This window comes from Arachis stenosperma, chromosome 7 (assembly GCF_014773155.1).
Source record: "Arachis stenosperma cultivar V10309 chromosome 7, arast.V10309.gnm1.PFL2, whole genome shotgun sequence".
NCBI lineage: Eukaryota > Viridiplantae > Streptophyta > Magnoliopsida > Fabales > Fabaceae > Arachis > Arachis stenosperma.
Genome location: NC_080383.1, coordinates 110,596 through 254,774, shown reverse-complemented (window position 1 = coordinate 254,774; position 144,179 = coordinate 110,596). Strand labels below are relative to the sequence as shown.

Below are 144,179 nucleotides of genomic sequence, written 5' to 3'. Positions count from 1 at the left end.
ACTAACTAAAGATTAGATTAAGCCCCTAACTTAATACATAATTACAGAAACAGATTCACTATAATAAAATGAAATGAAATATGAATATATATTCTAGTAAAATTTACATTCAAAACTTTAATTCTACTTAATCAATTTTAAATACTCAACATTCTAAACAACATTATTTTTCGGGCAATTTACGTTAGTAAATTGTTTGATCCCAATATTACGTAAATACATTGTTTCCAAATTCAATACGCAAATGCGTTGTTTCACTATTTTATATAAACCGCTACTGGCAGCAGCGGTTTACGTGCGTGTGTGAGTGTAAACCGCTATAGGCTATAGCGGTTTACGTGTAGTGTGCTGCCTATATAGTCAAATTATACAAAATTAAATAAAAATTAACTAAGTTCCATACAAAACTAAGTTCTGTACAAAAGAACATGTATTAATAGAAATAATTAAAAATTTTATACGAATAATGAGTACTAAAAATTCCGTTACAAAAATATAACAATATGCATTAGAGAATATAAAAAAAAATTCTAAAAAAATATATTACTATGAACAAACAAAGTAAATGAAAAATTGATTAAAAAAAATCAAAACTTATAAAAACTGATAATTATTCTTGATTTTTTTATTACAAATAAAATCGAATGGCAAAATTAGCAAAAAAATAATATTTTTTTAAATTATTTTTCAATTTAATAATTGAACAGAACGTAAAAACTACACTTAGTTATTTCCAGTGAACAAGAGTTAAAATATAGAAGTCATGTTTATCTTTAAAGAAAAAAAAAACAGACAAACAAAAAATTCTGATATTTAACAAGAAAAGTCTAATTAAAAAGATGTTGCAGCGAGTATATTAAAATCCACAATTATAAAAATAAGTTAAAATATAAATATATAATAATTAATTTTAATAATTTATTTTAGTATATAAATAATATTTTTAATCAAACATATACAAAATAAAAAGATACGCAAGTACATAAAAATAGGGAGAATATTTATCTTACGCATACTGAAATATCAAAACAAAAATTTATTAAAAATTATTAGAGAAAATTATTATTTATCTTAAAAGAAAAATTGTTTATGAAGAGAAGATAACAAAATACTATTTTTTATGATTATCATTTATGACTAATAGAAAAAAACAATATATGTTTTTTATGATTGTATTAATAGTTTGAAAATATGAATATTGGAATAAGAATGGATTAATAATCGTGGTTATAGTCGGGGTAATTTCCAAAATTTTGTTAGCTTGTGAAAATTAAAAGGTATAAAAATAATATAATATATTTACTAAGTGAATAAAAGTCCCAAATAAAAATTATAACTTGATATCCAATTAACTACAAAGAAAACTTATTAGTATTTTGTGCATGAATGAAAAAAATAAGAAAAAACTATTAAAAAGGGAAAGTTTTTCAATAATGCTAGTGTAATACATTTTATTTTCTTAGAATAAAAAGCTAAATAAATGTTGTTATGATAAATTAAAATATTAAAAATAAATAAAATTTGTAAATTCAATTACTAAGAATTTTAATTAAATAAAAACCTACAAAAAATAGTCCAAAGTCCAAACCAAAAACTTAAACAAAAGTATAATAAAAAGACCAAATTCTTCCAGCATTCAGGGTAAATAGCAAAGTTAATTAACCTTACAATTATCCTCCTTTAATCTCACATAAGAGAAAGGAAGAGGAACAAAAAATCAATTAAAAAAAATTGTGACATGAACAATAAAAGAATAAAATCAATTAGTTATACTAGCTAGTTTCAGCGCAGAGTTCACTCAATCTGTCTGACCTCAAGCAACGTCCAATCTCACCCCTTATTAACAACTGATAACTTGCTTTCTTTCACTTCTTCATCTCTCTCCCTTCTCATTAATCAACTTGATAGGAGTCATGACATAGTTAGAATTAGGCACGTTTAGAATGAGTATTGTGCCTTGTGTACTTGCTGTTAATTCTGTTAGGATAGCATGTGCTTGCTGTCAATTCTGTTAGGCAGTTAGTAGTTAGTCAGTTAGTTGCTAGAAGATGCTGGAAGCTTCCACCCTCAATTCACTACTCAGCTTGGTTGCTTATAAATAATCTTCCTCATTACCTTACAAGGTAGCTTTTCTGTAACACAACTCTCACTCACTCAATGAAACCACTTCTCTTTCCTACCTTCTCTGTTCTCTCTCTTTTTCAATCTCTATTCTGATTCTTCTTCAAGGTCACCCTCTATGATCTGGTACCTTTCACAACTCTTCTTGTTCCTTTCACGCCGGTCATCCTCATCGGCTTTGCACTAATCCGAATTCCAAGAACATCAAGAATGGACGCAGAAGCACCTAAATATCGGTGTTCTAATTGCGAAGAGGCTTTTCCAAACAAATTTGAAATGGCGTCGCATAGGATGATGCATCACGAAAAATTTGACATCCTTTGCCCTCCTGTGGGAATGGCTTCAAAAGGAAGAAATGTAACACCCTAAGATATATCCTATCTTTGAGGGTCTTTAAATAAGGTGCCACACTCGATAGAGAAAGAGACTGAACTTAATCGTTATGCAAGGAAGGGAGGAAGTGCGCGTAAGCAGTACTAAAATGATAATAAATATGAAATAATAAACTTATCCATGAGTACGGTTCAAAAATGCTTAGAGGTAATTAAACAAAGGAAAGAAACTAATACATCCTAACTAATTTCGTCGAAGAGGCTCCCATACTTGTGTCCTATCCTATCCTTGATCAGGACCCTTCAGTTATTCACGAATCGAGGTATTCGTGGTTTTCCTCCAACGCCTTTTCGCGCAGTGAAGATCTGGTTCCGTTGTGTGGGATGAACTAGGACTTGACGGGCAGCTGGGGTTCTCCTTCCACGAACTCTCGACCTAAGTAGATAGTTTGGAGCACGGTAGTAGTGGTCGTAACTACCCACGCGTGCTTTGAGGGGTCATACTCATAAGTTACCTTCGGGGGCACTGCGTCGTCTCTATCCGCTGTGCCATGTTCCTCTGGAGACAGTATGGGAAAAGAAAAAGGGATGAGAACCTAACGTCTCAGTAGGAGTGCTATGCAACACCTCCATAACTATCTCCAGCCCACGTGCGGGATTTAAAAAAAGGGAGCGTATAACATGGCATGTAATATGCATTTTTCTTGTAAAACATGTGTGCAAAAGAAGGAAAGCATATAGGAAAATAGAAGGATAACATCTTAAGTAACATCAACATAATCATAATTAAATCTAAAAGAAAAACATAGAGATTAAACTTTCATTCATGCCTTCTCCTTTCTAAATTTATAACTTTTATGGAGGGTATTGAGCTCAAACCGGTATAAGTGGGAGTCCCCTTCCCTTACCAAAGGTTCTTATCCCAAATGTTTTGGCGATCACCTTCCCTTACCGAAGGATCATCTCGATCGATCACCTTCCCTCACCGAAGGATCATATCGATATCTTGTCTTTGGGGGTCACCTTCTCTTACCGAAGGATCATTCCCTCAATTTAATTTATAACCAAAGTTATTTAGACATACACAAGAAGGGAGTCATATAAAAAAGATATATTATTATATAAAATTGATGGGATAGTCCCCTTCCCTTACCGAAGGTTCTTATCCCAAACGTTTTTCGATCATCTTCCCTTACCGAAGGATCATCTCGATCGATCACCTTCCCTTACCGAAGGATCATATCGATATCTTGTCTTTGGGGTCACCTTTCCTTACCGAAGGATCATTCCCTCAGTTCAATTTACAATTAGGTTGCTTAAACATACACGAGAGAAAAATCATATAAGAAGAGATCATGCAAGAAAAGGGACAATTGTGATGATAAAGGGATATATGAAAATCATGAGACTCTAGCATGTGTATGAATTTTCTAATTAAAAGATCTTGGTAATATAATAGCATGGATTGAAAGAGGTCATATCAAAGTGCAGAAAATAGAGCATTTTAAATAATTGCACAAAATATTAAAGAAAGTATGTATTCTCGATCCTAAAGAAATAATATAATGGTGCAAACAATCATATAGGTGTACATAATAAGAATAGAGTATATTAAATATTTGAATAAAATATTTAAGAAAGCATGTACTCTTAACTTTAAGAGAGTAATAATAACATAATGATATGCACATGATAGGATAGGGTATATTAAATATTTGAATAAAATATTTAAGAAAGCATGAACTCTTGACTTTAAAGGAGTAATAATAACATAATGATATGCACATAATAGAATAGGGTATATTAAATATTTGAATAAAATATTTAAGAAAGCATATACTCTTGACTTTAAAGGAGTAATAATAACATAATGATATGCACATAATAGAATAGGGTATATTAAATATTTGAATAAAATATTTAAGAAAGCATGTACTCTTGACTTTAAAGGAGTAATAATAACATAATGATATGCACGTAATAGAATAAGGTATATTAAATATTTGAATAAAATATTTAAGAAAGCATGTACTCTCGACCTAGGGGAATATTAACAATATAATCATATGAAAGAGCATAAAATGAGTATAGTGAATAATTGAATGAACATCACAAGGAGACATATACTAATAATTCAAGAAGACATGAATGACATGATGGACAGACATGATTAACATGAATAAAGGATGAGTGAAAGATAATAAATGCCATGATAACATTCGTGAATGGAAGAAAAATAAAAATGGAACATAACACATGCCAAGCATTTTAAAAACATAATTCCCTACCTTTTTTCTAACGCTTCTTTGAGCTTGCCTCTTGTGTTTGTACACAGAATATATTTTTGTAGAGAGAGAAGGGAGATGATTTGGTATTTGAGAGGAGTGATTTTCCACCTATAGGTGCACCCCTATTTATATACATCTGGGAATAGGGTGGTTGGAATAATTTTAATTTCAAACGGAAGGTAGTTACTAGATTCCTATCCATAAATTTAAAATTCTAAGCCTATCTCCTAACTGATTTTTAAATTTTGAATTTAATTTTGTTTCAAAAAGGGGTGGTTGTTACAAGAAAGATCTGAAATTCCATCAAAAATAGGTAACGTTTATTTTATTTTTACCTCATTACCTCATCTGAAATTTCACTTACTCTTCTTTGATCTTCTATGTTAGTGCGTTTTCGTGAGAGAAGCGAGCTCAAAGACAGTGCAAGAACGCTTCATGTGCGTTCATTGCAAAGGAGGGGCCATTTTTAATGATCCTAAAGAACTGGAGGAGCATGCTCATAAGCACAAGGGCTGTAACTTTCGGTGGCTAAAAAATGTTGATATGAAAGCAAAATGAGTGATATACTTTAACATGGTAATTGTTGGTGTTTTTTAAAATTGTGGGAGTACACAGTCCGATTTGTGTTTAAAAGTTGAAAAAAATTCAGAGTACACAAATCGAAGGGTCCGATTTGTGTTAAAAAAATTAAAAAAACTCAGAGTACACAACTCGGATCATGCGAGTTCTTTGGTCATAAAATTTTGCTTCACAAATCGCATGGTCCGATTTGCAGCGGATGGAATTTGAAATATGAAACGTGGAATTCGGACCTTCTGTTTTTCTTGTTCTCGATAATTTACAACTCAAAGGGTCCGAGTTCTGCTTCCTCTAATCTCACAACGAGGTGAAACATCCCTCCTCCCCATACGCGAGTCTAACACCTTCTTTGCTTCCATATTCAAATTAATTAGTGACTTTCGGTGCTGCTGCGGTAACGGTTTTAAAACCAAAGACTCTGAATCTCCATTTAAGAGAGGTAAGTTTTGCTTATTCATTTTTTTCGATGATCTTTTTGGTTTCTTTTTTTTATATGATTTATTTTCTGCATTTATTTGTTATAGTGTATTCATTACCAAGGAAAGTGTTTCGTCTGTTGGCTATAATTCGACTCAGGTAAAACTATAAGTCGGAATATAATTAAAACTAAATAAACACGTGATATTTCAGGAGTACGTGGAGAGTACGTACTTTGATCTCCTAACAGACTTATCCTATTAAATCAAACAACTACGTGCCAACCCAAATGGGCACAGGAATCTCTCCGCAAATCTCTCTGAAGAAGAGCACTAAAGAGCAGTTATCACCCATTCAATAACAGCTCCACAATATCAGACTCACTAAGTAATTCTATAAATACATCCACTCCCAATCTTAGGTACAGAACACGATTCATTCTGAGTTATTTGATATTCATCTTATACTCTTACTAACTTGAGCGTTGGAGTCTCTTTGCAGGTCCCAACCTCCAGGTCCCAACCTCCTCCGGTGTTCCTTGATGGCTGAAGTATAGCTCGTTCCTTGATGGCTGAAGTATAGTCCGGAACAGAAAGCATCAAAGGAGTAATAGCATTGCTGATTTCTAGTGGACATTAAGCACACTGGTAATTTTTAATAGCATTGGAAGTGTTAGAACTGAAATTTTTTAGTGTCCAATGCTAAATACATGCAATATTAATTTTGAGTGGTTGGAGTCTTTCTTTTCTCACTTTAAGCACTAAGCTTGATTTGATGTGCATGCATTAAGCGCAAAAAATCATTCACTTTTGTATTTTATTACATTAAATGTTCAATGCTTTTTTGATTTGATAATTATGAACTGTAATTGTCATTATGTCATTAAAGAAGTGAGATTATAATTCTTGATACAAAATGTCGAAAGTGATAGAAAATTTGGACTGCTCAATTAGTTTGTTAGTTTGTTATTCAATAATAAATTTATCTTAGAGCTAACTCTGAGATATCCATTATTTAAAGTATTTGTTGCTTTTGTTAATATGACTCTTTAATAAAATATAAGACTGAGAATATATTCAATTTTGAGCAAATAAAATCTACAATATCAGTTATCAAGATTTATAATTCTATGAATGGTTCATGTGAAATGGCAAAAATGTTGATTTTTATGATTTTTACTCTCCAAGTTGTCAAGGATATTAACCTGTGAACTCTAATGTGATTGTATTTCTAATATACTTGACTTAAATTTTTATAGAAATATGTGATCTTTAGTCTTCAACTCTTCACCCTTTTAATGAGGCCCACATGTCGTAACAAGAAATCTTTTGCCATTAAAAAGATTATATTATCTTTTTGTTTTTCATTAATTAGTTTAGGTGCTTCGTTGTGTAAAAAACTGTAAATGCACATATGTAATGAGAAATTTCAATCAAAGAGAGTAGGTTATTAGTTAAGGGGAGTAGGTAATAATGTACTTCTCTAACTTGTACCTCAGTCTTCTTTCTCTTTCTCTTTTACAACTTAGAATAAACTGCTTTCAATAATGAGCTCTCAACTCACTACTTCATTCATTATAGAGGAACTTGAGGTCATTTTAAGGCTTCCACTACACTGTTTCAACTCCCTTTTTCTTTTTTTGTTTTCTTGAATTTATTTATTTATTTATTTATTTGGCATTTAAGTGTGGATTTGTTTCTTAAAATATTTGAAATTGAGATAAAATTTTAATCTCTTCTTATGTCTTGAATTTTTTTATTATCTTTTAATTTTTTTTTATTTTCTAACATTGAAAAATTACATAACAAGAACAAAGCTTTTTTTTTCAGTTTAGAAATTTTTGGGCAATTTTAATTATAACTTATATAAACTTTGTTTACAGAGCAAAATATGCACTCTCAAATTTCTGCCCACCTTACCTGTGTTTCTTTTAAATTTTTATTATTTTTTGTCTGTGCAAAGTTTGAGTATCGTTTTTGTCAATTATATTGATTTATTGTGAAAATGACCAATTTATTAAGGTGTTTATTAAATTTTCTATAACTTGAAACTATTATTTTTTTACTTTTTTTTTCTTTTACTAACTGACATGAAATCACTAACTGAATTCTTCAATAGCTTAATTTTATTTTGACTTTTACTCATTGAGATAAAATTATGATTTGTTAATTATAATATGTCATTAGTTACATCATGTTAGTTCCTTTTGAGAAACATGTGTAACTTATTTTTATTATTATCAAATTCGTTCTATTTTAACTTCTTTTATAGTGTCATTTTTATTATTCAATATTCTTACGATGTTTAATTAGTGATGTTTTGTTCAATGATGTAATTGCATTCTCTTTTCATTTTTGTAGGTCTTACAATGACGAGCAGATTGGCTAGGTGCGGACTTCATCAATCAAACTGTAATAATAATAGATTAATTAACTTTGATTATGTTGATATGTAGTCAAAGTTACACTACAGTGTATTATCTCATCCAAAATAATTGTTTACTTGGACAAATTGGTATCTACTAAACTAGAAATCAATAAATTGAATGTTATATGGAGTTTTCTTAGAATTTTGAGTCTATTTTTTTATTAAATTGACGATAAAAGATTTCTTTGTTTTATATGTAGTTATAGTTTTATAGGTAGGTTCAAGTTAAAGGTTATCATATGTTAGGATATATATTTAGTTTTTAGGGGTTAAATTTTATGTTATCTCAAAAAATTCAAGTTTTTAACTATTTTTTTTTATGATTTTTGGAGAATTTCTTATTTTGAAATTTTCTTATGTTGGTTATTATAAAACAAATATTTTATTTCATTCATGGTTGGTTAGTGTCTTAAATTTGAATTATACACATTATGTATAAATTATAGTTGATACATAGTGAGCGTTACATACTTGAGTGTGTTTGTTACTATATTTATATGTTCTTTTTTAATATTATGTTTGTATTTTTTTTTACCTTTTCATAATTATATTCACATGCTAAATATCATATTTTAAGTGATATATATTATTTAATATTATTTAATACAACTATAATATTTTTAAAATAAGTCTTATCTTTTCAAGATATAAATAATAACACATACGCCGTGCGAATGCACGGCTACTCTACTAGTGACCTTAATACATAGTAATTATTTTAATATTTAATTTTTTGTATATACATAATATTTTTTAACTTACAAATATGTTTAATTTGTAATGAGCTTAAAAATTTATTTAAAAATTGATAGAAAATAATAGTAAGTTCTTAATTTTGTTTGTAATCAAAATTATGTATGTTATATTTTGTAAAACCTAAAAAGTTATTTTAGTAAGAATTTTGAATATTAATCAAAAATAGAGTAAAGTGGATAGACTTTATAAGAAATAAAATACTTTAAATTAAGTACAAAGGGAGTTCTTCTTTTGATGATTAATGAATATATCTAAAAGTTTAATTTGATATCATCAATATAATTGCATAATCAATCATATTTTTAAATTTTTAAGTTTATGAATTGTATTTTTCTAATTAATTTATGATTTAAAAAAAATCAAATTTAATTAAATACAGTTAATTTAGTCAATAATGTATGTAGTATTTATTATCACAAAATTACTGATTTTTTATTTACCAAAATTATTATATAAATTATTCATAGTTGCATAGATAGGATAGAATATAACTATCATGAAAAAAAAATGAATAGAACTAGTCATGGATTATGCAATAATATATATATATATAGCTCAATTGCTAATTAAAATAAAAAGATCACATATTTGTATTTTTTTAATTCCATACTAATTAAATATGAAATCTATGTCTATTTTATACTTAATATAATTGAAAGCACCTTTTTCTTCTTTTAACTTTGTATTTTTTTGTTTTGTATTACTCATAATAAGAATCACACGACTAATTTTATAAAAAATTAATTGTTGATTTTTACATAGTTCAATTTGTCATGTTATATGGTATTAATAAACTCAGGTATTACTAATAGTTCAATTTGTCATGTTATATGGTGTTAATACTTTTAGAGGTATAATTAAAATAACTGTCAAAGATAAAACTAAAATATATTTAAAACATCAGAGATATTATTATAAAACTAAACTAAATATAAGTGTTACAATATGTTGTGACTATAATATAAAAAGACAACAAAAAAAAATTGAAATTAAAATAACTAGTCTTAAAGAGCACACAATAAAAATATTTGAAAGTAAAAAAATTCACTACTACTTCTTTTTTACAGAAAAATAAGAAAAAACTTTCAATTTACAAAAAAAAAAAATTAACCTTTGATAGCGTTCATATTTAAGAGTCTAATTATATATAAAAAATAGTTGAAATTTAATTCAACTATATTCTTAAGATTTAATTATTTTATTAGTCCTTATAGTTTTATCAAATTTATAATTAGGTTACTAAAATATTTTCTTTTAATTAAATTTTTAGGAATTTAACTCCTCCCTAAACACCAAAAATAACAAGGACAACTTATTCGTACATGACATACCGTATTCCATTAAAGTAGTATTGAATACTGGATAACTTTCCTATATTATTATTCGCCTTAATTTTGTGCGTAAGTCATGAATGACTATTCTAGTACAAATCACTTTTAATGCTAGCTAAAATATATTTTTTTTTATAAAATTAAAAAAATATTTATTATATAAGATCATATAATTTATCAATATAAAGTTATAAATTAATAAAGGATAAAAAGTAAAAAAATAACTATTAATAAATATATTTGATAAATTAAAAAATAATATCCAACCAAAAATTGACTGCTAAAGCATCGAGAAAGTTTAGACAACAAATTTTTTGCCACCTCTTCGATGTGTATGTGGTATGAAAAAAAAAATTATGGTATAATTTTTGTCAAGAAGCCAATAAAGATTTACTAGATATAGACAAATCTGATAAAATAAAACATGTTCGTACCTGAATACGAGGCAGTCCAATCCAATTCATTTAAATCAGGACCTGTTAACGTCCAAAAAAAATACCAGGGCCTGTTAAGTAGATTGAGTTTCCTATGTACGACTAGACCCAATCACCATAGGCCTGATCCTCGACTACGCTTAAGCAGGTTTTAAGGTGATAATCACCTCCAAGACCAACAAAAAAAAATAGTTGATAATCACCTCATGGAATGTAATTTTTCACACTGAAAGGGGAGTAATCACTCGTTCTAATCTGAAGTCATCTCTAAGGCAGAACTCACTCAACCTCTTATTTTATAAATATCCTAACATTCAAGTACTTTTTTTATTTAATTTTTATATTATCTACTAAAATTTTTTTACTAACTAAAATATTATAGTCGCTTGTAGGTATTTTTTTTTACCACCTTTCAGGCGAAAACGACAAAAACCTCCCAAATCGTTTGAACCTGATATTTAGTAGGTCCAACATTTTTATTTTCGAAATACATAAATGAATCTTAACTACACAATTACACATGATAATTAATTTTGAAATATTTCATTGCTGTATGAAAAAAATATTTAAAAATCTTATAACAAAAGAGAAGGATGTGCAAGATACGAAACAAAAAGTGTAATAATAGGTATTAATTGTACAATGTAATAAATTATTAATGATTTAATGATCCATAGATTAATCTGACTAATGAAACCATATATATCAAACAAATAAGAAGAAAACATTATCTTAAAAATAAACTATTATTTATATTTATAAAAGTTGAAAATATTGATATATCTATCTATAAAAAATAAAAATTATTATTTGTACTCGTAAAAAATAGAATTTTGTTGGTAAAATTATTTAAATTCTAAAAAATTAAATAAAATGTTCAAACTACCCTTTTCTCCACCACTATTGCCATCATCTATTCCTCCCCCCTTCCCCTTCTCCTTTTTCTCTCTAAATATTCTTAGCGACTACAATTTCAAACTCTACCACTATTCTCCTTCCCAACTACTACCATCACTGTCTTTATTACCATCACCACCACCACCATCGCCTCTCTTTCTGATCTCTTCCCTCCATCTCTTCGACCCCAATCTCAACTGCAAGCTCCACTTTCCTCTTACCTTCTGAAACTTCAACTCCATCGCTTCCTCCTCTATTGTTTCATCCATCAAATTCAGCAACATAATAAACTACACAAAAAGATTCAAACACACCCTTACACTCAAAACAACATAATAAATTTTAAAATTTTCTCTTTTTTTTTTCACAAAAAAATACTTTCTCCCACCTGCCTAAATCACTAATGTTCCAACTAATCTGATGTTATGTTCATCTAATTTTAATTTGATTCAAATAAATCTATGAAGATGATAACATAGTAATGAAAAGAGGGATCTTTATTTACTTAAGGAGGCGAAGATCAGAGACGGTGCGTGAGCTTGCGGCCGAACTCCGAAGCGAGCATGGTGAGGCCGGTGGCGAAGACGAAGAATACGGCGACGGCGGCAGAAAATTCACAGCAGTTGAGAGAGAACTTCTCCGATTTGGGCTTCTTGGCGGCGGGAAAGTCGTCCTCGTCATTGTTCTCGAGGTCCCTAAGAAGCAATCTACCGGTATTGACCGTTGTGATGTTCCGTGGCATCCTTAGATCCCAACGAATCACTCACACTGCTCGCATCATCTTTAGATCTAGTGTTTCTTTTTGGCATAAACAAAGGCTGAGTTTGTGTTAGATGATTATGTTGGTGATGCATGGTGGTGCTGGTGTTGTTGAGTCGCATCTGACACCAATGAGGGAGTGTGGCGAAGAGGTTAGAGTGATGGTTGAGGAGGAGAGAGAGAGAGGGGGGGAAGGGAGGGGAGAGATGATAGTAATAGTGGTGGAGTAAAGGGTAGTTTGAGAATTTAATTTAAGTTTTTTTAGGTGAAAACTCAGGTGCAGTCAACTTCATGCGAAGTTGATATCTGAGAGCCGTTAGATGATTTGACTAAATTTTCCTGAGGTATAACTTCATGTGAAGTCGACTTCACCTAAGTTTTCACCACTTTTTTAAGGTTTGGATAATTTCACCAATAAAAATATATTTTTTATAGGTACAAATAATAATTTTTGTCTTCTATAAATAAATATGTCAATAGTTTTAATTTTGAATAAAATGATAATTTACTCTTATCTTAAATACAAATATAGACTTTTTTTTTCACAAAATTTTTGTCGGAATAAAAGCAAAATAATAACAAAAAGAAAAAAAAAACCAAAACCGTTATCGAAAAAGACATGGATTTAATTTTATTTATAGGTGTGACAATATATATAATGGAATCTCCTATGTGTTTGTTTTCAATATATTATATTACAAAAATATTATATATATACAAAAAAATCAATCATCAAATTAATTATTATATTTTTATGTGTAAATATATATATTATTTAATTTATTTTTAATATATATTTTATACAAATAATTAATTTAGTATATGATGTGTTGTGTGCATACAATATGATTGATTGTATTAATTATATGTGATACGTCACCCTTATCTTCGGTTGCACGAGAGCTCGGCACGTGAGCCTATAAACTCGGTCCCGTATCAATCGTCCGAAAAGCTCGGCACGAGAGCAGGACCGAAGCATCATCACCCAATTGAAAGTAAGAAACGTGCTCAACTAGTTTACAGCACCAAAACAGAATATCATAACCAACCTATAAACTAGGACTTATCTACTAACGGGTAAAAACAACTCCTATATAACCGAGCCAATATCCTCGGTTAAGGGCAGGTTCCATCATCAGCTTTCACATTCACTTATTCACTCTCATTTAATTACTCTCTCTCTCTTCTCTGAGACTATTACTAACTTGAGCGTCGGAGTATCTTTTGCAGGTATTCCCGCCACGGTGTTTGACCATCAGCCGACGTGAAGCTCTTCCTCTCAGTTGACGACTCACTCGGAAGTGCTTAAGCTCGGCCTACCCAGTGTTCGGACGAATCACTTGGCGCCCACCGTGGGGCCTGGAGTACATCTAACCCCATTTTTTCCTTCGTCTAGTCTTCTATTTTATTTTGCAGGATTCCCGATCCTCGGACATGGCTGACAAGGAAAATCCACAACTCTCACAGGATGACCTCCTAGCTCAGATCGCTGAGCTTCAGGCGGAGGTCGGAGGATAGCCGAGCTCTCAACACAAAACAATGGAGAGAACTCCAAAGGTTCGGCTCAAAGTGCGGCGGACCCTTTAAACATCGTCCCGCCAAAGGAAAAGCTCACCCTCGACAACCCTTTCTCCGAGGAGATCACGAATTACCAGATGCCAAAAAACTTTACACTGCCCACCGCGCTGGAGCCGTACAAGGGGTTCGGCGACCCCCGAGCCCATGTGAAGAAGTTCCAATCGATGATGTTCTTCAACGGCCCAAACAATGAGCCCGTCCTCTGTCGAGCATTTCCACTTACCTAGATGGTGCTGCGTTACTCTGGTTTTCTAAACTTTCTGCAGGTTCAATTTCTTCCTTTGAAGACCTTGCCAGATCATTCAATGATTACTTCGCTGCATCAAGAATCTACGTACATGGCTCGGACTATCTCGGCACCATCAAACAAGGTCAGCACGAGAGCCTGAAAGACTACATGACCAGATTCGCTGACGCCACTATGGAGATCCAAGACTTGGACCCGGCCGTTCACCTGCACGCTCTCAAGGCCGGCCTCAGGCCCGGCAAATTTCGGGAGACCATTGCAATAACAAAGCCAAAGACGCTGGAGGAATTCCGAGAGAGGGCGGCAGGTCAAATGGAGATCGAAGAACTCCGAGAAGCACAGAAATCGGACAAACAACCACATCGGAGAGATGAAGAAAGAGCTTTCAGATCACCAAGTAACAGAGATATTAAGAAGCCCTCCAAGCCCGCATCAAAATACAACACGTACACCAGATTCAATACCAGAAGGGAGAACATCATCAGAGAAATCCTCCACGCCAAAATCATAAGGCCACCAGCACGAGCAGGAAATTACCAGGATCAAAGATTCGTGGACAAGACAAAACATTGTGCTTTCCACCGAAAGTTCGGTCACACCACGGACGACTGCATAGTCGCAAAGGAGCAAACAAGCAGAGATCGACGACAGCAAAAAAGAGAGAACGACTCCAGACCCACCAAAGGGAGTCATTAACAACATATCTGGAGGATTCGCAGGCGGAGGTGAAACAAGCTTGGCCAGGAAGCGAAGCTACAGGGCAATGCTAGCAATTGAAGGAAGCATACAACCAAAGAGGGACAAAGGCCCAAACATCACCATATCCTTCAACCAAACAGACTTCAGAACACCAAGTCCTAACCTCGACGACCCTGTGGTAATCTCTATACAGATCGGAGAGCTATTGGTAAGAAAAACGTTACTGGACCCAGGTAGTAGTGCTGATGTTTTATTTTATTCTACCTTCACAAAAATGAAGTTATCAGAAAAACTGATGCAGCCCTCCTCGGGAGAGCTAATTGGGTTCTCCGGAGAGAGAGTCCCCATCATGGGACACATATGGCTAAAAACCACAATGGGAGAAATCCCTATGTCGAAATCGATTGATATTCAATATTTAATAGTGGACTGTTACAGCCCTTATAACATTATATTCGGGAGACCCGCCCTGAATATATTCAGAGCGGTGGTGTCCACATTACATCTGTGTGTTAAGTTCCCAGTGCAGGAAAACAAAATAGCTACAGTATACGCCGATCATCAAGAAGCTCGGCAGTGTTACAACGCGAGCCTAAAAGCGATTCCAACAAAACAGGAAGCTAGGCCCCAGGTTCAGGCAATCCGCACTTCAGCCAACACAGCGACACTAGCCGACCTAGACCCAAGGGAAGACCTCGGCGAAAGACCTCGGCCAATGGACAATCTTCAACAAGTAACACTAACAGCAGACGACAAACAATACACATACGTTGGAGAAGCATTAGAAGGGGCAGACCGAGCAAAACTCATTCACATACTGCGTAAGAACGCCGACCTTTTCGCATGGACACCAGATGACATGCCCGGAATAAACCCAGAAGTCATCTGCCACAAGTTAGCAATTGATAAAACAGTCCGACCAGTTGCACAGAAGAAAAGGAACCTTGGAGAGGAGAAAAAACAAGCAGCACTCGAAGAAACACAGAAGCTCCTTAACGCTGGTTTCATTAGAGAAATTCGCTTCACCACATGGTTGTCCAACGTGGTAAAGAATGCAGGTGCAACATATCAAAGGCTAATGGATAAAGTATTCCAACAGCAGATAGGCCACAATATGGAGGTCTACGTGGATGATATGGTAGCAAAGACACCTATGCAAGGGTCACACTGTGACGACCTAGTAGAAATCTTCAAACAACTCCGAGAATATAACATGAGACTCAACCCAGAAAAATGTGCATTCGGAGTACAAGGAGGGAAGTTCCTTGGATTCATGTTGACATCTCGAGGCATCGAGGCCAACCCAGAAAAATGCAAGGTCGTACTAGACATGACAAGCCCAAAAACGGAGAAGGAAGTCCAGCAACTTGCAGAACGAATAGCTGCCTTATCACGTTTCCTACCTGCAGTAGCAAACCGATCTTATCATTTTTTCCAGACATTTTCTAAAGGCAAGAAATTCACATGGACAGACGAGTGCGAGAGCTGCTTCACCGAGCTCAAACAGCTCCTAACATCACCACCAATCCTCCAAAAACCAGAGACAGGTAAGCCATTATGTTTATATCTATCGGTATCTAATCATGCTATAAGCTCGGTTTTAGTAACAGAAACAGGAAGAAAGCAAAGCCCAGTATACTTTATCAGTAGGATACTGCAACCAACAGAAACAAGGTACCCGAAGATAGAACAGTTGGCATTAGCATTAATCACCACTGCAAGAAGGCTACGGCATTATTTCCAAAGCCACACAATTATAGTACGAACAGACCAACCGCTGAGGCAGATATTGACCAGACCCGAGCTCGCTGGCAGATTGATCAAATGGTCAGTCGAACTCTCCGAGTTCGATATTCAGTACGAACCGAGGCGAACACTAAAGTCACAAGTGCTAGCCGACTTTATATCGGAGATGACCAATAAGACACAAAATACAGAGGTCAGTTGGAGCATACATGTGGATGGAGCATCAAACAAAGAGGGCAGTGGAGCTGGGATACTACTTAAGGAAGGAAACAAAGTGGTGGCCGAGCAGTCACTGCAGTTCCGCTTCAACGCAAGCAACAATCAGGCGGAATATGAAGCCCTACTAGCTGGACTGAAGCTCGCCCTACAACTACAAATATCCCGAATAACAGCTTACTGCGACTCTTCATTGGTAGTACATCAAATAAAAGGCGAATTTCAGGTAAAAGATCCTTTGTTAGAAAGATATTGGCTCATAACAAAGGATCTAATTTCAAAATTTAAAGAATTTGATATTATTCATGTAAACCGAGAACAAAACACCAGGGCCGATATGTTATCTAAGTTAGCCACAACTCGGCATGCTGATACCACATCGGCACTATCCCAGCTAACACTTGACAAACCAAGTTTTGAGCAGGATACAATTTTGAGTATTACACAGGTTCCAGATTGGCGAACACCTTTCCTCGATTACATCAATACAGGTACCGTGCCAATTGATGAGCCGAACTTACCACTTTTCCGAAGAAGAGCAAGCTTCTATACAATGCTCGGAAACACCCTATACAGGCGAGGACACTCACAACCGTTACTCAAATGCATCAGCAATGAAGAAGCCGAAGAAGTTATGGCTGAAACTCATGAAGGAGTCTGTGGCAACCATATGGGCGGCCGAGCACTAGCAGCAAAGATTCTGCGAACGGGGTACTATTTGCCGACTATAAAACGGGACTGCATCGCGAAGGTCAAAGCATGTGATAATTGTCAAAAGCACGCCACACTCTCTGAGATCCCGGCCGAGGAACTCCATACCATAGAGGTAAGCTGGCCTTTCGATAGGTGGGGATTGGATATCCTCGGACCTTTCCCGAAAGCGCCAGGCCAGGTAAAGTTCCTCTTAGTGTCAATAGACTATTTCTCTAAATGGATAGAAGCACAACCATTGGCGCACATAACGGCAGAAAAAGTGCGATCTTTTTTATGGAAAAATATCATATGTAGATATGGTATCCCAAGGGAGATATTCTCGGATAACGGGGGACAATTTACAGATCATAAGCTCGCTGCCTTTCTAACAAATTTTAATATCAAACATCACTTCAGCTCAGTAGAACACCCTCAAACTAACGGGCAAGTTGAATCAGCTAACAGAATTATCTTGCAGGGGTTAAAGAAAAAGCTCGGTGACGCTAAAGGAGAATGGGCCGACCTCATTCCAGAAATTCTATGGAGTTACAACACCAGCATTCAATCTGCCACAGGGGAAACTCCCTTCAAATTGGTATATGGCGCAGAAGCGCTCATTCCAGTGGAGGTCAGCGTCCCAACATTAAGAACCGAGCTCTATAATCAACCAAATAATCAACAAGCTCGGACAGCCGAATTGGACCTTGTCGAAGAAGAAAGGGACATTTCCACCATAAAACAACGAGCCAGAAAACAATACCTGGAGCGAAGACACAACAAAAGAGTAGTACACAGATCCTTCAACAAAGGAGACCTCATACTCAGACGAACAGAGGATGCTCGGAAACCTTCATCACATGGCAAACTAGCGGCAAATTGGAAAGGACCTTTCCGAATCCTTCAAAACCTTGGAAAGGGGGCTTACAAATTAGAAACTCTTAGAGGAGAACGACTTCCAGGAACATGGAACGTCTCCTCTTTAAGAGAATATCAGTCATGACAGAGTTTGTATAATAGCGAATGATGGTACTCTTTTTTCCTCCGAAGGTTTTTTCCCAAGACGCAAGGGTTTTACTAATTATATATTGCTATAGTATAATATGCATTGTCACTATAATATGCATTGTCACTATTCAATTATATATTGCTATAGTAATTAACTAATTATGTAAAGTATTTAAATAAACCAATAACTCTTTTAATTTTTAAAAGGCACATAAAAGTAAAAATAGTAGCGCAAAAATGTCTTACACATCTGATGGTTTGATTATCATCCCTAGTTAACTATATTTTTTTAAAACAAAACAAAAAGGAAAAAGAAAAAACGAAGACTTACAGTGGTATTTTTTTTGGGTAGAAACTCACTTGCAGTCGACTGCAGGTGAAGTTGCTTCTGGATGGCTGACACGTGTTACTATATGGTTTAAAAAAAATCGGTTTATTTTATACAAATGATTTATTTAAAAAAACCGGTTTAAATTGGACCAAACGATTACTTTTATTTCCTTCTTCTTCGTTTTCACACGTTCGTTCTCTTTCAATTCCTTTTTCAGAACTAATATCAAACTTTCAATTAGGTATGTTCTTCTTATTTATATTTCTTAATCAAATTTATTATTTCAAATGTATTTGGAATACGTAGAAAATATTAACTTTGAAATTCGGTGTTAATGATTTTGTGGGAATCGTATTTAACATAGTTGGTTAATATGAAGAAAGAAAAAATGAAAATAGAAATTCTTTACAAGTCTAAGGAAGATATCATAAATGCCAACATAATTCATCGCAATTTTATGTGGTAGAAGACAAAAATGTAATTATGGTATAATGTAGACTATTTGATAACATGAGCATAGTTAAAATTTTGGCATGATCTCTTCCATATTTGTTGCATGTCTCTTTAGTTGGTGATGTTATAGTTTATTGTAATGATGGTAGTTTAATTATATGAGTTAGGTCTTTTTTATTTGGTTGGATTTTTTCTATGGCTATCCTATTCTTGATGGCAATGCCAAAATAAATATTTTCATTAGTTGTTCTTTTTTTTTCCTCTATTTTTGGGTTGATTTTATTTGTAAAATTTTTTGTTGTAGACAAAATTAATAATATTATGTTCAATTATTTAAGGAGACTAAATTAATATTTTGATTAGATACTTTTGTTTTATTGAAAATAAATTCTAATTTCATTAAAAATAAATTTTAGTTGGTAAGTAAAAACACAAAAATGTGCATGACAATGAAATCATAATTTCTAGACAAGTAAATTATCGTCTTATTATCTTAAAAAAATAATTTATTTATAGAATAATATTAAAAAATCAACAATAATTTACATGAAAATAATTTATTAGTAAAATAAAAGTTAATTGATTGATTACCATCAAATTTAATTTAACGGTAAATTTGTAATTGAACATATTTTTAAAGCTTAATTTAAAATCTGTTTACAGCTTAATTTAAAAGCAATTGAAAATGTAAGTTATGAGAAACAAAACAAAGCTCATCAAGGAGATAGAAAGTAGAGACACAACAAAAAAGACAGATGATACCATTTATGCCATTCCTATAAAAAAAAAGGGAGATGCTCTGATAAAGACGCATAAAACGTCTTTTTTTAAAGATATTTTTTAATAATTAAAATTTAATATATATAATCACTTAAACTGTATTATTTTTGTCAAAATTAGGTTAGACAAATTAATTTGACCGAAAAATAGTGAATTAAATTTTGAATCGGTCTAAATTAATATTATTTTTATAAAAAATTACTACAATACCCCTATTATATAAAATGATTAAAATACTTTTATTATATATATTAATTTTGAGAATCCTAAATTCTAGTCATTTTCTTCTCTGTCGTATCGTTATAGGATTAGAATTTAAAATTTTTAAAATTACTATATATAAAATAGGGATATTTTAGTTGTGTTTTATAATAAGGATATTGTATTAATTTTTTATAAAAAATATTAATTTATATCGGTTTAAAATTTGATTTATTAATTTTTTTACTAAACTAATTTGTCCAATCTAATTTTAATAAAAATAATATAATTTAATTAAATTTTAATTGATTATATGTATTAAATTTTAATTTTTAAAAAATATCTTTAAAAAAAGACGTTTTTGACATCTTTATCTAAGTGACTTCCTAAAGAAAACGTAAATTTTGTTTCTTTTTCAGAGTACTAAATGTTACTTTTTCAAACAAGTTGTATACATATATTTGAGGAAAATTAAATAAATAAAAGTTTCAGATAAATTTAAAGAAAAATTGATCAATAAAAATGAAGAAGAAAAAGAACATACCAAATTCATCTGTTAGGAATTTAGGAATAATACGCAGAAAAAATTGAAATGATTTTAAAGGTAGTTATTTGATCTACTTAAACCGATTTTTTTAAATAAACAATTTGTATAAAATAAATTGATTTTTTTTAACATGTCAACCATTCATAAACAACTTCACCAGGTGAGTTTCCACTTTTTTTTTATATAAGAAAGAAAAAGAAAAGATATTAGTTACATTTAAAATGAAATAAATGGCAAGAGTTAACCAAAACATAAAAAAACGCGAACAGACTAATGCATGAGGGGGGAGGGGGGGGGGGGGGGGGAGAGAAGAAAAGAAATGATATTAAGAAGAAACCGCCAATTTTAAAGTGTGAGAGAGAGTTGCAGTAACCGCCAGGCAAGGGTGAGTTTGTACATATGCCCTCTGATCTGCCTCCATCGTTGATCCTGCGACCCTCTCAAAGAAATATACAATACATGCAATTATCGCAACTGCCCAGGGATGAACAACATCGTCGACAACTCCTCCTGGGCTCATTCTGGTTCTCCCAACACAGGTCGTGCATGCGTGGTTACGGTTGGTGTTGATGTTGCGGCTTCGTCTTCTTCGTCGTGTGATCATCTTATTCGGAGGCGCAACCCTAGAAAGAAGATCACAAAATTGATGAGGGTAATGGAGGAAGGGGTGAAGGTCAAGGGGAAGGGTGGTTGCAAGAAGCCAGACCCTGAGGCCCCAAAGATCACCCGTCCCTGCACCGAGTGCGGCAAGAGGTTCTGGTCCTGGAAGGCTCTCTTCGGCCACATGCGCTGCCACCCAGAGCGCCACTGGCGAGGGATCAATCCTCCCCGCACCCTCATCAGACCACCACCGCAAGAAGACGTGGGCGTCACCTTCACCCCGGAGGACCACGAGGTTGCGGCGTGTCTACTGTTGCTGGCGAGTGGGAAGGGGAAGGAGAGGGGCAATGATGACTACGACAACATAGTAGTGGACAACGTGGTGGACGAGGAGGAACAAGAACAAGAACAGGAGCGGTTCGAGTGCTCCAGTTTCAACAACGCACTTGGAGGAGGCCATAACTGTAGCATAACTGCACCCTCCCCCACCCCCGTTGACCTCCATCAACAACACCACCATTGCTCTTTGGATTTGAGGTTGGGTCTTAATTAGTGTAACCCTACCCTACTGCTGCCCCTTTCTTTGTGTTGTCTAATTTTCTGTGTATCTTAGGCACTAGTTAGCCTATCCTGTTAATTCACTATCACACAATTCATGATGTCGTGCTCCGATACTCTCTATACACACACACACTAGTTCCCTGCCAAATCAATATATACATTCAATTCCTTCGCTTAATTCTCTTTCATTATTACTTATCTCAATACTCATCTCAAGCTTTATTCATTTATTATTATTGATTTCTTATAAAACACACATGTTCATTAACATTGAATTGAGCTATGATTACCACTAATATAATTCAGAAATGTTGCCTTATATTATAGCTTTACATGATTGTTTACCACATTTAATTTATTACATCACAAATAAACATAATGGTTAGTTGTTGGTGGGCACGCAATCCTGATACATATGGTAGTCCTGAGGAATTGGTACCTTCATGTGACATTTATGGCTTCCCGCTAATCATCGTTACATGGAGAGAATGGCCTGTAAGATTTGTACCGTAACAATCCTTAGCTTTAGAGTGATCTCTTTATTGGTTTACATATTTTTTTGCTTGCCTGCGATGGCTGAATTCAAACTCTTGACACAAGCGAATTAACGACGTATTTTTTTTGTTTTTGTTAATAAATGGGGTTTAGCCCAAAAAAAGAGACTTAAATACAAACTAAACGGGATAAAGATATCCCTTGATCATCATTAGCTAATATGTTTACTACCTTTGTAGGAAGAGTATCCAAAAAATAAGTCAATGCCTTAAATTTTTTCGGACAATACATCTATTACCTTCTCTATAGATATTTATAAAAAAGAGGTTTCACTTCCTATTCATATACGTATTTAATCATTTAATTACATGACACCATGGACTTTGTATACATTGTTTTTGTATAGAATATTTATTTTTTATCAGCAACTTTTATTATAAAAATATGTATATAACGTGTGTTTCTTCTTTTTGGCCATGGATGATATATATCTAGTCTACCACTAGTTTTTGGACGAAGTGGAGGTCTGGAAGATATCTACTTCAAAGTTCTTTTTTTTTTGTTCTTATACAAAACACACCCACTCATACACACTACTACAACTACTTAGGTTTCATATTCCTCATTGAGGATTCAGCATGGGTTCAAAGTTCAAACATCCATGCTGTTTAGTTGGTAATGGACACGCACTAGGCAGAGTATATACTTGGGCCTTCGAAGAATTGAAGTTGATCTTCCTCATCCATCCATTCATATCTTAAAAATATGTTTGGGAACTGCCCAAAACTATTTCCCTTTTTACCCTAAAAAATATAACTCACACCATGCGAGAAAAAAAAAAAGTTCGTACCATGCTCTCCATATGAGTAGATTTCTCCAAAAGCATTTTCATATCTAAATTTTTCAGCCTTAAGATGTTAAATATCATTTTCTGTTAAAGAGTAGCACTAGGTTTAAATTTTAGAAATAGGGAATTTATTTATTTTTATTTATATGTAAAAAAGAAGTGTATTTTAGGAGAAAAAAATGGACACTAACTATTTTCTATTTCCTTTATATATAGTAGTGGACTAGTGATGAATTAATAGACACAATTTTACTCTTTTATTTATTAAATATATAACAATAAAAATATAAAAATAGTTAAAATAATAAATATTTTGGATTAAATTTTTTAAAAATGAAGTAGTTAGGCTGGGTTTAGTAAAGTTTTTTGAAGAGGTACAAGCACCTCATTTTGTGTTTGGTAAATTAAAAAGCCCAAGTGCTTGTGCTTGCAGCTTTTAAAAGTTATGGGTGCTTTTGAAAGCACCTAAAAGGGAGCTTTTCAAAGTTGGCTTGTGCTTATCAAAATTAAAAAAAATCTAATATAATAAATATTCAAAATTATCATTATTAATTATTAACACCAGATTTCATTTATTTTCCCACACATATTTTTCGCCGTTATATTGCTATTGAAATAGTCATATATTTCTAATTTCTCAACCTAACCTTCACAAATTCTAACACAATCTTCATATATTTTTTATTTTTCAATCTAATCTTCACAATTTCAACACAAATACATCGCTATCATGTATTAGGTATGAACTTCTATCTATTTATATTATTTTTGTGCGTTGTTTTTGTATTTTTTAGTAGATATTTGTTTTTCTCTGTTTTTTAAAATGTGAAGAAGGAGACCTGATTTATGGAAACCAATCATAAAATTTTCGTACACTAACTTCATGAACATTAGTCAAAATTATAATAACAACATATATATACATATGTAAATATAGATGTTACGGTAGGTAACCGGAGATTAGTCCAATGGATGGTGTTCGACGGCCCAAGTGTATAATAGAGGAGGACTCCAGGTACGTTCGCAACTCGGGAGGCTCCGTCCGACTTGTGCTCGCGTGTGAATGGGGGGTGGTACCTGCAAAGACACTCCGATGCCTAAGTTAGCAAGAGTGTGAGCAGGTCTAGAGAGTATTGGACTTAGGGATACCTGAGGGGATGTCAGTGTATTTATAGAGGTGAGCCAATAACCACCGTTGGTGTAGTGCCGTATCTTTAGGGTGGTAACCGTCCCCATTATCTTGGGGAGGTTAAGATATGGCTTTATGAGGCGGTTAGAGAGATTTTAGGGGCGGTTACTCATTTGAATGAGTATTTATCTGCCAGCTAATCTCACATCCGACCTCTTCATACCAAGTCGTGGTTGACACCGACTTCTTATGTGAAAGTCGGTATTTTGTAAGGCTTATCCTATTGGATTAGGCCTTTCGGTTGGACCTGGGCCCTTATCATTGGGCCAGGGTATGAACAGTGCCCCTACTTGAGCCCAAATTTTTCTTTAAAGTTTGGGTTCAAGTATTCAACTCGGGTTCGTAGTCGACTTGTTTGAGAGAATACGGATCTTGGAAACCGACGTGATTTTCGTGACCTTTGATTTCTGACAGTTATGTCAATTCAAGCGTCGTGTCCGTTGAGGGATCATTTAGGGATTGAGGGCTTTGGTAACGGTGCAGTCTCATTAATGACTGCCTCGCTTTTTACCATTATGCCCCTTAGCCTTTTTTATAAATACTTTCCCTCTCTTTCCATTTTCCGTTTCTGCAATCTTTCAAACTTTCTCCTTATCTTGTTCGTACTGCATCCTTGCGTTCGAAGACTTCTGTTCTTTTCCAACCTCCATTTTCGGATAAAGGTTAGTTTTGCTTTTTTCATGCCATGCTTTGTGTTTGCATGTTTTGTTTTGCGAGTAGATAGGTTGACCTGTAGATTCTAGTTTTCGAATCTCTCTTCTTTAGTGGCCGTATTTTTTGATTTTCTTTTTCTTTTTCCTTTTTGTAGGTTTTTTGCCACTTTCTTCTTTATAAAAAATGGCTTCGGTAGACATTCTTTCTCAGTGGGTTGACGATACGGTCCTTGGGGAGGAACCGTTGGTTGACGCTGAGTTCATCACCCACCTTCGTACTCATCATAGGCTCTGTACTTCGGACGAGGACGAGCCCAAATATGAACTGATAATCCCGGGTCCTGAAGACCGGGTCTGTTTTGGGAGGGCTAATGAGGCGGCCCTTCATTTTTTCTTCATGTATGAATGTATGATCACCCGTTTGGGTGTTTTTCTTCCTTTCTCTGATTTCGAGATATCCGTTTTGCACCACTGTAAGGTTGCCCCTACTCAACTCCACCCCAATTCATGGGGTTTTTTGAAGATTTACCAGTTTATAAGCCACGCTCTGGACTTCCCGACTTCCTTGAGAATCTTCTTTTATCTTTTCCATATGACTAAGCCCTTTAGTGGGCTAAACAACAAACAACAATGGGTATCCTTCCGAGCCATTCAAGGTCGGAGGATTTTCACCCTTTTTGACGAATCTTTCCACGACTTCAAAAATTTCTTCTTCAAGGTTCAAGCCGTAGAGGGTCACCACCCCTTTTTTCTAGACGAGCATTCCTCCCCCCGCTTTCCCCTTTATTGGCTGCCGGCCACCCCTTGTGAAAAGATTGGTCTAGATGACCTAGACAAGGTGGAGGCAGCCATTGTGGGGTTTTTCCGAGAAGCATGGGGGAGGTCCCCATACTTGGATACCAGAAAAATTCTTCAGGGAACACCGACTTTCGTTCAATCTCAAATAGGTAGTGCATGCATTCTTTATTTCCGAGTAGTTTCCGCCGACTTATATTTTACCGACTTATAACTCGGTTGTTTCTTTTGTAGATATGGCAAAAAAGAATGCTCAGGAGGCCTACCAGAGGGTCCGGGAGGCCAAGGCGAAGTCCCGGGCTAGGTCCGGGGCGGTCACCTCTCCTCCTCCTCCACCTCCTCCTCCTAAGAACACTGGCACTCCTTCTCAACCCATTGTAATTTCTTCCTCAAGTTTGCCCCGACCACCCCCTTCAGCCCAAATTCTCTCCGAGCCCGAGAAGAAGAAGCGCAAGACTTTGGAGTCTGGCTCTTCTTCCTTCGATGGTGGGGTTAAGGCGGATGCTATGGCATTCGTCCGAAAGAACATCTATCCTTTTATCAGTATGGATGATGTTTCTGTTCGAAACCACCTCACTACCATGGCTGAGGAGAGTTTTAGGGCGGCGGGTGTTTGCGGCAAACTTTTGGACATCTTTGAGAAGGCTCCCCTTAGCTCCTTGGGTGCAACCTCGAGGGTTGAGGAGTTGGAGGGGAGACTTCGTATTTTTGAAAAACATGAGAAGGAGCTGAAGGAGGAGAGAGATAAGTTGAGGAAGGAGAGGGATCACCTGAAGGAGGAGGAGGGTAAGCTTCGGGCCCAGTGTACTCTGGAGGCTAATCTTAGGAAGACGGCGCAAGACAGCTACCACAGCTTATTTCAAGATATTGTGGCCGTGAGGAAGGACTTGCTGAACTCTCGAAACGCATATGCCGAGTTGGAGGACTCTATCGCCGATGGTGCCGAGGAGTCTTGGAGAATTTTCTTGGAACAAGTCAGAGTTATCGCTCCCGACTTGGACCTTTCTCCTTTACATCCCGACAAGGTAGTTATTGATGGCGCCATCGTTGATCCTCCTGTCCCCGAGGTCATTTCCGAGTCAGACCTGAAGACTCGGGGACAGAGAATTATTGAGTCTCCTCCTCGTCCTGTGGATGCCTCGGGTTCTTCCTCCGTTCCTCCTCCTGGTCCTGGTGGCGCCCCTCCCGAGCCTAGCGGTGGTGATTCCTCAACTCCTTTTAAGAAATGATTCTTTTATTTTTGTGGCTATATGGGGGCCCGGCCTGTGGGTCCCCTCTTTTTTAAACTCTGTTTCTTTGTTGGTGGTTGTGAACAATTCGTTTTTGGCCTTTTGAGGCCGTAAACAAAATATTCTGTTTGTTGCCCTTTTTTGGATAAGGGTTTTAAACAAAATAAATGCCCTTTTTGGATAAGGGTTTTCTAATCGAAGTAGGTGCCCCTTTTTTGGATAAGGGTTTAAGTTACTTTGCGCGTGCACATGCTTTTCTATTTTGAAATATGTTTGATCTTTTTGAAAAAACTCTTTGCTAGCTTGTATTATTTTCTCGAGCCTTTTTCGTGAAAAGGCTTGTATGCAAGCTTTAAAGTTTTCAGGTTGTCATATCTCTTTTGTCATCCTTTATACCCGACTTTGCTTTAGTGAGTTTTTTATGACTTAGGTTATTTTTGCGATGCGTTTTTCTTCTACTCGGTGTTATACTCCGATCTGTGGATCAAAGTTTTCCAAGTTTCCCTACTCGGGATCACTTTCCGACTTATGAGTCGGGTTGGTTCCCGAGTTTTTTACGATCGACTTATATAACCTCTTTACACCGACTTGTACCTCGTCGTTTTATCCTGACGACCATCTAGGTCGGTTCATGGGATTTTCACGCTTTGTCGAGCTTAAGTCGGCGCGTTTCGTAGAAAGACTTAGAAAAATAAAGGAGGATATTATAAGAGATATTATGAATGAAGAAAGGTCTTTTATTAATCGGGAAGGTACCTTTTTGCTACTAAGGGTCTTGACAGTATATTTTCCCTTAGCCTCTACTATGATGCCTCGTTAAAAACCCTTCTTCAGAAAAAACCCTTTTTGGGAAAAAATCATGAAGCTGGGAAAAGAGTACATCAGGGAGTAGAGTTCGCTTCTAACTGTAGTACCTTTTCATATTACAAGCATGCCACGACCTTGGTAGCTCATTGCCGTCCAGGTCGGTTATTTTATAATAACCTTTCCCTAACACTTCCTTGATTTTGTATGGCCCTTTCCAATTTGCGGCGAGCTTTCCATCTCCTGATTTGTTGACTCCAATGTCGTTTATGATTAGGACCAAGTCATCTAAGGCAAATGTTCTTCGAATGACTTTCTTGTTGTATCTGGTAGTCATCCTTTGCTTTAGTGCCGCTTCTCTTATCTGGGCATTCTCTCGGACTTCGGGGAGCAAGTCGAGCTCCTTTTTGTGCCCTTGTACATTTCCGACCTCATCGTGGAGAATTACCCTTGGACTTTGCTCACTGATTTCTATAGGAATCATGGCTTCTGCGCCATAAACTAATCGGAAGGGTGTTTCCCCTGTGGCGGATTGGGGGGTCGTCCTATAAGCCCACAATACTTGAGGGAGCTCTTCAGCCCAAGCTCCCTTTGCTTCCTGTAATCTCTTCTTCAATCCTGCCAGTATGACTTTGTTAGCTGCCTCGGCTTGCCCATTGGCTTGTGGGTGTTCCACCGAGGTGAATTGGTGCTTGATTTTCATACTGGCTACCAGATTTCTAAAGGTGGAATCGGTGAATTGGGTTCCATTATCTGTGGTGATGGAATAAGGTATTCCATACCTTGTGATAATGTTTTTGTAGAGGAACCTGCGACTTCTTTGAGCGGTGGTAGTAGCTAGTGGTTCTGCTTCTATCCACTTTGTGAAGTAATCTATTTCCACGATCAAGTATTTGACTTGCCCTGGTGCTTGGGGAAAAGGACCTAACAAATCCATTCCCCATTTTGCAAAAGGCCAGGGGGAAGTTATACTGATGAGCTCTTCTGGTGGAGCCACGTGGAAATTTGCATGCATCTGACATGGCTGGCATTTTTTCACAAAGTCTGTTGCATCTTTCTGCAAGGTCGGCCAATAGAATCCTGCTCGGATTACTTTTCTGGCCAGCGACCTCGCTCCGAGATGGTTTCCGCAGATCCCACTATGTACTTCCTCCAACACCTCGGTGGTTCTTGAGGTCGGTACGCACTTTAGTAATGGCGTTGATATCCCTCTTCTGTAAAGGACATTTCTCACCAAAGTATAATGTTGTGCTTCCCTTCGGATCTTTTTAGCCTCTTTCTCCTCTTTGGGGAGGATGTCGAACTTCAGGTATTCGACTAAGGGGTTCATCCATCCGAGGTTTAGGCCGACTACCTCAAGTACCTTTTGTTGATCCTCTGTTTTTGATACCGAGGGTTCTTGGAGGGTTTCCTGGATCAGGCTTCTATTGTTCCCTCCGGGTTTGGTACTTGCTAACTTGGATAGGGCGTCGGCTCTGCTATTTAGATCCCGAGTTATGTGCTTAACCTCGGTTTCCGCAAAGTGCGTGCCCAAGGTGCTCCAAGGTTTTTTCCAAGTATTTCTTCATATTGGGATCCTTCGCCTGATATTCTCCACTTATTTGAGAAGTCACCACTTGTGAGTCGCTGTAGATCATCACCTTTGTAGCGTCAATTTCTTCTGCTAACTTTAATCCGGCAATCAAGGCTTCATATTCTGCCTGATTGTTTGAAGCCGGAAATTCAAACTTTAAGGAGACCTCTATCTGGGTTCCTTTTCCATCTACCAATATTATACCTGCGCCGCTCCCTGTTTTGTTGGAGGATCCGTCTACATAGAGCTCCCATGTAGTCGGTTTTTCCTCTTGTTCTCCTGCATATTCTGCAATGAAGTCGGCGAGGCATTGGGCTTTAATTGCAGTCCGAGTTTCGTATCTCAAGTCGAACTCGGAGAGTTCTATCGCCCATTGAACCATTCTCCCTGCAACATCCGTCTTTTGGAGGATTTGCTTCATGGGTTGGTTTGTACGGACTCTTATTGTATGAGCCTGAAAGTAAGGTCGTAGCCTTCGTGAGGCTATCACTAAGGAGTAGGCAAACTTCTCTAGTTTGTGGTACCTTAGTTCAGGGCCTTGTAGAACCTTACTGGTAAAGTAGACCGGGTGTTGACCGACCTCGTCTTCTCTGATCAGGGCTGATGAGACAGCCCTGTTTGCCACGGATAGGTATAGGACAAGGTCTTTTCCCGGTACTGGTCGGGTTAGGATAGGAGGTTGGTTTAAGAATTTTTTGAACTCTTGGAACGCCTCCTCACATTCCGGAGTCCATTCAAACTGGCATCCCTTCCTTAATAAGGAGAATAATGGAAGGGATTTTAGTGCCGATCCTGCCAAAAATCTGGAGAGGGCTGCAAGTCGGCCATTGAGCTGTTGAACCTCTCTTAAACAAGTCGGGCTCTTCATTTCTAGGATGGCTCTGCATTTGTCGGGATTGGCCTCAATCCCCCTTTGTGTTAGCATGAAGCCTAGAAATTTCCCTGCTTCTACTGCGAAGGCGCATTTTGCGGGATTTAGTCTCATCCCATGCAACCTTATAGTGTTGAAGACTTGTGAGAGGTCGGTTAAGAGGTCGACTTCTTGCTTGGTTTTTACCAACATGTCGTCGACGTATACCTCCATTAAGCTCCCTAGATGGGGGGAAAACACTTTGTTCATCAGCCTTTGGTACGTGGCCCCTGCATTCTTCAGTCCGAATGGCATGACCACGTAGCAATAGTTGGCTTTTGGTGTGATGAACGATGTTTTCTCTTGATCGGGTTCATGCATCGGGATTTGGTTATATCCCGAGTAGGCATCCATGAATGATAGGTATTGGTACCCCGAGCTGGAGTCCACCAGGGTATTAATATTCGGTAGAGGATAAGGGTCCTTAGGACATGCCTTATTCAGGTCGGTATAGTCGACGCACATTCTCCATTTACCATTTTGTTTTTTGACTAGCACTACATTGGCTAGCCATGTTGGGTATTTGACCTCTCTAATAAAGCCGGCTTCCAGGAGCGCCTGTACTTGTTCTTCTACTATTGAGGCTCGTTCTGGGCCGAGCTTGCGTCTTCTTTGCTGTACAGGTCGGGACCCTGGGAAAACCGAGAGCTTGTGGGACATGAGCTCGGGATCAATCCCGGGCATGTCGGAAGCCTTCCATGCGAAGAGGTCGGAATTAGCTCTTAGGAGTTCACCCAACCTTTGTTTCAGGGTTTCCCCTAGGTTGGCTCCTATGTAAGTGTTTTTCCCTTCCTCCTCACCGACTTGTATCTCCTCGGTTTTTCCACCCGGCTGGGGTCGTAGCTCTTCTCTGGTCCTTGCGCCGCCCAGCTCTATGGTGTGGACTTCTTTGCCCTTTCCTCTCAGATTTAGGCTTTCGTTATAGCACTTTCTTGCCAATTTTTTATCTCCTCTCACCGTTGCTATTCCTCCTGGGGTCGGGAATTTCATGCAGAGGTGAGGAGTTGATACCACTGCTCCAAGGCGATTAAGGGTAGTTCTGCCGATTAAGGCATTGTAGGCTGACCCTTCCTCGATGACTATAAAGTCTATGCTCAGAGTCCTTGATTTTTCCCCTTTTCCAAAAGTGGTGTGAAGGGGTAAAAATCCCAGTGGCTTTATTGGCGTATCCCCTAACCCGTATAGGGTGTCGGGGTAAGCTCTAAGCTCTTTTTCGTCTAACCCTAGCTTGTCGAAGGCCGACTTGAAAAGGATGTCCGCCGAGCTTCCTTGGTCTACTAGGGTTCTGTGGAGATGGGTGTTGGCTAGGATCATAGTTATCACCACGGGATCATCATGCCCGGGGATTATCCCTTGCCCATCTTCTTTCGTGAACGAGATGGTGGGGAAGTCGGGTGTCTCTTCCTCGACTTGGTAGACTCTTTTGAGATGTCTTTTGCGAGAAGATTTGTTGATTCCCCCTCCCGCAAATCCTCCTGAGATCATGTGGATGTGTCTCTCAGGGGTCTGTGGTGGAGGATCTCTCCTGTCCATATCATCTCGCTTTCTCTTTCCATGGGTGTCCGACCTCTCCATGAGATATCTGTCAAGCCGACCTTCTCTAGCCAGCTTTTCTATCACATTTTTGAGGTCGTAACAGTCGTTGGTGGAGTGGCCATATATTTTATGGTACTCACAATACTCGCTGCGACTTCCCCCTTTTTTATTTTTAATAGGTCTTGGGGGTGGCAGCCTTTCGGTGTTGCAGATCTCTCTGTATACGTCCACTATAGAAGTCTTTAGAGGAGTATAAGAGTGATACTTCCTGGGCCTCTCGAGACCGAGTTCTTCCTTCTTTTTGATTTCCCTTTCTCTCTCCCTAGAGGAGGAAGTGGGTCCAGGTCGTGAACTCAGGTCTCTTAGCTTTGCATTCTCTTCCATGTTGATGTTCTTTTCGGCCCTTTCTTGTACATCACTTAGAGAGACGGGGTGTCTTTTAGATATGGACTGTGAGAAGGGACCTTCTCTGAGTCCATTGACTAACCCCATTATTACTGCCTCTGTGGGCAGGTCTTGGATCTCTAAACATGCCTTATTGAACCTTTCCATGTAGGCTCGTAAAGACTCTCCGACCTCCTGCTTTATTCCCAGGAGGCTGGGTGCATGTTTTACCTTATCTTTTTGGATTGAGAACCTCATCAAGAATTTCCTTGAGAGGTCTTCAAAACTAGTGATGGATCTTGGGGGAAGGCTATCGAACCACTTCATCGCTGCTTTCGATAAAGTGGTCGGGAAAGCCTTGCATCTCGTAGCGTCGGAGGCATCAGCTAGATACATCCGACTTTTGAAGTTGCTAAGGTGATGCTTTGGATCCGTAGTTCCATCATAGAGGTCCATATCAGGGCTTTTGAAGTTCCTTGGAACTTTTGCCCTCATTATGTCCTCGCTGAAGGGATCTTCTCCGCCCGGGAGTTGATCTTCGCCTTCGTCGCGGGAGTTCTTGAGGGAGGATTCTAGCTGTAAGAGTTTTCTTTCTAACTCTCTTTGTAAAACCCGGTTAATTAACGGCTAATTAACCCATAAATGAGAATTTATTCTAGAAAGCCTAAAATGTGATTTTTATGGCTAAATGTGATAGAGGAGATTGAGACGAGAATTTTGGTACCAATTTTGTAGAATTCGGACCAAGATTGGACCGAACGGGCCAAACCGGGCCAATTGGACCTAAAGTGGGCCCTTGGCCCAACATAACTTAACCAAAACCCTAGTTTTCAGCACTCTCTCTCCTCATTTGTTACACACAAGCTGAAATTCGAGAGAAAGGGAGGAAGAACACTCTCTCAAGTTCTCTCCCTTGGTTGATCTTCAAACCACCATAACTTTTGATCTAGAGCTCCGATTGCCGCCCCGTTTGCGGCCACGCGTTCACCGCGGAGAGCTCTACAAAACCCATATAATCAATCTTGAGGTAAGCCACACCTTGCTGTTCGAAATCTCAGCCCCTATTTTCGAGTTTCATGGGTTAAATGTTGAGATTTTGGGTTCTTTGATGTTATAGGACCCAACTCTCTTGAAGGAGAAGGTTAATCTTATCTCCTTGGACCTTGGGTGTGGTAAGATTCTCAACCCTAGTGTATTTTGTTGTTTTATGATGTTTGGGTTTTGAGATGTTGTGTATGGGTATGATGGTTGTGGTTTAGGTTGTGTGTGTGTGGATATTGGAGATTGATTGGTGACTTGACAAGCTTGGAAAGGGTTTGGTGGTGAAAAATCTGTTCTTGGAGGTGTTGAGGCCTTGAGAGCTTGTGGATAAGTGGTTTGGAAGTGCTCCGGTGGAGCTTGGGAAAATCGGCTAAGGTATGGTTTCGGTTTCCCGTATCTAATATGTAATGTGGTAGGAAATACTTAGGCTAGAGGCTCTAAGATAGGCATTGAATGGTTGATGTTGTTGAATGATTGAGATATATGATGTGGTCATATATGTGATGATGAGTATTGATGCCTTGATAGTATGCTGTATGAGAAATATGCATGTTGTGATATATGCTTGATTATTGGTTATGGTTGAATTGTGGGTTGAACCATGTTGATGGTGAGTATGATGTTGTTTGTGTACCATGTTGATTTATTGGAATTGGTGTAGTTGAGGATTGGTATGAGGAATAGTATATGATATGTCAACATGTTTGAGTTTGAGCCACTTGGGTGAAGTGGGATATAATGGTGAAATAGTGATTTTGGTAAATGATGAGTTATGTGTCAATGTGGGAGTCGAGGAGGCTTGATATTGAATTTGATGTATTTTGATTGATTTCAAAGAAAAGGGATGAAATTGGCATGTTTTGATTGATTTTGGAAAGAAATGGAAATGGCTTGTTTTGAATATGGCACTTTGTGGTTTTTATGAAAAACATGGTTTTTGGGCATACTTTGGAGGGACATAACTTGGACTACGGATCTCTGTTTTGTACCAAATCTTTTTAGAAATGAAATTGGATCCGGGATGTCCGTGCCGTTCGAAGAACGGACGAAAAACGATTTAAAATGAGGAAGTTATGTCCGTTGGAAGATTGGGGTCAAAATCTGTGAAATTCTGCAGCTTTTGACTTAGAAAATTTTTAGCAGAATGACCCCTTGCGCGTGGGCGCACCTGGCGCGTACGCGCCGATCTTCCGTAAGGTGCCATCCACGCGTACGCGTGATGTGCGCGGGCGCGCCGATTGTGCTGCACCCTATGCCTAGCCATTTTCCCGAGAGTTATGCCAGAACTGTGCCGGTGTTGTGCCTGGGGCACGAGAACACCCGCGCGTATACGTGGTTGACGCGTGCGCGTCGATGGGCAAGTTTGGAATCCACGCGTTAGCGTGCACGACGCTTGCGCGCCGATGAGTTTTTGAGGCCATCCACGCGTGCGCGTGGAGTGCGCGTACGCATGGCCCTGTTTTCATCCCAAAGTTGATTTTTGAGTTTTAAAAGCCAAATCTCATACTTCTAAGCCTCCGATCTCACCATTCATGTCTTAAATCATCATAAAATGCCTAGCTATTAGAAAGGGGCTAGTGAATGTGATAACTTGCGAGTGAAGCAAGGGAAAAATGTATGATCAATGAGGATCAAGATGATTATGTGAGATGCGGAGGATGGTGGTGGAAGTGTTTGTTATGCCATGGGCCGAAAGGCTGTAATTGTTTATGAAATGGCTGGTTATGGATTTAACCATGAGCCGGAATAGCTGTGTATGCTATGAATATTGGCTGGTTCTGGATTGAACCGTGAGCCGGAATGGCTGGTATGGATGTTGATCCATGGATGAGAATTCATGCATGTTGATGCTGAATTATTGATAATTGTGAAATTTGCACTTCCACTATCTGAGTACGAGTTTCCTTGGGTAGTAGCAGTGGCTAGCCACCACGTGCTCCAGGTTGAGACTCGAAGCTCTGTTAACCCTATGTTGTAAGTGTGGCCGGGCACTGTGAAAGGCCCGGATGAGCTCGAACCCCCGTAAATATTCACCAGTGAGGGTGAAGGATATGGATCATGTTTATGATCACGTTTATAACGAGTATAACTCGAGTTTGGGGATGCACGACAGAGGGACAGTCCAATGGTTAGCGACCAGGACTTGTCGGGTTGGCTCTATAACCGACAAGATGATATCATCAGCCACTAGGGACAGGCATTCATCATATGCATACTATGTGAATTGTTTGAGATTGCCTATTTGACTGCATATTACTTGCTAATTGTCTAAATGTCTTAACTGCTACTATTTGTATATTCTTTGTTTGATATATCTGTGTTTGCTATAATATACTCCTGCTGGTGGTTGGGAGGTTTGAAGGAATTGGAAAGGGAAGTATTAGCTAGACTGGAGAATCTTTAGTCAGATGCCCTTATATGGTTTAGCTTGTTTATAAGCTTTGATATTATCTGGAGGGAGTTATAGGATTGCCTTTGGCTTTCCTCTATTATTATGTATTATATATGTGGAACTGTTACCATGCTGGGGACCTTTGGTTCTCACCCATGCGGATTTTGTGGTTTTCAGATGCAGGACGTGAGGTTTCCCGCTGAGGCATGCTGGAGACTTCTATTATTGCGAAGATCCTTTGTTCTCGGGGTTATGTTTTGGTTTATATGTTTTGTTTAGATACTTTATCTCCATTAAATAATACAAACTGTGATGACTCCTTTTATGGGAGAATTTTGGAGAATAGGTTTTATGTATTTGTGTCCCTTTGGGTTTCCTTTGGGGTTTTCCTTATTTTTATCATATGTATATATAGCTATGCTCGGACCGGTTATCTTCGCAGCCGGATTTTGAGTCTTGATATTCCTGTTTTTGACACTCTTTTGTATATATATAATCTCGCGTTGGTTTATCCTTGTGCGTTACGTTATCGATCGGAGTGTTGCGCTTTTGAGTTGCGGTTTTTGTTTACCACTTTTTCTACAAAGGCTCCTAGTTATAATCAATCATTCATACTACTATACGTACTAAATTTTTATTTTAGAGGTCGTAATACCTTGCCATCTCTGAATTATGACTTAAGCATAAGGCTAAGTATGGTAGGGTGTTACACTCTTCGCCGCTCCATCTCCTCTTTAAGGTACCTTTCGGTTTCCTTTTGTTTCTCCCGCTCTTGCTCCAATTGCTCCAGGCGGCTATGAACCAATCCTATTAGTTCAGCTACGTGAGATGGTCCCTCCTTTTCTGATTCACGCCCATCTGAGGAATTTACCTTCGGATTCTTTACTCCGGAGGTACCCTCTCTATGTTGATCATTGTCTTGATGTTGGGCTGTGTCTTCATTGTCATTGCCCATGTCTAGATTCTCTTGCTCAGAATCCGTTTCGACATGGCCTTCTTCATGGGATCTTTCTGCCATCGAGGGATGATCTCGCGGGTCCCCGGCAACGGCGCCAATGTTACGGTAGGTAACCGGAGATTAGTCCAATGGATGGCGTTCGGCGGCCCAAGTGTATAATAGAGGAGGACTCCAGGTACGTTCGCAACTCGGGAGGCTCCGTCCGACTTGTGCTCGCGTGTGAATGGGGGGTGGTACCTGCAAAGACACTCCGATGCCTAAGTTAGCAAGAGTGTGAGCAGGTCTAGAGAGTATTGGACTTAGGGATACCTGAGGGGATGTCAGTGTATTTATAGAGGTGAGCCAATAACCACCGTTGGTGTAGTGCCGTATCTTTAGGGTGGTAACCGTCCCCATTATCTTGGGGAGGTTAAGATATGGCTTTATGAGGCGGTTAGAGAGATTTTAGGGGCGGTTACTCATTTGAATGAGTATTTATCTGCCAGCTAATCTCACATCCGACCTCTTCATACCAAGTCGTGGTTGACACCGACTTCTTATGTGAAAGTCGGTATTTTGTAAGGCTTATCCTATTGGATTAGGCCTTTCGGTTGGACCTGGGCCCTTATCATTGGGCCAGGGTATGAACAATAGATATATAATTTTACTTGAGATATGTGTCCCATATTCTGTGATTTGTAAAAGTGAGTCGATATATATAGATGGGTAATGGACGTATCAGTACTAACATTGGATTACATACAAGTTTTATTATTGACTAACGATAACTCTTTATATTAATATAGAGAGTAAATCAAATAAATATTTAAATTATTGGTCTCTAAAATTTGAAGAAAAATTATTCTTTGTTATAAATATGTTTATTATAATTTTTTTAATTTTTAAAAGCTGTTTTACCAAACAGAATTGCAGTGTTTGTGCTTATTAAAAGTTATTTTTAATGTGATTTTACCAAACGCAAGTGCTGCCGCTTTTAAAAAGCTATCTTTTAAAAGACAGTTTTCATAAGCTACTTTCGAAAACTAAAAATTTTATCAAACTAAGCCTTAGTAAGATAAGAAAGTTAGAGCTGTCTAATCACCATTAAATTAATACTGTGAGACTCATAATAGTAATTAATTTTTTATTTTATTATTTTATTGAACTCTTATTTTAGAATATGTTTTTAAAAATTTTAAATTCTAACTAATTAAAAAGTTTGGGATTCAAATTTATTTAATATATAAAATTTAGTCAAATTATGCATACTACTTATTTAATTATTGGATAGTTGATAGGTCATCTTCCGATCCTTTGACTAGATAAGGATATTGGTGAACGATTATATATGGCTCCGTCAGGTGTAGGGAATTCATATAGTAATGGAAAATTATATATACGATATTGCAATCTTTTGCACGAAAGAGTTGTACCTGACCTGCTCCTAGCTACATCGTCTATGGTCCTCAGCCTATAAGTCGAGTTTAATATTGGTTCTAAGCACCTAATTTTAGTGCAAAACGCAAGAGATTATATTCTAGTTTTTCTTGTTTTCTTCCAAATAAAATGAAAAGTTGTTCATAACTTATATATATGGACAATCATTTAACATAACAAGAGCTGGTTGTTGCAGGCTTATAGTTTAGGGTTTAAATTTTTTCTTTTTTGCATTAAAAAGTAAAAAGACTTATTGACTACTTACTCAGGAATTTTGACTCAAACTCATACAGGACCCAACCTTTTTCTTTTCCTTTCTTCTATTATATATATTCTATCCATGGAAATCGAGGCGACGAACCTTTTTCTCTTATTTAGATCAGATAAAATATGTGTAAATATTTTCCTTCTATATGTCATATATATGCATATACTGTTATCATATGAAAAGGGAAAAACGCCATCAATCAGAATATAAATAAATACATTAGATAGGATTATTCTAAGGAAATCTAGAACATTGCAAAACTGAATCTCTATGAAATCTAAAATGCTAGCGGAGCCTAAATCCTATCCATGCATAGGTATATTAAGGAGATCCTGATTGCCGGCAATAGTCAAGTATAGTTTAATCTGGTTTCCTGTTAATCAGGCATGCTGCATTGCTATGGAAAGTAATTTTAATCATTACTTAAATACTAAACTTGTTTTCGTTCATCACTTAAACACTAAACTAAAATTATGTGTTATGTCAAATCTGTGATTTTTAGATCCTAATCTAGATTGGGATATGATCATATGACATATGAGGGAATTAGGAACTCGAGGCGAAACAAAACAAGTCAATTAAGCTAAGGTGGGATCGGAGGAGATCCCAAGGAACCTTCCAATCACCTTCCCATCCACACTACTCTACAAATTAAACCATGCCATTCATTATTTTAACTCCCTTTTTATCTTAGTCTTCCGTCACTTGCACAGTCAAGTAGCTAGTGTAAAAGCATTGACCTTGCCGTTGAAATTAAATTTAACACATAAGAATTTTATATGTTCTATGTTTTTTGTTTATTTTTTTTTTAATGTTATATCACCAATAAAATTAATCATTTTTTATTAATATTTAATTAATAAAAATATTTACGATATTTTTGTTTATTAATAAAAATGTTATATGACCACATCTTTAATTTTTGTTCATTATGAATAAAGAATTTTGTATGCATTTTTTTTTTTACATTTTTTATGGTATAAAAGACAAATTATTTAGGGTACACTTGATTTATATTTTTATCTTTAATTTTTTTTCAGTATTTTTTTGTTTTCATAATTTTGTAAAAAAATAAAATAAAAGGTGAATACAAAAACAAAATTTTATGATTTTCACTTTTTCACAAAACACTAATAAAAACAAAAAATATTACAAATAAAATTAAAAAATACAAATACAAACCAAATACATTCTTATTTTTTTATTTTTCTTATTTCTTATCGTTCATTTAATTAATACTAAAAGTTGAAAAGTATGCAGTAGTGTATATATGATTTCTCCAGTATAAAATGATTCTCTTATTCTTCTGTTTTTTTTTTTTTTCTAAAACGGAGGAAATTAAATAATGGATCAAATTTATATGGAACTAGTCAGGTGGAATTTTCAACTTATCTTGTAATATATAGACCTTCTCAGTTCTTACATCCTTAATCATTTAATTTGGATGAAAAATAGGCTTGGGAAAATTAATTAGGTGCAAAAGCGAAGGAGAAATTAAATAATAGAAATAATGGGAGGCGGAAAAACAAGTGGGGATCAGGCGTCTAAGTTTGAGTTGCAAATCCACGGCATCTGACTGGGCTCTAACGTCAGTGAAGATCTACGATTGGTTGGGTATCAAATCTTGCAAAGATACAATTGGAGGAGTCAACCTCATAAAGGATATCATCATTGAAAGCATACAATAGTGGACCATATATTATTATTAGTTTATTAATTACCCTACTACTACTATTAGCGCTTTAATTTTAATAAAAAAAATCTTTGTGCAGAAACACGTAAGTACAATCCCGAATGCGGCATGATCTCGTTGATCCTCGAATCCACATTCTAATTTCTTTATTTGGACACAGTAAATCAATAAGCTAGTCGCCGCGACAATTTCAACATCAAGTGACATATTAATTCAATCAACAACTAAAATAATACAAATATTACAGTTCTCTCTCGTTCACCATCAAACTTTGTTTTCTTTTAGATTCGTAGTAATCAATAATTTATTATCGCATTTTCAATGGTTAATCTAAAATCATACGCTAATGTCAGATAATTTGTCTGACAAGAATGGGTTTGTTATTCATTTGATTGGGGTCTATCTATATTTCTTCATAATTTAACTTCAATTTTTTATTTCTTTATTTATTATTAATAAATAACTTATAAAAGAAGGAATATCAAAATGAAAATGACAATATTCAATCACATAAGAAATATCAAAATATGAAAAGAAGACAAAAATAACTAACAACAATATAAAAAGAGATCAGAGGAAGATTGTAATTACATGCGTGTGGATTAGGAGTAATTAACCTCACTTGGTCCCTTGATCAAGGGGCGGAGATTATTCAAAACTCATTCTATGACATGAAAAGTATATATGTTGTAATTCTTCGTCGTATAGTATAACTTTTAATTCATAGAGTATGAGAGGTGAAAGGATTATTTATTAGTATGGATGATAAATTATCTAAGGGTTAACATATGTGATAAAATGGAAATAAGTTTCTCTCATATGTTATAACTTACAACCTGTTTTACATTAAAACTGGATGGTTGCAACATATAAAATTACATTATTTTTCTTTTCATTTTTAGCTTAAGGGTACAAAATTAGATTTTGATATGTGTAAACTCATATTAACGGAAATATATTGTATTATAAAAATGCTAAATGTACATTAAAATTAATTACCAAATTCAGTCATCGTATATTTATATATAGATATACGTATTAATTTAATTCATTTTTAATATATATTTTATATTTTAATATATATATATATATATATTTATATTAATAATTAATTTTAGCAGCTATTGTAGTATAATTTAGCATAATTATTATACTAAATGTGACCAACTAAACTTTATGCATACTAGAAGATACTCATTTAGTCAATTATACGTTTAATTAACTAATGAATAATTAGGGAATTCTCACTAAATAATATTTTATCTTGTGATGTGATTTTCGTGAATTTAATCTTTCTTTTTAGGGGGTTCGTTGGTTTCAACTTTCAACACATCCGTTATATTTGAGTTAGTTTATACATAATCATGTCTCTAATATATAATTTGTTTGTTTCAATTTTAAACGCTTATGATATATGTTATATTATAAGAGTATAACTTGGCTTTATTTACCTTATAATAATTTATGCTTAGATGGGAACTCACATACACAGTGAAAATATATATAATATTCAGAGTGTCTTCATTGTAAAGAAGAAAAAAAGAAAAAGAGAGACCCACATTATTTTTTTTCTCTTACTCTGTATCACTACATTATTAAAAGAGAAAGTATAGAGGAACATTTTTTTTAATAACGTAAATAATAGGTTAAAAATGTTAAAAATTAAATTTTAAATTAATTAAATATAATTCTTGTTTTAAATAGTTATAACCTAAAATACAACCTGTTATTTATGCTATTCGCATCTCTCATTATTCACCTATCGAGATTAAAATAAAATCTGCTAGGTAGAACATTGGAAAATCACACCCCATAAAGTTTTGGACCGCAGTAGAGTCACCAGCAATGTTTGCTTCATGTTACCTTACCACAAAGAAAAAATTTTAAGAGTCAACACTTCTTAATTCGTCAATATTCATTACTTAAAATTAAAAATTAAAAAAAAACCTTAAAAACTAAAAATAATAAAAATATACAAAATAAAAAGTTTTGAGTATGAAACAAAATAAAACTAATTTAGGATATATAATCTAACATTTAAGATTTAAATTTTAAATTTAGTATTTAAAATTTAAGGTGGTCGAAGGTGATAGTGGCCGGCGATAAACAGTGATCACTGATGAATAAGAACGGCTGGATGAAATTAAAATATTAAAAAAAAGAAATTAATTCAACATTGTTGCATTCCTAAATGAAGACGTTATAATATCCGTTATATAACTATTAATTCTGAAACAGCTAACTAAATCTGTTAGGACAATTAGTTAGCATGAGTGTAATATGCAGTAGGCTGATATATAAGGACAGGGACTATACTTGTATTCATTGATTTCATAATAAAGTATTCTATCTTACATTTTAAGAAGTTCAGATTCTTATTATTTCTTTGATTTTCTCTTTTCCTTCCAATAGTTTACACTAAAATGGTTGCGGCAAATAATGACAGTTTTTAAGTCAGATGGTAGCAGTTTTTAATCATCACAAAACAAATAGTAATGGTTGGCTAATCACTCTAATAGTAAGTGCTGCAAAACTACTAGCAACGGTTTTTACATACTATTAGAATAATCACTGCAAAATAGAATTTTGCTTGTGAATCCTTTTTGCGCAAGTTGTAGTTGTTGCTATATTTGAAATTAAAATTGTGTAAAGACAAAATCAAATAAACTTTTATAGTATCTATTTTATTTGATTCAAACTTATAATTTTTCTTGCATGTCATTATTCTTAAAAGAAAATAGTCTTATATGTAATAAAATTGGTGTGCTTCTCAAAGAATTCAGCTCTGCACCAATGTTAGATGGTAAATCATCTTTTTATTATTGAAAGAGATATCTCAAAATATTCTCCGATCGTCATTTTCTTAATCTTTTCTTCCATTATCTCTGTCTTTAATTTGAAAATTTTTTTTATACTCCTCTATTTGAATTAGATTCTGATTATTGTGCAGTATTACCAAAAAATTAGGTGAAACATAGTATAAAACCTACATTACTACTCGTCCTAGGTACTCTTTTGAAAACTTATACAAACGAATTATTTTATGAAAGTTTATTGAAGGATTCATCCTGACTTTCAATATTTTCAATGACTTCCTATAAATATACTAGATTTCTATTATAATGATTTTAAATTTAGCAATATAAATATAAAAAGAGAAGTAGACAATTTTAAAATAATAGTTATGCTGACAACATGAGCATTATGAATATATGAGACATCTTTTCTTTTATAAACTATATTCTATATCTCTCTTCTATTAATGTGCTTTTTCTGTGACAATCATATAAATAACAAATGAATATTACAAAAATAAAAAATATGTGAAATAAAATAGAAATTTATACATTTTCATCTTTTTGTCTCTCTAATATTTTAGAACTCTTAATATGTGTTTAGGCTTATTTTAAACGATTTAAAATATTTTATCTGTACTTATTTTTTCTTTAAATAAAGAGACAAATACATAGCAAATATCAGATGAATTAGTAAAACTTATAGAGTTTTTTCGTAGTCATATTTGTTTTAGGAAAAATAAATATAAAATAAGGGTATTTTAAAAAAAACATTTTGTTATTAATTAACACAGTCAATTAAACAATTTAAGCAATAATTCAAAAGATTTAAAATTATACAAAATAAAATACCAATTCATTATTTTATTACTTTTAATGTCGTTCTTTAATTGATATTAGAAAAATTATTTCTAATGATCTGCATCTATTCTTGATAAATAACTTAAATTTTGTATTTTTTGAGTTTTTTTTTTGTATTTTTTGTATAATTTTTTATTTAAATTAATAATTCGATGATCTAGTAATTTTATTAGTTTAGTTATGGATTCAATTCTAATAATTATCGATTAAACTATATTTTTATGAAAGTTTATTTATTTATTTTTTGTAAATAGTTAGTGATAAAATTTGGAGGACAACCAATCTATTTAGAATTAAGTGCGTGCGCCAACCAATGTTTCCTTGTAGTATAACTCCTAGATGCTGTAAGTCTGTAACAGGTAGCACATGTTTTAGCTAGATTTATTAGAGAATATTATGATAAAATATATTATATATTGTTAATTTTATAAGTAAAATATGTTATATATTATTTTGTATTGTAATTAAATTTAAATATTTTTTTAAATTAAAGAGTTTTTTTATTTTTTTATTTTTCTCATTCTTTTATTTACTTTATCTCTCTTATATATCATTAATCATTATCAATGACTAATTATAAATTTAACAATCAAAATATATAATATGATATTTTTTAATTGTGACTAAAATTAAAATTAAAGTATTAAAATTGAATTGAAACTAAACCTAGGAGTATTTAAAAAAATTACAAATATTAAAAATAAAATATATATTTTATCCTAAAGATATTAATAAAATGAAAAAAACATTATATTACTTTTGTTTCCAAGTGATTATCAATTTAAATAATTTGATATATATCAATGTTAATATGATCTAATGTATCGAAATATATTAATTTTTCATGCTTCAATTTGTTAAAATATTTATTTTAAAATTGATTTAAATTTTCTCTAAAAACGAGGGTAGATATTTAAAAAAGGAAATGAGAAAAAAATCATTTTTAAATTAATATTTTTTACAGCGTGAGTTCAACCAAAATTTCTCAAAAATGATTAATATTCTACTTTAGAATTTAGGTAAAACGTATAATAATAAAATATTTTAATGTATTTATCACTTTAAAACTACTTCTATTACAGAATATCATACATCTTTAAAAAAAAAAAGTCACTCAAAAAAAGACGTTTAAAACGTTTTTTTTAAATATTTTTTAATAATTAAAATTTAATACATATAATCGATTAAATTGTGTTATTTTTGTTAAAATTAGGCTATAAATCAATTTAACCGAAAAATAATGAATCAAATCTTAAATTGATCTAAATTAATTAATATTTTTTTATTAAAAAATATTACAATATCCTTATTATAAAAAATGACTAAAATATTCCTATTATATATATATATATATATATATATATATATATATTAATTTTGAAAATTTTAAATCTTAACCATACGATAGGACATCAGAGAAGTAAAGGATATTTTAGTAGGAGTATTTTATATAATAAGGGTATTGTATTTATTTTCTATAATAATGGTATTGTAGTAATTTTTTTATAAAAAAATAATATTAATTTAAACTGTTCAAGATTTGATTCGCCAATTTTTGGTCAAATTAAGTTGTCTGATCTAATTTTGGCAAAAATAATACGATTTATTCGATTATATATGTTAAATTTTAATCACTAAAAATATCTTTAAAAAAAGACGTTTTAAACGTTTTTATCTGAGTGACTCTTTTGTTTTTCCCAAAGTCAGATAATTCCATTTATGAAATGAAAGAAACATATAAGTGTCCATATATGAGACAAATAAAAGAAATGGGGGACTCCCAACGCTCTACTATAGAGATAACATCATATAATAGTATAATACTCTAATAAAGAGATAAAAAAGTAAAGTGCTAATCAATTAGGAAGTGAGAATTTATTGAAACTCTTTCTGCATCTTCAAAGCCGACGTCATTATCTCTTCTCCATTAGTTGATACATTATCAAAGATGAACCTATTCCTAGCCTTCCATAAGGACCAGCTCAAAATCACCATCATCATTCTCTGAGAGGAGTTATTGGGTTGGGTACGCAAGGCTCCCATTCTCAAGTTCCACTCAACATAGAAATCAGAGTCTTCGATGCTCCTTCTAGTAGTTGGTAAGCCCATTTTTAAACCAAATTTTCTTTGATTTTACACAATGAAAGATGCAATGATTGATTGCTTCTGGAAATTATAGGCATCTTCGGCAGATAGGTTGAATCGATGAGATGCGATGATGATGCTTTTGCAGCACTGGAAGCTTTTCATGGAAGTCCCTCCAGAGAAAAATCTTAATCTTTTCTGGGATTTTCAGCTTCCACAGTTTTAGCCACAAATTTCGTTGTCTCATAATCTATAGGCAAAATTTAATGGGAGGATGCGATAACCTATAAGCCACATGTTACCTAGTACTCACTTCATACAAACTACTTTTATTAAGGGCCCAATAAATTTTATCTTCTCTATTCCCAATTGTTGTTGCTAGCACACGCTGACTAGTGCCCTAAAAAAATACTTATAATTAGAGTTTGATTCCACTCACCATTAGAAAATTTTAAGTATTTGACTATCAATAGTGGTTGATTTTGTAGATTGAAAATTTCAGATGAAGAAACAACATAAGGATGTGGAGAAGCAAGCCAAGGATCACTGAAGATTCGGATACTGTACGCATCACCAACTCGCCAAATTAACCAACCTCTTTTCAACAATCTTACTCCCTTCTAATATGCTACGCCACGCTCACGAAGGTACTGTTCTGATCTCTGCATTCATTATGGAATTATATCGAAAATATTTATCTTTGAGGAGTCTAGATAGGAGTGATTGTGCCCGAAAGATAACTTTTCAACATTGTTTTGCTAATAGTGCCAAATTCTGAGCTCCTAGGTCTTTAAAACCTAGTCCACCTTCTAATTTCGGTCTTGTCATAATATCTCAACTAATTCTTGCCAATTTTTGCTCTGTACCTTTTTTATCCCACCAAAATTGGGAGAGTATGTTGTGAATCTCCCCAATAGCTTTGATTAGAACATGCCTGTCTGCAGATCAGAGAAGTTTTCTTTTCCACCCTTGAACTCGCTTCCTCACCTTGTCCTTGATTTTTCTAAAGGTGGCCTTTTTTATTTTTGAAATGTAGATAGAAGGCCCAAATATTTATCTTGTGCATCAATATGAATAATTTTCAATTTTCGAGCCAATAGTAATCGAGCAGCAGGAGGATTATTATTACTAAAGAATAGAGTTGATTTATGCAAATTAACTTTTTAGCCACTGAACTCCTTGTATGACTAAAGAAGATTGAGGATATTTTCACAACTGTTTTCTGACGCTTTACAAAAAATGATTGAGTCATCCGCAAACAATAAATGATTAATAGTAGGACATCTTCGGTTGATCTGAATACCTTTAATGAGATCGTTTTGCTCTACCTTATTTAGAAAAAAAGATAATTCTTCTGCACAGAAAAGAAAAAGGTAGGGAGCTGGAAGGTCTTCTTGACGGATACCTCTATTTGGTTTAAAAAAATCAAAAGGTTGACCTTAAAAAATGACAGAGTAAGAAACTGTAGTCACCACCTCCTGTATCCAACCAATCCACCTAGATTCAAATCCCAACTTCTCCAAAATGAACCAAAGAAAATGCCACTCAACACGATCATAAGCTTTACTCATATCCAATTTAACAGCCATTTCACTCGATAGACCCCTCTTATTTGTCTTTAGATAGTGCATACATTGACGAGCGACTAGGACGTTGTCTGAAATCAATCTACCCTTAATAAAGGCACTTTGATTAGGGCTGATCAGCGAAGTCATAAATTTCTGTAGCCGATGGACTAGTACTTTAGAAATAATCTTATACACAACTAAGGAAAGGCTGATGGGGTAACCTGTGTCATATCCTTTGCATCAGGAATCTTAGGAATGAGATAGATTTGTGTATGGTTGAAACTCTTTAGTAGTCTACCACTGACAGAGAAACTGCGGACAGCCTTAAAACATCCTCCCCCTACTAAACTCCAATAGAATTGAAAGAATTTAGCTATAAATCCATCATCACCAGGGGTGCTCTGGGGTGAACACTAAAGACTGCACGTTTTACCTCATCAAAACTGACCGGTCTAGTTAATTTTCTGTTCATGGTTACTGAAATTTTGGTTTCAAAATCTTCGAATGCATGTGCTAGATTAGCTTGGTTAATCGATGTGAAGATATCCTTAAAGTATGTTTCAGCTACTTGTACAATTTTTTCACGGGTGGTACCATATGTACCATCATTCTTTTCCAATTTTTAAATTTTATAACTCCAGATTCTGGATTGAAATGATTGGTAAAAGAAACTTGTATTTCTGTTCCCTTCTTTTAGTCACTTTACACGAGATTTCTCCCTCTAATAGCTTTCTTCCCTAAAGTAAGCATCCTCAAATTTATTTTTCAAGGCTTCAACCTGTTCTCCCCCTGTAATACCCTCCTCTCTGAGAATTTTAAGCTGAGATGTGAGTTCACCACTGTCCTTCTTCGAATTAGATTTGTTCTGTTGTTGCCATTGAACAATACGGTGCCTACAATGCTTCAATTTTCGAATCAAAACAAACATTGCTGAGCCATCCACCCATTCCTTCCAAGTTTCAGTGATAATTATCCGAATTTCTTTTAAACCACACCATCTCTCCTTAAACTTAAGCCTCCGATTAGATTTTTCTATGACCGAATTTATATTAAGGAGGATAGGCGCACAATCTGAACCGTTTTCTGTGATCCGAGACACCGAGGTTGATGGAAAACAATCCATCCACTCACCGTTTACAAGTGCACGGTCAAGTCGCTCCCTGATTTAATCCTATCCTTGTCGCCTATTAGTTCAGGTGAACCTTCTCCCAATCATACTCAAGTCCTTCAGTCCACCACCATCAATAAAATTCACAAATTCAGAAATAGATGAAGCTGATTTTAACCCCCCTTCCTTCCTTCTCATCGAGGCTCACTATAGCATTAAAATCACCCATAATTACAACTTTTCCAAAGTTGTACAAAAGAAAAAATTCTATGTATTAGATAGACCGAATCCCATCAAAGCTATTTAAATGTACCCCTGCCCCCGAGAACAGTTCAAAACATGATCAATTACCTTGGCAGTTATGAAAAACTCTTTTTCATCAAGAATCTCAACCGCTGTGCCGTCCTTCCATGCTAAAGCCAATCCACCAGTTGTACTTGTTGGACTAACAATCCTTCAATACGTAAAATGGTAAGATCTCAATTTACTTTCTACTAGACGAGATTGGTTTTTTATTTCACATAAAAACACAATCTCGAGAGTATAAGATTGACACATTCCTTTAAGATTATGAACTGTTAGGATCTTTTCAAATTGCGATAATTTTACAAAAAAAACTTTCATGGCAAATTAAAGAACAGAAATAAAAAAAAAAATAAAAAAAATTGACAAAATCAAATATTGACCTAGACACCACAAAAATTCTGTTTTGACAAAATCTGATTGACTCCCTTAAAATAATGGATGTATGTAATTGTATCCTTTGTGCCTTTCTAGAGCATTGAAAGGAAGTTAAAGTTAAAAGTCACCTTAACATTAGTTTTTACCGCATTTCGAGAAAGTGACCAACGAAATTTTATTTTAATATTTATAAACATTTATTAATAGGTCTTAGGATAATTAACGTAAAATGTTCTATTAAAAAATATAAATTTTTAAATTTTTCATCCGTTACGTAAATAAAACCTTTATTTTTATCTTCTTAATTAATATTAAAAAAATTCTAACAAATACCGAGAAATGGAATCATATTTGTTATGATTATTATTAGTAAAAAATTTTAATTTTTTCAAAATACATAACAAATATTTTAGAATTTAAACTTTGCAATTTTTGTCTATAAACATTTTCAATTGGCCAAATATTTTTAGTCTTTAAAGTACTCTTATATGATAATTAAAATAAATAATTATTTTTTAATGCTAAAAAAATACTTAAAATATACGAAAGAATAAAACAATATCGTTCTCTTTGTTTTAAAAAAAGAATAATACCTTTCAACCATGGAGGATGGATCTATAATTGTTAGTTGTTGCGTTTTTTTATGTGTATTATTTAATATTAACTTCAATTAAATTATAGTTTATATATTTATTTAATTAAATTCAAAATAAATAGTTCGACCAGTGGTTTAGTAATTTAGTTTTTTCATCATAATAATGAATGTTTCCAACGGTGAATGGTCATGATACTACTTTTTCTTTTTTCGGTTAAACTAATTGGAGGAGATAAATAAATAATTATATTTTTAATATTTATATATTTTTCATCTGTTTTTACAACTTTTAAGTACTAAAATATTTGAGAATTAATAAAAAATCAACTCAAAATCATCCAAAGTTATTTTATTTTGTATTTTTTAATTATTATTAAAATAATTGAATAATATTAAAAGTAACAAGTGTACAATTATAAATATTATATATATAAAATTATAGATATTAAATTAAATAAAATAATTTTGAATTATTATTTTCTAGCATTATCAATTATAACTTTAATACCTAAAAAACATTAATTTTTAGTTTAAATGTAAAAAATTAATAATATTACCGTCTTCTTTTATTCGAAGGAGTATACCTTACTCTCAAAATTATTAAAATCTAATATTCTCGAGTATCAAATGGAACAGGATATTACTCAACAATTTATTGATCTAACTATATTTTCTTTATACAAATGTAAAAGTTCCTCCTTCAATTCGAATATGCCAGCTGATATATATGGAGCTAGATGTGACTATAACAATAACATTATTCATCGTAAAAAGTGATTTTAATCTTTTTCAATAATTTATCCTTTAGAAGAGATATATACATAATAGTAAAATAAATATCTTTTTATAATTTTGTTTTAATCAATACCAGTGAAAATTCGTTTATATAGCTAGACACGAAATTACACATTAACATTTCATCAAAAAGTGTTTAACTTCTAAACAATTAAACGTTACAATAACTACTTAAAAAATTATATATATATAATAATACTATGTTAAACGTCACAATAACTAACTATAAGTTACAAATATGATACTATATAAATCAATGATATTTATAAACTTATAGTTAGTTATTGTAATGATATAAAATAAAGTACTTTATAAAGATATTGATTGAAACTAATATGTTAATTATTTATATACCTAATCTGGACACTATAATTTCGTAATTAGATAAAAAAAACTATTAAAATTTTTTTGGCTTATTATAATTAACCACTATTAATATTATTGCACATCATTCAGTCATTATATTTATAATTCAATGATTATAATCTGTAATTTGAAGTAATCCGAAGTCAAAATACATATAAAACTTCCAACACAATTATATTGTGAACTTTATACGTACATGTACTAATATCTCAAAGGAAAAGTATATAAAACCAAAAGGTTACCAGCCAAAAACTAAATAAAGCCACATTAATTTATATTAATAATTAATTAATTTTAAAATTTTTAAATTCAAAATTTAAAAAATTTAAAATTGATTAGGTAACCTAATTAAAACTTATAAAAACCTTCCTATTCGCTCTCACATTAATCTACCCACCTCCAACAATCATACACATAGACCCCTCTCTCTCACTGTCAGGCTCTCTTCGTCTCCCCACCACGATCCACTCCTAAGGCGGCGGCGATTTCAAGGGCGGAGAGACAGCCTGAGAAGCCATGGAGGCAGTGACCGGTGTGGAAGGAGATTTTATGAGATGCACCTCATTGAGTAAGTGCTCTGTTAGAATTTGGTTGAATTAGTCCCACATTGTTTAGGATAGCAAATGAAGTGGGTGACCTAGGCTATAAATATGAGGCTAAGTTCTCCATAATTTTTGCACCAGTCGAAAACACTTAAAGCTTGTATCTGACTTTTCTTTTCCTCTATACCTTTTGATTAGAGAGTGTTGTGAGCTGTAGTTAAATATTTGCTTTGAGAGTGTGGGTGTACTGGGGTGCCGGTGTTAGAGAGAAAGAAGTCTATGTGTTGTAACAATTTTCACATAGTGATAATCTCTGGTTGTCATTTGACAACGGCCGTGGCTTTTCTCCAGTTTCTTGGAGTTTTCACGTTAAATTCTTATGTTGTGATTGTGTCTATTTTATTTTTCTGTCAAAAGTTTTTTCTCAAGGGAAAATGGTGTATTATTCCCAACAAGTGGTATCAGAGCTTCGGTTCGGTGGAATTTATTCTTAGTATGCTCTGTGGTTGCAGCCTAGTCTGACCTTCCACATCAGAAAAGAATTTTGTTCTGTGACTTGAGGTTGATCTGTGGTTGCTGTTGTTGTTGCTGGAAGGCAGTGTGACACTGTGAGAGTGCAGTTTGGAAAGGTTCTGGCTAAGGAAGTGCTGTGAAGCTTGAAATAGAGAAATTTGATGGAAGAATCAATTTTGGCTTATGGCAAATACAAGTCAAAGATGTGTTGATACAATCAGGTTTGCACAAGGCATTGAATGAGAGGATCTCTCGTATGAAAGATAATGTTCTCTAGAAGACAAAAAGTATCTTCATGGTATTGCCGCACTGCCATGGATAAGGATAAGTTGTGACAATCGGGTCCACAATTGCACACGGGCAGGCGTTGAGATGCAAGGTGTGTGGTGGAGTTAGGTCGATGGCTGAAGAACTTCCAGGAAAAGCCAATTTGGAAGTTGCACCATGAATTTTCAGCAAGGTTTCGATCTGTACCAAGGCAAAATGCTTGGAGTGGTCTAATTTCAAGTGAGTATACTTTCATGGTGGAATATGATAGTTCTCTGAACTATGATTGTCGGTATAGACAATGGCAGCAAAAAAATGTCGGTGTTGACAATGGAAGCTGAAGATGTGTGACTATTTCAATCAAGGTGGAGATTGTTAGGATTTGGTTGAATTAGTCCCACAATACTTAGGATAGCAAATGGAGTGGGTGGCCTAGGCTATAAATATGAGGCTAAGTTCTCCATAATTTTTGCACCAGTCGGAAACACTTAAAGCTTGTATCTGACTTTTCTTTTCCTCTATACTTTTTGATTAGAGAGTGTTGTGAGGTGTAGTTAAATATTTGCTTTGAGAGTGTGGGTGTACTGGGGTGCCGGTGTTAGAGAGAAAGAAGTCTATGTGTTGTAACAATTTTCACATAGTGATAATCTCTGGTTGTCATTTGACAACGGCCGTGATTTTTCTCCAATTTCTTGGAGTTTCTATGTTAAATTCTTGTGTTGTGATTGTGTCTATTTTATTTCTCTGTCAAAGGTGTTTTCTCAAGGGAAAATGGTGTATTATTCCTAACATACTCACCGGTGAGTCCATGGTGGGTGGCACACCGTAGACTCTTGCGTGACCACTCTCCAAACCATAATCCATCATCGGATGGTACTCCAAATCCTCATCATGATCGAACACAAACTCCGAAATCTCCACCTCGTTCCTTCTTACATTCTCCCACAAGTAATCAACCTTGGTCACATACCTCAGCTTCCCGTACACCCTGCCACATGGTATAACACACTTTTCTAAAATGTTGCTTATTTCATTTTTATGTGATTTCTGATACTTGACTTTTTTCACTCCCAATTCAGATGTATAAAGGGCACCATTAAAGAATACTATAATTTATATACAGAAGCTTAGACATACAGCAACCACCAGATATCAGAGGCAATAATGCAATCCCCTAATACATAAAAATATAAAAAAAATATTAATTTAATATGAAAAAAACATCCTAATACTTAATAAAAGAAATATCCAGTTATATTTTAGCAAAAATAATTAAATATCTATAAAATTTTTAAAGAAATAAAAACATTCACATTTGTAATACAAAAAAAATCGAAAAATATATAAAAGAACATCCATTTAGTATGAAAAAGAAACATTCTGATACTTAACAGAAGAAACATCCATATATATTAACTCGTAGAAATTTTGGATTCACTCAGACGTATTTGACTGATTTTTTGCTAATACCCTTTTGGTTCCCTAGCATTACTCTATCTCAAAAAATCAGTCAAAGATCAATAGGCATATTTAACGATTGTCACTATGAAGTTATTACATATAATTCAAAAATTAAATTATACCACTCAATGATTGTATTATTAGATGATAATTTAAAATGTTGAGGATAAATAAAGATAAAAGATGAAATTAGATGAAATATGAGGTGTGTGATTAAGAGTTAGTTATACTGAATTGTTAAATTTGTAAGAATGGTAATTAGTTGTTAGAAAATTCTGCTTCAGCTGTAATTACAAATATAAAAATAAATCTCTTCTGTAATACAATTTTTCTAAATCAAATGAATTCATTCTCTCATTCTCTTCTCATCTCTCAGCTCTCTACTCCCTTTCTCTCTCGCTTCTAGCTCCTTTTTTTTTTTAAATTTACCAGAGTTTTTGATACTTTCTCATAAAAAGTATAGGAAAATTTAATACTCACTTAAGTTATTCTCACTTATTTTCTTAAATTATTACTAACGTGAGTGTCAAAATACTTTTTGCAGGTACCCACTTCATCTGACATTTTTTGGAGTTCAGCGATTTTTTTATTTAGAGAGAAGATAGGACGATGTCTTCTCTTATACAATGAACTATACTTTAGACAATTTTTCTATTCAAGAACTTATCCTTACCCCTCATACTTCAGTAAAAAACGATTATACCTCAAAAACTTATTTAAAAAACACATTTTAAATTGGATTAAACCAGATATAATTGTCTTCACCTTTCTAGAACTCGCACTAAATCTTGGAGAAGAGACAAAGAGTCGGTTAGGTTAAACGAAGTTAAATACGGACACAAATAAGGCAAATGGGGGCAGAACAAATGAGAGACTACTATTCTAATACTTTTAGTTCATTTATTTTTAAAGATAATTATTGACTTGAGTATTGGAATACTTTTTATAGATTTTACGTTTGGACCAAAATTCTAAAAAGTTCACAGCACAACCATTCAATCAAAAGAAGAAGAGACAATCATCGTTTAATAACAACGAACTATACCTTGGAGTGTACCTTCTGGACGGAACAAAAACAATACTTATTTTAAAATATGCCTTAAATAAATAATATTCTTTAATTTAACAATGCATAGTCCTTTATTGATATGTTTTATGTGTCTATGTTTTTTGTATGTAATAAATTTACGTCTATTTAATATCAATATTACATATTTAATTTAGTGTCTATATAAGAAATAATTTAAGCAGAGTATTACAATTAAATACTAAAATTTAATTTATAATTATAAATTAGTATCTAAAAATAGACTTCAATCAATTATAATGTACTAATAAATAATACGAAAATATTTAATAACTAAAATAAATTAACCAAAAATAACTTAAACTTATCTTAATGAATAATAAATAAATTAAATTCTGGTTTTTTTTTCTGCCTAACATTACCTTAAATAATATTACTCTTGATATTAATATCTGATATTAATTTGCATTTATTTGAAATACAACAAATCTAACTACAAAATTTTGGACTCAACCATTAATTGTTATAATAATTAATTATTTTGAATAGTATTATTGTATTGTTAATTAGATGTACTTTCAAAATATAATAAAGCCAAGCATGGCGACGAATAAAGAATACCCAAGTTTAACTTGTAAACCAGATGAATACAGCGACATGAACATAAGATATTTTAGCAGTAGCATCCCATTCATGCAATTAAGACGAATTAATATGCAAGCTGATGAGTTCTCTCTCTCCTCTTCCTGTATAAATTATAATGCAGCATTGCAGCTGGCCATTTAGGTGCGGTGACCAAGCTTTCGACATATGGCAACGATCTAATATTTCTCCCTATTTAGGATTAATTAATAATTATGACGATTTTATAAGAGTATTACATGCATAAATTAAAAGTGGGTATATTCCAATGAAGATAATAATAAATAAAAAACAACGAAAATAATTTAAAATTATTTTATTTAATTATATAATTAATAAGATAAGTTTTTATTATTTTTTTTTGTCTCTTTATGAGATTATTAATCATTGTAAATGATCTATCCTTTTTAATTCAAATTTATAAATGCTTTTCAAAATATAAAATCAAATCAATACGTTGTGATTTCTAAATCAATTAAACATTCTACTTTTAAAAAAAATTACGGGGTTTACTTAAAGCAACTGTTTTAAAAAAAATTAAATTTATATACATTCAGATTCAATCTCTTTGGAAATGTCAAGACTTATATTTTTCTATAAATCATTAAAGTCTTTAAATTCCTAACAAATATCATTAGAAAACTTGTTAGCAAAAAATTTATAATTCATACATACATTATATCAGATCCGATTAAATTTAAATAAAATTATTTTTCACATTTTTATATAATTTAAAATGCACTACTCTAAATGAAAGAAGCAACTAGTAATTTTAATATGTCAAAACATATAAACTACGTACTGTCTATATTTTTACTGCACTTATTATTAATATCTAAGGTGTTTACAAAATTAAATTTTTGAAGTAATATATCATTAGGCTCGTATGAAATTTAGTTGAAAAAAGAGGTTCTAATTATTCAAATAAGAAATTAAAATAAACACTGACTTAACAACATATATATAATAACGAAAGTAAAGTTAAATTCTCTTTTAATTTTTTTTAATGCGGATATATAATGCATGCTCTACATCTCTAAACCAAAAAATAAGCATGAACTGTGGACTATTATAAACTAGAAGTCTAGCTAGCACCTTTAATTAAAGGCGCCTTCCATCAATTTGTACTATTTATGATATTTAGTTAGTTAAGCATAGAAATGCTAACCAATGTGATGAAAGGATTTTAAATTAAAATAGTAAAAATACGTTCTTCTGAGATGTTATGAAAAGTTTAAAAGTAACTGCAGTCGAAGAAAATATTTATAAATTTTTTATGTTTAGGTTTTAAATAGAGGTGGGTAAATGATAATGAAAAATTTTAAAACAAATTCATTATAATAAATGCAAATCAATATCAATATATCTATATTGTTCTTGTGTTGGCAGCTCCTTGTTGTGCGTATAATTTGAATTGTTTTTTTTTTTCAACGGATGAGGTATATATTTTGGTAGCAAAAACAAAGAGTTCGAATATCTGTAAAAAACAGTGTGATTTAGAAAAAAAATAAAAACTATCTTATGAAGAAAATCTGTTCTTCCCGAAATTTCAGTATTTTTGTCAATTTCAATTGTCATTTTGGAAATAAATAATTATAATAAAAGGATATTTATCAATTTTAAATTATAAATCTAAAATAATCATTGCTTCCAAAATAGTTATCGATTATGAAGGAATTATAAATTTATAATGAACGGATCAAGTATAAATATATAATGCACAGTTGCACACTAGCTAGTTGAGTGAGAGTGATTTGTATGAGTTGTCTGAGAATCTTAAATCAACAAACCTCGGCAATAAAAGTATTTGTCTTTCGTTTTCAGAAAGGGGCCCAACCCGTTCAACTAGCTAGGTAGCTTGAATCTCAAGGTTTTTATTACCACAGTAATTAATGTATATATGGTCAATAAACTCACCAATGAAACACAGAGAAGAATCTTTTTCGATCAATTTTCACGTCCTAACCCGGGGATGTTAAAATATATTATCGCCTTAAAAAAATCTCTAATTCCGAATGGTGAAAACAAGCTTAATTAAGACGCACATTTCCATCCACTTGTTATTTGCTGAATTAGAATAATTGTTTTGTGTATAAAGATCGTAGAGACATCGTTTTCGCCGATATCGTGCATGTCTAAGTAATCTCAAAATCCTAGTCTGCAATATTTTTTCAACACTATATTTGTAGAGTCGCCATGTGGCTCACTATGAGGGAACCCGCAGGAGGTGAGTCCCCACCTACTTGTACCTATAATATTCTTTTTGCTTCGGTCATAATATGTCGCCCTAGATTCTACTGTACAATCTTCTTAGCAATGATAATTATTAATGCTCTCAGTCTGATTTAAAAGGCTGTATAGCTAATTGGTATCTTTTTTTTATATAAATTTTTTAATTAATAATTTTAAAATGTGTTTTCATTGTATAAATAAGCTAAATCTTATTAAAAATATTTATATTATATTTATGTATATATTATTTTATATTTTTTAATTATTTTTTTATATTAATTAAAAAAATAACATAAAAAATAATATATATAATTTTTTTTTTCTTATTATTGTGCTGCCGCTCCCACACACATATATATTTGATAATTGATATATATAGAGATTAGTGGTGTTACATGCATACATCAATAGGCTCAATTTAGATATACATCCAGTAGTGTCTTGCACTTTGTACCCCAAATTCATTCTGTTACGGGAGAAATAATATACCTTTCTGTCTCTTTCAACCTTTCTTTGAATCCGCTCAGCTCATTGAATTAACTTGATATTTACATGTTGCTCTCAGCATGAGTATTACGTGTGATGTGTTGTTTGTTACACAATAAGCAGCAGCAACAACCAATATTATAAGTTTATAAATTATATATGATATGATGTATTTTGTTTTAAGGAAAGGGATATAATGATAATTTACAGCACCGGTAATTTATATATATAGTTGCCACGCCGAAGGAGACGAGAGGTAGAGTTGAGGCCCTACTCATGCCAACTTCCATATTCCTTTTGTTTACTGGTGGGTCCTACACAATTAGAAGGAATTTTCCGTTTATGGCCATTGAATTTAAATACTCCCCCATCTCATCTTCATAGTAAGTACTCATCATCATCCACTTTAGTCTTGAGAGATATATATCAACAATCAATAATAACAACGTACGAGGCTCCTCTTCTTTCCACTCCTCCGATCCCACGTCCCTTCAAGTAGAGCAACCATATTTAATTAAGTAATATCATTTACCTGCCACACAGTCTCAAAGGTGTGTATGTTTCTTGATTTCATTCTACATGTGTGTGATTGAATAATACTTGGCTAATTCATATAATGCAACGTAATAAATAACAGGAGAATATAGAACAAGATGGAATATGGTGGCATAGTGCACAATGAAAATGGTGCGTTTGGGAGCTTGTCGGAGTCAGCGGTAGAGGCAGAAGTAGATTTGGTGGACGAGCTACTGGTGGAGGGGTGCTGGGTGGAGACAACTAGTGCAGGAGGGTGCTACAACTGGATGCATAATCCATCAGATGCAGTAGTGGCGCCGCAACCACAGTACTTGGAAATGCTGCAGCTGCAGCTGCAGGAGGAATCATCATCGTCGTCATCAGATCAGGAGAGCCTTGTGGGCAAGAGGTGGTGGATCGGGCCTACTAGGCCGGGCCCTTCATCATCTTCTTCCTCTTCCTCCTCGGTAAAGGAGAGATTAGTGGTCGCGGTCGGGTATTTGAAAGACTACACAAAGAACAACAATCTGCTCATTCAGATATGGGTGCCCCCACGGAGATCACCACTACCCCTTCCCCTTCCCCTTCCCCTTGATGTGCTCACCTTTCCCAACCCCAGCCCTAACCCTAACCCTAACCTATGCGTTCGCTTCTTGAGAAGCCATGAGTATTCTCATCATTATCAGGCGCAGCAGCACTACGATCTCCGTGGATCCATCGCCTTACCCGTCTTTGAACGAGGCACTGCCACGTGCCTTGGCGTCCTCGACATTCTCATCACCAACCACCTCAACCTCGCCAACAACTATCGCCCTCAGCTTGATAATGTCTGCAACGCTCTCGAGGTTTGTCTTCCTCAGCTCTTGACTCTTTTTCTTCTTCTCCTTCTCTCTTTCCAGGCCAACCCAACAACCACGAAAATAATGGTCGCTAGCTAGCTATAGCCTATGCAAATAATGATACAAAATAAGTACTTGTGCCACTACTATATTTTAATTTTTATTTTCTACCCATAGCTTGTTGAACCTGCAGCTAGTAGGGATCTCAATAATTGCCTTCTTAAATAGCAAAAGTATGCCTACTGCTCTATATTATTGTGGTACGCTGGCCAGTAGTGTCTAGATATCTAAAAGGGTTTTTATTTTCCTAAAACACAATATCAATTATTGATTCAAAATAGTGTCTATCTGAGTTGCAGGCTGTCGATTTTAGGAGCTCTCATCAGAACTTGAACGCGAATTTTATGCCGCCGGCCATAAAGGTACGTAGTATGGGCAGGCAGGAAGAAATAATCCTTATATATATAATATGGAATGAAATTAATAATGAGTGATTCATCATCATCATCATCAGGTGTATGAGGAGCTATACCAAGCAGCACTGAATGAGATAGTGGAGGTGTTGACATCGGTGTGCAAGACGCAGAATCTTCCTCTAGGGCTGACATGGGCGCCGTGCATCCAACAAGGAAAGTGTGGGTGCGGGCACTCATCGGCAATGTGCGTGTCCACGGTGGATACAGCGTGCTATGTGGGGGATCTGGAAATGCTGGGTTTCCAGGAGGCGTGCTCAGAGTACCACCTCTTCAAGGGGCAAGGCATAGTTGGCACCGCCTTCACATCAGCCAAGCCCTGTTTCGCAATCGACATAACAGCCTTCAGCAGAGCAGAATACCCGCTTTCTCACCTCGCTAACATCTTTGGCTTGCATGCCGCCGTCGCCATCCCCCTCCGCAGCCTCTACACCGGATCCGCTGACTTCGTCTTGGAGTTCTTCCTGCCAAAGGACTGCCATGACACCGAGCAGCAGAAGCACATGCTCAATTCCCTCTCCATGCTCGTCCAGCAAGCTTGCCGGAGCTTGCACGTTGCCACCGACGACGACTTCACCCCTCCGATGCTCACTCATCATCAAGCGCAAGCACAAATAATGGAAGAGGCGTGCTCGAAGGATCAGTCGTGGATAGCGCACATGATGGAGGCGCAGGTGCAGCAGAAGGGGAAAGGGGTATGCGTGTCGTTGGAGTACCAAATGGAAGAGCCCAAAGAGGAGTTCAAGGTGACAACCAACTGGGACACCGCCAACGACCAAGCCCATCACCAGCTGTTCTCCTCATCAGATTTCGGCCACATTGACGTGCTTGAGCACAGTAGGTCGAGGGCCAGCACTGCCGTGGACGGCGGCGAGGAGTCTTACGCCTTGGGTGGGCGGCGCTCCTCTTCTTCGGGTTCGGGCGGCAGGAAGTCAGGCGACAAGAGGCGAACCAAGGCTGAGAAGACTATCAGCCTGCCTGTGCTCAGACAGTATTTCGCCGGAAGCCTCAAAGACGCTGCCAAGAGCATTGGTGGTGAGTGATTGAGTGAGAGCTCCATGACACGCTTTACATCATTAATTAATTACTTATTACTGAACCTTTCTTTCTTTGTATCTGTGTGCATGCAGTGTGTCCCACGACTCTGAAAAGGATATGCAGGCAGCATGGGATAACAAGGTGGCCTTCCAGGAAAATAAAGAAGGTAGGGCACTCCTTGAAGAAACTTCAGCTTGTGATCGATTCGGTGCAGGGTGCAGAGGGTGCCATACAGATTGGCTCCTTCTATGCCAGCTTTCCCGAGTTGAGCTCCACAGATCTATCTTCCCGTTCCGAATCATCACCATCCAAGAAAAGCCACACTACAACTATTCCTCATCAGAATCACAATAACAATACATTCTTGAAATCCCCACCCTCCTCTGCATGCAGCCAGACCTTAGATGTTGTCATGACAGAGAGCTCCGAGGCAGCATTGCTGCTCAAGAGAGCTCACAGCGAGGCGGCAGAGTTGCTGCAGCATGCATCCCTCCAATCACAAGAGGATACAAAGCATAATAGTTTCATCAGCAGCAGATCCAATAATAAGAGCCATCATCATCACTCTCAAGACAGAGACAAAGAAAGGGGTGCTTTCAGGGTCAAAGCTACTTTTGGGGACGAGAAGATCCGGTTCAGCTTGCAGCCCAATTGGGGGTTCAGAGATCTACAGCTTGAGATGGCAAGGCGCTTCAACTTGAACGATATTAGCATCAGCAGCAGCAACATCGATCTCAAATACTTGGATGAAGATGGGGAGTGGGTTTTGTTGGCATGCGATGCAGATCTTGAGGAGTGCAAGGACATACACAGATCATCTCAGAGCCGAACCATCCGCCTCTCACTTTTTCAAGCTTCCCCCCTCAATCATCTAGCAACAAACACTTTTGGCAATGGCACCACCAGCCCCTCCTAGCTAGTGTTTTTTAGTTTCTACTTTTTGGGACTTCTCAATTCTCATCTTTTGAGGGATACACACACCAAGGTATCTCTTAATCATTAGTTGGGATTCATGCACTTTCTACTTTACCCTAACTCATGATTAAGAAACACCTCCACATATGTGGTCCTTAAACTCAAAGGCCCCCTTCAATGGTGGTTCAAAGCTAATACATGCATTACATTCAAATACTCCTATATATATATATTAGTTCTAAACAGTAAGCCTTTCTTCTTGCTTTACTTATATCCACAATTGCACATGCCAGCTTGACAGCTTTTTAGTAGTTTCGTTATTCTTGTTAATCCATTGCATTGCTTCCGGCTGGAATTGGTACAAAAATTTGAAATTAGTTTAAAAATTAATTAAAACTCTTCTCTTTGGCTAGTAAGACTGCTCAACTTCAAACTTCAATGACACATTTATAGCAAATAATGCTAAATAGAGAAATATTAAGAATTTATTATCTTTGTTCATTAATTAGTATGAGCTAATTTATTATCATTGTATACGAGTATGAGCTAAAATATGCGTTAAATTACTAAATTAAAAAAATTGAATTAATAGATAAAAATAATGGTTAAAAACAATAAATTGTTATGGCTCCTTAACGTTTCATACAAATAAATAAGTAATTTATTGCATCTATTACATAATATATATATATATATATATATATATATATATATATATATATATATATATATGTAACAAAAATGATATTTATTCATTTTAGCTGTTTAACATCACCAGAGTAAAATGACATTTAATGGTATAAATTCTATCTGATAACTTTATTTTTCCATTTTCCATACTAAAGATTGCAAAGTGTTTAAGTTCAAATTACATTTTTTTTTCTCCCTTTAACTAGTTCCAAATTCCTTAAATTAAACTCGGGTGTCGGTGTTTACAAAGCTCATCTTTCTTTTAAGTATATAAAATATTTAAAATTGTAAAATCACATTTTTTATATAATCTAAAACAGATAAATTCATTTATTTTTCCCAATATTTTTAATAAGTTAAAATAATACTTCAAATCAATCCTTAAGAATATTTAATTGGACATTTTTAGTCATCTATAAACTTTAATCACTAAATTTGTCTCTAATTTTTCATTCCATTGCATAAATAAGTCCTCATGTAATTTGACATAAAGACTAATTTGTTTAACGATATTAAAGGTCATAAATTCATGTAGAAATCAAAATTTATTGAAGATTAATTATTTTACTAAATTTTTGGAAAACTAATATGTGTATTACTCAAAAAAGCATAATATCTTCTCAAAAGAGACCATCTATATAACGCTTTTTAATTCTTTTTATGCATTCTTTCGTAACAAGCTTTTTTGTTTTAAAAATTATTCTTTCTTTCACAACAAAAGATGTTTTATATGCTCGATGGATAAAGTGATTCTTCTTTATGTTTGTATTCCCTTTGAAATTACAAAATTTATATAACATATGGAATTCAGAAACTCCCTCTGCCCCCTCAATGGGGTTGCACTAATTGCTCATCTTTTAATAGTTATAGCGAATTTTCTCAGTATTTTATGAGATGCAATATATCTTACATCTCATAATAAAAATGAGCAAATCAACTTGACGTAAAGAAAATAATAAGTGCATGCATGATGCATCATTCCTCTTTAAATCTTTCGAGAATGTTTTGCCCAGAATTTGCATTAATTGGGTCTCCTCCGGTGCTCCCTTTAAATTAAGACGCATCTCACATTGCTTATATTACCAAATGAGTATTGGGGCTGTTTCCACGTTCAAACTGTGATGACCTAACCGGGCATAAATTCCAGAAAATGACTCCGGCGTAAAGTTGCTCCAAGACCACGTTCAAATATATAGTACAACTACAATCTAAAAGAAAAAGATAATAGCGTCTTGTAAACGAGTTTTTTTCTTTTTGTTGTTGGTTAAAATATGTGCCGAGCCTGAAGTAAAACTAAGGTTATATCTAACTTCATCCTTGGGGAGGTTGTTATGACTTATGATGAGGATGACGCGTCTTCTGGCTGCCCCTTCACGACTGAATATCTGGATGGAGGACCAAATAAGCTCAACAGCACCTGAAAAGAGAGCAATTTTTCACAACTAATCATCTTATATCCTTCGGTATGTCATGATTATTTAGCAAACAGAAATTACCCCATTGCATAATCCAGCGACACAGGCAAGAGAACACAAAAATGACCCATAAACATCACGAGTAATAATAATGTATGAACTATGAAGTCAATAAAGGGCCGCAATTATTTATAATCCAAAATCCACCTACTTACCGGTAGAAACACGAGACCATGCAAAAAGCCAATAATAACCAAGGCTAAATACATCTGGAAGTAGTAAACCTGGAGAAACCAGAAAGCTATAGTTAAACATAAAGAAAGTAAGCTACTTAAATATTCCTTGAGCAAAGAATCAAGTGTCACCAGCCCAAGGTGATATCACATACCACAAATATTTCTGACGTTGCAAAGCAAAGGACAAGAACTCCAACTAATTTAGTGAGTGTTATTCCACTGCAAAACCAATTTAAATAGAACATAAAGACAAGTGTCAACAAATTCATCGTGCAGACAGCTTAATCACCATTAAAACCATTTTCTGCCAAAAGATGGTGTCCAAGTATCAATTCTGTGATAAGAAGAGCAAGAATGACATCAAAGTTTCACTGCATTTTGTAAGAATAAATCAAATGAATGAAAACAAGGACATTAACGTGACATATTCCTGACTAATTGTTTCAAATTTGGCACCCATTACTGACTTGATAATATTTCATGATTCACATTATGTGTGTGTGTGTGTGTGTGTGTGTGTAAAAAGGTCACCAGAGTCTAATGTGTAACAATACATATAGTCAACCTGAAAACAGAGGCCCCCATGGTACACAATGCTATCTTTGCTCTTTGGCTCCTATCCCCCGTGCTTACCTGTAGTAACAGAAGTGATGTGAGATCATTAACATATTTGAATACTGCATATTCAGTTATTCACCAATAGCAGGAAGTTAGATTGCATAAAGGTCTTCCATAATTCATCTAAGCATAAAAATTCCCATGATGACAATGCAGGTTGAGTTTTACTGCTAATTAAGCACTATAACACCATTTGCATACGTAACAAGTAGGTAATGTCAACCTTGACAAATACTGTAGTCATACCCTACAGGAAAAGTCATCAATACATAAGGCAACAGAGGATTAGACTGACCATGAATGCATGTGCTATATGCACACAGAACTCAACTGCAATCCCTATTGACATAACAAGGTTAACAACAGAAACCGCATTTAGTTGAATACCAAGAATTGCCATTACACCCTGCATGTCAGCAAAAGGTAGAATGTTTAGCTTTTGCAAGGGTTGATAAATTAGAGACAAAAGTTCAGATTTTGCAAGAGATATTAGTTGCAAATAAAAATCGAAGTGCAATTGAGTTTTACAAGAGAGATAAAAACAAATGAAGATGCAGCAAAATTCAGAATATTAGAGAAAAATTATACCATGATGTCCAAGACTATCATGACCAGAACAAGCAATATGATTGCTGAACTCCACAGGCTGCATTGGGATGCAACAGAAAAGAAAAAATTACATATAATACTGAAAAGGATTATACAACTTATCAATTATACGATGGGTCAATTTTAAATTTATTTATACCTGGATGTAATGATCAGACAAACCACAAAAACAGCACCTGTTAAACCAGCATCGTTATTGAATTACAAAAGAATTGGATTAAAAAAAGACAACCTGATATTAGAAATTTAGACACCCAAAGAAGTAATAATTGGGAGTCCAAAAAGGAGCAAGGGGAAAATCCAAATAAGGTTGACATATGTGATTATGTCATACCCTGTGCATATAGAAGTTATTAGACTTCGTACGAACCTAGTGCTACAGCAAGGTTGATCAGCGCTATCTTCCATATGTCTAGGTATTGTTCAAAGAAGATATAAAACACAGAGTATGGAAATATATCCATCTGCACTAAAGAAGGTTGGTCAGCAAGAGTTTGAGATTTACAAAATAAATAACAAAGTCAGACACTAAGAAAGTCAGACAACATGTCATCCCATAAAAGAGTGCTTAATGAGAATGGGGGAAAAGCGGAAAGTATACCCATAATCATGCCACATATAATTTTGTCAGCATCAAGAGAGAGGTACACAACTTGGGACTCAAAGGTCAAGTAAAAATAGGTCAACACAATAAAAACATTATATTGGTGAACACCCCCCCCCCCCTTCCTCTTCCTTTTTTTTTCTAAAACAAACACTCGCACAAAAAAAAGGGACATGGTTATGTAAAGCAATACAGAATTTTGTGATCCTTCTTGTTATAGTGAGTCTCAACAAAAGGAAAAAAAAATAACGTGAATGTTCAAAGAACTGATTCAACCTACATGCAGTTTATAATATAAAGGAAAGATAATGGCTTATGGACCGGAAAAGAAAAGTATTCCATCTCCAAGTAGTCAAAGTATGAGGACTATATTCAGGAAAATTCTTGAATCCCAAAAGTTGGGTCAACACAGGTAAAATTGCGAGATGGAATTTGAGTCTACACCTTCAAAGAAGCAGAAATTCTTGAGCAAAAATCCCTTGCAGCTCGAAGCGCATTCACATAGTCACCCTAACAAAAGTCCAGTTAGATCAATCAAACGGAGAAATCCATGAATGAAGTCACACTGAAGCCGAGAAAATAAGATCATCACTTATCACGCCACATACTTGTCTATTAACAGGTGTGTGATACGTACGAAACTCAGAAGCTTGGATGACACCACTCTGGAAGCCTGACAACATAAGCAAAACCATTTTATCATAATTTAAGTTTGAGATTGAAAATTATACTTACATGTGGAAAGTATAAACAAGATTTTTCAAAAGGAGAAAACTAACACAGCTCGAATAAACTTGCTACAATTTTTTTTTTTTTTTTGGAAACATGTATCCCGTTATCCCTTTTATTGAACAACTATTCAGTTTCAAACCCTGATTTTCTTTATATCAGTTTCCTATCTGGCACCATTTCTACCTGAAAAGAAAAGGCTTACAACTTAGTCCAGAAATGCTTATGGTGGCCCTATAAGACTAATCTGGAAATGGAAGTGAACCAAAATTGTAAAAATGTTTGGGACAAAGGTCTGTTTAGAATCAGGAAATAGAGTAGCAAGAACAATTTGGTGCCCAAAAAAAATTGTGTAAAGACTTTTTGACCAAAGAGTACAGATTTGGACAGCCTGCAACATTTATGGCCTCAAAGAGGAGATCTAATAATCTCACCATGTCAACCGCCAGTGGAAACAAACAGACAAACAATAAAGGTGAAAGAAGCATCATAATGATAGGATAGATGGAAGAAGGCACAGGTGAGACTCGGCCACTAAGAGAAAATAGGAGGCAAAGATGAAGATTAATAAAAAAGGAACAAAGAAAGGAAGAATGATATGAAGAGGCCATTAGATACCATCAGCACAGCTTTCAAAGATTTGGAATATTAGAAAGGAAAAAAAATATATATATATATATATATATATATATATATATATATATATATATAGATATGAGTGTGTGAAAACTTAAACGGAGAATTTGTTAGGAATGTAATATCAGTTTTGTCCTTTAACCAAGAGGTAGTGAATATCTGCATTACCATTCAGATCTACGCTGTTGGTGTAAGCACCATGACCACCCTTTGCACAATCAGCTGATGGCAGTGCATCAAGAAACCAGGGAAGCTTCTCTCTAAACTGTGCTGTAGTTGGACGATCATTAACCAAATCCGAGTGGCGGAAACACTAGCAATCAACCAAATTGTGAGTCCTTTTGCCTAAGCAACATTTATATTAGCAGTCAAAAAAATCTTTGGACAGATCTCCCATATCATAACCAAGACAGTTATAAGTATATTACAGTTGTACAGTCTTTGCACACTCCACCCAACCCACATGGTCCTTCATCTGGGAAACAGCAAGGTGGCTGAAGAAAGACAAACATTTACTATTGTAAGTTAAAGATACATGATGGTAATGTAACCCAAAAAGATGCATGATGGCACCCAGTAGCATCCTGCTCAATGCAGGATCCGGAGAAGGGTTGCACGCAAAGGGTGTAATAAGCAGTCTAAAAGTGTAATGCATGACGGTATAGGAAAAAATATCTCGTTGGAGTAATCATTCAATCAATTGCAGTAGACAGAGAAATTAAACAGGAAAAGGAAAAGAAATCATAAGGCACATATAAATACCATGTGATGAATGTAAGTTTAAATTATGGAGACAAATGCATCAAGCTGAAGAGAAGATTTTATCAAAGGGCATATAAAGTAGCATATACCTGATCATCAGGTGGACAATAAGAGCCATTTACGAATTTTCGACAACAACTAAAAGCTTCAGGTGATATCCATACAAGGAAATCATCAAGCCATGAGGCAGCTGGTTTGGCAATGTAGCTTGATTTTGGCACCAATGATGCCCTAGATATCTGCAGTGTCATAAAGCAAGACATGGATTATCCATTCATCTACTCCAATAAGATTAAAAAAACAATATGGAAGAAGAAATAAAAGCGAAATATTCAATAATGTCTTCTAAGTTTCACAAACAGGAAGATATGAGTATTTATATTTATATAAATTGTACAATGCAATATCCACCAAATTAAAATCAAGTTAATTGAACTGAACTTAAGTATGTAAACTACTTACCATAGGCGGTAAAGGAAATCATGGGTACGTGTGGTGAATTAAAAATCACATTGATTGTAGTCAAGTTAGATATACTGGAGGTATCAATATCACTAAAAATCGAAACCAAACTGTAGACACAGCAGAGTAGCTAACTAGCTATTATCAAGCTAGACTTAATCATAACAGTTAAATCTGATTAATTTCACATGAAACATGAAAATTAATCAAATGAAACAATTGATATAAAATCATTACTTATTGAAGTGACCATTGAGTTACCTCATTCAACAGAGAATTTGAATCACATTGGCTAATGGAGCATAGCTGATTTGTATGTTTTGATTCCAAACTGCAGAAGGGAGAATGGGGAAACAGTTAAGGAAATAACAAAAATATCTGAGCTTTCTTTTTTGTTGTATTTGTATCCTAAGGAATCTTAAATGACATAACATTGAAGTATGTGCATGAAAAGATAAATGACATTATCGATCGAAGAGACAAGTTCAACTAGAATAATAAAATCAATCAACCTGTAGTTATAATCCTTAACAACAAAATATAGTGGTGGTCCAACTCTGAGGTACTCGGAAATGTTACTGAAATACCCCTAGAAACACAACAAAATAAAGAAGGTAAGATGCTGGTTAGGAATTGAAGGACTCAAAATTACATCGGAAAAAAGAATTAGAAACTTAAACCTGAAGGTAGGAATCCCGTGGAAGAGCAATCTGTTGCTCAAGACCAGGTTCAATCCTTGTGCATAGAGCCTATTCAAAAAAAAAAAAAATTACAGTATCCAAAACGCACTATAGAAAAAGGAAGTCAACATTTGTTCATTCCCATGCAACTTACAATGCTTGCTAAGGTGAACGCAATAAATACAGCAATGACCAAGATTTTAACTCCCCATAGTCCAAGAAATGGTGCATGAACCTCCTAAAATTTCACAATGATACAGGAGAGTTAATTTTGGAAAGTAAAGTAACAAACTCTATGTTGTTAACTTGAAGAATTTTGCATGTCGACAAAAATTAGAAAAAGAATACAACCCGAATTGAATTCATAAAAGGTGGGTAGCAAAATACCATAATTTATTAATTTTTTCTTATTTACACAAAATTAACGCATGAATTAAATATCACCCTACCTTCATATATCGTGTAAGCAATCCACCTCTTTCCTCCCTAATGCCTACATTTCAATTTATTATATGGTTAGAACGAAAATATACACAAGGAGAGAATTTTGAAATGCTAAATATCAACAGAACCTGAGAATACTTCACAATTATGCTTGAATGCAAAATACGAGATATAAATCATTATTGAGCAGAGCCTAACCCCATGACTAAATGTATATGAAATACCTCATTTATAAATTCTCATATCTTTGAATATATACCTTAGATTATCTCTTAAGAATATTTTCTAATTTTTCAATATTTCTTTGTCTTTTTTCCTTGTTCAATTACCATTAGAATTCTAACATTATTATGTAGGGATTAGCAATAATTTTACATTTTTGTATCGAAGAACAATATGTCATATATCACTATAATGTCCTTTACCCTTTCCAGTTCTCCTTTGTGAGCCAACACCCATAATATCTATTAGAATTCATCGTGGAAATACAGAATTACAGCGAAGAGAATAATAAACCGAGTAATGTCGATAGAATATGTTGTTAATCGTTATAGACTAACAGATCTAATCTATGCAGTATATATACTTAATGGCAAAATACTACAATAAATGAGATTAACCTTTTCCTACGAATCCTATTATCTATACTACCCTACTTTCTATGCAGTCAACATAAGATTTATTGTAATATCATAGTGTCTAACTGTCTGACAATATCAACAATCACTGCAACGGTTGATTCTTCCTTGCCTGAAAGTCATTTGAAACTCCACAATGGACCGAGAAAATCACTTACATGTGTTCAAATGCTTAGATGAAAAAAAATGGGAAGCCGCTGATATCACATCTAACACCAACATATCCGATAAGTTTAACGATTAAGTTATTAGATAGAGGTGCATGTATGATTTATGCCTCAAAGTGGACCTTTCTTGAAACGCCTCTAGAGCTTGAAGATTGGACAAGGAAAATTGTACTGTAATTCAATATAAGAGAAAAGGGACATAGAGACTCCCATATCATGTCGAAAAACCAAATATACCAAAAACATAAGCAAATCAACATAGGTATAGGAAACAGTTTCCTCGTGTACCTTCACTCTCCTCCGCAGAGGATGAATTCACCTTTATGCATGGGAAGCAATCAATCCTGCTATCCTTGGCTCTCAAAAAGTCTAATGTAACCAAAGCTACAAAAGCAGTAATCTGTAGAAGGAAATCCAGTAGAACCGCCAAAGCTATAACACAAACAAACACGGGTTAAGAAATATGAAGGAAAATAAATCGTTCCCCCTCAAAAAAGAAAAAACAAAAAAACAAAACTTTTTCCCCCACTGATTGTTTAACCTGCAATCATTGAGAAAACACGGCATGCTGGCATAGAAATGAACGATCCTACGGCAAATGCTAGAATCTCTGATAAGCTGGCCAATGTTATCGATGGTCCAACTGCCCCCATTGCATTACTTATTTGTTCTTCTATAGGTAAGCCTGAGGGTTGCCGTTTGACAGCATCTACAATTATACACATGTTATCTACACCAACCTGGTCAAAGAATGAAACTATTAAAAACAGTGAAATGGGGACAGATAAAGATTGGACAGCAAAAAAGTTCGAAATTATAATAATTTTAGCCAATGCAATTGCAACGTGCTCAGATAAGACAGAGATAGTACATCTGATAACATTTTATAAAAGATAATTGAGAATGATAAGAACAGAAAGACTTACAGCTAAAACAAGAAAAGGTATGACTTCCATGATGATTAATGTAGATTTCACTCCAATCAAACTGAAAAATCCAACGGATCCAAGGACAGAAAGCACAACAAGCAAAACCCCCGAAAGGCCAAGCAATACCTGAATAACATAAAAGTTAAAGAACGAGTAGTGGTAAATAATCATACAGCATTAATTGAAGAACTTATACATGGCACTTAAACTTCAACTATAGCACTGTCATGAACCACACCACAAAAAAGTTGAAAAAACTTCGTTTATATGATTTTTTTTATTTTGGAAGCATATTTTGAAAAGAGAGATATTTATTTTTTAGACATTTCCTTTCCATACGCAAATTGCCGAAAAATTCAAAAAATAAAACAAAAACAAAATGGATAAAGATCAAATTTTGCCCCAAGCTTTTGCATGCACTTCTAAATAATTATCCTAATGTTCCTACCAAAAAATTGGATCAAATGCACGAGCCATTTTGGCACTTATTAAAAAAATGATGCATTTTGTCATAAGAGAGTAAATCTTTAGGGGACTATGCTGTATATGTATTTCTTTGAAGAGTTATTTTGTCCAAAACTTAAGGGTGTGTCTGGTTTGTGTTTTTCATTTCCTGTTTTTATTTTTATTTTCAGTATTTTCTTTTTCAGGATTTTGTGAAGAAAAAAGAGAAAAACTGAAATCAATAAAACTTTGTTTTCTATTTTCACCTCCTGTTTTATCTGTTTTCATCTTGGCTCTAATGCAGTCAAAGACCAACTCACTTAAAAGCATAAGATATTATGAGGAGAAAGCACATAAATGGATTTATAACACGTGGCACTCAATAATAGCAACCATAGAACCCTTATTATTAGCAGTAGTTCAAGAGTATTCACATCAAAACCAAAATTAACCGCACATCAAAAGTACAACACTCGTATAAGCATGCGTTTGATAATGAAACCAACATAAAAGGAAATTATTTAAAATCATACCTTGGATGAGAGGTAGAAAGAAGATTGATGAGATGGAGTGTCTCCCAATGTCACTGATATATAACCAAACATTACGATATAGCTCACCTAACAAGAAAATGGAGACGAAGTTTAGTGTATGAAAATCCAATGAAGCACATTATATTATTTAAGCCACAACCACAATGATTAATTCATGAGCTTAAGCATACCACAAACAAATCAGTTTTTCACATTCAGTTGAAGGAAATGAAAATTTCTTACAAGTATTGTTATGACATCTGCTGTGCTTTCTCTCTTTAATTCTTCCTCTATTGAACTTTCTGTTGAAAATGACAAAGTAAGATTGCGAGACTGCACCATTGGCAACAATTCCTCCTGTTAAATATATAATTGGTTCAAAACATCATGTGAGCAAGGATGAGAAAACAATATGGATAACTAAAATGCAATGCTTGATGGATAATTTTTTCCGTTGCTTTTTTTTTTTTTTTGCTCTGGTAAGGAGAATCGCTTATCCTTTTTTTCCCTTGTATTTTTCTTTTCTCGGCCTTAGTGATGTTCTTCTTTATCATGAACAAAAAAATATGACAGCATTGAGCTAGCAAATCTGCTATATCACACACACAGTATATATATATATATATAAAATACGGGAAATGATAATGCTACTCCCATTTTTTGTAACTAGATTTAGACCGTGCGAAAACTAATATTATAAATTTTTTATTCATAATTTTTTAGATACGTTTTTTTTGCACAATCACATAATAACAAAGTTCGTCATATGACTCATGTAATTTGTTTAGCTATTTTTTTAGTATTATTGTATTTGATTATCTTATACATATAGCATTAAACAAACTTTTAAAGCAAATACAAATTGCCTGTTTGTTGAATGATGCTCTATATTATAATTTTGATCTTGTGCCAAAGTTAAAAGTGGTTGAAGAGGAGGTTGGCAATTCATGTGAGAAATTATGAGATGGATGAAATAATATTGTAATAGTAATAAGAATGTTGTTAATTATATAAGTAGACCATGACAATATGCAATTTGAATATTTATAACCAAAAATTATTATTATTATTATTATTATTATTATTATTATTATTATTATTATTATTATTATTATTATTATATAGATATTAATTGCATTCAACCATTACTTTATAATTAAAATGCTTAATGATTCGTAGTAAATTCAAATAATTAAGGATGTTGATTAATGGAATATTTTTTGTAAAAAAATAAAATAAAATTTATAATGCCACCTATTCAAAATGAGTGACATGGTCCAATGGCAAGAGAGTTTTTTTAGTGATTGCCACCTATTCAAAATAGTTGACATGGCACAATAGAAAGTAACAACAACAACAACAACAATAATAAAGAAAGAAAGAAAGATGACACTCCACACATGATTTTTTTACATATATAACTGAAACCTACAAATAATCCAAGATGACACTCCACACATGATTTTTTTACATATATAACTGAAACCTACAAATAATCAAGTATCTGAAAGATCAAAGCTTTACACATTGCCTATATTTAATCTTTTGATAGGGAAAATTAAAAATATTAGAAGAGAAGAAAAGAATATGATAATACATCCTCACAAAGATAGAAAATTAACTAAGTCCATATAAGGATAAATATGCAACAAAGAATGCCAGTTCATTTGTATATTATCTAAAGGAACACCAACAAATAGACTAAGCACAAAACACCATGTGAGGGTGTCACATCTGTTAGAACCTTGAAATTCTGTAGTTAAAACTGTGTTTTCTCCTGCTGGAGAATTCTGATATATATAGAGTGAAAAATGATGCTTGTACCATTTTTTGGTACACCTCAAGTGTAGACCTTCCTTTTTTATATTAGAAGACAAACTTTTTGTATTCTCTCTCTTCTTAACTCTCATTTTAAATATTAAAAATGGAAGGTATACACAAAAATAGTGCATATAACATTCCTCATTATTTGATAACGATGACAGAGTATAGGTGAGATATTGGTAGCTAAGTTTATAAACTATTTTCTTCCATTAATTAAGAAGATAGTGAGAACATACTAATTTATAGAGACTTTAAGAACATATAGTAGTAACTAATAAGACGTCAATTCTGTACATGTAAGCTAGACAACAACTAATAAGCAAAGAATGAATATATTGAAAAGTCAAACCTTAGCTAGTTCAATAAAAGCCTTTTCCCATGCGATCGCTTTCCCATTCTCATCTCCAACTTTTGTCATTGCATTATTGACAGGGTATGTGATAATAAATGCAGAAGCCTATAATAGGGCAATCAGCACAGCAATATTACATAATGTTAGGAACTGAATATTTTATTATAGAATGCGAGAGTAATTCCATTTAAATAATGAAAGAGAGCCTCCCTCACTCACACTCAAAGTAATGGAAAATAGAAAGAGCAAGAAAACTATAGGAACAGTGCAGACTCTTTCAGCAATCTGCTCCTTAGTAATTGCTTAGTTCTCTTTACATTCATCACAGCTCAGATAACACTCCCCGTAACCAAATTACACTGCCTGTTGGCAAGTCTGTCATCCTACAGATCATTATCTTGAATAATCCCTAACCTGCCGTTACTTATACTCATTGCCACTTGGGCATATCCACTGGCTTCCTTTCTACCCTTCCTCATGTACATCTTAATACCACAGGTCTATCAAATAAACATGTATCTAAACCAAAAACCAAAATCATACCTCGGAATAATTGTCTCCAAAAAACCCTCCCAAAGCAGTAGTTGGCTCAAGCGGAGCCTTAAATGCACTAAAGCATGTTTCTGCAGATGTGAAATGCTGAAAATAATAGATCATAATAAACAGTGTCAACATATAACAGATACTTGAAAGTAATAACTGATATCTTCCAGAAAGCATCTATGAGATGAACTCAGTAAACTGTTAAGAAGTAATTAATTGCTAAAGAGCACTTCGCATGCACAAGCACCACATGCTTATAGAGGAAATAATACACATAAGCACCATCTTTAAATAATAAATAAATAAATAAAATGCTTGGAAAGCAGGGCTTCAATACATGCATATAAAATTGTATTTAGCTCATATTTAGTATATTCTTCAAATTTAGGGTATCCAACACATTTGATGTTTAATGTTTTTGTTCATTACTTTTGTCAGCTAAATAAAGGAAACAGCTTTAAATTAAACCCGTATCTGAACTAACTAACGTATGATAATCCCTAATTATATTAGTGAAGGAGACATTCTTCTATATTACATGGAGTAAGAAATTCTTACTACATGGAGTGATCTTATCCATTAAATTTGATAACGTAAGAGAGAGAGAAAAGAAGAGAGATGAGAATAAAAGGTAGATGAATAGTGCGGAGGAGGAAAAAGATTTCCTTCATGGAGTAAATAAGAATTTGTTCACCTGAAAACAATACTCAGCATGTTCAACACCTCCATAGTTGTCATAATTGTCAGGATCCATTTGAAAATACTGTTGAAACAAAAATTAGAAGATAAAAAACATATATCAAACGAAGGAATCTGATTTACGCCCAAAAGAGTAGTAAGTTAAAATGGAAGTGAATAAGAAAAATCAGTTGGTTGACACAAAAATAGAATACATGTAATTACAAATGTAAACCAGAATGTAATTCATTGATCTTTTGAAAGGTGGGTTTGGACCTGCAAAATACTTTGAGTGGCACAGTCCTCGCCTAAAGGCTTCAAGCATATGTCACTTAGGGTTACCAATGAAGTAGAATAATTTGCACGAATCCCATCTACCTGTTAAAACAGTGAAACGGAAAAAACATTTGGTAATAAGGAAGGTCCCACTAAATAAATGACAACTTAATTAAACTGTAACAAGTGGAAAGCACAGAAAGAAGAACTCAGAGTACCTTTTGCTGTATTTCAAAAAGCAATTCAATATTATCCTCTGTGATGATACTCGGGGGCTTCTCATGCTCAGATTCAGGGATTGTCGCTATTATGAGCTGAAACATATGCAAAAAGTAGTGTAAATGAGATTCATTCCAGATATAATTATAGCATGGAACCGAGAAGGAAAAACAGCAAAGCCATCAAACAAGAAGGATTCGATTCCGTAACAAGATTACATGCGTAGAAAAACAAAGGACTAAAAGAAAAGCCAAAAAAATAAAAATAGCTTTGCTGAAACCTGTTCAATTCTGTAGAATGGGGCAAGGTGGCTATCAAAGAATTCTTTCTCTTCGGCTGCCTTACTCCCAGGACCTACCCATAACTGCAATACAAAGAAGACCAGCAAGTTTAAAGAGGACAAAATTAAAAATCGGAGATAACAAAAATATAAAAATAACGAGGGTTACAAGACTATTTCAACTCTGGTTACACAAGGTCCTTCAACAATGCAAAAAACAAGGAGGGTTAGTCTTTATAAATACTTGGGCATCCCTTCCCATGTGAGTCAGCTTTTGTAGTTGAGCTAAGCCCACTCAATTTATGAGAGACCTAAAACCCCGAATGAAATGTATTATAAGGACCATAACCCAAAATGATGGAAGCTATTCGGACCAAATTCACTTTCAACCTGTAAATATTCCATAAGCACATCCAAAATGCATATTTTAGAGAAGTTAGAGAGCAGGCTAAAGATGATACCTTCTCAGGCCGGGTCTCCACCTCAAAACGGAGCAGCCCCAAACAAAGCAAAAGAACCATTGCTACTGACGAACAAAGCACAATCGTAGGCCTTCTGGCGATCCATCTTCCATAAGTCCTGAATGCAACAACAAAATTATTAATGAATGGACTAAGTAACCGTAAAACCTAGCAAGAACACAGCTACAAACCTGTAAAACCTGGATAAGCATCCTTGAACAAAAGAAAATTGCACCTATAAAAGAACATCAATAAGCTGGAGAGAAGAATAATACAAGAAGGAAGGATAAAAGGTTCTCCGTCCTCCTCAACAGGAGCAAACAAAATTGTCAAACAAAGAAGAGATGATAGTTTACTGGAAATTAAAGATATGACCCATAATGCATGTGTGAAGGAAAACGGCCTTAAATTCATGACTTACTCAAAGGTGTTGACTATTAGATTATTAGGTTAATGAAAACCGCCCCTCTCAAGTCATAATTCACATCCAACAACCATAGTATCATTATTACTTGTGGAAAAACCCCAATACAATACCTAAAAGATGCATAATGGCTGGAAAAGAAATGGCATTTTGGCACTATTTAAAGCAAAAGGAAAATGCCAAATAATTTTGAAGTTGCAGCTAAAAATATGGATAAGACAAGAACAACATCCTTGATAAAAAAAATTATGGCACCAACAATAAAAAGTTATGCCTTATTGGATTCTGCCAATAGGTGATGTTTTAGCAGGAAATGATCAATATTCAAAATCATTTCACTAAAACAGTTTGGGTTTGATTCACACAACCAGCAATCCACCAACTGAATGGAGTCTGAAAGGATCACTTTGAGCCCATCTTAGGACTTGTGGCATGCCCTTGCTTTTGAGGTAAGTTGCTAGGAGATAATTTTTCCACCCAAAGAAACAAGCATATTGGATTCTTCTTTCTGAATCCCAAAGATGCATAAGTTGCCAGACAATTTTTACAAAATAAATAGAATATACCTCTTCAGGATGTGTTCCTTCCTTTTGGTTGCTAATTAAGGTACTTCCTTCGCCGCTCATATCATTCAACAAAGGTTCCGCATCATATCCAAGTCTCCTCCTTTCTCTTCTCCTTTGCAGCAATACCCATCCAAAGAACATGAAAATTAATACAACATACAAGACAGCCATTGACAATTCCACACATCTGACCTGCAGGTATCATCAAACAAATCCAGTTAGACAATATGAGATAGAAAGCAATTAACAGAGATTTCAGTAGGCCACTAAATATTCTACTAATCACGAAACTTTTACTTTTAATACTAACAAAGAAAGAACACAGCATTAAATTTATCTAGCCATTCTAGTCAGATGGAGAATAAAAATTTTTAGCATACAAAAAGAATCAATTTCTATTGGTCAACCTTCAGAGACCCAATTCTAATTGAGCAGGGATCCTTTCTGGGAGGAGAAGGTTCTGGATGAGAGCAAACAGGAGACGAAGGACAATCACCACAAGAGCAGCCAAGTGAGGTGTCATTACATGAATAGACAGATGCATTCATAAGTTCCATAGGGGATGAGTCAGGAATGGTTATCTTAAAATTTATAGAATAAGGTGAACCAGGAAAACCAGGAGGTACTTTTGCTCCAAGAAATGAAAACCACTCTGGGTAAAAAAATGAAAACAAAAAGGAAAAAAAAAAGATCACCACATGAGTAGCATGTACAAATCCGAGCAGATAAAGGAAAAATGAAATATAAACATAAAAAACACAAAATATTCAAGAAAATGTGCATAAATAATTGCCAATGGGGGCAATCCTGCACAGTAAGTGCTCATTACCTTTATAGTTGCTAGCTCCTGCCCCAACAAAATCTATGGCCCTTGTATTCATTGTTCCAAACTTTACATCCTTACATGAATCATATAGACCTTCTCCAAATGTTTCAGTTACATAAAAATCAATGCCATCCACAGTCTTATTACCATTAACCTAAAAAGAACATACAATAATGATCAACATCATATCATATCATTATATATTACAGACAGGTACGTATTAAAAAAAATTTCATTTTTATTTTATTTTATTTTAATTTTTAAACAAGCTCATCCAAACAAAAATTTGAAAACAAGTTGACCAAAGCCAATTGCAGACCTCAGAAATAGAAGTGACGTTGATGAATAGACTCTGATTAGGAGAGCACGAAAGTTCACAGAAAAGATTAAGGAAGTTCCTCAAGCACGCTGGACAGCCCACTAGAATCGGTACAGCCTGTTGAACCTGAACTCTTAGTGTGTCAAACTGTTGCTCCGTACAGCAAACATTTCCGGTGATGGTGGGACACAAGCTTTGAATTTTGGCAGACAGCAGATCATCAGGTTTTACAGAAGGGGAACCATAGGGGCAATTCAGAACTTTGCCATCGCTACTTTCACCGCATATATCATACATTGCGCAGTATTCCTCAGAGTGCATAGCCCTAAACACAAGGAGCACAATTTAATTCTCAGAAACAAGTAACTAATTAGTGATCTGAGAGCAAAGGGAAGAAAGGTAGTAGGATTACCCATAACCACAAGTAGACTGTAGGGCTACGGTAAGAAGCAAAGAGGAAGAGAGTAAAATTATCTGCATCACATCGCATCGCATGTTAGTCAGCTAATTGGTAGTTAGTTAGTTAGTTCAGATGAGATTGTTGTTCAGTGTTCAGAAATGGAGGAAGAGCCAACTTGAATTAATTAGCAATTCGAGGAGATCGAATTCACTCTGACCTGGAACACAGAGGCAAAAGAGGCGGTGATGATATTGTCGATACCCATCCTCTTCTCTTTGTGCTGGATGCTGCTTATTGAAATTTGCAACTAGGAATCGCAGTTTTTGAGTAGTTTTGTGTTGCTTTTGTTTTGATTCATGTCCTTGCTCTTGCCATTGCTATTGCTGTTTTGGTCAAACAAGCTCAACTCAAACGCAACCTCCTTTCGTTTCGTCCTTCACATACCAAACATCAAACCAACGAGTTCTTCGATGCCATTCTCACGTCGGACACTTTCTCATTTTTCAAATGCATCAAATTGTAAATCTCATTTGATCTTTTATGCGATAAACGATTAAAGAATAAAGCGACAATTAGTATTAAGAAGATTTGTGTTCGTTTGTGGACATTAGATCAATAAACAAAAATATATCTTTTTTTTAGTGTATTTGATAAATTTTAAATAATAAAAATAAAAATATTAGAAAAACAAATGAGATTAAAAAAATCAAAATATATCTAATGTTAAATATATCTCAAAATATTTATTTTGAGAAGTTGTTATTTATATTTTTTTAAATTTTAAAAAAAAATATTTTTTATATAATAAATTAATAAAAAATACTTTTATTATATTTTATTCAAACATAGTTGATAAATAAAAATATCTGTTTATATGAGATATTAAAATATAAAATTATTTTTATAAATGTAAAAGATCTTTTAAAAAATATTATTTAAAAAAATTTTGTTTAAAAAAATGGTGTACAAATAAACCCTAGACTAGTTAGTTCTTAAACAAATATCTAATTTAGTTTTTTAGCACTGTAAATGAGGGATATATGATTTTTTTATTAATTTATTAATTAAAGATGTTTATATATATTGTTAATTATTTTAACTTGTTTATTTATAAAAGATAGTCACGTAGATAATAATTTTTAGAGTTAAATTTTATTTGTTTTGATAGAATTTGTGATAAATAGAGAATAATTGATAAAGGTATATGAAAAATTAAAAGATAATAAATATTTTACTATCTAAAACTATTTTATATTCATGCTCATGTGATAGTAACTAAACATGCACCATTGTAAATAATAAAATACATGAATAATTTTGTTTCGTATCGTACTATTTATTGGCAAAAATACATACATATCCAACGTTTATTATCTTAAAATATTTAATTGGTATATTTTTTTTTAGAGTTAATTAATCCCAGAGTTAACATCTTGAGTTTGAGGATCTTAATTATCACTTTACTCATAATTAAATTAGTGGCTCATTCTCAAAATTAGTTTCTGCAATTTTTATAATTAATTTTAAGTCATTTTAGTCTTTTCATTTATGTTATTAATAGTGTCAAAATTTATTGATGTAACACGTTCATTACAACAAATATTTAGTGTTTTTAATTGACGGCCAACATAGTAAATTTATAAAATTAGATCAAAACAATTTTAAATTAAGGAATTTCAATGTCTCAAATTCTCCTCTTAAATAGGTTTTTATTTGATCTAATTTTATAAATTTATCATGCTAATAATCAATTAAAACTCTTATGTGTGTTATAGTATCATATTAACAAAGTTTGGTACCATCAATAAAAAAAATGACAGAAGAATTAATATGTTTAATTTAAAATCTTTGAAAAACAAATTTGATTAAAAAATTTTGTTAAGAACTAATTTAGAAAATGAGTGATCTTGTTAGAATATAATTATGATCAATTAACATTATTTAGCATATTTGAATATTTATTATAGGATATTATGTCTTTATTATTATAATCTCTTAACACCTATAAATATCCTGCTATAATGTATCATTCCAAAGTCCAAACAATTTGAATACATTATACATTCAATAACACATAAATTCTTTCTTCAATTTAGTCTCTTATTTCTAACATACTGAAAATCTGAAATCCCATCTAAAAAGAAATTAAATTTATTATGTTGTATGTAGGTTCTTTATTTTTAATAAAACTATATTTTAGTATCCAATTATCCATTGATATTTATTTAAGGTAGTCCTTAATTTTTAAATAATTAAATTAATTTTTAAATTTATAAATTATAAATCTTTATTCATTCATAATTTCATTTAACTGTTATTAATAAAGTGTTGACAGAAAGTTATAGACTTATAGTACTAATATGACATCTTCATTCTTCAATACTAAATAGATATGGCTAAGACTTATTAATTAATTGTATTTCGAATAAAATATCGTTTTTATTTTTATATTTGGGATAAATTTTATTTATGTCTCTAAGGTTTAAATCGTCTTATTTCTATTTCTAACGTTTATAAAAGTAATTCATTGTTATGATGCCGTTAATTATACATTATAAACTTTAATTAGAGTTATCGAAAATCTCTTTTTAAAGTTAGAATACAAATATCTAGAACAGAACGATTATCTACTCTGAATAATAGTTCATCAAAAGTTGAATTAATTCCTGCAACATTTACATAATTCACTTATTTAGGGACATAATTGAACCTAACATAAATAGTGGATACAATATTAAAATCAAACACATCCAAGTGAAACCTAATTAAGAATAAATATGAGAATAATTGTAAAATACAATCTGATCTGTTATTATAATTGACGGCAGGATAACATTGAATCACTTTTATAAACGTTATAGATATAAATAAGATGATTTAAAGATTAGAGATATAAATAGAATTTATCCTAAACATTAGGGACAAAAATGATAATTTATTCATAATATAGAATTAAAGTGAATACTTACGTATTATTATTTTCATGTGAAATTGACAGTTTAAAGACGTTAAATAATAATTTAGTCAAATATATTAAATCATCTAACAATTTTTAATTAACAAATTCACATAAAGACAACTACACGTGAGTTATCATCCAAAATTAGTTAACCAAAATAAGTTTAATTAACAAATTTATAATATTTGTTTGATCATATTAAAAGACCAATTAGAGATATCGCACTGGCATTAAATACTATATTTCAATGCTTTTTAATAATAGTTGAATTAAAAACAAATACAGATGTATAATTTATAAAATTTAAAATTAATTTAGTTATTTCCAAAAGTTTAAAACGTTTTTGATGAGTGTTGGACATTAATTATTTCATTGGTTTTTTTTATCTAAATTTGGATTCTCTCAAATAATAAAAATAATAAAATGATAAAATGAAGAATAAATCATTATTAATTTATAATTTTTATAAAATATATATTCACTATTTTAATTTAAGAATGATTACTTTTTTACTTTTATCATTTTATCAATTTTTTATTTTAAAAGATATCAATCCCTTTTATATTGATCTATACATATAGTTTTTAACAAAAAGAGAATGATTCCATGCTACTAAAAAAAGGGCAATTTACCATTTTAAAATAATTGGGAGAAACCTTTACCAAATTACAACAATTGAAAAGTTCATACCTTTATGTCTTGTTTCATTTTATATAGAAATCGTGGGAACTTAGCACGGTTTCTAAATGAACATAAACCGTGCCTGCTAGCTAGGTTTTATGTTGAAAAGTATTTGAATGTAAACCGTGGGAGGCAGCCACAGTTTACCCTCGGTGAATGCAACACATAAACCGTGGAAGGCAGCCACGGTTTATGAGGAAGATTTTGTGTGCATAAAACTTTGGAGGCAGCCACGGTTTATGCATGAGCGGCTATGTGAAGTAGGGTGGCTAAGAGAGAATTCGAGGAGTTTTGTGGTTTATGGAATCAGCAAACTTATTTACGTTTTAATACGATTTGAATTGTATTAGTATATTTTTATTTTTTTAATCAATTTAATTTTATATAAATAATTAGAATTTTAAATTATAAAATTTGTATTAGTTTGTAATTTAAAATTTAAATAGACATAATTTAAATTAATAATTTATAAAATTGTATGTATTCGTATTATTGTACTCAGATAATTTATTTTTACTATTGTATTCATATGATTAATTATATTTATTCGATTTAAAAAAAATAACGGTTGCTAATTTTTAACTAACAAATAAATACATTTATATTATTTTTAAATTAAAATTTTTTAAATAAATGTACTGTTATTATTTTAAATTTTTAATTTAAATAAATATATTCGTATTATTTTAAATAATATTTAAAATTAATATAAGTAGGTTTATTTAAATTTTAAAATTTTAATATTTTAAATAAACATATTTTTATTAAAAATTTTTAAATTTAAATAAACGTAATCATATTATTTTAAATAAGTATATTCTTTTAATTTAAAAATAATATGAATGTATTTAATTATCATCTAATTTCATCTTTTATTTTTATTTATCCTCAATATTTTAAATTATCATATGATAATACCATTGAGTGGTATAATTTAATTTTTGAATTATATGTAATAACTTTAGTGACAATCGTTAAATATGCCTATTGATCTTTGACTGAGTTTTTGAGATATTAGTACATATATGTGTAAAGTTCACAATGTAATTGTGTTGGATGTCTTATATAATGTATTTTGACTTTAGAATACTTCAAATTACATTATAATCATTGAATTATAAATACAGTGGCTGAATGATGTGCAATAATATTAATAGTAGTTGATTATAATAAGTCATGATAATTTTAATAGTTTTTTTTTATCTTAATGCGAAATTATAGTGTCCAGATTAAGTATATAAATAATTAACATATTAGTTTCAATAAATATCCTTGTAAAGTACTTTACTTTACACAATTACAATAACTAATTATAAGTTTACACATATCATTGATTTATATAGTATCATATTTGTAAACTTATAGTTAGTTATAGTTAGTTACAAATATTCATATGAATACAATAGTAAAAATAAATCATATGAGTACAGTAATATGAATACATACAATTTTATAAATTATTAATTTAAATTATGTCTATTTAAATTTTAAATTACAAACTAATACAAATTTTATAATTTAAAATTCTAATTATTTATATAAAATTAAATTAATTAAAAAATAAAAATATACTAATATAATTCAAATCGTATTAAAACGTAAATAAGTTTGCTGACTCTATAAACCACAAAGCTCCTCGGATTCTCTATCAGCCATCCTACTTCACATAGTCGCTCATGTATAAACCGTGGCTGCCTCCAAAGTTTTATGCACACAAAATCTTCCTCATAAACCGTGGCTGCCTCCCACGGTTTACATTCAAATGCTCTTCAACATAAAATCTGGCTAGCAGGCACGGTTTATGTTCATTTAGAAACCGTGCTAAGCTCCCACGGTTTCTATATAAAATGAAACAAGACATAAAGGTATGAACTTTTCAATTGTTGTAATCTGGTAAAAGTTTTTCCTAATTATTTTAAAATGGTAAATTGCCCAAAAAAAATGATGCAAAGAAGTAAGCACTATATAATGCTAAATTAATATTCCAAAATATAGAAATACTCAAATACCCTTATTCGGCAAAAGTTAGTTATAAGTTATTTATCTATTTTTCTATAACTTGTTAGTTCTTACTTTTAGTAATACATACTACTACCTTCATGCACCCCAACATAGTTAAATTGCATTGAATAACTTAAATGATCAGAACTTAATACACCACACAGTAAAACTATAAAAATATCATCTGTATATCAATGAGTTAGAGAATACAAAGGTTGTCTTTGTGTACAAAGAAAGGATATTGAAATATAAATACAAAGATATAAAATTGTATTTAACATGTGAGATATTAATAGATATATTATATCTTAAAATATTAAATTAGTATATTTTATATTCTTTTTATTAGAAAAAACAAAAAAACACATAACAGAAATATAACATTTTTTTATTATCACAATTAAATTTTTATAATTATATTTTGAACACAGTATTATTTTCATATTTTGGTTTCAAATATTTGGGTCGAATCCTAATTTGGTTTCAAATGTCATATTTTAATTTAAAAAACTTTCAAATATTCTATTTCAATCATAAAAATTTTGAAACAGATTCAATGTTATCTTACCATTAAATTTAGGATTTGAATTCTCTAAATTTTGAATTTTACTTTAAAAAGTAAAGTAAAGTAAAGTGTGATCTCTCACCATTTATTTCATACGTAGGACCAAGAGAAAATATGAGAGAAACCATTCAAAGGTGAGATATCACACTTTACCCTCTAAAATAAAAATTCAAAATTTAGAAGATCTAAATTCTTAAATTTAACACAAACAAAGAGAAAGTTTAAGGGTGAATAGTTTTACTAAAATTTTGCCAATACTTAACCAACAAAAAAATAAATAATTTCACATCATTAGATATAATCTCACAAAAACATTAATGAAGACTAATTGATGACTACAAATTACAAAACTTGTTGGTCCCTAATATTCATCTACAAACAATTCGCATATTGAAGAGCCAATAACATTCGATTTCAGTATGTAAGTAAAATGGAATCACTAACAATCACTAATATAAAAAATTTTCATTTGATTTTAGAACATTGATTGATTGTTAGACTTTGAATTTTTGTACGAAAAGGAAACTAAAGAAAAAGTATTACACTATTACACTATTATAAGAAGATTTTGATTATGTTTTAGTAGACTTATGACTTAACTAGTAACCTTAGTCTCTCTCGAAGAGGAGATTTTCTTGTACATTGACGCGCTTACAACAGACAGAGCTTGAATAATACTGGTATCTGGAGCATCCTTATTATGGGTGGGTTCTAGTTGCCACAAATACTCGATACAAAAGAAATGTAGTAATGAACAAGCCCCTTATATAACATTAACCAGGCGGCGAACAAGTTTAACTCCAGAAGGACTACCTATTCACCTATTCAGCAAAAATCATAACTCAGCGAAGTAACTTAAAATGTTACTTCGATTACAACACACTGTCATTTACACTTTACAACCAACTATATATATATATATATATATGATTTCCCAGAAAAGTGTCTTTGCTACTCAGTTTCGGACTAGAGAGCAGGAAATAGAAAAATGAAACAAGTGGCAAATCCTTCAATGAATAGACCCATGACACAGCCTAACATCGATTGGCCAATGGCCTCTGACAGTCTGACCACCGACCCTGCAATTCAGTGGAATGAGTTTTGGAAGGACCAACAACAACTAGTAACCTGCGTCCTGCTACACTATGGATGGAGTGGAGAACGATGGTGCACAGCTTGCTGACCTCGACGGCTATGAGTATGATTAGAACCAGATTTGGGCTCCATAGGTTTCTCATTGGCAGCATGAAATCGCTCCAAGCTCTCCAAAACTTCCTTCATTGACGGCCGCTGTTTGGGCTCAGTTTCAAGACATCTCAGCGCAAGCTGAGCTATACGAAATGCAACTTTGGATGGATATTTTCCTTCCAACCGAAAATCCATAATGCTTTTCAGCTTTCTTCTATCATGCAGGTATGGTTTGATCCAATCTGTTAGATTATGTTGCCCACTTGGGCGGTTTGGGTCAAGTGCTCGTAGCCCTGTTAGCATCTCCACCAAAACTACTCCAAATGCATACACGTCACTCTTCACATACAGATGCCCTGTACAATAGTAATAACATGTCAAGGCTCTACATTAATCAACTTGATTCAGTTTCCAAAACCTCCTCCAAGTAGATCACCTCACCTGTAGCAACATATTCAGGAGCTGCATAACCATATGTGCCCATCACCCTAGTTGTCACATGGGAGCGACTAGCTGAAGGACCCAGTTTTGCCAAGCCAAAGTCTGATATCTTTGCATTATAGGCCTGCAGCATAACAAGAATTTAAGTTATAGACTCAATATATAGTGCATCCTAAAGTAAAAGATATATTTTGATGTTCATCACAAAAAATACTAATAGACAACTCATCGTGACAATAATTCTACAAATTATATGGCTCAACTATCCACCATTTTTGCTAATAACAATTTGTATGGTATGAGTTCATCTTCATGTTATTATATATATAACTCAACGACGTTACTCACCCCATCGAGCAATATATTGGAGGCCTTGAAGTCTCTGTAAATTACTTTCTCGGATGTATGCAAGAAAGCCAGGCCACGAGCTGCTCCGATTGCAATCTTAAGCCTAATATCCCATGGAAGTGGTTGAACAGCAGAGCCCCCTGTGCAACAAATTAAAATAAGTTAGCTTCATTCACACTTCTCAACAGAGTACTCCTTTAGCTTAATTCAACAGAGCACTCACTTCCGAATAGGTGGTTTTCCAAACTGCCTTTCTGCATAAATTCATAGATGAGAAGAAGTTCTGCTTCCTCCAAGCAGTATCCCAACAACTTAACAAGGTTAGGATGAGAGAGGCGTCCCAGAAAATTTACTTCTGACTGCACCGTTCGATCCATATAAATGAATTATCAAATGTATATGTGTATCAGCAAATTCTCAATTAAGTTTGTTGGTCCTGCAAGGTGTTGTAGTTGTAGGATTTAGGATGGATTACCTTCCACTCCTCAAGCCCCTGTAAGCTTTCGGAGTTCAATTTTTTGACGGCAATGACGGTTCCATTTGCATTCTTGGAGGATGGCTTGTCTTCGAGCCACCCCTTGTAGACCTTGCCGAAACCTCCCTCGCCAAGCACGGTGTCAAGTCTGAAATTCCTAGTGGCAGCCTTCAACTCTGCGAAGGTGAAGATCCTGAGATTTGCGGCAGGTAGGATCTGGCCGTCGGGATAATGATCATCGGAGAACTTGCTTATGGAGCTGATGTTCCCACTTCCCGACGAAGTCGTGTAGCTGCAGCTGCTGCTCGTGACGCGGGATGTCCCCGTTGAGGTTAACGTTGACGTTGACGTTGACGTTGATGCCGTACCTGCATGCATAAATTAATTATTCTGACAGAAGATTAAACAAAACAGCAGCACACCAAGGAAAAGTAATGAATCCTACGTACCTCCGCTGAGGTTACCGGTGGTGGTGGTGGTGGTGGTGGTGGTGGTTGGGTTGGAGTTGTGGGGTGGTAATTTTGGAGAACCCCAACAAGTTCCCATTTGTAATAATCCAGAACCCTTGAGTTTGAGCCTGATCTGATGACAAGACGGTACTTTCCCTGTTCCCTTATTAATTCCTCCCCTCTTTCAGCTCTCACCACAATACAGCTGACCTCCAGGCTCCAGTGATAACTGTCGTCAAACTCACCCACCCACCCCCGTTTTCTCTTTTGTATCTTTTTCTCTCTCTTCTTTCCTCTGTTATATTAATATATATTTTATATTTTTATTTTAATATATATTTTATTTTAGTATTTGATTTTTTAGTATTATTTTTAATCTATATTTAATATAATTTATTATTATATCTAATTTAATTTATTTTTAAGGACAAATGATCTAAAGAAATAAATGACAATAAAATTTACATAGAATCCTTAATACTACACAACTTTATGTAAATCAATCTAATTAGATTATACCATTTATGAAAGTTAATGATAAATTAAAATTCGATGCTTCAAATTATATATGTACTTTTTAACTTTATAAATCGAATCATCCTCATTCAAATTGCATGCATGAACGTCTTTTTTTTTTAAATCGACCCAATATGTTTCGAATTGCATGGATTTACTTTATTTAACTTAAATTAAATTGGATTCGTTCGATTATATTAAAAAGGTAATAACTTGAATTGGGTTATTTCGATTTATATTATCTGAAGGTAAATTAATATGATTTACTTTCATTCTATTTACATAAAATTAGAATAATTACGTAACGTCTTTTATTTTAGAATAACTATATAATTTTTTATTTCATTTTATTTTTTATATGAATTGTCCTATTTTTAATGTGTATTTTAATTTAATTGATGTTTCTATTATTATATATTATAATTATTAAAATAAAAAAAACAAATAAATATTTAGTTATTTAATTCAAAAATAAATAAATTTTTGAATAAATAAAAATATAAAATTATTTATCTTTTAAAAATATGAAACTTCTAAATTTTTTATTCTAAATATATAGAGATGAATAATTTTTTTAAAAAACTTAAATATTTTATATTTTAAAAAATAAAAAGTATTTATATATTTTTTATTAATATAAATTTATTTATTTTCGAATTGAAATATTATATCTATTTTAATGGTTTCTCTTATCAAAATTTATATAAATTATACTAAAAAAATATTAAAAATTATCAAAATTTATTTTTTTGTAATTATTTTTAATTAAAATTTTTAATTTAATAATATATTTTAATTTATATTTTTAAATATTAATAATTAATTAAAAGCTAAAAATAATAAATTATGATAAAAAAAATTATAAGTTGACAATGAGAATATTAAACAATGTGAATAATAAATATGTCGGATGTTCAATTTAATAGGTATGCAAATAATTATGTTTATTATTTTTAATTAAATGGTTATTTCTTTTTATTCTATTTACTCCTATACAATTAATAATGGCCAAATGTTTAATTTATTAGATGTGCAAATAATTATTCTAATAATAGCCAATGAATAATAGCTCAAATAACATAGTCTTTTTATACTCAATTAAGAGGTTACGGGTTTAAGTCTCCTATCTTTAATAAAAAAAATTATCCTAATATTAAAATTTATAAGATAATTTAAGAGTAGAATATTTTTTTATTTTATTAGATTAATTTTAAAACTCATCACATTATTTATAAAAATCATTGTCTACTTAACTAACTCTATTATAATAACTCTTTAACATTTTTATATCAGTATGGTAGAATGGCCATACAATCAGCCACGCGATACGCGAACAGCGGACAGCGGACTCAGTCCTAAGTCCTAACTGTTACGGGAGTTTCCCGGTTAATTGCTACCCGTCAATGGTTAATATAATAATAATAATAATAATAATAATAATAACAATATAATTAATGCTAGTATTCTAAAGTCAACTTCCGCGTCGATGGGATTGGTTAGTCAAGTCAAACAGAAGAATCAACAAACAACCCCATTCAAATAAATCGAAAAGGAAAACGAGAAAGCACATCCACAAATAAAATCACTGACACACTTTTTTTTGGGTAAACATTCGCACTTTTTTTTTACGTTATTTTTTAATTTGGTAAGTTAATCATTAATTTACTATAATATTAAATTCTATTTAATTTGTTGTTAGTTAATAAATTATTATATACATAAAATAAAATTTTAATTTTTAATATTTATTTAATTAATTAAATTAATAAATTAATTATTAGACTAATTTTATAATAAAATATTCACACTATTAACTATTTAGTAGGGGTGCACAGACTGGCCCGGCCCGAAGGTCCGATCCGGTCCCAAATACTTTAGGGACTAATTTGGTGTGATTTCATTGGGTTTAGGGTCGGGTATTGGTCTCAAAAATAGACCCGGTCATTATTTCGGGTTGGGTTCGGGCCATAGCTCGGGTCACCCGAAGTTGGTCCGGTGGCCCGGTCATCATACACAATTAATATTTTGTGTTATTAGTGATAGATCATGACTATTCTTATGTGGAATTTAAGTATTATAAACCTTAATATTTTGTGTTATTAGTCATTATAAGACTATAAGTTAATGTTTGATGTTTAGAATGCATAAGATTTTAGACTAATACATAAGATTGTGTTATTTGTATTAATTTAAATATTTGGTATTATTAGACAATATTAGTATTGATTGTGGTTATGCTTTAATATTGATTGTGGTTATGCTTTAATTTTGAAGAAGGGTTGGTTCTTGTTATATTTTTTTAAGTGAATTTTACTATGTTAACTAATGGTTGGAGTCTTAGAAATTTGGATATTTTTACATGTTAGCTTACAAGAAGGTATCAACGTAATGTAATGTTAACGGCCCAGTTTTCACCCGGTATAATTGTGGCCCGAAAGTGTATTGGTTTCATCGGGTTTACGGCCAGATTCGGGTCTAATAAATAAATTCGGTGTATATTTCAGGCCGAATCTGAGTCACATCAAACCCGACTTCACTCGACTCATGTACACCCGTACTATTTAGTTATTCCATATCATAAATGTAGCCATGCAGAACTTATGAGACCTACCATTTAAACTCACCAAAAAATAAATCGAGCTAAAATTTAAAAATTGCCAAATTTTTATGGGACAAAACGGGTCTGTTTGTCGGACCATTTTTTTTAAGAAGAGCGATTAATATTATGTAAATATATCAAAATTTAATAATTATATATTTTATTTTTTTTATTTTTTTAAATATATCTTAAAAAATAGAAATAGAATAAATATTTTTTATATTATCTATATGAATCATGTTCAAAGAATTAATGTGTTACTAATTTGACCACTACGTAAATATTTTACATACAAAATTTAGTTACTTTTTTTATATAAAAATTATTGTTGTATCATTTTTTGTTATAAAAAAGTGATATATTTTAATTTAGTATGGAGGTAATAATAAATTAGAGAGTTTAAATTGCATATTTAAAATTTTTTAATACTGAAATATAAATCAAATGATAGATTTTGCATTTTAAAAAATTAAAATTCACTAATCGAAAGTAATTCATAAATTGGAGTGTAATTTTTGTATGAATTCATAAATCCGAGAATAGATTTTGACATTTTATATCCCTCATCGGAGGATAGATTTTATGTTTTAAAATTAAAAAAAATAAACTTCACAAATAAAAAGATCATATTTGTGATCTCCATATGACTAAAAAAATTACCAAATCTTATACATTATTAAAAAACACTACTATATACTCAATATCAAAATTAAAAATTCACAAAATCTATGATAAAAATATATTCTTAATCTATAAAAGTGAATGGATAAGGTTACCCATATTATTTTTAAGAAATCTTTCTCCTTCTACTAATGTCATGTCTGCAACATCGTTTACTTGACAAAATTTTAGAATCAACTACTCAATTTTTGCCAAACCAACTATTATTTTCAAATCAATAAAAAAAACAAAAATTTGTAACTTACAAAGACATTGAATCCATATCCCTATATTTATTATATCTTATTGTTATAAACAATACAATAAATTTATAACCTCAATAATTAATTTATTAATATAAATAACTCATTAAATATAATAAACATCCATATTACAAATTTTATAATAATATTATTAATCATAATAAATTTTATGTTACAAATATTCAAATTCCATACTATTTGAACTACTTATATAAGTCTCTTATCACTATTCCTTCAAATAACATCAAATTTAGCACAAAAAATTTATTTTCAAACTACACAACATCTCAAATTTATTCAATGGATCATCATTCTTTGGACAATATCCCCAAACAAACAGACAATTCGTTTATCAAAGTTCACGTGATTTGTCTATGGAAAATATTAACACTCACAAATGAAGAGGAATCTATTTGCTTAAAAATGATTATATTAGATAAAAAGATACGAAACAAACATATTTATTGTATTTTTAAAATGAATTTACGAAAAAATACTGTAATTATTTTTGTTTTTTATATTTTTTATATTATTTTATAATACTTTATATATAATTGTATTTTAATATTGTTAAAATGATACTTTTTTTAATATTTTATTCATTGTTCCTTTTCTAATAAGTTAAAAAAATGTAATCAATTTTTTTAATTAATTATTAACTGTGATTTACTAATACTGCAGGGAACATCTCTTCGTGTAATTGTAAAAAAATATGATGAACAAATTTAAACATTTGTTACAAGAAGGAAACATCTATACTATAAAAAAAATTTGAAAATAGAAGATGCAAATAATTCGTATAGATCAATTAAAGATATAATGAAAGAAATTAGAGATTCAGTTTTGAACATTTTCTAACGAGTTAATACTCAAAATCATCCCTGAAATATACCTCGATCTCCATTTTGGTCCCCGAAAGATAAACTTAATCAAAAGAGTCCTTGAAAGATACCCGACCTAATCAGTATCGTCCTTCCGTCAATTCTCTTGGTGACCTGGCTAACGGTTGCTGACGTGTGGCGTTAACTGCCACGGTGGCATACAAGGAAAACAACGCTGTTTTGAGTTAGACCCTGATAGTCATGATTCGGCGTCATTTTGTTGGCAGTGTGGAATCAAAACGTTACGTTGCAAAGTATCACCCCATTCCATAACAAGGATCTCCATGTTTGGCTCTAAAATATTTCGTCTCCCTCAAGTCATGCCCTAACCATTTCACCATTCATTCGAACGTCACCATCCACGTTTGGCATTGTTGGTTGACGATCAAAGCAGAGTAGGTGTTGCTACTGGGAACAGAGGTCGTCGGCTCTGTTAGCAACATTGATTGTGGAAAAAGCAACCGAGACGGTTAGAGGTAAGAATAATAGTTTTCTCATGTTTTTTGAGTTAGTTTGTGGCCTGATGACTTAGGGGTGGCGTTCTGTATGTCTTTGTGTGACTTCGGGTAGGGGTTTGAGCAGGGTAAAGGTTTGTGTGATTATTGTTGAAGATTTTGAGTGTGTCAGACTGCATTGCTTTGACTGTCGTTGTGATGATATTTAGTTATGGGTCTTTCATTTTAATGATGGTTTTGTTTCGTTGTTGCATGTTTGTTTTGGGGTTAGGGTTTGTTATGTTATCATTGAGAATAGGTAGTGGCAATCTGTGTGGGCTGAAAGAATTTATTTTTTGTTATTGTAGATGGAAGGTCTTTCGATGACTTTTGTATTTCACCATGGTGGATTGTTTAAAAAAATCTATAAGTAGATACTGTATATGAACCTGATAATACAGAAGTGTTGATGGGGTTGAAGGAGACATGCTTGACGTCATCTTTGTAAGGAGTTACTATAGGGAGTTAGGTTACATTGAAGCTGGAAACTGTTGGTAGAAATATCCTGGAGTTCCTCTTTCATCCGGGTTGAGAAGGTTAGTCACAGACGGAGACTTGGTTGCCATGTACAAGGGTTATCATTGAATAGAGTGAAGCTGATCAATATAAAAGCCTGGGAATATCTCGACAAATGGCCTAAGGATGCATGGACAAAGGCGCATTTTAGTGAAGTGCCAAAGGTCGATAACATATGCAACAATGCTTGCGAGTCTTTCAACGCAAAAATCAAGCATGATAGGAGCAAGCCCATCTTGACATTAGCTGAGGAAGTAAGAAGAATCATCATGAAGAGTATTATTGACAATCGGAAGAAGCTACAGAACTATCAAGAGATTCTCCCCCTGTTCAGCAGAGTAGACTTGAAGCAATGACAACGTTATCTAGCCACTGGGCTCCACAATGGTCTGGTGATGAAAAAGAAAAACTATGAAATTCATGGCTGGCCAACCAATATGGTGGTTGACCTGAGAAAGCACACATGCAGCTGTCGCTTTTGGCAACTCACATGTAACAAGTTCAACACTTAGTTATTGTCATCTACTTTCATGCACGATATTTAAATAATCATTGATTTGTCTTTGTAAGGAATGTCGTGTATGCATGCAATATCGGCCATTCAGGATAAGAATGACAAACGGCCTGAAGTCTATTGTCATGACTGGTTGAAGATGGACTCGTACAGGAAGACTTATTGCTTCAATGTCAACCCAGTGAAGGGACAGGATCTTTGGAAAAAAACTCCACACCCAGCTCCCATCCCACCACCATTTAAGCCCAAGCCAAGAAGACCAACCAAGAAAAAGAGAAGGGACAAAGAGGAGCAACCTACTGGGTCAAAGACAAAGATGAAGAGGAAGTATAACCCTATCAGATGCATGTATTGTAGTGAGATAGGACACAACAAGAGAAGCTGTGCAAAGAAAAAAGCTACGGAAGCTGAGGAGCATGCCAAACAGTTGCAGCTGCAACTAGCTAAAGTTTTCCCTGCTGCAGATGGTGCTGACCCTGCAGTAAACTCTGTCCCAGCTGAAGATAATCTAGCTCCAGCAGATAGAGCTCCATCACCAACACAGCCTCCAACAGTGATTGACATTAGCCAATTTGAAAGTAGGGGTGGCAACACTACCCGAACCCGTGGGTACCCACCCCGCACCGGGGCGGGTTCTTAGGCGGGGCGGGGCGGGGTCGGGTTTAGGTTAAACTCGCCCCGGTATATATAATATATATAAATATATATATTTTTAATAGATAATATATGTAATATATATAAAATAATTAGTAAAATGATTAATAATATTATATCATATTTAAATTTTTATTTTAATTTATGTTATGTATGTAAATAATGGTTATATACTTTTTAAAATTTTATTTTATTTATTAGATTTAATAATGGGGCGGGGCGGGTACCCGCAGGGGCGGGTTAGGGTTTAACATTTTACTACCCGCGGGTAGAGGCGGGGCGGGTTCGATGCGGGTTTTTGTTTGGCGGGGCGGGGTCGGGTAGAGCAAAAATCCACCCCTACCCGCCCCGTTGCCACCCCTATCTGAAAGCATACCACCAACACAAGAAACACAACCGGTTGTATCATGACTAAGTAACTATTAAGCACATGTGATTTCTTTTATAATGTACATCTAAATCTAAATCTGCCATTAATTTATGTAGGAATAAGTTATAGCTAGGCCACCCAAGTTAAAGGTCATTAAAGGGAAAGCCAGAGTACAGTCCTCTCCTAAGCCCACTGTAGCACCACCAGTGGCTATATCTGCTGAGACAATTAAGGGGACTAGTTCAGCCACTGCTAAAAAGCTGGCCAACTTTATGACCTTTGTTCCTACTCCAAGCTTCAAGCCCCCAAGAAAGACTGATAAATGACTTTGATTGGTGTTGAAATGTATTCTGTTTGAATTTGATTTTGTGTCAAAATACTTTAGTTTTTTGCACAGGGCAATTGAACTTCCATTATCTATATTTTGGTTATCTATGTAATTGAAAGTTGTACTATGCCCTTTTATTTTGAACATCTAGCCTAGTTTTTAGCTTTGTTTCCTCATGTAAAACCTTATGACTTTGCTGTGGGTTATATCCTTCAGACAATGTGACATCTAACCTTCTTTGACAAGTTAATGTTTAATAGTACTTTCACTATTGATTATGTTCATTCCTTTATACGTCCTACTGTAACAGTGATTCGGAATTCTTTAGAACATTTGAATTCAATTCTGTTGTCTTAATCTTAAAAAACCAAATGCAACATCTATTCTCATTTAAGGGATTCATCTCATTACACCTTCACATATCACCAGAATTTGTTTTACTTGGAACTACATAACAAACAACAAACGATGACATTAACCACAACTACAGCAAATAGAAAAACTATTAACATTTTCAATGTTTTTACTTCAGCTTCCAAATTACCCAGTCTCCATGCCACCTTCAACCTCCACTCATCATAGTCACCATCAACCTGCAACTCAGCCCTGTAATCTTTCTTTATTCCACCTTCGCCCACCCCTTCATATTCATCATCGTCAACCCACTTAAAGTAATTGCAGTGATTGGCCTTCTGCAGATTCAGAAATCAGAAGACAAAAAATTAACTAAAACCCCAAAACAAAAGCCAACATGGAACACCTTTGACTTCTTATGCAACACTCACCCGGTACCTTGGACATGCACAGAATAGTCTATCTGGGTTCTCTGCTGTGCCAGATTTTCTTATCGCAGCCTTCAACCCACAGAAACATGATTTGCTGCCTCCATCGTCGCCCCAAACCAGCAATTTCAACACTTACCCAGGCATAGGGCCCTATTTTGAAGCTGAACGCGACGTATTTATCGTGAAAATTAGGATTAGGTTTGAAACAAATAGGGACTTATTTGAACTGTTTTCTCAAAGTATCCTAGTCAGCAACAACTTATGACACCTTGGCCTATTCCACCATGGAAGTTAACGAGACAAGTCAGCAATCGTTAGCCAAGTCACCCACGAATTTGACGGAAGGATAAACTTGATTAACTGGTGTATCTTTCAAGGACTCTTTTGATTAAGTTTATCTTTCGGGGACCAAAATAGAGATCGATGTATCTTTCAGGGACTATTTTGAGTATTAACTCATTTTCTAACACTACTTTGAATTTGTATCACTTGAGACATTGTCTGCTAGAATAGGCCAAAGAAAAATATTAATAGATAATTTTACTTTATGCTATTTTAATTATTCTTATTAAAAATAACTTATTCAAAAAAAATTATACACATTTTTATTCTTTTTATTATAGATGTCATTGAAAAACTGCATGCACTAGAAAAATAAGAACAAGTAGATATTAAGGAAAAACCCATAAAAATATGAAGAATGGAATTGATACTTAAGGTAGCGTTTGTTTTCGGAGATAGGACACAGAGTCATGGACAGTACATATTTAAAATGTGTTTGGAAGTAGAGACATGGACACGAAACACATTGTCTCCGAGACAGTTTTTTATATTTTTGTGTCCACTCTTTTACGAAGGACAATGATGGACACAAAATTTGAAAGAGTGGACACGGACTCTTTTATAAATTTTGTTTTCCTTTTTATCTATAGATATTTTTTATTATTCCACTATTATCCCTTCTTATTTTTCCTATAATTAGTCTTAAAACTTTTGAAAAATAAAAATTATTAAAGGTAAAATTGATCTTTTAAAATGTTAAAAAATAATTTATAAGTTGTAATTGATTTATATAATTAAAAAAATCAGTTTTTAGATTAAAAAAATTGGTTTTCTAAATAAAAATAGATTTTTATGTACAAAAACTAATCTTTTTTCATGTAAAAACGGATTTTTTTAAAACTGATGATTTATTTAAAATTAATTTGGCTTATTAATCTACACAAAATTTTTTATTAATCAAACTTAGATCTATTTTTTTTATTAATCTTAACCATATGTATGCCTACATATTAATAATAAATTTAAAAATAAAATAAATATATTTATAATTTTAATTTTAATATAAATATTATTATATATTTTTTTATTAAAATTTTTGGTCTCTTCAAACATTTTTTCAAGTTTCGTCTGTACTCCTACGTACTCTCATTCTCTATTAAATTAGTTTGTAATTGATGTAGAAAATTTGGAATTATATGGTTATTTTAGTCATTTCATATAGTATTTTAGTCTTGTCCATGTGTATCCAAACATAATACTAAACATTACATTAGTGTTTTGTACATCGTATCCAAACACAATATACAAATAATAATTTTTAGTGTCTCCGTCCTATTATCTCTATCTCAGTGTCATGTTCTGTCTCTAAAAATAAACGCAGCCTAAAAGAGTAAAAAAATATATAAACAATTAATTTTTCATTTACATATATAATTATTAACAAAATACTAATAATTTTAAGAAAATTGTGTTGAAAGTCAGGTTGAAAGAAATCTCTCAAGTCAGGTAAATAAAGAAATTACAATATAAATAAAGGGTAAAAAAATTGTTATACTCACATTAACATTGGTTAGTGAATACAAAAATAGGACATTTCTCAAAAAAATTTAAATCTATTGTTTTTCTTAGTTTAAAGAACTATATTTTATATAATACATTAAATGAGATAAATACAATATAATTTTATTTTGTATAACCTATTATATTATAATATTTTAGGTAATTATTCGGTAAGCACAACTTTGAGTACAAAAATCTATATCAATTCACAAACTGAAGAATTCGCACAACTGATTTATGGGTATTTCATAACTAATAAATCTATCAAAAATTAGTTCATTTATTTAATTATTCAATTTAACAAATATAAAAAAATTCTAAACAGGACTAATCAACATGAAGAAGTAATAGAGATACCAAACCAAGACAATGCCAACACAAATCTTTAGAGTAGAATGATTAGAAATCGAATAACTATCTAAGATCTAATGGCCATACAATGCGAATTTGATGATCAAGTATGACAAAAAAAACTCACAACATGCATCATACATTCATATTTGATAACATAAATTGAATATTGGAATAGAAAAATATCTTTATAATTTCAGCAACTATAAACGAAATTGATGACAAATTTGGATGGAACTATGTTGGATGTGAAAAGGGTCAAAAGAAAGTATATAAAAAAAAGAAATAGAGAAAAACTTAGTATACAAGCGATTAGGGCTTGTAACTATTACAAGTTCATTAACGTCTAATCCACTAAAATGCGCTGCAACTCCTACGTCACTTACACGCGCTATACAAAGATCCCGCGTTTGTATAACTACCAAATTTAAAAGATTTGTTTCCTTCTTTGTTTTCTTTCTTTTCAAATTTCATCGTTCTTCTTCTCGCGCGTCTTCCCCTGGTTTTTCGATCGTTCTTTTCCTCTCCTTTCTCATTGGTTTGTTCTTCGTCATTGACGTTAGTTTTTCTCTCTGTAACTCCAGCTTCGTTTTGACATGGTGTATTTATAGTTTTTGACATGGTGTATTCTGCAACCTCTCTGTTGTTGATGACCAGTTTGTTCCGAAGGTTGGAATGACCTTTACCACCCTTGAAGATGCTGAAAAATTTTACAGGAACTATACCAAGGTTGCAGGTTTTTCTACAAGAGTTCGGAGCACAAATAGAAAGGAAAACGAGATTAAGAATCAATTGATTACATGTAGCAGAGAGGGAAAATGAAACTCTCATAGCAAAGACTCATTTGATAGGAATTGGAATGATTTTCTGCTAAACTTTGGTCTTGTGGACAACAAGTGGCTTTCATGTAGTGTTGGGTTAAAATCTGCAGCAGAGGTGTAAATTTAATTTTTTATCAGGTGTATTTATAGTCTGTGTTTGGGTGTATTATGTAGATCTCTATGCATACCGTCATATATGGGTTTCAATCTATCTGATCACCACTTCATATTATAGTACCTATAAATCAGACATTTTGAATACACCAGAGAGAGTTTAATTAATTTTGGTCTTGTAGACAACAAGTGGCTTTCAGGTAGTGTTGGGTTAAGATCTGCCGCAGGGGTGTAAATTTAATATTTTATCGGGTGTATTTATAGTCTGTGTTTGGGTGTATTATGCAGATCTCTATGCAGACCGTCATATATGGGTTCCAATCTATCTGGATCACCACTTCATATTATAGTACCTGTAAATCAGACATTTTGAATACACTAGAGAGAGTTTAATTAATTTTGGTCTTGTGGACAACAAATGGCTTTCAGGTAGTGTTGGGTTAAAATCTGCAGCAGAGATGTAAATTTAATTTTTTATCGGGTGTATTTATAGTCTGTGTTTGGGTGTATTATGCAGATCTCTATGCAGACCGTCATATATGGGTTCCAATCTATCTGGATCACCATTTCATATTATAGTACCTGTAAATCAGAAATTTTGAATACACTAGAGAGAGTTTAATTAATTTTGGTCTTGTGGACAACAAGTGGCTTTCAGGTAGTGTTGGGTTAAAATCTGCAGCAAAGGTGTAAATTTAATTTTTTATCGGGTGTATTTATAGTCTGTGTTTGGGTGTATTATGCAGATCTCTATGCAGACCGTCATATATGGGTTCCAATCTATCTGGATCACCACTTCATATTATAGTACCTGTAAATCAGAAATTTTGAATACACTAGAGAGAGTTTAATTAATTTTGGTCTTGTGGACAACAAGTGGCTTTCAGGTAGTGTTGGATTAAAATCTGCATCAGAGGTGTAAATTTAATTTTTTATCGGGTGTATTTATAGTCTGTGTTTTGGGTGTATTATGCAGATCTCTATGCAGACCGTCATATATGGGTTCCAATCTATCTGGATCACCACTTCATATTATAGTACCTGTAAATCAGAAATTTTGAATACACCAGAGAGAGTTCAATTAATTTTGGTCTTGTGGACAACAAGTGGCTTTCAGGTAGTGTTGGGTTAAAATCTGCAGCAGGGGTGTAAATTTAATTTTTTATCGGGTGTATTTATAGTCTGTGTTTGGGTGTATTATGCAGATCTCTATGCAAACCGTCATATATGGGTTCCAATCTATCTGGATCACCACTTCATATTATAGTACCTGTAAATCAGACATTTTGAATACACCAGAAAGAGTTTAATTAATTTTGGTCTTGTGGACAACAAGTGGCTTTCAGGTAGTGTTGGGTTAAAATCTGCAGCAGAGGTGTAAATTTAATTTTTTATCGGGTGTATTTATAGTCTGTGTTTGGGTGTATTATGCAGATCTCTATGCAGACCGTCATATATGGGTTCCAATCTATCTGGATCACCACTTCATATTATAGTACCTGTAAATCAGAAATTTTGAATACACTAGAGAGAGTTTAATTAATTTTGGTCTTGTGGACAACAAGTGGCTTTCAGGTAGTGTTGGGTTAAAATCTGCAGCAGGGGTGTAAATTTAATTTTTTATCGGGTGTATTTATAAGCTGTGTTTGGGTGTATTATGCTGATCTCTATGCAAACCGTCATATATGGGTTCCAATCTATCTGGATCACCACTTCATATTATAGTACCTGTAAATCAGAAATTTTGAATACACCAGAGAGAGTTTAATTAATTTTGGTCTTGTGGACAACAAGTGGCTTTCAGGTAGTGTTGGGTTAAAATCTGCAGCAGAGGTGTAAATTTAATTTTTTATCGGGTGTATTTATTGTCTGTGTTTGGGTGTATTATGCAGATCTCTATGCAGACCGTCATATATGGGTTCCAATCTATATGGATCACCACTTCATATTATAGTACCTGTAAATCAGAAATTTTGAATACACCAGAGAGAGTTTAACTATGGAAAAAAATTTACTTATAATTGGATCAAATATATTTACACCATGTGTTCAATTTCTTAGTACAAGAAGATCAATAAAACCTAGAAGAACATAGAAGAACAGTAAAACATAGTTCTTCGATTTCGAAATCAGAAACAGAAATGTGGAAAATGTACAAGATGAGTAAAACAATAACGTACCTTGAATAATATTTTGTTGATTGTTTCTGTTATTATTCGCGACGAGTTCAAATGTCTCTTCAGTTTGGAATGTTGCTCGAAACTTGAGGATTTGTGTTATATTTGAAGGAGAAGAGGAAGAGTGAGCCATAACGAGCGGTTTTTTCGAAGCGTAATCGTTCGAGTGATGCGCGTGAAATTGACGCTCCATTTAAAGGGAGGGAGTGCGCGTGGATTAAACCTGAGTTGAGCCAACTTGTAAGGATTGTATGCGTTATTTGCTTGTATGTGTAGCGGGGCCCAAAGAAATAACTATATTTGTGGCATATATAATCAAACACCACAATATCCAACAATAAGATAATTCTATATGCTTTTCATAATTTCATTTATCAAATTATTAGTTACTAACCCAATACTTATTTTAGGTTCAAAGTGCTACAACAACTTTTATACTATTTAATGGAGAAGCAAAAAAAATGTTAGGCCCAACTAATTCAAATCTAATGACACTCCAGAAAAATAATGAAAAATTTTATGCAACCTCAATTATATTTAAAGTCAAAATAAATAATTTTAATCTTAAAGAAGATTCTTAACAATACACAGTTACTAAGACATTTGTTCCAACAAAAAATACTGATTCTTAACACTCATTACAACAAATAAAAACAGGTAATACTCCAAAAAAATCACTTATTCAAGATATCATTTTTATTTATAATTTAAATTATTCGTTGATTATAGGAGCTAATTTCGCCAATATTAATATCATCAGCCGAAGATCACATACCCATTAAGAGATTAAAGAGAAAGAAAACTATAAAAATTTAAGACATATTTTCAAAAGAAGAACATACATGCAAAAATAGAATAAACAATACAATAAAAAATGCATATAACTCAACAATTTATAAAGAACATGTCTTCACATGAACCTATAACATAAAAAAGAAAATAACAACTCTAACAATAACTAATTAAAAAAAAACGAATGTCACATAAAAAGACTAAATCCATCAACTAAAATAAATATAAAAATTAAACCACTAAATAAAAATTTCATACAACTTCGATATCTAAATTTTTTATATTACAAATTATTTTAAATAAAATATTTTTTAAATTTAATTTTAATTTACATATATTTAATTTAATTTTATAAAATATAACTATTTTTAAGATTTATTATATACTACCGTTAATTTACTGTGATTGTCCGGTCTTGTTTTAGTTAAAGAAAAAGGGAAAAATGAAAATAGTCCAAATACAATTAACCGGAAGTGGTATTTTTGAAAAAATGGAAACGTAAAAAGGATTAAAATTGTCCGTAAGCGCAAATGGGAATGTTTTTGCCATTGGAATCGAGGGAATCAAGATCGCTGGTGGAAAGTGGATTGATCTAATGAGACTGGTTTCGGGATCCAAGGTTTTTATGCTTCGCTTTATTTATTTTTTCACCCGCCAAATTCATGTTGCTGATTGATGTCTCTCTGTTTTGGGGTGGTGGATCTAACATCCTGTGCTGTTCTTCCTTTGATTTTGGACACTTCTGATGTGGGTTTTTGTTGGGGGTGGTTGGAACTCCAAAAATATCAAATGACAAACTGATTTTAAGTTTTTGAAAAATAGATTGAGCAAGGTAGTAGAAGACAAACTGATTCCAATCTATGTTAGTAGAACCAAGTTGCTGTTGTTCTGTGTTTCTATATGTATACGTGTAGTGTGCTATATATTTAGTGGAGGTACTGGGAATAGGCAAAGATGTGAATGGAGCTTATAGAATTGACATTATGGTTTCCCTCCGCGCTCCCTGCCGCCCTGCCGCCGCGGGGGGGGGGGGGGGGGGAGAGTTCATTTACTGGCATAATGCTAGTGTCTTTTTGGAGCAAAACAATGTGTTAGATTATTTGACATGTTCTTGAACCAGTGTGAAACCGTATAAACCTATTAGCATTAACTACCAAGTTATGATTCTATGAGGTACAATAGTTATATTCTTTTGCATAGAAATTCTTTATTGATTTCAACTGTACCTTAATAACCTTTTTCTAGTACGAACTGTTCTTCTCTGCCACTCTTACAGTAGCCGCATGGGCAAGGGTAGCTGGATTCCTTTCCAAATTTTGCAGCTTCCCTAGTGTATCTTTGAATAACAACAATCTTGATCATATCCCCTCTGGAGGAACTTGAAGAACCATTAATACGTCTATTTTAAGTAACTTTTACATTTGGTTTAAGCAAAAATTCTTGAGCTTTGTGCAACTTACCTTTATTAATGTTTCTTGTCCTGTCGCTCTTCTATTCACACTGGAACTTGAATAGCAATTTTTAGTGAAACACAATTTTTTTTCTTTTTGGGTATAATGAATTTGATTATAAATATCATGAAATCTTACCATTGTGCATTGTTCTCTTCTTAATTCTAGTGTGTTTTATTCATAGAATTTTCTTTACGCATAATGATATCCGCATGATAATTCAATGAAACGGAGTATTGTTATTGATAATTGGATTATATGTTATTTTAAACAGTTTTGGGGTTCTTGAATTGATTAACTAAAAGGATTTTACCTTTTTCTTTTAGCACTACATATGTAAAATAGATAGGCTTTTCTTCAGTTTTAAGATTGTTATGGTCCAGGCTTTGCATTGACCAAATCATCAAATGAATTGTGTTTTGAGAAAGTTGTGCTCTTGAATATTGGTTCTTAAAAATGTTTTCCAAGTTATTCTTTTGCCTGTTAGCTCCTTTGTATTAGCTGTGGGAGTGGAATTTTTTGGCATTCTGGTCTCTTTTGGGAGTAAAATGATGTATTTTAGAAGATGCAAGAGCTGCCTCTAAGCACTAAGATTTTGAGTGCATGCTTTGACATTTCCTACTAATACATGAATGACCATGAATCTTGCACTGCTGCACTGTGTTAGGTACTGAGATTTGTGAACCAGATTTATACAACATTTGGTTCTTACTTCTGAGCTTGATTAGTGAGTATCATACTATCATTATTACTTTTTCATTCATCTCGATGAAGACTGAAGGTTATATAGATTAATCTTTGTTTTTTAGATTTAATTTTTGATGTTGTAACGAACATTTAGACATATAGTTCCGTATAGATTGGTTGTTAATTGGTTTTAAAAACAGAATATAAGATTGTAACAAAAATTGGATTTGCAATTAGAAAAAAGATTTAAAAACCAGATTTATTATTGGATTTTCAGTCAAAACCAGATTTGCAGCAAAAACTGGATTTAAAACTGGTTGACAACAAAAACCAGTTTGAAAATTCAGAACCAGTTTTAAACATGTTTATTTTTTCAAACTGATTGAAACCAGTTTAGTCTATAAAACCAGTTATGGTTTTGGATTTAGAACCATATAATTGGTTTCAATTTGGATTGGCTTTGGATTTCTTCAAAAGTTTTTGAAATCCAAACCATGCACACCCCAATAGTGTATGGCGCAATCTGTGAATTCATTTGAGCACAAAATTCTGGTGCAGCTTTGTGTTGATTGTTGATTGCGGTCTGTGGAGCAATGGCATCTAGAGCTTCTAATGTCGATCTCTTTGATGCTTATTTTCGGCATGCTGATTTGGACCACGACGGCCGCATCAGTGGCACCGAAGCTGTCTCCTTCTTCCAAGGCTCTGGTTTGCCCAAGCAGGTCCTCGCTCAGGTAAGAGAACCTACAGCCCCACCATCCATATATTATTGTTAAATGATTCATTCTTTCATTCATTTATTTCTTAATATGTCGTCTGCCTCTATTTGTGCTTTGGTAGCTGCGCTTTAATCTTATTGGTTTAGAGTATCCTGTTTGCTTTTCTCTGAACTTGAGTTAGTCCTCTTACGCCTACTTGTGAGTGCAGTTACTGACTTAACACTCACTTGCTGGCCTTCTTCTGCAGATTTGGGCTTTTGCAAACCAAAGCCAGAGTGGATTCCTTGGTCGGGCAGAGTTTTACAATGCCCTTAAGCTTGTCACTGTAGCGCAAAGTAAGCGGGAGCTTACTCCTGAAATAGTAAAAGCAGCATTATATGGTCCAGCTACATCTAAAATACCTGCACCTCAAATCAATTTTAGTGCCATAGTTGCACCCCAACTGAATTCTTCTGCACCTACGCCTACACCTATGCCCACCACCACAACTACACCTGCATCTGCACCTGCATCTACATCTGCACCTGCATCTACATCTGCATCTGCATCACAGAGTAATATTAATTCTATGCCCCATCAAAATGTTGGACTAAGAGGGCCACTCCCAAGTTTAAGTGGAAACCAGCAAAATCTTCCTTACCCGGGAAGCCCATTAGTGAAGCCAACACAAAATATCCCTGATAGTGCTTCTAATCTAGCACCTGGTATTGCCAATCAGGGAATCCGTGGAGTGATGGCTGGTGGAGGACCTCATGCTGAAACTCATGGCATACAAAGTGATGGGTCTACTCCCCAGATGGTTGGTGTTCCAGCGGTAACATCCTCTCTAATAGCACCTAGAGGACGTAGTCCCACATCTACTCAAGAGGTGTCTGGGCTTGCAACATCTGGATCAAATGTTAGACTGGTAGTGGGACAATATCCTGCCTCTGGCACTAAGTCATCTGATCAAGCGGCTAAGGATTCTAAGTCAGCGGATACTTCTGGGAATGGTGTTGCTTCTGATATAGCCTTTGGAGGGGATATGTTCTCTGCAAGCTCGTTTCAGCCCAAGAAAGATTCTTCTACACTAGGATTTTCTTCTGGAGGGAACCAGCAGTCTATTAGGACTAGCTTGACTGAATCTTTGCAGAGCCCAATTGCATCCCAGCCTGTTGGTGCACAGCTTCCACAGGTCCAACCAGTGGGGAAACAGAATCAGCATGCCTCGGTCCAAACACATAATATGCCAAATCCACCTGGACATCCAGTGAGGTTGCAGGATTCTGCTTCTAGTCAGCCTCAATCTCCATGGCCAAGGATGACTTCAACTGATATTCAGAAGTATACAAAAGTATTTGTTGCAGTAGATACAGATAGGGATGGGAAAATCACTGGGGAACAAGCCCGGAACTTGTTCCTTAGCTGGAGATTACCACGGGGTATATTTTTCTTATACTTCTGTTCTTGCTTCGACAGGAGGCTTTAAATGCTTTCTTTATGTTTTCTTCTTCTCCATTTCATGGGATGTCAGCATAAGAATGACTGATTTGCATTTGATAGCATTTGTTTTTTATTTTTGTCCCTTTTATTTCTGGATTTGTTTCAGGCAATGCCTGTTCTATCATCCTATTTTTCACATGTTCCATGTTTATAATTTTTCAATGGCTAGCTTATTCCCTGATCATGAGTTCTACATATGATTATATTTTCCAGAGGTTTTAAAGCAGGTTTGGGACTTATCTGATCAAGATAATGATAGCATGCTTTCTCTCAGGGAGTTTTGTATTGCACTGTACCTAATGGAACGACACAGGGAAGGACGTGCTCTTCCAGGAGTACTTCCAAGTAACATTCTCCTTGCTTTACCACCTTCTGGCCTACCTGCTACTCAGTACAGTTCTGTAACTTGGGGAAATCCATCAGGTTGGTGTCCAAGAATTACTGGTTCTCCCCCTCCCCCTTTTCCTCTCACTCTCACACACACGCGCGCGCACAATCATTTGTATAAATGGAAAATATTTAAACTAGTATTTTTCTCTATACCCTCTATTTTTGGAAGGCTTTCAACAAGAGGAAGGGATGAGTGACCCTGGTGCTCAACGAGTGAACCCAACTACAGGCCAGCCACCAAGGCCAGCTTCTGTTTTTCTGTCTGATGAAGGACTTCAAAAACAGCAAAAGTCCCAAGTTCCAGTGTTGGAGAAGCACGTCATTAATCAGTTGAGTTCAGATGAGCAAAATTCAATTAATTCAAAGTTTCAAGAAGCATCAGAAGCTGATAATAAGGTAACCATTCACTTTTTGTTTCTGTGCTTAATATTGTTGTACGATAATTTGCATTTGTTTGGGCATATTTGGAAGTGCATGATCTTGGACAGCGACATTGGCAGTTGAACTACAGCTTTTTGGCTGGTATTTTTGTGTTTTGGTGGCTCCACTTTTGAATTTTGTATTCCATTAATGCCGCTGCGGATTCTTTGTTGCTTTTATGGAAAAGTTAGCACAAGTAACCTATTGCCAGCTGTATTTTGCCTGTCTATTATCCGACTACCATTGTTTAAAGATTAAATTTTAGTTTCGTAAAAGGTAACTCTTTCTGATTGTGTCCATGGTCATAAATAAAACCAACTTATTTTGGGATGTGGTGAAATGACAATGTGAGTTATATTATAATTTCAAAATGAATGCTTATTCCCTTAATCTATTATGCTGATACTGGTTGTAATATGAAAATTATTGGGTGTCAGTAGTATCTCTGAAGGCAGAATGGAAAGTTCATATTCTAAATAGTCATTTGTTGAATGCATATCATTATGTCAGCCTGTGTATACCTGATTATACTCAATTGTGTTTCAAATTGAAGACAGTTAATTATTATGTCTGTATTCCTTTGTTAACCACAGGTGGAAGCACTTGAGAAAGAAATTGTGGAGTCCAGAGAGAAAATAGAATTCTGCCATGCAAAAATGCAGGAACTTGTGAGTATTTTCTTGGCTTACCTTTATCTCTTATTAAAACTCTGTAGTTGTACCTTTTAATATTTACTTGTCTCCTTTCTAGATTTGACTGTTCATTCCATTTGAGGCTGAGCTATATACCATTTTATCTAAAATCTAATTTGGTAGGAAATTCTTTTGATACCATGGTTTCTTAATCACTTAAAGAAGGGATCTTGCTAAGAAGGATATTTTACTCATTGTGATGATTTTAGTATTATGTTTCTCATTAATAGGTGTGACTCCCCCTTATGTCAGCCTTTGGTTACTTCTCTAGATAACTACTGGCCAAAAATAAAAAAATCTCCCTCCATCCTTTTCATCTGTAACTTTAGCCATATGCATAGGGACCAATAACCCGAAACCGATGTATGATTATGAAATATTCTTCCTAAAAGATCCTTGTTCAGTTTTCAGCTTATTAATTCATTCTATTAATATCTCTCTACATTTCTTGATTGTTGGTGTGTTTGGAATATTATGAATGGTAAAACTGGAAATTTAATCCCAAATGTTTCATTGATATGTTATATTTGGATTGTGGAGATGACGGATATTACGTATCATTTGTTTCCTCAAAATGTCAGATGACAAGAATGGTGTGAATGTCAGGTTGCTCTCCTTTGTGTCTATTTGAAAAATTTGGATACTAAGAACAGAAGAATTTGTGAAAACTCCTTCTTCCACTTTCACATTCTATTTGTGGTTAAGAATTTAAGATAAATGAAATCTTAATTTTTCTTTTTTGCTTTTGTTTCCCTTTTTGAAAAGATTTCTTGTTCTTTTTCTGGCTAAGGTTCTGTACAAGAGCAGGTGTGACAATCGTCTTAATGAGATCATAGAAAGGACATCAGCTGACAAGCGTGAGGTATCTTACTTTAGAATTACCTGTGTTCTTTTTGCCTCCAAACCATATTTATCATTTTCTCAATTTATCATTCATAGGTTGAGATCCTCGCAAAAAAGTACGAAGATAAATATAAGCAAGTTGGAGATGTATCATCCAAGTTAACTACTGAGGAAGCCACATTTCGTGACATACAGGTGCATATGTTAAAAGGTTGTTATTTCCAGCCTGTTCTTAAGTACTCTCAAATTATATATTTATTTGATTTGCAGGAGAAAAAAATTGAAGTGTATCAAGCAATTGCCAAGATGGAACAAGATGGAAATGTAGATGATTCTTTACTGGTAGGTTTGACGTTATCAAGCATTTATATCCATCCTGAGAAATTCTAATCATATCTAATCAAGTCATCCACAATTTTCAGGCTCATGCTGATTGTATCCAATCAGACCTTGATGAAATGGTAAAATCTCTAAACAACCGGTGTAAGAAGTATGGATTACGTGCAAAGCCAACAACACTTGTGGAACTACCCTTTGGTAATTTTTAATTTATATGTTATTATTTCGTTTCAGGAATCCCTAGTCTTTTGGATGCCTATAGCTTTGTTATTTGGAATTGTTGCTTTTATTTTGTTGTTTTGTTGTTGTATCAATATTAGAAATGGTTTTTAGTTGTTGAATACTGTTTTTGATTCAGCATGAGTATCACATAAATCATTGAGACTTAAATAGGTTTCCCAATCAAGTGGTATTTAGCATATATTTTTTCAGCTCTTCTTGTGTATCCTTTATCAATATTGTTGTCATTGATATGCATGGACAGATTACAATATAATCTCATTAAACTCTCATTTGTTGTAAACAAAAATGTTTTCTTGTGTTTTGGTTGTTTTTTAAACAAGAAATATGATGTGTTGCCACTTTTGTGGTTCTTTGTTGTAGTTGCGGCTGTAATTGTTGCCAAATGTTGGATAAATGCATTCATTATATGAAAAGAAGGGCAACTTGTAACCCACTAACTTTGCTGGGACAACATGCAAGATAAGCTACACACCTTGTATTTATTTCTCTTAAAAAGCATCAAAACACAAACTAAAAGTAGCATAGTGACCCTCTATTTGGTGCAAAGCTCATGACCTTTTATATAGGGTTTATTTAACAGATGCTGATTGAGTTTGAAGCTTTGTTGCACTGACTTTCTCACTTGTACCAATTTTTTTCAGTGTTTTCCTACTTTTTCATGTGTAAAGTCGTGTCCTGCTCATCCTTTGTATTTCTCTGAATCTTTGCAGTTGCATTTCTCTTTTGCTATATTAAATAAGAGTAGAAAACTGATTCCGTCCATGTTGAAAAAAGTTGCTAAGTTTTTGCTGTCTTGCTTAATTTATTGTTGGCCTATTGATACATAGATAGTATCATGTAATCTCCTTTTGTTTGCATCCTGTTATTTCTCCTCGCTTTGTGGTTGCCAGGAGTTCCATGTGCTTTCTTCAACTAGATTTTTTATATCGAAAAATCAGTTGCATTGCGTTCATGTTATGTCATTCTTATATTCTCTGGCCTCATGCAATTTTATCCCTTAAGGCTGGCAGCCTGGTATCCAAGAAGGAGCTGCTGACTGGGATGAAGATTGGGATAAGCTTGAAGATAAAGGTATCCACAATGACCCTATATATATTGCTGTCTATAACGTATAACACCTTCCATTAAACTTTTGAGAATTCTTTACATAACGTTATTAAAGGTCATTGCTGATTATTATTTTCTCTGAGGGGTGTTCGGTGGGATTAATTTTAAGCAGTTATACAGTTCAAGTGACTGCAAATAGAATTATGGTTTAACGGCTATTACTGTATTTCTTCATTGCAGAATTCGCCTTTGTCAAAGAACTCACACTTGATGTGCAAAACATCATCGCACCTCTGAAACAAAAATTGCCATTGGCTTTGAAACAGAAAGATTCAGAAATTGATAGTTCCAGAATTGCAGCTTCACCTAAGAGTGATAAAAAGTCTGAAAATCCCCAGAACACAGATGAGCAAGAAGTTGGCAATATTCATAATAAAAGTGAAGATGGGTCTGCAAAAAGTGCTCCTAACAGTCCATTTTCTAGGAGTTCTATTGGAAGCCCCCAGAGAGACTTTGCTGACTCTGGCATGGGGATGATTGCTGCTGGCGAAGATCGCTCACCCCGTGATCAATATATCATACAAGGAACCCAAAGGTATGGTTTTGCATCCTAGTTTTCCGTATGTTGGTCTGTTTGTGATTGGTGATTGGGTTGTAATATTAGTGGATGTATCCTTAATTTCGATGATTGTGATGGTTTTATGCCTTTGAAGTTCTTGGTAATTGCTATATAGACAATTACTACTACCATCATCATCCTCATCATCACTACGTAGCAGCAAAATTGTGTACATTATTGTTAGCTCCATGGACTCCAATTAACAACTAAGTCATGAAAGTATTCTTTCGGCGTAAAACCTTCACTTTTTAGCCTTGCAGTTTTTCAGGCTATTTCAATTTGCATTCCACCTCTCACAACATTGCTAATTGCTGTGAATTTTATTAACATTTTGTGCGTGTTATGGACTTTAAATCCAACAATATTATTTTTCAAACGGATACTTATATGGGTTATTTCATTTTTTCTTTGTTTCAGTTGATACAATGTTATGATCTTGTAGAATAATTGCTTATATAATGTTGCATGTGCAGTGATCATAGTGGAGTCAAGTCTGTCTTTTCTGGTGAGAAAATTTTTGACGAACCAAATTGGGGAACCTTTGACGCTAATGATGATATTGACTCAGTTTGGGGATTCAATGCCAGTAGCACCACAAACGAGGTATGAAAATTCTCAACTTATTTATTGTCACAGCAAAATTCTTTCCTTTTCAAATTTTCATTTGCCGTGCAACACGTGGTTTCAACTTGGATATGATAATTACCTTCTATTCTGCTGAATTCCGGTCATCTCTATGCCTACTTGTTATTTCTTAAATTTAAGATTTCCATTTGCTGCCACATGTTTGAGCAATGGAGATTTTTCCTCTAGCAGTCTGCTGAGTGCTGATTACACTGAGTGTTTTTGTTTACAGGAGAGAGATCTTAAGGGAGCTGGAGATGACTATTTCTTTGGTTCTGGGGATCTGGGCCTTGGCTCGATTAAAACAGGTTCACCACAGGGTGGTGATCCCTTCCTGAAGAGTGGCGGATTCAGTTTTGATGATTCTGTTCCAAACACACCACTTTTCAGCTCCAGCAGCTCTCCACAAAGGCCCAAAGAGTGGTTGGACAGTTCTTTTGACAACTTCTCTAGATTTGATTCTTTCCGTTCAGAGGATAGTGGCACTTTATCTACTCGGGAGACACCAGCGCGGTTTGATTCAGTCCGCAGAGATATGGACTTTGATCATCTTCAAGGCTTTCCGGCATTTGAAGACTCAGATCCCTTTGGCTCTGGGCCATTTAGGACTTCATCAGAAAACGAAGCTCACAGAAGAGGTTCTGATAAGTGGAGTGCTTTTTAGTTTTGTGGTTCTTTTCCTATTTGCGGTGTTGCCTCTGATGGAATGGGTTGTCCGTCACATTGTTGGGAACCTGGCATTTGTATTCATTGTATTAATCCTGTGTATTCCTTGTTATTCTGAACCTGTTTATAATTTTGCCATGTTGGTTCGTAATTTTTCCGTAAGGTACCTTTGTCCACTTGAAGAGGATTGTGGTCTCGATGACTATCGGATTGTTGTCTGGTGAGGGAAGTTTCATTGTGATTCTTTGTTTTCGGCTTTTTTGGGGTAAAAGATTGCGTTGTATTTGTATACCAAAAAAATAAATAAATAAATAAAAGATTGCGTTTTATTTCATACTGCTAAATATAATTTGAACTCAAAACCATCTAATTGAATCTAACTTTTTCCAAACACGGTTATATTTTCTTACTCTCCATGTGCTTCATATTCGCCTGGAGTTCGCTCCCAGAAAAATAGCTCCTTCCTCTTGTCAATTTCACGAACCTCTTTTTTATCATTCGATCCAATTGCAAAAGCAGAGTTTTACCAACTAAGCTATATCTCCCGAGCTATCATGTTTATATTGATCTATTATGTGTTTTTGTATTTTTTTTAATAAAATTGAGAAATTGAAATTCCCTTATTTTTTTGAAAAATTTTAGCAATAAATGATATACAAGAATGGATTTTTTCAAAATTTTTTTTTAATTATTTTATAAAGTATGATTTTTTATTTTGCATTCTTTGAGTAGGATTAAGAAAAAATATGTAAGAAGATATTTAATGATAAAAGATTATATTTTACCAAACAATTGAAAAAAAATTAAGAAAATCTACTCCTATGATATACCAGTAGTCAAATTAAAGAATTACTGTTGATAACGAGAATAAAAAAATAATAAAATGAATTTCATCTATTTTATCCAATAATGTTGTTTTATGAACGGTGGTTTCTATAGCATTATGGAAGAAAAGCATAGAATCCGACGTCCAATCGTCCATGGCAGTCACATAGGTATTTAATTTGTAGATACAAACAGCACTCCCACGTGGAAATCGTGAAAAATGAAATGAAAACATGAGCCACTATCCAACGCGCATGTCTGGCATATTTTCTCGACACATTCTCGGATTCTCCATTGGGTTTTATTCATTCATATATTGCTCCTACCTAGTGAGAGACTAGAAAACATAGTTCCAAGTGGTGCGGTCCACTCCATCTCCAAGTGCGACTTGCCAGTGCCTCACTTACTGTAGTGGTGGTGGAGTGCACGAGCAGAGTAGGTCCTAGTGGATAGGTGGTCCTCTAGTGAGCACTATTGAGTAATAGAGTAGTGTAGACTATTATCTTCTCTTTTCTGTCTTTCCTTTGAAAGGTCAGGTGTTGTTAAATACTTAAATTTACTATGACCTATCCGGCTATCACAAACCGAACCCCTGCCTCCTTCTAGCTATAATATAATCATCACTAATTTCCATCGGAAACAGTGCCGCCTTCATATACCATCGATGAATAATCATCTGCCACAATGCCATGCATTAACAACATTAATACTGCTTCTATTATTGCATGGAGACGGAGCATCCAGCAGTGAGAGTGAAGTCGTCAAAATCGGTGCCATCTTCACATTGAAAACTATAAACGGGAGAGTTTCCAAAATTGCGATCCAAGCTGCTGAGAGGGACGTCAATGCAGATCCTCGCATCCTGGGGGGACGTAAATTGTCTATCACCGTCCATGACTCCAACTTCAATGGCTTTCTTAGCTTCATTGGGGGTACCGTACCACCAATCACTTGCATCTTTATTTTTCTTCACTACTACTAGCTAGCACTCATCATCATGATTCATGATTCATGCATCATTCACAGTTGCGTAATTGTGTAAAATATATGACAGCCCTCAAGTTGTTGGTGACGGACACTGTAGCAATAATTGGTCCGCAAAGTTCGGTGATGGCCCATGTGCTTTCGCATCTTGCAAATGAGCTCCACGTCCCTCTACTCTCCTTCACGGCTCTTGATCCCACCCTGTCGCCTCTTCAGTACCCTTATTTCGTTCAAACTGCACCCAGCGATCAGTTCCAGATGACTGCGGTGGCAGACATGATTAGCTATTATGGTTGGAGAGAGGTCATTGCGGTGTTCAGCGACGATGATCAGAGTCGAAATGGCATAACTGTGTTGGGGGATAAGCTTGCAGAGAAACGCTGTAAGTTGTCTTATAAAGCAGCACTGCCCCCTGATCCAACGGCCAGCGCAAGCGATGTATCCTCTGAGCTGGCCAAGATTCAAAGTATGGAAGCTCGGGTGGTTGTAGTGCACACCTTTGCCCAAACAGGTCTCTTGGTTTTTGATGTGGCTCACAGACTAGGGATGATGAGGCAAGGCTATGTGTGGATAGCTACTACTTGGCTTTCAACTGTCTTAGATTCAACTTCAAACACCTCCAACTCTCTGGATATCCGGGGAGTTCTCACGCTTCGCCCTCACACCCCTCTGTCAAGACCAAAACAGGCATTCATCTCAAGGTGGAAGCACATTAGTAATGGCTCTGTTGGATTAAACCCATACGGACTCTATGCTTATGATGCTGTTTGGACCATTGCCCACGCATTGAAGCTATTCTTTGCTGAGAATGGGACCATCTCTTTCTCCAATAATACAAATTTTGGTGGTATGGCTGGTCTTGCTTCCTTGAGCATCTTTGATGGTGGGAACCAGTTACTCGATAACATACTTCGCATAAACACCACTGGATTGACAGGGCCGATTCAATTTGTTGGCTCAAACAGATCCCCCCTGCATCCATCCTATGACATCCTTAATGTACATGCCACTGGCTACAGGACTATTGGATACTGGTCCAATTACTCTGGCCTCTCTGTCACCACTCCCGAGAAACTTCACAGAAAGACATCCATCCGCTCTGTTTCAAACCAGCATCTATACAATGTGACGTGGCCTGGAAATACAAGGGAAAGGCCTCGTGGATGGGTTTTCCCCCATAGTGGGAGGCAACTCAGAATCGGGGTCCCCAACAGAGCCAGTTATCAAGGCATCGTCTCACAAATAAATGGCACCCATGTAGTTCAAGGATACTGCGTAGACATATTCCTCGCTGCCATCAAATTGCTTCCATATCCAATTCAATATAGGTTCATTCTGTTTGGAGAAGGACATAAGAATCCAAGCTACTATGATCTTGTCAACATGATTGCTTCGGATGTGAGCAACGCTGTTTTTTTTTTCCCGGCATAGAAGTTGTCATAATTTAAATATCCTGCTCTTTATTGATAGTATTGTGCTTGCGTCCTTGATCAGGTGTTTGATGCTGCTATAGGTGACATTGCAATTGTCACTGACCGAACAAAGATCGTGGATTTTACTCAGCCATATATAGAGTCAGGTCTAGTTGTGGTTGCTCCGGTTCAAAGATTGAAGTCAAGTTCTTGGGCTTTCTTGAGACCATTTACTGCACCCATGTGGGGTGTCACTGCACTTTTTTTCCTTCTTATTGGAGCAGTGATCTGGATTCTTGAACACCGAACCAACGATGAGTTCCGAGGGCCTCCAAAGACGCAAATAGTGACTGTTCTTTGGCAAGCACGCTTGGCTTTTAAATTATTAGTCATACATTCCTTCCTCGCTTGTACTAGTCGGTTCAGTTTGTCAACATAACTCATGTAACTCCTCCTCACCATATCTTTGTATGTTGTTGCAGGTTTAGTTTCTCAACTATGTTCTTTGCGCACAGTAAGTCCACTTGATGAATCATATCCAAGATATATATAGTGCATGAGTCTGTAATTAAACTATAGAAACAAACCAGCTAGCTTGCATATTGTTTCAGGAGAGAACACAGTTAGCCCACTTGGTCGTGTTGTGCTGATAATATGGCTTTTTGTGGTTCTAATAATCAATTCAAGTTACACGGCAAGCTTGACGTCAATTCTAACTGTGCAGCAGCTGTCCTCACCCATAACGGGCATTGACACCTTGATAACAAGCAACAAGCCCATAGGATTCCAGGTAGGGTCATTTGCTGAGAACTATCTCACTCAGGAACTCAACATCCCAAAACATAGGCTTGTTCCCCTTGGCTCGCCAGAAGAATATGCTACTGCCCTTGAGAAGGGAACTGTTGCCGCTGTGGTAGATGAACGCCCATATGTTGAACTCTTCCTGTCAGAACACTGCCATTTCTCAATTAGGGGCCAAGAGTTCACCAAAAGTGGATGGGGATTTGTGAGTATCTATCTCTATCTCTCTTGTTATTCCCTTGGATTTAAATTTGGTTAGTTAAAAATTGTGATGAGAGCTGCTATTGGGTGGCAGGCATTCCGGAGGGACTCTCCTTTAGCCATTGACATGTCAACTGCCATTCTGAGTCTATCCGAGAACGGTGAACTTAGTAAGATCCATGATAAGTGGCTTTCAAAGAAGGCCTGTGGTTTTCGCGGTGCACAGGATGAGCAGCTTCAATTCAACAGTTTCCGGGGCCTATTCCTGATCTGCGGGATAGCGTGTTTGGCGGCGCTCCTTATCTACTTGCCCTCGGTGGCATACCAATTCAGTCAGAACTCCCCGGAAAGAGAGAGAGGCAATCATCCTTTTGGTCATTCCAGCACCTCACGTTCTGCACGCATACAGACATTTCTAAGCTTCGTTGATGAAAAGGAAGACACATCACGCAACAGCAGCAAGTTTAAAAGGAAACTTGAGGATATCTCATCTTCTAGATCCAGATCCAGAACCAGAATCAGCCGTTTAAGGACCATGGCCATGCCCAAGAAATTACACATACACATAGGCACTTCTCAACAGTCAGGACCAAATGCCGGCTACTCAGGTTCCACCGATCAAGCAATCAATTAGAATAGATAATGGATGTCATTGTGTGTTTCTTGCTCCTCTTATCTCCATTTCTTATGTAGCAGACTGGCAGGGGTTGTATACTAATTTTAATCTTAAAGTGCACCCAAGTAATGTCTATTCTTCATATTTTTCCTCCTATTTTATCTTTTCCCTTCACTCAACTTCCAATCTTCCATGTACTTATTTACCAAGAACCTACTCTTACAAGGTAGAACAATGTTCTCTCTAGCTTCCTTTATATTTTAGGTCAATCTAGCAAAGCTTTTATTTTATTAATTTAAAAAGTTTAGGTGGATTCTAACTTTTATTTGTTTCCACTAGAGAGATTTTCTATAACTCTAAAACTTTGTGGTTGATAAATTTGCATAGGTCTTACTTGATCTAATACTTAGGGAAGGACTTTGGGTGTGTATAGGTAACATGGATAGCGTTTGTCTAGTGATGACATGCACAACGTGGTCATTTGTTTGATGAGACACAAAGAGTAACACACAAGTATATATAAAATACATATATTTGGACTCTTTACTCTTAACTATAATTTTTATAGAAATTTTTGTCTTTTCAACTTGTTTCCAAGTCAATTAATTAGTCATCAAATTAATTATTATATATTTATATATAAATATGTATTTTTAATTTATTTTTATATGTATTTTATATAATGACCGATTTAGTTACCGAAAACATTAAGATTTGTAATTTGTAAACATGACGTTATTGACTATTGAGTAATTTTTTACGGTGGTTTAACTGTGCAAGCATTATAGATCAAATTATTCCTTGTATCAATCAATGAAATTATAGGTTATCTCCGATACCAATAGTTCATTCCCATCCACCGCTTGTTCTTGGCTAAAATATGTGAAGGCTTCCGAAACATTACGATACCCATTGCGCTTTCCCTCGTTGGTCGATCAAGAAATTTCTTTTTCATATTGTTTTTGTTTTTGGGTTTTAGACATGTTGTGGATTTTTTAAGATGTGACGTTTATTTTTGGTTGATATGAGAAATTAAAAACTAGTCAGTTTGAATTCTTATAACAATTTAGTTTTAAGATGATCAAATTACCATGTCCAAAAAAATAACAAACTAGTACTACTACTACTATTATAAAGAAATTAATATAAATTAAAAAAAAATCAAACATTACTTTAATACAGGATAATGAGATAGGAACCTATCAAATTTTTGTTTTTGGAGGTAAATTAATTTCTTTTGGTAAACAAAATCACAATTTCGGGAACTAAAAATTGTATTCAAATCTCGTTAAAATTCTTTGTTGAGCTAGTATGTTGATGCCTACAAGGCCAGAAAAATAAAATGAACGTTTTGAAGATGAACATACTTTCTCCTTTGTGAATCTGATCAACTCATATGCGGTGATGGGAAGTCAGATATTATTGGCAGCTTGTGCCTGCTTTGCCCCGACAGAGAAGAACTCTATGATGACTTCTAGTGGCATGCCCTTGGTTTCTGGGACTTTCAAGAAGACAAATACCCAGGCTATAGTGCACACAACCGCATAGATACCAAAAACACCTACAAGGCCTAAGGAGTTGAGCATAACTGGGAGAGAGTAGGTGACGATGATATCACAAATCCAGAAGGTAAGAGCGCATATGGCAATGCAGAGACCCCGAACTCGCGTGGGGAAGATCTCCGCGCAGAGGATATTTGGAATCGGTCCAAATCCCATCACAAAGCTGCAGAAGTACACAACCACGCTTGCTGTTGAGATTCCTGCATTCACGGCACTCCCCAAATCCACAAAACTCGCTAGCACTAATATCAGAAGAGATGCTATCAAGACCGGGATTGTGCTCAACAGCAAAGCCCTAAACCAATATTCAACAGTAACCTTATCATTTAATTTAAGCAAAACAAAAATGGACAAACCATATTAATACCATGTCGATATACCTTCTGCCCGATATATCCATGAGCCTCATGGCAACAGCTATACAAGGTAGCATCAACAAGGTTATCACAGTGCTAATAAGAAACGACGCAGAAGTGGAACTAAGGCCCAAGCTTGCAAGAAGATAACCAACTCCTGCCTGCTCAAGAATCTGAGGTGTGTAGTAGAGAACCCCATTTATACCAGAGAACTGCAATGTTCAAAGAGTAGTTAGATGCTTTTCACTTTTCATTACAAACACAGTATAACTGGTTAGCCATGCATGTTCAAGGAGCGTCAAACTGCGCTGTTGAAGCATCAGTAAGCGTGATTTGGGTACAAAACAATGTAATGTGTAATGCTGTCGCATCAAGGCAATAGAAAAATATAAATAAGTAAATAACGGCAGTGAGCACTGGAATGATGTCATTACCTGCTGAAGAATTTGAAGCCCCACACCCACAATCAACGCCTGCTTCACTCCAGGTTCGCAAAGATCACTCCAACTAGGCCCATTTGCACCTGTTTCAGATGGATGAATCATAGCTGGTCCTACTGGCTGCTGATTCATAAGCTCTTTGTTGTAAAGGGCTTGCTGACTGACCAGAGCAGACGCATGAACAACCTCGCCATCTGTCAGCCCATCACCGCCACCTACAAGTGAAAGCTGAGACTCGCGCTTGGATCCAAGGGTCCCGTCTTGGTGTAAATAGACTCTTTGAAAACCACCCTGTTTTGACCCATCTGGCCCTTCTCTTTCAGAATACTTCCATGCCAGCTGCCAACCACCACCAATGGCTGTACTACCACCAACGGGTTCTCCAGCATTCCCCTGCAAATTACTGGCTTGCCTCATGCTTAATTGGCTACCATGGGGAGGAGCAGGTGCGTCCTTATCCATACCACTTGTTGGTTGACGTGAGATGAGTGGACTGTGCAAAGAGTCATCGGCATCACCAGCAGCAGCATTGGACACATCATCACCGTCTCTGGCAAGGCTTTCTTCTACATCCCAATCTTCGTTCCTAGGCTGATTTCCTCCAACATTAAACATACTTCCAAAGTTGGAAAAAAGGGTGTTTCCTGTTTCTGGGATGTTTTCATGGACACTACCAAAGAGCTTCACTAGAGGATCTACTAGAGCACTCTGATTTACTATGCTTCCCTTTCGAGATGCAAGGCCAATGGAACTTTGTCCAGATGCGGGTTTCGCAATCATGGATGGAGCTCGATCTGGCCCATACAATTTGATATGCTCTTTTCCGGCTGATGGATCCTCCACATCACTGAATTCATTGACTGGACCAATTACGTATTCCTCTATAGTCGTATCACCCCCCACTCCAAGACCCTCAACCAATAAAGCCATCTCACCTGCTCATGGACAAGGACAAGGAAGTTACCACCAAAATCGTGCATATATATAACCCTAAATAATACTACTCTGGAAATATGACAACTGAACGTCCAGCATCTGCCGGGATGAATGTAGAGTTTAAGTGACTATAAAACATCCTACCTGGCTTAGAAGGAGGAAGGAGATGTAAGGATGATTTCAGAAATAATTCATAAAAGAAAAAAAAGAGGAAGAAAAGCAACAACCAACCGGTGACATCATCCCTGCCACGAAGCCGCTGCAGAACCTTCTTGGCCTCAAGCATCCGGCCTTTGGTGACAAGCCATCTTGGAGATTCGGGCAAGAAGAAGAGTGTGAGCATAAAATAAATGAGAGAGGGAATCCAAAGAACACCGAGCATGAGTCTCCAGCTTGGTGCCTTGGTAAGTGACATGGCAAAGACCATACAATAGGAGAGGAACATTCCGCTGGAGCCAGTGAACTGGGGAAGCGTGTTGAGCAGTCCACGAATCTCAGGTGGAGCAGTCTCGGATATGTAGAGAGGGACCAGGGTGACAGCCAAACCAATGCCCAGGCCATCTATGAGCCTTGCAAAGAGGAGAATGTAAACATTTGGAGACCACAACATAACGAGAGAGCTCAAAAAATAAAAGAGAGAGGAGATTATCAACATAGGACGGCGGCCCAACATATCCGACACAGCTCCTGAGCATGTGGTCACCAGTGTCGCTCCAATCAGTGACATGGCCACGATTAGACCTTCTACCGTCGGCTCACTTTCCAATTTGAACTCCTTCTTTATGTACAAAAGTGATCCTACATGCATCAATCCGCGTCTCAATTTATCATTATTATTATTATTGCAAGAAGGGAAAGACAAGTTGAATTGAGCTCACCTGCAATGGTAGCATTATCCCATCCTTGTAGCATGTTACCGATAGCAGCAGCTATGGCAACAAGAACAGCTCCACTCATTTTTTTCACTTTAGTTGGTAATTAATCGATCAGCTTCTCAACGGAACTAACAGAAAGAGCAGATCAAAATAATAGTAATAGATAACTAGGTTGATGGATCAATATCAGAAACCAATTCTGGATGGGGTTAATGCTAAGGGGATGATGTATAAATGTATGTAAGCATGTAGACAGATTAAGAACACGATAGTAACAGCATGAGCTCAGATGCTAAAAGGTATGAGCTCGCTCTTTTAATTCAATTATTATTATCATTAACTAATAACTAATAGCAATAGAAATCATAACAGTAATACTGAGTGGAGCAGAGCAGAGCATTTCCACACTAGTGCTTGTGCAATGAATAGTAGTATTAGCTATGGTATTCCTATTTGGCAGCAAGAAAGTAGAACTGGGAAAAAGTAATGAATTCTATCGGATGAGTCGCCCTGTTCTTTCTGCAACAGATGCTCTCCACCAGATACCTGCCCTTGTTACTCGCTTCTCAATCGGCATTCATTCAGTTATTAGCAATACGACAAAGATAGATCACATCACATTCGCGCTTCCCCTTCAAACGCAATTTGCTTTTTACAAAAATAGTAAGTAATAATAAAATAATAACGTCCAGAAAAGATTAAAAATTATATAAAATTATTTTATATCTTTTAATTATTGTTAAAATAATTAAAAATTTTTAGATATAATTAATTTATAATTATTAAATATTAAATTAAATAAAATAACTTTAGATTATTTTTTTATCATTACTGTAAATAACAATTTAAAAAAAAGTTTATTTGCTTTATTTTAATTTAACTTTCCTTTTTCTTTTTTACAGTCTTCTTGAAAATGTTAAGAATATTTTATTGTTTATAGCATATATAAATTGCATTAAACATTTTTCTTTCGTTCATATCCTTTATCTAATCTATTCTATTATATAAAAATCGGATGTCTGCACTTAATGATGAAGCTAACGTGGCATGCTTTGGAGAGTATTTCCCGATTTAATTATTTTAACTCATTCAATACAATTTATTACCATGACTTAATTATATCAGCTAATTGATTTGATTAGATATTTAAATATTAATATAATTTATTATAATATATATTACTTAATTAAATTTACTACATTAATTGTAATTTATTATATTAGTTAATTAATTTATTCATTTATAAAATCTGAAATAAAATAAATAATTTATTGTTTATTCTAATTGAATTCATTAAATTTAATTATACATTATATACGAATTAATAATAATTTGTAAATCACTTTATATTATATATGTATTAACAAAATATCATATACGCTTTAATGTGTTAATTAAATATTATATACGCACAGAAAAATAAATACAAAGATGATTTATATAATATTAATAATATTATATTAGCACAATGTTTTTTTTTTTGATATCATATAGTATTGATCATGATAATATTATTATATAGTATTATATAAACTTTCTAATATTAGTATAGAAAATTGGAAAATTATTCCTTATGGCAATCATTCTTAGTGAAATAATAGTGTGTCTCTTATATAGTATTAAAAATTGTTGCTTAATTTAAAGTAATTGTATGTTGGTATCTTAAATTTATTTTCAATAATGACCTAAATAGATAAATCTAATTGAATTGAATGATTATATAAAATATTTTATATTATTAATATACTAAAATTAAATTCATTTTTTGGTACCGAATTTTATAGGTAAATTTTATACAAGATTAAGTTATTTTTTATTTGTTTTATCTATGTTACTTTATTTAATTTTAAGTAGCGTTATATTTACAATTACTACCAGTATGATATTTTATAAAATATGAAAATCAATTTTTTTATAATTTAAATATCAATGTTTGAATAGAAGAACTTAACAGACGAGAGAGAGGAAAATTTACCTAGAGAAAAAAAAAACTTGCATAAGAATGGTGGCAACAGGCTCAACAACAACGGTAACGGGAAGAGCAACGATGATGACATAAGCTGGGAATAGTGATGGACCCAGAAAAATTTAGTAATGGGGACAAAAATATAATAAAATTTAGGTATAGATATTTTTTTTGCTTCCCACGATATTCAAAAGTTAAGAACTAATCTGTCGTGAATTTGAATTCCATTTAAGAATCTACAATTGGCCGGCAACGAGTTGCTATACATACGAGACAGAATTCGAACCCTCAATACTTATTTAAGCTGACGACTAAGTCGATCACTTGATCAATCTAAATTGGTTTAGATATATTCAAAATTTAAAATTAGAACTATCTAATACATATTGATAAGAACTAGAAATATACACACAATCATTATTATAATATTTAAAATAATAAAAATATAATTTCATACGCATAATATAATATTTAAAATAACAAAAAAAATATTTATAAGAACTTTTTTTATTTTTAACATAATTAAATATTTTTTTATATATATTTTTAAACAATTATTTTACTTAATTGTCAAATCTATTTATTATAATTTTTATAGTATAAATAAATTTTTTAACCAAAATAATTACAATATATTAATACATAGATAATATATTTTTATATCTTAAACAATTTTTAAAAATTACTAATAATTTAAGTTGTATTTAATTAGAAAACTAAGTTTTAATTTAATTATTAATTAATTAACTAATATAATATAATTAATTATCACTAATTTTTGAGTGTATTTATTTATTTTTTATACTAAATCAAATTTAACAATATAATTATTATTATGTGTTAAGTTTAACAAAATATTTTTTAACATAAAATACAAAAGAACTATTTATATTTTATTTTGAGACAAATATAATATAATAAGTGGTATATATGTATATAAGTATTAATTTTTTTTTTAAAAAATTTGTGGGGACAAATGCCCCCTCTATATTAAACGTGGGTCCGTCTCTGGCTGTGAAGGAAGATGAGAGTTGAGAATAGGTAAGCGGCGATGGACTCAGCAACAACATGACAGTAGCTATGCGATTTTTTGTGAAGAAGTCGAGAAAAAGAAGATTTTAGGTGAGGATGATTGAGTTTATCTTGCATGGCTATAGAGTATAGACTGAAGCTATGAATCATGTGTGATGTGAGACAAATCCTAATTCTTAAAAAGTGTTTATATGTATATATTTGGGACGGGTACACCCTAAACCTGACGATACCTATCTTGAGCAAAATCTGCTCCGACTCGGGTCAAGTTATTACCCTTTCATCCGGGTATGGACAGGTCGGGTACCTGCGTATTCGAAATTTCTGCCAAGTCTAACTACGTATTGATACTCCTTTTATTAAGAGTTTATCGCTAGCCAATGAATTGCTATATACAGAAGGCGAGATTCTAACTCCTAATAATTGTTTAAGCGGACGAGTGAGATGATCACTTAACAAACTCAAATTGATTAAGATAAATACTAATTATTTTTAATATTTTAATATTAAAAATTTTGAGAGTTTGATTTTAATTATAACTTTATAAAATATTTATAATAATAATTAGTATATATATTATTTAATTTTGTAATAAAATTTTTAATATAATTTTATGTATTATCCCGTACAAAGTACGGGAACATACACTAGTTGTGTTAATTAAAGAATCATGTTAAATGTACTTATTTATTTTGTTTATCTAAAACTTATAGTCATGGTTTCTTTTTTTCTTTTGGTTACAAAAGTATACCTATTTTGTCATGATTGACATTAGTAGTTAATTTTTTTTCATGATCACTTGATGAGTCCATGAATTGGAGTGATTACTTTTAACTTTGAAGATACTTATCATGCTCTCAATTAAGTGTTATTTATGAATTTTTTATTTTTTTAGATATTGTTCCCAAGTGAATAAGATTAGGTTGAGTGGGTGATCTAAGAAATAATACTATACAAGTTTAATCACCCGTGCCATGCACGTGATAAGATTGAAATTATAATTTTAAGTTGTTATGTTAAATTTCATTTTAATTATAATAATTTAATTAATAAAAGAATAACTTGTATGCGTTGTTTTTCTTTTCTTAATATAGTGTTAATTATATTAACTATAAAATTGTTATTTAATCTACTTTTTTCAATAAATTAGGCATATATACTCAATATGACCATAAATAATCTAGTAATACTTAAATCTACCAACAAAATTTTATATGTTGGTTTTACTGTGAAGTAAGAAAATATCAAAATCAGCTCAAAATGAAGAACAATTAACCCGTGCCATGCCATGCACGTGATAAGATTAAAGTTGTTATTTAAACTTGTATTAACCCGTGTCATGCACGTGATAAGATTAAAATTAAAATTTTAAATTATTTTGTTAAGATTAATTTAAATTATAATAATTTGATTAATAAAAATATAATATGTTATGATTTATTTGTTTTTTCTTAATCTAGTGTTAAATATATTAATTCTAAAATAGTTATTAATTGGTTTTAGTAATCTACTTTCATCAATAAATCAAACATATATACTCAATGTGACCATAAATAACTTAATAATACTACCACCAACAAATTTTTATATGTTGTTTTACTGTCAAGTAAGAACATATCAAAATTAGCTCAAAATAAATAATAAATTATTAGAGAATTCTAATGCACAAAATTCTCTAATAAATAATAAATAATTTAAGTCTACTAAAAAACAACTCAACACTTTTCTTTGATGCCTGCAAAACATATACTTAAAATAATATTATATCAATGTTAGCATACAGTTTTACAATCATCGACCGTATTTACTATACATAACTCCTTCTTAAAAGTTATTCTACACACGTGTGCAGTCGGAAGATAAATTACTGGACTTTATTTTTTTAAATTATTATAATTATGTATTATTCATTAAATGCTAATTGTAATATTGTAATAAAATTATAATAAAGATATTTTTCTAAAATAATTTAGAAGAGAGAATAGTGCTTTCATTTTGGAGGAAAAATAAATTCTTGAGGAATTGTACCTCACTTTTATTAGTTGATAATGTATTAAATATTGATTTTATATAATTATAATAAAAATATTTCTCTAAATTAGTATAATCATGCATTATTCGTTAAATGTTAATTGTAATATAATTATAATAAATATATTTTTCTAAAATAAATTTAGAAAAGAAAATAATGATTTTATTTTAGAGAAAAAATGAATTCATGAGAAATTAACACCTCACTTTTATTAGTTGGAGAAAAAATCCAGTTTTAGTATATTTTGTCATTATTATACATTTTTCTCTAATCATATATCCAACGTTTTCTTTTCTTTGTTTCAACATTTTGAACCTAGGTTTAACTTCTCGTAGTTCTCACTTCTTAGTTATTCTATTAGATGTAGTTGATAACTATTAAAATTCTTCGATTAATATAGGAGAAAAATATATTATTATATGATAGAATTAATATGAGTATATTTTATTAATAAATAAACAAAGTTAATATAAAATAAAATTATACATAAAAAAGCAAAAAAATAAAATTAAAATAGCAAAAGTGATAAAAATATTATTTTTATAATTTTATTTTGTCATTTTTATGTATAGAAGATTAGAAAATAGTAAAATTTTAACTAAATTAATTTATATTTGTTGTATTCAATTTAAATAAATAATAAATTATCTTATTTTAATTTATTTTTTAAATTTATATATCATAAAAATTAAATCAAATAATTAATATACCTAATTTTAAATTGTGTGATACTTAAATATCTATTCAAATCAATTAGTTGATATAATTAATTCATCATAATGAATTATCTTTAATGAGTTAAACAAAATAAAGTAGAAGCATGCTATGTTGATTCTATCATTAAAGGTAAAAATTCGATTTTTATATAATAGAATAGATAGAATAGATAATATAATAGACGGCGAGAAAGAGAAAGATAAACATTTTAGATTCTAAGTTGTTTTATTTAGATGTTGCAATGTGGGTATCACATTATTTTACTTATTCTACCATATGGACCCTTTTGTAACTTTATTTCAGTATCAATAGAATTCCACTACCTTTGTGTACTAAATTAAAATTTAAAATGAAACTAAAAAAAAATAAAGAGTATAAAATTATTGATTGAAAAATACTCTAAATAATAAAAAGCCAAATTAATTTTAATATTAAATTCATTAATACGGTTTTAATTTTATATAATAGTTAGAAAATAAATTAGTAAAAGCAAATAGAAGAATGACTTTAATTAATATTTGATAAAATATTCATTTAGAATAATTAAAAAATTTAAAATTATGATATTATTAAAAATAATATATTTGTATGTTAAAAAAATTATATTTAAATAAAATATTTATAAAATATAAAATTTAGAGTAACATAGTTTCATAAACATTAATCATTAATCAATTATGAACTAACATAAAATTATAATATAATTTATTTATGAAAAAATAATCAATAATTAATATTAATAAATATAAAAATTATCCAAATACTTTGATCAAAAGTATGTATGAGTGGTTAATTATTATTTATTATTAATAATATTTTGTTCGTAACAAAAACTGAAAATATAATTATTCAGATTTAGATTTTAGAAAAATAAACGTATAAATAACAAATGATCTATTTTATCATGTATATTATAAAATAATTAATTAAACTAACTGATATAATGAATTATAATTAATTAATTGGTATAAATTATAATAAATTATATGATATTAAAAAAATAAAATGAATACAAAAAATAAAAAAGAAATAGAAGAATAGAAGACTACAATAAAATAAACTGAATGTGAGTTTTTTTTTCTTTTTACAAATTTTATATCACATCTGCTTCAATAATAATAAATAAAAATACATCAACTTAATATCTAAGAGAAAATGATGAGATAAAATCATAACACAATTCTAAAATAAAAGCTTAAATTAAACCATAATATCATTGCACAACACAAATTAAAAGTAATTTCACACTACAATATACCACACAAATAGGTAAATAACTTAAGCTTAATTACGGATTTTTTACGAAATTTTTTTTATTTATGTATACAGGATAACACCATGGTCTATAAATGCTTAGTGGATAACATATCATATATTGCTCTGAATGATGAGCACATGAGTTGAAGAGTGTGTGCTAATTTGTGTCCATGATAGTTGCCTTGTGACGACGCCTCATAGGAAGAAAAAGAATTGTTGTAAAAGCTACCCAACGAAAGAGTAATTGGTAAATGAATAATATTTTCTTCTAGTATTTTTATAGTGGTAAAATAAAAACAGAAGGAATAAAATTTTGTATTTTTATATTGGAAATAGAATTTGATATTTATCCTAATAAAATTAAATAACTAATTAGCTATATTTAAATAAATAAAATAAATTAAATAAAAATATTTTTAAGAATTAACCAAATCAATTAGTCGATACAAATAATTAGTATAATTAATTTTATTTGATTTATTGAATTCAAAAAATAAATTAAAAAATAATTGATTGAATTTAATGAATTAAAAAAAATAAATAGAAAACATAGGAGACAATGATTTTTTTAACTAAATTAATATGTATTTATTGTATTTAATCAGTATAAGTAACAAATCATTTATGTTATTATGTACCTTATAAATTAATAAATTAAAATAATTGATATAATAAATTACAATTATTTGATTGATATAAATTATAATAAATCGTGTGATATTTAAATACCTAATCAAATCAATTAGTTGATATAATTAATTTGCTGTAATAAATTGTATTCAATGAGTTATAAAAAATAAATTAAGAAACACGCTAAGAAGTATCCACGCCCATCATGAAGTATAGAAATTCAATTTTTATATAATAAAAATATACATTCTTATATATGTTATAAAAATATGATTTGATTCCATTAACTTGCTTATTTTTTTTTAACTTGCCACTTATATTCAGCATGGAATTTTTATTTTTCTAAAATAAATTTAGAAGAGAGAATAGTACTTTTATTTTGGAGAGAAAATAAATTCATTAAAAATTGACACCTCGCTTTTATTAGTTGATAATGCATTAAATATTAATTTTATATAATTATAATAAATATATTTTTCTTAAATTAGTATAATCATACATTATTCATTAAATGTTAATTGTAATATAAATATAATAAAGATATTTTTCTAAAATAAATTTAGAAGAGAGAATAGTGCTTTCATTTTAGAAGAAAAATAAATTTATGAAAAATTGACACATCACTTCAATTAACTAGGAAAAAATACAATTTTAGTATATTAAGTAGAAGTATATTATTATTATTATTATTATTATTATGATTAAAAATATTTTTGATTGATAATTGATAAGTAGTTTAATAATGTATTAAATATGGATTTTATATAATTATAATAAAGATATTTTCCTAAATTAGTATAATTATGCATTATTCATTAAATGCATTCATTTTGGAAGAAAAATGAATTCATGGGAAATTCATACCTCACTCTCATTAGTTGAGAAAAAATCTAATTTTAATATATTAAGTAGATTATATAAATAGAAATACTTGCTAAGTATATATAAAAGAGGAGATATATAATTATATATAATATAATTGCTATATATGTAACAGATATAAATTGTTATAATTATAGAGACTTACTATAATTATATTAAATTTAATTATGAATGTAAATAAATAAAAGTGATAATAATTAATATTATTTTTTTTCTTTTCTATATTTAATATTTACCGTAAATATAAAAAATATTGAGAAAAAAAGTAGATACTGACTTTATTTTATTTTATTTTACGTCATGGATTTCTTTACTAAAATTAATGGAAGAAAAAAAATCTTTGTTTATATATCAATCTCAATCACAATAAATAAGATGAATCGATTGGGCAACTAACAAATTTAACGGGTAAATGTTATTTTCCATTTATGGAAAAAAGGAGGTAATATGCATGCATATATTAATATAGAAAGAATATATACTCACAACTTTAAAATCTTCAAGAATATTCAATTGTATTATCCTTCAAACCAAAAAATTCATCCTTTCTTTTTATTAAATATTTATATTAATTCAATTAGATGAGTGTTTTAATTAAAGAAAAGATTATTATTATTATTATTATTATTATTATTATTATTATTGAATAATAACGATAATTATCGTTATTAATATTAAATTGGTTATTAATATATATATATATATATATATATATATATATAAATTGAATTATCATTAATATTAAATTAGTTATATATATATTTATTGTTACTTTTACAATCGTGCAATAATATTTTCTTTCATTTGTTAACTAATTAAACTTAGTTATTTATATTAAATATATTTAATGATTTCTAAAAATTAATCATATAATTATCATTATTAATAATCAATTTATATTTTTCTAAAATATTAGTTTCTATTTTTTTATTATTATTATTATTATTATTATTATTATTATTATTATTATTATTGTATAGGTCACCATTAAGATAATAACTTGTCACTAATAAAATTTTAGGATAATGAATAAAAAATAGAATTATATCAATATAATTAAAATAGTTAAAAATATTTTTGATTGATAATTAGGTTAATAATGCATTAATTATTGATTTTATATAATTATAATAGAGATATTTTTCTAAATTAGTATAATTATGAATTATTCATTAAATACTAAGTATAATATTGTTATATAATTATAATTAAGATAATTTTCTGAAATAAATTTAAAAGAGATTAGTATAATTATAATAAAGAGATTATTTTAAATTAGTATAATTATGTATCATTGATTAAATATTAATTATAATACAATTATATCAATTAAAGATAATTTTTAAAAATAAATTTGAAAGAGAGAAATAGTGCAATCATTTTGGAGAAAAAATGGATTCACGAGAAAATGACACCTCACCATCATAAGTTGGAAAAAATTCAGTTTTAGTATATTAAGTAGATAGATTGGTATAAATTATAATAAATTATATAACATTTAAAAAGAAAATAAAATGAATAAAAAGAAAATAAAAATAAATAGAATAGATAGAAGACTACAATAAAATAAATTGAATGTGAGAGTTTTTTTTTTTGGTACATTTCACATCCGTTTCAATAATAATAATAAATAAAAATACGTCAACTTGATATCTAAGAAAAAATGATGAGATAAAATCATAATACAGTTCTAAAGTAAAAGTTTAAATTAGAACATAATAATATCATTACACAACACATATTGAAAGTAATTTCACACTACAATATACTAAAAACAGGTAAATGACTTAAATTTAAATACGAAACATTTTTTATTTATGCATACATGATAACACCATGGTCTATAAATACTTCATAGATAACATATCTTATATAGCTTCGAATGATGAGCACGAAAGTTGGAGAGTGTGGTAGTTTGTTTCTACGATAGTTGCCTTCTTGCAACGACGCCTCATAGGAAGAAAAAGAATTGTTGTAAAAGCTATCAAATGAAAGATTTATTGGTAAACGAATGATATTTTCTTCTAGTATACATGGTCTTTTATAGTGGTAAAATGAAGATGGAAGGAATTAAATTTTATATTTTTATATTAGGAATAGAATTTGATATTTATTCTAATAAAGTTATTATTATTATCAATATAAATGGGTTAACAACTTGCCACTAATAAAATATATGTTCTCAAATTTAGATTCATATACCACAGGAAAACACTATATAGACTTTAGTAAAATAAAAATAAATATGTAAATTACCTATTATTAAGGTAATTTTTTAATAGTGCATTAAATTTTGATTTGATACAATTATAATGAAGATATATTTCTAAATTAGTATAATTATATATTATTCATTAAATATTAATTACAATATAATTATATTAAAGATATTTTTTATAAAATAATTTAGAAAAATTATTTGATATAGGTGAATCGGGTAACAAAGATTTTTTATTATTATTATTACTATTATTGATATTATTATTATCATTAAAATTATTAAAAGTATTTTTAATTGATAATTAATAAGTAGTTTAATAGTGTATTAAATATTAATTTGATATAATTATAATGAAGATATGTTGCTAAATTAGTATAATTATATATTATTCATTTAGTATTAATTATAATATAATTACAATAAAATAATTTAGAATAGAAAAAAAATTATTCGTTTTGGAGGGAAAACGGAGGCATGAGAGATCGACACGTCACCTTTAGTAGCTGGGGAAAAACCCAATTTTAGTATATTAAGTAGATTAAAACTAAGTGAACGGTGAACCTATATTTTTTTTTGTGTCTATATTTTTGAAAAATATGAACTTTATAATATAGTCTAAAAAATAAGAATTAAATTAAAAACAAGGAAGTGTTTTCAGAATAAATAAAAAGTTCATTCTTTTAATTAATTTGTATATTATACATTAAAATATTTTTATTATAAATATCCATTAATAATTTACCATACAATTAATAAATTAGTACAAACATTATAATTTGTATTTGAGTAAAGTATTGTTTTTGTCCCCAACGTTTTGGGTAAATCTCAAAATTGTCCCTAACGTTTCAATCGTCCTATTTACGTCCCTAACGTTTTTAAATTGACTCAATATTGTCCTGCCGTTAGGGATCCGTTAATAAAATTAACGGCGAGACAAAATTGAGACGATTTTTAAACGTTAGGGACGTAAATAGGACTAAAACATTGAGGACAAAAACGATACATAGAAATAAATTTTAATTTTATTTTTCAATAATATCAATTTTTTACTGTACATAGTATTAATTATTTTTAATCATATTTACACTTAATCACCTTATTTTCATTCTAAATAAATTAATTTTTTTTATAATTTTACGCTTAAAGTAATATAATTTTTTTATAAATAAATAAATTTTATACTTTCATTCTAAATAAATAATGTAATTTTACTTTCATTACTTAATCACATTACTTATATTTTTTTATAGTTTTACACTTTCATTCTAATCACATTACATTATTTATTTAGAATAAAAGTGTAAAATTTATTTATTTATAAAAAAAACATTACTTTAAGTGTAAAATTAAAAAAATAAATTTATTTAGAATAAAAATAAGGTGATTAAGTGTAAATATGATTAAAAATAATTAAATACTATGTACAGTAAAAATTGATATTATTGAAGAATAAAATTAAAATTTATTTCTATGTATCGTTTTTGTCCCCAACGTTTTAGTCCTATTTACGTCCCTAACGTTTCAAAATCGTCTCAATTTTGTCTCGCCGTTAATTTTATTAACGGATCCCTAACGGTAGGACAACATTGAGTCAATTTTAAAACGTTAGGGATGTAAATAGGACGATTGAAACGTTAGGGACAATTTTGAGATTGACCCCAAAATATTAGAGACAAAAACAATATTTTACTCATTTGCATTTCGAGCACCTCAGCATTCTCATATGTGATGTGATGGGGAAAAGTTCATCGGGATGACCGGATGGGATCAGTCTAGGTTGGTTGGGTTTTGTACTTTAGTTTTTCTTCTTTCATATCATCATTCTCTGTCGTCCGTAATAATCCCCGTTTGGGTTCTTTTTCTATTTTTTTTTTGTTTTGACTTATTTACTGTAAAATTATGAGCAGCTAAATTTGATAGAATTTTCATGGGACCCATCTTTAAATCTATATAATTACATATAAGGGAACAAATTACATATACAAAATGGTGTTTGTTACGGTACGATGATAAATTCATAGGTACCGATACGTTAAAAATATAAACAAGTAGTAATAAGCCATGTGGAATTTATTTTCTACGTCAGTATTTAATTTTTTCTTTTTTAAATATATATTATATTACCACTTTTACTAATACACTCTTTTTAATTAAATAAAAATAAAAATATATTTTTTATTTAATTTTATAAAAAGTCTTAAACATCCTTACTTTATTTGATTAGACAAATATCTTTTTAAATTAATCAAATTTTAGAATTCAATTAATTCTAATTTTATAATTTTAAATAATTTAAACAACAAAACAAAAACATATAAAAAAAATCAAAAATCAATCGTTCTTCATCTTCTCCAGTTTTCCTAATCATTCCTGTCTCTCTCTAAAGCAAAGCAAAACATATCAATAAAACTAAAAATCAATCGTTCTTCATCTTCTCCAATTTCCTTAATATCATTCGTCCCCCTCTCCCCATTCTGAAGCAAAACAGTGGAAGTCCCAAACAAAAACAATAAAACCCTAGCCCTAGGTTCGTTGTCGCTGCCGTCCCCTGTCTCAGCGCTTTCGCTTCTTCCTCTTCCCTCTGTCCGGAACCCAGGCAGCTCGGCACGCCGTCCCCATCTTCACTGGCTTCTCTGTCCGTGGCTTGGAGCAGCTTCTCTCGAAACCTAGCTTCTCTCGCTCTCTTCTCTCAGTCTCGCCCTCGCACAATCTTGCAGTCGCTCTCTGCTGCTCACAGTCTCACCCTTGCAGAGTCGCAATCCCACCAGCCGCCAGCACCGAAGCCTTCTTCCCAGTTCCCAGCGAGCATCGACCCAGCAGGCAGCAGCGTTCTTCCAGCAGCGCCCAGCGTCGCCAGCGAGCACCGACCCAGGAACGTTCTTCCCAGCAGTGACAAGCCACCGACCCCAGTTCCCACCGAGCCTCCATCGTCTTCTGTAATGGAGGCTAAGCCTCATGTTTATTTTTTCTGTTCTGATTCTATTTTTATTTTTAAATTCTGGTTTAGTCTTCTTATTGATTCTAATTTATAATTAATACTTGGCTAAGCCTCCATCGTCTTCTGATTTTGTTTTTTAATTTTAAACTTTTTGTTCTGTTTTGATTTAGGGGTTTAGGGTTAATTCTGATTCATGATTTTCAATTCTATTTGTATATTTTGGTTCACAGGTTTAGGGTTGTTGGTTCTTATATTTTGGTTGAGGGTTGTTAGATTTTTATTCTCTGTTCTGATTTTATTTGTTGTTGATTTACTAAAATTGCTTCTGATTGTTGTTCATTGTTCAATGTATTAGTTACGGCATAGCCTGAATAGTTGTTTTTTCAGTTCCCATTGTATGGAATGGATGTTAGCAAGCAAAGTTGTATTTACTGATCATGATATCTGGAAAGCTGTTTTTGGTTTGAAGACCATATATTTAGAACTCTCCATGGATGAATCATGGGCCACAGTATGAAAATCAATTATTTTCAATGGTCTTTTTCATCCTTCCTTCTAGTCTATTCTAGAGTATACTAGGTGTTTTGTTTTGTTTGCATGCTTTAGAACTCTATGAGCTAGTGACCTTTTTCTCTATTGATTTTAAGACTTTAAAACATGAAACCAAACATGTTATTACACATTTTTCAGTACCTCGTTATTGATTCATTGATTTCATTGTTGCTGGTTGTTTTATTACTGGGTTCAGTGTTCATTGTTTTATTTGTTGTTCATTCTTTAGGAAAATTGCTTCTGATTGCTGGTTCACTAGTTCAGTGGGTTTCTCTCCATGCATCAATCCTAGACCACATGTTTTTTGTGTGATGGCATGCACATTAAGAAGACCTTCAACCAAAAAATTGACCTAAAGCTCTTTATATAAGGAAGAGAGCTTTTGTTCATTTAATCATGCAGAAAGCATCATGGGAACGTCCTGTATATTGAGGCTGCAGAAAATGGCTGCCATCTTTACCAACTATTCCTGAAGTGTAGAACTATTGAATAGTTGTAAAATTTTTGCAGTTAATATTATTTACAACTCTTACAACATTTTCTGAGAGGTTCTGGGTTGTGTGTATCTACTAAATAATATCAAGGATGTTTACTTGCTTAAATTTTTAAAAGTAATAGCAGGGAGAACCAATAGTTGTTAACTTTCATTACTTTAGAGATATTACTGGTAGAATCTGCATGTGTTCAATTGTTTTCAAATAAAATATTGTAATAATCCTTATGGCTATGCAGTTTAGAATTTATATAGAATGAGTCTTGAGTCTTGAGATCACTCAGGAACAATTTTCTTCACAACTATCATAGAATAGAAATGTAACTGAAATTATTTTCTGCATATTAAGTATGCTCATATTCTATTTCTTCTGTTTTTACTAAATAATCTGAAAATTAGTATCAAATAACATAAATTGCAACAAGCAATTAACTGAATCAAGAGTATGTTTATTCACTCATATTGTAGTGATTGTTGTGACGAGTTGCATTTTTTTGTAATTTTGGTCAAGGATTAAGTTTTGAAAATTTGAATGATTCATTGACACATGTATCAAGTAAAACATGTTAAAACCCTTCTTGCAAAAGCTTCTTTGCTTTAATTTTTTTTTCTGGTATCTATTGGCACTCATGATAATAGTGCAAAGCTTATATCTCATACATGTAAATTGACCTTGGTCAAATTAGACCAAACCATTTACAACACAAAACAGAGTTTCTATTACATAACAAGGTAAGCCTACCCTCCGCATCAGTGTTGTTAACCTACAAAAGAAACCCAACATCAAATTCTTAGTAATTGATCTCAAATGGTAATATTATATTAAACAAATAATAAAAATTACTACACATGTTTAATTATATTGATCCTAGAGGACAAAATCTCTAATCATTGATTTCCAATTTTACACGAATATTTATTTGTACCAGATATTTCTACAATAGATTTGCCCTACGATAATTCAAGTGACCAATACATTGCATCCAAATATTAAAATTAAACATCCAAGAAGCACAAAAACTGTTCTCAATATAAGAAATATATGATTTCTGGAGGGAAAAGATGAGAAGACTGCAATGTAATGGTTGAAACAGGATCAAAATGTAACAAATGCTATGTTCCAATAACGTGTACAGTAAGTTGTGATTATAACCAAATAAACTCTCACCTCTATAGTCTTTCTATTTGAAGTTGTGACAATGTCTCCAGGCCTCATACCTTTTCCACTAATCATATTCTTACAAGCTGCAACTACAAAATGAACCTGCATATGCAGGACTTTAAACTTGGGCATAGCATGAATTATTAATTATAATTAGCAATTGTACCACAAAATGCAGTAACTCACAATATTCACCAGCGACTCCAAACTAAACATTCCAAAAGAAACTAGAACTTAATTTCATATGCAATATGGAATGCAATAGAAAACTCGATAGTGTTAAATAAGAAAAGAAATGAGATAAAAAAATTTCCTTTAGTTTTGTACAAATGAAACTATGTTCAAATCAATCAATTGAATTTTATTCTTTACAAAGGGAAAAAATTCATGAACAATGACATAAATTACTGACCTCAACTCCAAGAGGTTTGATTTGACCAAGAGCTTTTGCTGCACCCAAAACGGCAGCGACTGGCAACCCAGTTCTGGCAGCGATCGGCGACCCAGTTCTAGCAGCGATCAGCGACACGACGGCGAGAACAGAGACGACGGCATGCGGTGACTCGATGGCAAGCTGCTCCAAGCCACGGACATAGAAACCAGTGAAGATGGGACGACGTGCCGAGCTACCTGGGTTCCGGACAGAGGGAAGAGGAAGAAGCGGAAGCGCTGAGACAGGGGACGGCGGCAAAGAACCTAGGGCTAGGGTTTTGTTGTTTTTGTTTGGGACTTTCACTGTTTTGCTTCAGAATTGGGGGGGGGGGGGGGGGAGGGAGATGAATGATATTAAGAAAATTGGAGAAGATGAAGAACGATTGATTTTTAGTTTATTGATATGTTTTGCTTCAGAGGGAGACAAGAATGATTAGGGAAATTGGAGAAGATGAAGAAGGATTGATTTTTGTTTTTTTTTTATATATTTTTGTTTTGTTGTTTAAATTATTTGAAATTATAAAATTAGGATTAATTGAATTCTAAAATTTGATTAATTTAAAAGAATATTTTTGTCTAATTAATTAAAGTAAGGATGTTTAAGATTTTTTATAAAATTAAATAAAAAAAATATTTTTATTTTTATTTAATTAAAAAGGGTGTATTAGTAAAAGTGATGATATAATATATATTTAAAAAAGAAAAAATTAAATGCTGACGTGGAAAATAAATTCCACATGGCTTATTACTACTTGTTCATATTTTTAACGTATCAGTACGTATAAATTTATCATCGTACCGTAGCAAACACCATACAAAATAAATGTTTTCAACTTTATAAAAATATAATATGTTATTTATAGCCCTATATTTGTTATTAAATAGTTTAGGATTTACTATTTAGAGACGAGAGTTAAAAATATATGTTAATTAAATCACGTTATTTTATTTATATAATAAAAAATTTTAAATTTTGTAAAGTGCTTATAATAATTAAACAAATACATATAATAAAAATTTTAAATTTTTTTTATCAAACTGCTTAATTATAATGATTATAAAATTTTTAGTTGTACTCATTATTTTACTTGTACTTGTCTACTTGATGTAAGTTGTATAAACATAGCAAAAATCTTTTAAATTTATAAAAGTGCTTATAATAATTTTTTTTGTGTTATTTGTAGTTTTTATTATTTATGCAGGCTTGTGCCTTAGAACAATTTATATAAGCATCTGTTATCTTAAATTATTTTGGGTTAGAATGATTTATGTTTTTTTTTAATCTATAGTGTGCACACCTATTGTTAAATCATTATATATAGAAATGATTTACAAGAGACATATATATAATCGAGTTCAATTTAGGACAACTATATAATATTAAAGAAAAAATATTTTATCTAAGTGTTTTATCAAAATTTTTAAAAAAATTAATTTTAATATATATATATATATATATATATATATATATATATATATATTTACTAAAGACAGGAAAACTAGAACACGTGACTTCTTAAATGAGTATGGAAAACTATGTCATTTGAGTTATAACTCATTGATTAATTTTAATATACTGTTAGTGTAAAATAATTTTACACGTATATTCAATTATGCAACAGTAGATAGTAAAAATAACTATTTTTCACACTAATTGCGTGAATAATTATCTAAAAGAACGGATGTAATTATACGATTGTATAAAATATTACACTATTAATACATTAAAATTAAACTAATTTTCAAATTATAAAGATTTAATTAAAACATTAATAGAATTGTAAAAACAATAACATAATTAAGCTTATAATATACTAATTGCCATGAGCCAGTGGAATATAATATACTTATAGTTTATAATGATTTCAATATTTTAGAATAAAAATCTGTGAGAATAAGATAGTGAAATAACTTAATACTGTTATACATGACATAATACTGTTATACATGACAGTATATATCACATGGCTAACTGTATAAAATTGAAGGCTATTGCTATTTGGAATATATGTTCAATTTTAAAATTTTGATATTTTTTCTTAATTAGGACAACCATGGTTAAAAGTTAAAACATTCAAAAGAATGCCATTTCCATTAGAAAAGTAAAACGATAAATACAACTCGAATAATGTTGTTATGATTTCACATTTTTTTTGAATAAGGAGTTAAACACAAGTAAGTTATTTTTTTAATAATTATTATTTAAACGAAAAATAACCTGTTAGTATTTAGTAGTATTATGTCTTTAAATAAAAAATCAAATAATTTCTAAAAACCAAATTATCATTTGAAAACATATTAATATTTATGAATAAATTTTATTTAACTATTATAAAAAAAATTTGATTATTCTTTGATATTTATTTGATTGTAAAAAATAATTTTTTATCATTAATTATTTTATTAAATATAGAATACAACAATTTGTGTGTGCACATTGTTTTTTTTAATAAGTTGTTGTCTTTTTTTAACTTAAATAAACTAAATAAAGAAAAATAAAACAAATAAAATAAAATAACTACTTAAATAGAGGGACAGTTTCGTATAAGACTACTCTTAAACTTCTCCCAAGGTAAAGGAAGCTCCACATGAGAAAGTTGTGATTTCATCGCCATCTTTGTCATAGTGTCTACCACCGTATTTGTATATCTCATAATCAAACGAAAGTCAACACGCCAATTCTAATGTATGATATCTCTTATTTTGAGCACCAATTGATCAATAAATCCAAAACCATCTTGGTGATTAGTAACAAGATTAAACGCTTCCACAATCCACACAATTCGTCTCAAAAATAACATCTCGTTGACTCACATCCCAAGCTAAGAGATATTCTTTCCAAATAGCAAATAATTTCCCTTGAAAATACTATTACTCTTAATCATTCCCAAATACCCCCTTTGTAAACTTTCATTACAATCTCTAATAACACAAGCAAAACCAACACTATCGTCCGAACTAGGATAACTAACATCACAATTAATCTTAAAAGTACCGGTGGATGGGGATTCCAAAAACTATTTAGAGTAGAGGGAATAGACATATGTTGTAATTAAAAAAATATTCCTAAACTCTTTTTCTTAAGTTAATGCCAGACAAAACACTTTTTTCGAAGACCAAGTTTCATGAGGATTAAAGATGTCATTATTCCTTGCTCGCCATATCCACCAAAGTCTCGAAAAAAAACTTGAACGGATACTCTCCGCTATGATACAAGAACCAGTTCTTCAAATCCAAAGGATGACAAGAAATATCCAATCTATATGCTATACAAGCTGAGTTTTTGGACAATTTCGAATACAATGTAAAACCGATTCTTGGCTAGAAAAACATCTTGGACACCTATCCGATGATGACATCCCTCTTCTGAAGTAAAAACTTACAGTAGGAAGAACCTCCTTAAAACACAGCCAAGCAAAAAATTTGTGCTTTTCTGGAACAAGCTGGCGCCAAAGCTAAAGCCAATTCTCCCGCTCCTCCCAACCAAACAGCTGCTTACACAACCACAAGTAACCATTACTTGAGTCATAGACTTTGGCAGCAGACCCAAACTAATACCAACTCACTTCCGAACCTGCTTGCACATTTAGATTGTAAGAGAGGATATTACCTTTTAAATTTTGAGATAAATGAGAATAAAGAGTATTCAAATGTCACCTACCAACCGACCAAATATCTTGTATCCGGAGATTCGAACAAAAAATGTGAACATAATCCATCTCATTAGATAACCGTCATTCTCTCCTCCAGTTAGAAAACAAAAAATTCTGGTTCAAATCTCCAATACACCAAAAAAAACCTATCATTCAACACTTTTCAAGCCTTGTAAAGACTCCTCCAAATAGGAGAGTCATTGTTCTTAGGGCAACTAAAATAGTCATATAAAGAATCGATATTTGGCATCTAACAATTGGACCCATAACTTATTTGACTGCTGAAAAAAAGTTCAAACTAGCTTCCTAAGAAGAGCAATATTCACACAATAAGGATCTCTAATTCTCAAACCTCCATATTTTTTTGGAGTAACCAGTACCTTCCAACTAACAAGATTCAATTCTCTTCTATCAACTTATCATTTCCAAAGAAAATTCTTCATCATAGACTCCAATTTACTAATGATTCATTTGGAAAAAATAGAGACATGCATCTGGTATGTAAGAATAGCAGCTGCAACAGAATTAACTAAGTAGAGTCTACCAACCCGATTGAATAAACTCCCTTTCCACCTTGCTAGTCTACTCCAAATCTTATACAGGACACCATTGAAAGCTGAACGAGTCACCTTAGAATGGCTAAGGGTAACTCCAAGATACTTGCCTAAGTCCTGAACAAATCTGATAGAGTATACCCCAGTGAAAACATCTTTCTTTGTTGCAGAGATATTCTTGGAGCAAAGCGCTTTAGACTTTTTTCACATTAATCTTCATCCCAGATGCTTTGTAAAAAGTCTTTAAAATTAACATCACATTTTGCACTTATTTCTTTGTAGTTTTACAGAATAGAAACAAGTCATCTGCAAATATTAAATGGGATATTCTTGGTCTCCCTTTAAAAACAGCAACTGGCTCCCACAAATTTAAATTAATCTGATGAAAAAATAAAGCATGTCAATTTCTCCATACATAACACAAAAAAATAGAGTGATATAGGATTTCTTTGTCTAAAACTCCAACTAAGAATAATATTATTCAACGATTCTCATTCTAAAAGATAAGTTATTATTTTTAAAGACTAATATAAATACATCACAAATTTTAAAAATTAATCAAAATTAGATTAACGTCATTTTGATCATAACTGGGTGAGGTTCACCTATTTTTTTCCACTCGCAAAAATAAAAAATATTTTAATATTTAATATTATTTAATTTTTTTTAAATAAACTTTAAATTTATTTGAAAAAAAGTGTTATAACCAAATTAATATTAAAAATATATAAATTAGACGCTTTGGTTTGAATAAATTTTTGTTATTTTAGAAATTTTAAAAAATTAAGATAGATTAGTCCGAACATATAAAAAACTAGTGTATCTTATAATAATATTTTTTAATTAAATATTTTATAATAAATTTATGGTTTTGTTAGGAAAATAGTTATTTTA

At 32.7% G+C, this 144,179-nt stretch overlaps 7 protein-coding genes and 2 long non-coding RNA genes across 10 annotated transcripts; 5 read left to right on the top strand and 4 right to left on the bottom strand.

Annotated features, from left to right (window-relative positions):
* Positions 1-21,321: 21,321 nt before the first annotated feature.
* LOC130941102 (zinc finger protein ZAT3-like) lies at positions 21,322-21,990 on the top strand. Its single transcript, XM_057869494.1, has one exon. The coding sequence runs from the start codon at positions 21,322-21,324 to the stop codon at positions 21,988-21,990; it is 669 nt and encodes a 222-aa protein (XP_057725477.1).
* Positions 21,991-58,416: 36,426 nt separating this feature from the next.
* LOC130941393 (protein NLP2-like) lies at positions 58,417-62,274 on the top strand. Its single transcript, XM_057869877.1, has 5 exons — positions 58,417-58,756; positions 58,843-59,566; positions 59,920-59,982; positions 60,075-61,068; positions 61,164-62,274. The coding sequence occupies exons 2-5, from the start codon at positions 58,859-58,861 to the stop codon at positions 61,985-61,987; spliced, it is 2,589 nt and encodes an 862-aa protein (XP_057725860.1). The 5' UTR covers positions 58,417-58,756; positions 58,843-58,858; the 3' UTR covers positions 61,988-62,274.
* A 1,208-nt stretch (positions 62,275-63,482) lies between these two features.
* On the bottom strand, positions 63,483-80,302 carry LOC130940150 (uncharacterized). The gene is made up of 37 exons (XM_057868199.1): positions 79,968-80,302; positions 79,763-79,824; positions 79,351-79,675; positions 79,035-79,185; positions 78,613-78,857; positions 78,206-78,397; positions 77,407-77,450; positions 77,216-77,333; positions 76,755-76,838; positions 76,474-76,569; positions 76,256-76,357; positions 75,996-76,064; positions 75,302-75,397; positions 74,756-74,863; positions 72,826-72,939; positions 72,583-72,669; positions 71,603-71,731; positions 71,218-71,416; positions 70,965-71,108; positions 69,877-69,920; positions 69,582-69,665; positions 69,428-69,496; positions 69,260-69,336; positions 69,009-69,078; positions 68,375-68,524; positions 67,952-68,017; positions 67,692-67,836; positions 66,767-66,831; positions 66,603-66,668; positions 65,925-66,018; positions 65,694-65,730; positions 65,534-65,591; positions 65,241-65,351; positions 64,893-64,960; positions 64,480-64,546; positions 64,307-64,375; positions 63,483-64,093 (listed from the first exon to the last, which is right to left on the bottom strand). The coding sequence occupies exons 1-37, from the start codon at positions 80,013-80,015 to the stop codon at positions 64,013-64,015; spliced, it is 3,834 nt and encodes a 1,277-aa protein (XP_057724182.1). The 5' UTR covers positions 80,016-80,302; the 3' UTR covers positions 63,483-64,012.
* A 6,209-nt stretch (positions 80,303-86,511) lies between these two features.
* On the bottom strand, positions 86,512-89,137 carry LOC130940907 (probable serine/threonine-protein kinase PIX13). Its single transcript, XM_057869190.1, has 6 exons — positions 88,858-89,137; positions 88,409-88,776; positions 88,157-88,292; positions 87,934-88,073; positions 87,586-87,709; positions 86,512-87,500 (listed from the first exon to the last, which is right to left on the bottom strand). The coding sequence occupies exons 1-6, from the start codon at positions 88,952-88,954 to the stop codon at positions 87,100-87,102; spliced, it is 1,266 nt and encodes a 421-aa protein (XP_057725173.1). The 5' UTR covers positions 88,955-89,137; the 3' UTR covers positions 86,512-87,099.
* Positions 89,138-104,003: 14,866 nt separating this feature from the next.
* Positions 104,004-114,090, top strand: LOC130940628 (uncharacterized). Of its 2 annotated transcripts, XM_057868829.1 has the most exons (15): positions 104,028-104,153; positions 105,653-105,712; positions 106,231-106,406; positions 106,639-107,812; positions 108,087-108,296; positions 108,433-108,659; positions 109,277-109,351; positions 110,166-110,237; positions 110,315-110,413; positions 110,489-110,560; positions 110,641-110,755; positions 111,803-111,871; positions 112,088-112,442; positions 112,940-113,069; positions 113,323-114,090. In XM_057868829.1, exons 3-15 carry the CDS (start codon positions 106,266-106,268, stop codon positions 113,752-113,754), a joined length of 3,171 nt encoding a protein of 1,056 aa, XP_057724812.1. In that variant the 5' UTR covers positions 104,028-104,153; positions 105,653-105,712; positions 106,231-106,265; the 3' UTR covers positions 113,755-114,090. The 2 variants fall into 2 exon arrangements, with proteins under 2 accessions (XP_057724813.1, XP_057724812.1); XM_057868830.1 differs by lacking the exon at positions 105,653-105,712 and having other exon boundaries at positions 104,004-104,153.
* An 834-nt stretch (positions 114,091-114,924) lies between these two features.
* LOC130940152 (glutamate receptor 3.2-like) lies at positions 114,925-119,093 on the top strand. Its single transcript, XM_057868201.1, has 6 exons — positions 114,925-115,513; positions 115,636-116,963; positions 117,060-117,337; positions 117,460-117,491; positions 117,589-117,983; positions 118,074-119,093. Exons 1-6 carry the CDS (start codon positions 115,246-115,248, stop codon positions 118,611-118,613), a joined length of 2,841 nt encoding a protein of 946 aa, XP_057724184.1. The 5' UTR covers positions 114,925-115,245; the 3' UTR covers positions 118,614-119,093.
* Positions 119,094-120,007: 914 nt separating this feature from the next.
* Positions 120,008-122,846, bottom strand: LOC130941101 (monosaccharide-sensing protein 2-like). Its single transcript, XM_057869493.1, has 5 exons — positions 122,768-122,846; positions 122,121-122,687; positions 120,948-121,888; positions 120,538-120,725; positions 120,008-120,452 (listed from the first exon to the last, which is right to left on the bottom strand). Exons 1-5 carry the CDS (start codon positions 122,844-122,846, stop codon positions 120,008-120,010), a joined length of 2,220 nt encoding a protein of 739 aa, XP_057725476.1.
* A 13,023-nt stretch (positions 122,847-135,869) lies between these two features.
* LOC130941784 (uncharacterized) lies at positions 135,870-137,784 on the top strand. Its single transcript, XR_009070712.1, has 2 exons — positions 135,870-136,437; positions 137,221-137,784. It is a non-coding gene; the product is annotated as an uncharacterized LOC130941784 (long non-coding RNA).
* Positions 137,772-139,394, bottom strand: LOC130941785 (uncharacterized). The gene is made up of 3 exons (XR_009070713.1): positions 139,059-139,394; positions 138,653-138,748; positions 137,772-138,248 (listed from the first exon to the last, which is right to left on the bottom strand). It is a non-coding gene; the product is annotated as an uncharacterized LOC130941785 (long non-coding RNA).
* Between the last annotated feature and the right edge of the window lie 4,785 nt (positions 139,395-144,179).

What these genes read in the sequence shown, in the direction of transcription:
- LOC130940150 (XM_057868199.1), bottom strand. Translation starts at nt 80,015, where the DNA reads ATGGGTATCGACAATATCATCACCGCCTCTTTTGCCTCTGTGTTCCAG. An exon ending in CATTCTACAGAATTGAACAG is followed by an intron (nt 76,570 to 76,754) that starts GTTTCAGCAAAG and finishes CATATGTTTCAG; the next exon opens with CTCATAATAGCGACAATCCC. An exon ending in ATTGTCCACCTGATGATCAG is followed by an intron (nt 68,018 to 68,374) that starts GTATATGCTACT and finishes GTCTTTCTTCAG; the next exon opens with CCACCTTGCTGTTTCCCAGA.
- LOC130940907 (XM_057869190.1), bottom strand. Translation starts at nt 88,954, where the DNA reads ATGGGAACTTGTTGGGGTTCTCCAAAATTACCACCCCACAACTCCAAC. An exon ending in CACCGGTAACCTCAGCGGAG is followed by an intron (nt 88,777 to 88,857) that starts GTACGTAGGATT and finishes TTATGCATGCAG; the next exon opens with GTACGGCATCAACGTCAACG. An exon ending in CCAATATATTGCTCGATGGG is followed by an intron (nt 87,710 to 87,933) that starts GTGAGTAACGTC and finishes GTTATGCTGCAG; the next exon opens with GCCTATAATGCAAAGATATC.
- LOC130940152 (XM_057868201.1), top strand. Translation starts at nt 115,246, where the DNA reads ATGAATAATCATCTGCCACAATGCCATGCATTAACAACATTAATACTG. An exon ending in AACTATGTTCTTTGCGCACA is followed by an intron (nt 117,492 to 117,588) that starts GTAAGTCCACTT and finishes ATATTGTTTCAG; the next exon opens with GAGAGAACACAGTTAGCCCA. An exon ending in CCAAAAGTGGATGGGGATTT is followed by an intron (nt 117,984 to 118,073) that starts GTGAGTATCTAT and finishes ATTGGGTGGCAG; the next exon opens with GCATTCCGGAGGGACTCTCC.
- LOC130941102 (XM_057869494.1), top strand. Translation starts at nt 21,322, where the DNA reads ATGAACAACATCGTCGACAACTCCTCCTGGGCTCATTCTGGTTCTCCC.
- LOC130940628 (XM_057868830.1), top strand. Translation starts at nt 106,266, where the DNA reads ATGGCATCTAGAGCTTCTAATGTCGATCTCTTTGATGCTTATTTTCGG. An exon ending in CCACATTTCGTGACATACAG is followed by an intron (nt 110,414 to 110,488) that starts GTGCATATGTTA and finishes TTTGATTTGCAG; the next exon opens with GAGAAAAAAATTGAAGTGTA. An exon ending in ATGTAGATGATTCTTTACTG is followed by an intron (nt 110,561 to 110,640) that starts GTAGGTTTGACG and finishes CACAATTTTCAG; the next exon opens with GCTCATGCTGATTGTATCCA.
- LOC130941101 (XM_057869493.1), bottom strand. Translation starts at nt 122,846, where the DNA reads ATGAGTGGAGCTGTTCTTGTTGCCATAGCTGCTGCTATCGGTAACATG. An exon ending in GGATAATGCTACCATTGCAG is followed by an intron (nt 122,688 to 122,767) that starts GTGAGCTCAATT and finishes TGATGCATGTAG; the next exon opens with GATCACTTTTGTACATAAAG. An exon ending in TGGCAGGGATGATGTCACCG is followed by an intron (nt 121,889 to 122,120) that starts GTTGGTTGTTGC and finishes GTCCATGAGCAG; the next exon opens with GTGAGATGGCTTTATTGGTT.
- LOC130941393 (XM_057869877.1), top strand. Translation starts at nt 58,859, where the DNA reads ATGGAATATGGTGGCATAGTGCACAATGAAAATGGTGCGTTTGGGAGC. An exon ending in ATGTCTGCAACGCTCTCGAG is followed by an intron (nt 59,567 to 59,919) that starts GTTTGTCTTCCT and finishes TCTGAGTTGCAG; the next exon opens with GCTGTCGATTTTAGGAGCTC. An exon ending in TTATGCCGCCGGCCATAAAG is followed by an intron (nt 59,983 to 60,074) that starts GTACGTAGTATG and finishes CATCATCATCAG; the next exon opens with GTGTATGAGGAGCTATACCA.